At 50.2% G+C, this 132288-nt stretch overlaps 1 protein-coding gene and 1 long non-coding RNA gene across 3 annotated transcripts; one reads left to right on the top strand and one right to left on the bottom strand.

The window, feature by feature from the left end:
* Nucleotides 1-6862: 6862 nt before the first annotated feature.
* Nucleotides 6863-16520, bottom strand: APCDD1L (APC down-regulated 1 like). The gene is made up of 4 exons (XM_028145119.2): nucleotides 16376-16520; nucleotides 14992-15130; nucleotides 11740-12292; nucleotides 6863-7633 (listed from the first exon to the last, which is right to left on the bottom strand). The coding sequence occupies exons 1-4, from the start codon at nucleotides 16518-16520 to the stop codon at nucleotides 6863-6865; spliced, it is 1608 nt and encodes a 535-aa protein (XP_028000920.2).
* Nucleotides 16521-66105: 49585 nt separating this feature from the next.
* On the top strand, nucleotides 66106-121968 carry LOC114231350 (uncharacterized). Of its 2 annotated transcripts, none has more exons than XR_003617296.2 (5): nucleotides 66106-66156; nucleotides 66890-66919; nucleotides 67678-67784; nucleotides 68074-68215; nucleotides 121892-121968. It is a non-coding gene; the product is annotated as an uncharacterized LOC114231350 (long non-coding RNA). The 2 variants fall into 2 exon arrangements; XR_008557744.1 differs by lacking the exon at nucleotides 121892-121968 and adding an exon at nucleotides 95188-95494.
* Nucleotides 121969-132288: the final 10320 nt, after the last annotated feature.

The raw sequence follows: 132288 nt of genomic DNA, 5'->3' as shown, positions 1-132288 counted from the left end.
TACAGTATCCATTGCAACATTCACGTGTAAGTGGGTGTACCCATGTTCAAGGGTCAGCCATAGTTCTAACAGCTCATGATGGAAACCAGCATCTGGTCTTCATCTCGTGAGAAGCGGACATTTAGCACTTTCTTTTAGTATTAACCTCTATATTTCTGAACAACATGGCTGTTCAAAAATATAGAAGTGTTGACTTTTCACTTTTAGATATTTATCCATTGTTGTCCTCCTAAGGAAGACAAGGGTCTAGCTCTAAGAACCTTTTTCTCCACCCCATTGAAAGCACACTGTCCTTTCCTCTGCCTCTCAGAGTGTGTTTTTTGGCCATGTCAGTATCCTTTTGCATGATCAAGATTCCCTAAAGTATTGTTCACAGCTATGTATGTCCTATGATACATTCCCCTTTTATACATATCCATTTCCCCCCTAGGGTTGCTAAATATCAGTCTTTTTTTTGCGTTGTTTCTTATGGATCTATCATAAATTCAGCCCTAGACCCTGACAGAGTGGAAATCTCTTGAGTACATTCACACTTCAGCTAATCTGTGATTTTCATGTTTTTCCTTAGAAAGGTCATTCTGGAGCTCTGCATTCTCTTGTAGACTCATTGCTCTCTGGACCTTTCATTCACTCTCATTTTGCGAACTCCCTTCTTTGTTCTCTTCTGGGTCAATCCCCTGTTTTCTGGGTCTCTGGCTTCATTTTGTTTTACTACCTCATTCTGGTGGAACACATCCTTTAGCAGGTTTCTGAGAAAGGGGTATGTGGGGGGCAATTTTTCTGAGAACTTGACATATCTGGTCCTCCCACCAGGTGGATAGTTGTACTGGGTATAAAAATATAAAAATCAAGGTTAGAAGTCAGTCTGAGGATTTTGAAAGCATCATTCACTGACTGTCAGCTCCCAGAGTTGCCCTTAAGAAATCTAATGACATTTTAATTCCTGATTCTTTTAAAAAGAAATTTCTAGAGGAAATTCTTCAGCTTTAATTTTCAACTTTCTTTTGATTTTCTATTTATAATTTATAATTTGCAAGGATTCTTTCCTTTCTAGTTACTATTATTTGTTTACTAGAGGCTTGGTGCCCGAATTCGTGCACCAGTGTGGTCCCTCAGCCTGGCCTGTGGGATTGGGCCGAAACCGGCTCTCTGACATCCCCCAAGGGGTCCCAGATTGTGAGAGGGTTCATGCCATGCCAAGGGAACCCGCTGTGGCATGATTGGGGCTGGGAGGGGTGCAGGAGGTTAGCCAGCCGGGGAGGGACCACAGGAGGGCTCCAGGGCGTGTCTGGCCCATCTTGCTCAGTCCTGATCAGCCAGACCCCATCAGCAAGCTAACCTATTGGTCAGAGCGTTTGCCCCCTGGTGGTCAGTGCATGTCATAGTGAGCAGTTGAGCGGCCTTAGCATATCATTAGCATATTACGCTTTGATTGGTTGAACGGACGACCAGACACTTAGCATACTAGGCTTTTATTATATAGGACGGCAACCTGGTCTTGGTAGTTATATAATATTTTCTTTTCACTGAAGAAATTGTAGTTCCTGCCCAGCTGGCATGGCTCAGTGGTTGAGTGTTGACTTATGAACCAGAAGGTCATGGTTCGATTCCCAGTCAGGATACATGCCAAGGTTGTGGGCTCGATCCCCAGTGTGGGGTGTGCAGGAGGCAGCCAATCAATGATTCTCTCTCATCATTGATGTTTCTCTCTCTCTCTCCCTCTCCCTTCCTCTTTGAAGTCAATAAAGAATTGTAGTTCTTGTGTTATTCTATAAGTTCTTCTTTGTTGTTCTCTAAGAGGGACTGAAAAATTGTTGTGGTCTTTAAAAGGTTACCATTCTTTTCACTGAGAATAGTATAGTTATTGTTGCTCTATTGCTTGCATTATCTTCTACCTACTACGCACTTTGGACTAGGTTGGTGTCTTTATCATTTTGGAGGCTTTCCTCCAATGCCTGTGACCTTGAATGTCCTTATGTAGAGTGAAGCACTAGCAAGCTGATGGGCACCTGCACAGGAGGAGATGGGCTAGGAATGGTGGGTTTCTATAACACACCTCCTAAGGACTTTCAGTATCTGTAGTTGGTCTACCTGGGGCTCGTTTCTCTACAGAGGAATCTTGGCCACCATCTCTCAAGGACAAGGCGGCCATGCACCCTCACTTTTATGTGTAGGTTTTTCTTCACTACCTCTACTTTCAGCTTGAGCCTTGCCCTGGAACAGTTTCCTAGTCCAGAGATCCCCTGGTTAAATTTCTGGTTTCTTACAGGGGTTAGAGACAGGGTTTGGGGGTAGAATTACTATTGTATACTTTGAACGAGTCCTCCTCTTTTCTGCCTCCCTACTCTTCTGTTGTTCAGGGGCCTGGGCTGCCAATCCCTCGGCCATTGGGGAATGAGTGGACCTGCCTCAAGCTCTGCCTCTCAACCAGCACTTTTTTTCTGCTTTCTGTGATCTGCTGTCAATGATACGTTGCCCATCAGCTTTCCAGATTCCAGAATTTTGTTGACATCTCTTGTTGACTATGTTCTCTTCTTCTTTTGTGTTTATCCATATGATTTGTGCCTTTTTAGTATGTTCCTGCAATTTAATGAGACTTCAGAAGGAAGGAGAGGTAAAGTACTAGTATATGTTCCATTGGCCACTTTAGCCAGAAGTGTGGAATCTTCCTCCCCAGGCACTCCGTTCAATACCTGGCACATGTTGGTGTTCCGTTAATATACGTGGGTCTTATTCAACTGGCACGGTGGATTTCAACAGAAGTAATGACCACTTTTGTTTTTGCTCCTGTGGAATTAAAAATTACCAAATATAGGAATAAGAATAGTAGGTTATTACTCCCTGGGAGATAAATACTATGTCACTGGGAAAAGTCCCATACGCACTGGGAGGTTCTCTGTGTAAAGCCTTCCTCTTAGGACACATCGTGGATTCCTCTTGAATCTGTTACTAGTGATGGGCCTGTCAGGTGCTGGGGCTGGATGGCTCCCGGAATCACCAGGTTGAGGCCCAGGGTCTCCCAGTCTCCCCCACATCACAGGTTCGAGAAACCCGAGATGGACCCTTGGGGGTCCCGCATCAGGCTCTGTGGTCGGTCTAGGACGGCAGTTGGCCCAATGCCCTTCAAAAAAGAGCCTGGCTAGCAGAACATAGGCACCCTCCAGCTCCTAGCTCTGAGTTCTGTTCTGCCCATCTTACTAAAAAAATAAAAGTAAGGAAGATAGAAACATCAACATTCCAAGCCAGTATTTACAGTATGTGGTTGTCACCTTGATGCCCGAGTTCTGAGCCTCCAACCAGTACCTGGCATTTATTCATTCAGCCAGTGTTTGCTGAGCTCCTATTATGTGCCAGCCACACACTGGGGGTACAGTGGGGAACAAGACAGACATGGCCACTGTCCAGAACTCGTTCTAGAGGAGAGAGGCCGATGAGGAAAAAGGAACGGAACAAAGAGGGACTTTCACTGACAAGTACTGTGGGGTGAAGATCAAAGGGATGGGAAGGGGCTGAGTGGGGGTGGCTGGCAGAGCTTCCAGGAAGAGGCAGAGCCCATGCAAAGGCCTGGGAGGGCCCAGGAAGTATTAGGAGTATCAGGAAGCCCCCTGGCTGGGGTGGAGGGTGGAGTGGGAGGGGGTCAGAGGAGGGTCTGTCTGAAAGCTAGGTTATTCCTTGAGTGTGAAGGCAGGTAATTTACTCCTGTCCTCACTTCCACCTAATGGGTCATGTGTGTGACAGGAACCCGGCTCTCAGTCACTAAGCTCACCAGCAGATTGGAGGTGGCCCTGCTACCCAGGGTCAGCCCTGGAGGTGGGTAGGCCTCTCCCCGCAGGGCTGCACTAGTGGCCCTGAGGTGGCCCTGACTCGGTCCCTGTGGGAAGCTGCTGCCCCTCCCCTGCAGCTCCATCCTGTCTGAGTCACCCACCCCAGGAGACCAGGGCGCGGTGGCAGGGTCCCCGTCACGCCACCGCCAGCCGCTCTCGGCACCGCTGGGAGATTAAACACATTCGCTTAGAAAAAGCAAAGAAATAACTTCTTTTGATAACCAGCATCTGTTAGTTAATGGGCCTCTGAGAGCTGTATACAATTTAAACTTTTTATTAAAAAGAAAAAAAAAAGCTCATTTACTCTCCTGGGAGCTTACGCTGTGAAATTATCAGCTGCTCGGCTTTTTCCTTTTAAACGTGACTGAACATACAATGGAGAACATTAATTTTGTTTTGTTTTGTTCTGAACGAGAACTGTGGGTTTTACTTTCCTCTCTTTTGATTAAAGTCATCTCGGCTTGTATGTGGGGGAGCCAGACTCACGGTGGGGAGCCAAGAGAGGCCCCTGAGCCCCCAAGCCCACCCTCCTTATTTCAGCCCTGAGCCTGGAGCGGCCTCCAGCTGTGTTGTTTTCTACCGGCACCCCTGGCTTCGGAACCAAGAAGCCCCAGAGGGGAGGGGCCTGGGTCCAGGTGGCTGGGCCAGGAACCTTCTCTTCCTCAGCACGGCCTCCCAGTTGGGTGGCTCACGCCACGTCCCGCAAAGCAGCCCTGAATCACTTCCCCCAAATACAGTCCAGGAATCCCACCCCTGTCAAGGGACTTGAACCCCCAATGCCAGGCCAGAGGAGGCCCAGCTGCTGGTGGCCTCGGCCAGCCCCTTTCTCCCGAGCCTGACATGAGCAAGAAGCAGTCACACCTCACCCACACTGTCGGGCCGCCTGCCAGGGATGCTGTACCTATGGCGGCAGTGACCTCCTCACAGGTTTCAGTGCAGATGAACTGGCGTACTGAGCTTCCACTGAGTGCCAGGCACTGCCGGACCTGCTCGGAAAGGTCGCGGTGCCGGACTCAGTCCTTCCCTTTTACATTTGTGGCAGCGGACCCAGAGCCAGTAAGCATGACACAAAGCACCAGGGTGATGGATGGGTAGAAGACAAGGGAGGGGAGGAGGCTGCTCTTTGGGGATGCTGGTGGTGGGTGTCACCTGAGGAAGTGACATGTGGTCTCAGGCTTGAATGAAAAGAAAGAGCCAAGCTTATGAGGATCTGGGGGAAGAGGTGTTAGGCAGAGGCAATAGCACGTGCAGAGGCCCTGTGGCGGGGAACAGCTTGCTGTGATCAAGAGGAAGAAGGAACGCAGGTGCAACCTGAGTGGGGGAGGCAGGTGGGGCTGCGCAGACATCGGTGAGCAAGAAGTTGGGGTTTCTTCCGAGTGTCCTGGAAGCTCTAGAGTTTTAACCAGGGCTGGCCATAGTGCGGCCTCGAGGTGCAGAACAGCCAGCCAGCGATGGCCACCACTGGTCTCATCCTCTTTCTGGAAGACACTTAATTTCTCTAGGATCATAATCCCCTTGGTTGATTTTAATAACTGGTGAGAACATTTTTCAGACTGTTTAATTTTATTAAAAGATTCAAATTTGATGATAAATGGTGGCATGGTTGCCTCAAGCCTTAGACACAAGACTCACTCAGCCGAGGACACATTAGTGCCACCCACCCTCCTCCCCACGAGGGCCCCCCCTGCCTCTCGATGCAGTCTGAGACCACAAATAATTACTTCTTGTGCTTTAGTAAACATGCCAGGCACACTCGTCACTCTCTGAGACCCACAGACAATATGAACTTGGTGGTGTGTGGGGTTTTTTTGAAGAAGAATGGGTAGATAAGTTAGAGCAATTTCAGCAGGCTGATTGAACCCCACACAATCTAACGGAAGGACAGGGCTTCCTTCTGAAAGCGTCATTAGCCTCACAGACAATTGTTGTTCGAGATCCGTGACAAGAGCCAGAGATAGGAATCGGGTGGAGGAAGGAGGGGGTGCTTCGTCAGCACCGAGTCCCGGAAACCCTTGCGCCCACCAGGATGCCAGTTAATGTCACAGTGTACAGACGCGGCCCTGGGCCACAGGCAGGCCTGGAGGGGCAAGCCTGTCCCCACCTGGGCGGCAGCCTCCGAGCAGAGCGCATGGGCACAGCAGCGTCTCCTCCATGTCTCCACGCAGCCGCTACCTGCCCTCTCCCTGGGGCGGTCCCGGAGACACATTCGGGATTGTTTTCTCCCTCCTTGTCCGTGAGGCACAGGGAATCTTGAAAACAGAGAACACCTGTGCAGGGCTAATTACAGAGCGCGTGGTAATGCCGATATCATTAGTATTAATTACTTTCCCAAGGCTGGGCACACCGCTTTCCTCCGAAGACCTGTTCCCGGCAGCCAGCCCAGCATGGTGGGGGCAAGGGCCGCCGCATTCCTGGGCTCAGCTGGAACACGCTCGTGCGCCGGAGGCTGCGTTTACCCCCACGCGTGGGCCGCTGGCGGCCTGCCTGGCAGAGCACGGGCAGGTGCGCACAGACGCCCCCAGTCGGGATTCGGGGAAGCTGAGTTTCCCCAGAGAGCAGCCTTCTGCCAGAGAGCTGAAACCGAGAGCCTGAGCGGCATCTGTAATTCATGGTCTGAGTGTGTATTGCTAACTGCGAATTAATGACCTTTAAGGAAACTCCCTCGCACGGGCAGACTTGGGTCGACCCTCACCCCATTGCACAGAATCCCAAGGGTACAGGAAATAGGGGGCCTCTTGGTCCAGTCCCTGGTGCAGGTCCTCGAACTGCCCACGGAGGGTGGGAGCCAGTGTTCAAAACTCCAAGCAATGGACATCGCCGCGAGGCCCAGGCTCGTGGTCACAGTCGCTAACCCCCCGCAGTATGCGCTCTACAGGGGCTGCTGCATGCAGGGGCTGAGCCACCAAGACGCAGGCTGAGCTGACAGTGGCAGGGCTACCACCTGTCTGTGACGGAGAACAGGGAAGGAGGCCTTCCTCACAGATAGGTGTGGGGTCTGCGCTGGGCTGGAGGCCCCGGGCTCAGCTGGTGTCCCGATCTCATAGCCGCTGGAGGAAGGCCAGCCCAAGAATTAGGAGCAGAAAGGGGAGAGGGGCCACTGGAAGACAGCACCCCCCACTGTTGAGGGGCTTCTGCAGCAGAGGCCCATGCTGGGGGGGCTGGGAGAAGTCCCGGGCCGCCCCGTTACAGAGCACCAGGGGCGCTTGGTAAGATGTGGGGCGCTTCTCGGGGGTGTCCGGACTGGAACCGTCAGTGGGCCTTTGTCCGATGAAGAGCAGGCTTTGCCCGAGGGGGTCTTGCTCCGCCTTGAAAAGCTCATATTCCACATGCGGGAGCCTGATGCCCAGAGGCAGGCACCCATTGGTGGCTGTGACATCCCGTTCCGATCCCAGGGACCAGGCCCCTGGACCCCCGCAGCTGCTCGGCTCTGAGGCATTGAGCATGGCCGTGGTGACCTGGTCCATGGGGGTCACACGAGCTTCTGTGACCTGGAACACCAGCTCGGTACCACCGAGGACCTTGGCGGATGGCGTGCCCCTGGTGTAGCGGCCGGCCGCGTAGACAGTGAAGGTGGGCTGCCGGCAGGCGGGGTCTGAGAAGTGATGGTAGTGCCCTTCCCAGGAGCGGTTGTGCCCGTGGAAGGTGAAGAGCCTGGTGAGGAAGAGCACGGCGGGGCGCACCTCGCACCCGGGGCTGACCCACTGGCCGCCCAGGGGCAGGGGCAGGGCCACCGGGGCAGGCAGCACGGGAGGATGGTGCTCGTCGGAGCGGGCAATGAGGCTGCAGGCCGGGCAGGGGTGAGCATGGTGCTGAAAGAGACACACAAAAGGCAGTGATTGTCCCAGCTGGAGAAGTCAGGGTGCACTCGGGGATGGGGTGCCATGGGGCCTGCCCAGTGGTCACCCATCACTCTCCACTTCCAGCCTCCAACTCAGTAGCTACTGAGCTCTTCTTGGACGCTCTGGGCCTTTGCACCTGCTGTCCCTTCTACCTGGGACCCCCCAGAACATAGCTTGATCGGCTCCTCGTCCTCTAGGACTCAGATCAAAGAGGGGCCTTGGGGAGACCTTTCCTGACCACCATGCCTAGGCATCCTCAGGGCCTTTCTAGTGCTCAGAGACCTGTCATTCCCCCTCTCCCTTCTTTCCACCCTCCCCTTCATTAGATCGTAAGCTCTAGAAAGCCGGGACTGTCTCTGTGGCTGCTCTGTCCCAGGGCCTGGCACAGTTCCTGGTCACAGCAGGAACAAATTTGCTGAGTGATGAAGGGATGGATGGATGGATGAATGGGTGAGAAATGGAATGGAGGTGCCCTCTGTCCTGGGATTTGACAGAAGTTGTTCTTTCCCACCCCTGCCTGCTTGGTCCTAAAATTCGGCCGTGAAGGTTTATTGTAGTTTCCTTGCCAAGGAGACTCTCTACCCTTTCATGCTTCTAGGTGCCCCTGAGGGCCAGGAAATGTGCTAAGCATGTCTCATGCAACGGTTACATGTTAGAGTAGCAGAAGCTGAAACCCAGTGGACCAGGCGGCCCGCCAAGGGTGTGGCAGAGATGCATTGAACCCTGTCGGTCAGACCCCATCCTCTTTCTATGCAGAAAGCCTCAAGCTCCTCCCAGGAGTCTGGGTCTCCATGACCCGGTGGAGAAGAGAGACTGTCTCCAGAAATTTCACCTTGGAAGGTGAGCAGGCACCAAGGATGGGAATACGCCTGCCTGCCGAGCCCATTGCTTGGAGCCCGTGCTGAGGAGATGGCTGGGACATGGCAAAGACGCACAACACAGAGACGTCACTGGGGTGTCATTTACAGTAGGGACAGCCGGCCACCCCCGCGGCGTCAGGTGCAGCCACAGCTCTCCGTAACCTGGGCTATGCGTTTCCTCTCTCGTTGGCCTTATTTACAGTTTCCCCGCCTTACGGAGCCTCTGGAGCCGGGTCTACAGGGAACACGCCAACAACAACCAGATGTTAAACCGAATTGCGAGGGAGTAGTCAGTCTTGTTGTTTTTTTAAAGGTAGCTGCTGCCCAGAGTTTAGTCCCGAGCATCGTTCTGAAAGGTGAATCTGCTCGGCACAGCCACTTGGCAGGGCTGGCGTGGGACTAGCGCACACCTGCGTTTGCAGGGTGGGCGAGGGCAAGGGCTTCTTGGGGACCCAGCTGGGAAGTCAGCTTCTTGTCTTCTTCTTCTTCTTCTTCTTCTTCTTCTTGCAAAAACAAGAGATTTTCACAGATTGCTCCTGGGTGACTTTTGTGCCAAACAAGTGGTGTCTGGGAGTGCTGGTTTGGAAAGAAAATATTGGATGATGGGAAATATTTTTCTTCTTTTTTGGATGACCATATTATAAGCTTATTATTTATTTCTACAGTAAATCTAAACTAGCCTTGATTTCCATAATGTAGAAAAGTAATTGGTTTTAATTTGGGGGATTTTGACTCAGAGTATTTGAAGGTGCTTTGAAATATTAGTAAATGATGGCAAAACGGTTTGTGCTGGGTAGCTAGCTAGCGGAGGGAGGGCATGGCAGTGCGGGTGGTGAGAGCCCGCTCTAACTGTGGCCTTTCCCCCGAATCCTGGCTGTTGTCGTGCTGGTGTGTGTCCCCAGAACATAAGGCATCACAGCAACGTGATCCCAGGGCCGCCCTTCTCCCCAGAACGGAGCTGCCTTTTGCAGACAGGACACTGGGGATGCTGGCTGCTAATTTGGGGCAAGCGTTTTTCTGCGGAGCAGAAGCCGGTGGAGAACCTGGCGCCCTTATAAGGGGAGGGGAGAAAAGGCACGTTCTTCTCTGATGCTCTTGAAGGGGCTGAAGGAAGGGACCCGCCTGTCAGTCTCCCTGGCGTCATTTGGCCGAGGCCCGGTTGCCTGTGTTCATAAACAAGCCTCCAGCCAGCAGAATGCGCGGATGCAGGAGCCAGGCTCGTCCTGGTTCAAGCCTGTTACATAAAGTTATTTCTCAAACAGCACATAGGGCTTCTAATTAACCCCAGAGGGGACACCAGGCTTGGATGCTCTTGGTTGAGTGCTGGCTGATTGATTAGGATTCTATATCCAGGCAATGAGTTTGGGGATCAAATTGGTTTGAAATTAACTTCTAAAAATGTTCACGTTTACCATCTGGTTGGGTCTTGGGCAAGGCTTGGGCCCGAGAGAGCACAAGGTCACGACGGATCCGTTACTTAGGGACACACAGTACATGCAGCATCTTCTTTGGAATCATCTTCCTTTTTTCCGGGGAGGGGCCATTTAGTCTAATGTCCGTGCATCTGGCACTCCTCATCTCGGCACACGTCCTGGTGCTCTGCCTCTGTCATATTGCAGGCGGCACCGGCCACACGGGCTGGTCAGGCAGCAGAGGGCCGGAGGCCGTCCGGAGCCCAGCCTGGGAAGACACGAAAGTGTCCTTCTTGGCACCAGGGGTCCGTCCTCTGTGTGCAGGGTTTCCCTAATGAGGTGGTGGGCTCCGGTCATGACCCCGCCAGTGCCTTCTCCGAGGAAGGAGTAATGCCAGACCGTCCAGAACAGTGGTCGGCAAACTCATTCGTCAACAGAGCCAAATATCAACAGGACAACGATTGAAATTTCTTTTGAGAGCCAATTTTTTAAAACTTAAACTTCTTTTAACGCCATTTCTTCAAAATAGACTCGCCCAGGCCGTGGTATTTTGTGGAAGAGCCACACTCAACGGGCCAAAGAGCTGCATGTGGCTCACGAGCCGCAGTTTGCCGACCATGGGTCTAGAACATCAGCTGCCAAAAAGGGAATACTTTTGAGGTTAGGAAAGAACTCAGGCTGATTTTCTGATTATGAGAATGTCTGGTGCTTTCTTCTTTGCTCCCCAAATCCTGCCTGGGGAGAAGAGGGGTGTGCTCATCCCCAGGCCCCCACCTTGGGGTGCTCCCAGGGGTGAGAAGTTGCCCCACCTGTTTTCATTCCTTGAGTGTCTAGTACACAGTAGACACTTAATACTTGCTGAATGAGCCCTAACCGGTTTGGCTCAGTGGATAGAGCATTGGCCTGTGGACTGAAAGGTCCCAGGTTCGATTCCAGACAAGGGCATGTACCTTGGTTGCGGGCACATCCCCAGTAGGAAGTGTGCAGGAAGCAGCTGATCGATGTTTCTCTCTCATCGATGTTTCTAACTCTCTATCCCTCTCCCTTCCTCTCTGTAAAAAAATCAAAAAAATATATATTAAAAAAAAATACTTGCTGAATGATGTGACAGTTGCCTACGGGCTCAAAGAGCACTTGACAGGGACACCTGACCTCATCCGTCCCTCCTTCCATCTACTTTTGAAGGATGTTCCTTGGGTGCCAAGTTCAGACATTCTCAACCTGGAGCCCTAACCTTGACTTCCTTTTTACTAACCTCTAACTCAGTGGTTTTCAACCAGTGTGCCGAGGCACCCTGGTGTGTTGACAAAATTTAAAACATGCAATACCTGACTATTTAGTCGGGGGTACTGACCTCTTTTCCCTTAGATTGTCAACAGCCAACACAACAATAGCTGTTGGTGTCAATGAGTCAAAATTATACCAATTTTTTTCTCAGATCAACAAAAAATATCTTTTTTGGTGTGCTGCAGAATTTTAGCAATTAATTTATGTGCTATGAGATGAGAAGATTGAAAATCGCTGCTTTAATTGATAAAAGTTAACGTTTCTTCTCACTGTGAATGTAGACAGCAAACTGCTGCAGCTTCCAGAACCTCTGACTTTGTTGCCTGCCTCATTTTAACATTAGTAAGGATCCTGGAAACTATTTACACTCATCACTACTTTGAAATGAAGGGAGAGTAAAGACTTCATGTGGCCCACAGACCGGGGCAGGGAAGCATGAAGGCCCTGGGCAGGAGCAGATCAGGTAGGGCCTGCTGGGCTGTGGCTCCGAGCTTGCCCTCCCAGGGTCGACACTCACCAGGGCGCTCTGCAGCGGGCGCTGGTAGCCGGTGGGCCGGTAGTGCCACCTCTCTGCCCAGTTGGTGTGGATGTCCCCCAGGTACAGCTCCTCCACCAGCTGCGGCCTGGCCCGGGGCTGCGGCTGCAGGCGGCGCTGCACTCGGACCAGGCTGAGCTCGTGCATGGTGAAGCCCAGGGCGGCCGTGCAGTCCCGCTCGGCCCGGGCGCTCAGCAGCTCGTACAGTGCCCCTGACACCCAGGCCTGGGCAGGGGGCAGCTGCTGTGCACAGTCATGGCTGGCCTGGGTCCGGTTGAGGCGCCTGGTGATGTCCAGCAGGGCGTGGCGGCTGTGGAAGACGATTCCCACCTTGTGCAAGCGGTAGTCGGCCTCAGTGGCGCCACGGGTGACCCAGGAGGCCCGGCGTAGGCGGACCTTGCCCTTGATGACCAGGGAGTGGGCAGGCTCCTGGCAGAGGGGGTCCTTGTAGTAGAACTGGTAGGCTCGGAAGAGGCGGCTGGGGAAGAAGGTGTAGGAACGGGTGAGGAACTCGGGCCCAGGTCGCACCTCGCAGCTGTCGGGTGGGAGAGACGGGGTGGGCAGAGCAGTGAGAACCTGCACCTGAGCCCCTTTCTGGGTGGGTCCCACCCCAAAGCCCCCATTGCAGACTTAGCTCAGGGCTGTTGGGCCTCTACAGCCTCAGTTTCTCTGAGTGATCTTAGTGAGTCCCACTCGGGGGGCCGGGCCCTCCACTCAATGCCTGTAAGCCCTCTCTCCCCTTCCATTCAATCCTATCACCTCCTTCAGGTGACACCCTCCCTCGGGGACCCCGTGGGTCCCGGGGCCCCAGGGAAGTGCACAGGCCTTGCCGCTGGGAGACCTGGTTTCACCCACTCTGGGCCTCACCGGGAATGTGAGCCAGGATGACGGCCCAGCTCCTGTGTCTGTGATGGGGAGGCATCAGACCACAGTCACGGTCTCCGGACAAGTCCAGCACAACAGCCAGACCTGAGGGGTGCTCACCCTCAGGACCTCTGTGCTGAGAGTTCCGGAGGCAGTGCCCTGCCTGTTCTCTCTGCGCTGGATTCCTGGCACCTGGCCCAGAGCCCGGGACCCAGGATCTTCCTTGGGTCCGGGCTGCGGGACCGTGATGAGCATGGATGGAGGCGCTCAGATCCTGTCTCTCCTCGGCAAGACTGGCCTCCCCACCAAGTTTTACCCATGCCTGTGCCAGGCTGTGGACCTAGCCGAGGTCAGCAGACATTAAAGGTTCAGATCATGCATATCATTGCTTTTCTGGGTGGTCTCTATGGCAACTACTCAAGGTTATGGTTGTAGAGCTAAAGCGGCCAGAAGCCTATGCAAGTGGGGACATGGCTGTGTGCCAATAAAACCCTATAAACACTGGTGTGGGCTGGCCGTAGCCCCCAGGCCCTCAGCCCTATTCTGCTGGTGGTGAGGGTGAGGGTGAGCACGGGGTGGGCTTGGGTGCTAAGAAATGCTAAGTGACTCCAGGACTCATGTCACACCTGGGCTGGGACTCTCCCACCAAGGGCTCAGGGGGGTGCGTGGTGGATGAGTCAGGGAGATGAGCAGGCAGGTGCCCCCTCCCGGTGTTCCTCGGACCAGGGGCCGCCGCCCGCCCGGGGCTCAGCCTGCCCGACCGCGCTAAGCAGAGGTGCTGCTGGAGCCAGTGTGTCTTTAACGCGGCCGCCCTTCCTCCCAGAGAGAGCAGGCCGGAGCCTCCGCGGGCAGCGGACCTAGTGAGAACTTAACTATGCCGTTTGGTTTCCATTGACTTTCTTTTCACAGTTCCCTCCCACTTATGGCAGTGGCTCTGCTCCCCATATCCAGGACGATACTGCGCTTCCCTTAAAAATAGAGGACACGGAGCGGCTGCTCACTGTGGGCCGCGTCCCTCAGCGCAGCTGTAAGGATAAAGGAATCTGTGTAAGTGACCAAGGCAGGGCGGTGAAAGGGAAAGTATAAGGAAAGTGCCAGGAGAGTTAAACACGAAGAAGGACGCTCACACGCCGAGGGGCCTCAGCCCTCTCCTCGCCCGTGCCTCAGACAAGGCCAGCGAGGGGACGGTTTGCCTAAGGGCTAGCAGCAGGTCACACTGGACATCTCGGTCTCTGCACTAAGACTGTCTGGGACGTACAGAGGGGAGCTTTCTAGGAAGAAGGTTCTAGAAGTTTCTAGAAGCACTGTTCCAGAATGCAATTGGCCCCGGGGCAGGAGCAGCCAGCAGGCAGTCCCTACCCTTCCTGAGCCCCAGTTCTGTCTCAGAGTGACCCCGGCCAGTGGTGCCTGGGTCCCCCCGGACTGTGGAGTTGGCTGAGAGCCTGGGAATGCATCCAAAGGGGCTTTGCTGAGCTCCAGGTCCTCCCTCCACCCAGAGCGATAGCAGATGTTTGGCATCTCGCTTCTCGCTGACCTCAGAAGGTGCATGGAGGACACGGAGAGCCCATCCAGTCCCTGCTCCTAGAATGGGACTGGCTGGAAGGGGCTGGCGGGAGAGGAAGTGATGTGCTAGGAGTGGAGGAGGCCACTGTCTCCCTTCTCTTCATCCCCGCATCAAGAGGGAGGACCTCACAAATGAGGGCAGAGCACAAAGCCCATTGCCCCAGAGAGCAACAGTGCCTGAAGTGGCAGGCCAGCCTGCAAGGTTAGAGAGAGAATTAGACAGGCAAGCAAGACATCTGAGCCCTCTCTAACCCACCACTTCCTGCCTCAGGACCTTTGCACCAGCTGTTCCCTCTGCCTGTCTCTTCCCCTGGCTCTCTGGATGGCTGACTCCTCTTCTTTCAGCTTTCAATGGAATGGCACCACCTACAAGAAGCCTTCCCTGACCACTCTCACAAAAACCCTCCCAGGTCACTCACTATTACATCCTTGTTTTATTTCCTTCATTGCAGAGCTTAGCACCACCTCGAGATTGTGTTACTTATTTCTGTGTTCACATGCTTAGAGCGTGTCCCCCTCTGTACTAGTTCATACTAGGCACTCAATAAGTATTTGTGTAGTAAGTGTTTGATGTGTTCAATAGGTGGATTTCGTCCAGTTGCTGCTTGTGGCTGGGGCATGATGCCCAACATGGCGCCTGCCTTCCAGGCTCCCTCTGTGGTGGTGGTGGTGGTGGTGGTGGTGGTGGGATGGTGGATAAAGCTTTATGCCACAGGTAGCAGGCCTCTTAGACAATAGGACAGTGAGGCTCAGAGAGGAGAGTCTCCCAGCTCAAGGGCCTGAGGTCAAGGTGACATAGGATCTTACCCAGTGGAGATCCAGGGTCCCTCGAGGCGTGGAGGCAGCAGTGCAGTGACGGGAGCTCTGCTGGTCAGGGGCTGCTGGCAGTGAGGTTCCCAGCGCAGGTGGCCACCCCCTGCTTTCCTAGCCGCCTCTGCGGTATGGGCTGCAAAGCAGACAGACCCAGGGTTAGGGTTCCAGCTCTGCCCAGGTGCTCCACCTGCCCCGGCTGCCCTCCCACCCCAACCTCCACCTCTGTCCCTCCCGGGCATCCAGCTCCCCCTTAGGCTACCCCAGGCCCCGAGACAATGATGGGGTGCCTAGAATCAGCCTCTGGACTCATCTCCTGGTTGTGACCACCATGGAACCCAAGCCTCCTGCAGGGAGACTGTCCAGATCCCCAGTCACTGTGCTGAGCCCGACTCCCGCAGCCCAGACCCTGCTCAGACTCGCCTGCCGTGGCTGGGCACGGCCGGGGACCTGAGGGCCTGCACTCCCGGACGATGGCACTGTCCGCCGCGGCATGGGACTGCCACCCCTCCACCAAGGAGCCCAGGTCCCGCTTGACCTCTGCCGTGTGGAGCAGAACTGTGCCTGCCCCTCGAGGCCCCTCACGCACGGACCTGCCTCGACCAGGCCTTGTGCTGTCTGTCTCCACCTCTGTGGGCCCCAGGCCAGCACCCAGCACGTGTGTGGTGGGTGCTGGGGCCGACGCCCATGCCCACAGAGGTGGGGTGGAACCGGAGGCCTCTGGGGGGAGGATGGGTGTGAACAGTGGGGCGGGGGCCTCAGGCCCTTCTGAGTGACCCCCAGATGTGCTCATCCTGTGGAGACCAGCCAGGCCTGGCCGTGGGACTGCTCATTCTCTTCCAGGAGCTGCTTGGAGGCGAGAGCCCGGGGCCTTCAGCTGCTGAAGAGCAGCGATCCCGCCAGAAACCGTCATCTCTCCTCCAAGCCTGGCCTTGACACAGCCCAGATGGCGGGATGCTGTGGGAAGCCTGGCAGCGAGCGGTGTCCAAGTATTACAGCAGCGGCGATGCTCGGGCGATTGCCCCGGACCGCTGGCGCTGCTCCTGCAAAGGGCTCTCCAAGGTCCTCTTCCCGCCGAGCCTGTGGCCACAGTGGGTCAGGGGCTCCGGGCCTGGCGGAGATGCCGGCCAGCGGGGGGCAGGCCCTGGCGGGAGGCCGGGGCCAAGTGAAGCCACAAATGAAGGGTGTGTTCTGTCCCCTGCCCCGTCTCCCGTTCACAGCTTCTCATCAGGGTCAGGAATGGCAGCAGGCCCAGGGGTGGGGGCTGTGGAAACCTGGGACCACACTACCCCTTCGCAGGGCACCCGGTGTCCCCACATGGACCTGAGGGCCGTGGTTGCCGGCGGCCTCTCAGGAAAATGAGGCAGAGTGGAACCCTCACTTCCCTGGAGGTTGGGAGTCTCATCCGGAGACTCTCGGGGTCCCCAGTGGTTGGTTGAGAAAGCTGGAGCAGCAAGAACGGTGGTGACGATGACAGTAACCGTGGCGCCTATTAACTGAGTGTCGTCGCATCTGATTTTATACATTATCTGCCCTTTCCAACAACCGAGGACACGGGCGTCAGCCTTAGCTTCCTTCTCAGCAACATGGCTTAGCTTGCCTGGGGCGCATGGGCTGCCCAGCTGTGACAGAGCCAGGGTTCCAGCCAGGTGATCAGACTCCGGCCCGGCATCTTCACTGCTGCTCATCTTCCATGGCAGGCAAGGGGGAGTGGCTGTTTTCAAGACTTGGTGGGATGCAGGGTGCTCCACAGGCAGTTGCTGAATGAATGAATGAGTGAACGAATGAATGAGTGAATGAAGGAAGGAAGGAATGAGTGCGTGAATGATTGAATGATGGAATGAGTGAATGAATGAATGAATGAGCAAATGATGAGTGAAGGAATGAATGAGAATGCGGTGCAGCCCTAGGTCCCTGCTACCTTCCTGGTTTATCCTACAACTGATTTATTGGTTTTAATCGGCCAAGTAGAAGTGAAAACCTACAGCCAGCGGCCAGGACGGTGGGGTCCCCACATGGACCCGGGGGCACAGGGCTCCCGAGAGCTCTCAGGGCCCCTGTGCTGAGCGATTACATACCAAGGGGAGTCTTGAATGGGAGGAGCCTGTGGTGGTTCTGCATTAACTGGACACAGAGAAATTGGCGGGGATGGAGCCAAGACATTGTGGTGGGTGCGCATTACAGACGGCCAGACTCTGGAATAACCGTGTGGGGAGTCCTGAGCCGGATGCACGCGCCTCAGCGCCAACAGCTCGCACCTTCCGTCTGGGGAACTGGGCCGTGTTCAGTTCTGGGTGGAGTGAGCACACTGTGCCAGCGGGGATCCTCCCGGCTTGATTTGGGGAACGGATGTGAGCGAAGGGCAGCACAGGGCCCGAAGGTCCGAGAGTTTGCCGCTGAGCTCGCGTCTCAGCATAATGGCCGGTGGCTCTGAGGGGGGCTCTGAGGGTGGCTCTGAGGGTGACTCTGAGGGTGACTCTGAGGGTGGCGCTGAGGGGGGCTCTGAGGGTGACTCTGAGGGTGGCTGTGAGGATGGCTGTGAGGATGGCTCTGAGGATGGCTCTGAGGGTGGCTGTGAGGATGGCTCTGAGGATGGCTCTGAGGGTGGCTCTGAGGATGGCTCTGAGGGTGGCTGTGAGGATGGCTCTGAGGATGGCTCTGAGGGTGACTCTGAGGGTGGCTGTGAGGATGGCTCTGAGGATGGCTCTGAGGATGGCTCTGAGGGTGGCTGTGAGGATGGCTCTGAGGATGGCTCTGAGGGTGGCTCTGAGGATGGCTCTGAGGGTGGCTGTGAGGATGGCTCTGAGGATGGCTCTGAGGGTGGCTCTGAGGATGGCTCTGAGGGTGGCTCTGAGGGTGACTCTGAGGGTGGCTCTGAGGATGGCTCTGAGGGTGGCTGTGAGGTTGGCTGTGAGGATGGCTCTGAGGGTGGCTCTGAGGGTGACTCTGAGGGTGACTCTGAGGATGGCTCTGAGGATGGCTCTGAGGGTGGCTCTGAGGATGGCTCTGAGGGTGGCTGTGAGGGTGGCTCTGAGGATGGCTCTGAGGGTGACTCTGAGGGTGACTCTGAGGGTGACTCTGAGGGTGGCTCTGAGGATGACTCTGAGGGTGGCTGTGAGGTTGGCTCTGAGGATGGCTCTGAGGGTGACTCTGAGGGTGACTCTGAGGGTGGCTCTGAGGATGACTCTGAGGGTGGCTGTGAGGTTGGCTCTGAGGATGGCTCTGAGGATGACTCTGAGGATGGCTCTGAGGGTGGCTCTGAGGGTGGCTGTGAGGGTGGCTCTGAGGATGGCTCTGAGGGTGGCTGTGAGGTTGGCTGTGAGGGTGGCTCTGAGGGTGACTCTGAGGGTGGCTGTGAGGGTGGCTCTGAGGGTGGCTGTGAGGTTGGCTGTGAGGATGGCTCTGAGGGTGACTCTGAGGGTGGCTCTGAGGATGGCTCTGAGGGTGGCTCTGAGGATGACTCTGAGGGTGGCTCTGAGGGTGGCTGTGAGGTTGGCTGTGAGGATGGCTCTGAGGGTGACTCTGAGGGTGGCTCTGAGGGTGACTCTGAGGGTGGCTCTGAGGATGACTCTGAGGGTGGCTCTGAGGGTGGCTGTGAGGTTGGCTGTGAGGATGGCTCTGAGGGTGACTCTGAGGGTGGCTCTGAGGATGGCTCTGAGGGTGGCTCTGAGGATGACTCTGAGGGTGGCTCTGAGGGTGGCTGTGAGGTTGGCTGTGAGGATGGCTCTGAGGGTGACTCTGAGGGTGGCTCTGAGGATGGCTCTGAGGGTGGCTCTGAGGATGGCTCTGAGGGTGGCTCTGAGGGTGGCTGTGAGGTTGGCTGTGAGGGTGGCTCTGAGGGTGGCTCTGAGGGTGGCTGTGAGGGTGGCTCTGAGGGTGGCTGTGAGGTTGGCTGTGAGGATGGCTCTGAGGGTGACTGTGAGGGGGGCTCTGAGGGTGGCTCTGAGGGTGGCTGTGAGGGTGGCTCTGAGGGTGGCTGTGAGGTTGGCTCTGAGGATGGCTCTGAGGGTGACTCTGAGGGTGGCTCTGAGGGTGGCTCTGAGGGTGGCTCTGAGGGTGGCTCTGAGGATGGCTCTGAGGGTGGCTCTGAGGATGACTCTGAGGGTGGCTCTGAGGGTGGCTCTGAGGGTGGCTCTGAGGGTGGCTGTGAGGATGGCTCTGAGGGTGGCTGTGAGGATGGCTCTGAGGGTGGCTGTGAGGATGGCTCTGAGGGTGGCTCTGAGGATGACTCTGAGGGTGGCTCTGAGGGTGGCTCTGAGGGTGGCTCTGAGGGTGGCTCTGAGGATGGCTCTGAGGGTGGCTCTGAGGATGACTCTGAGGGTGGCTCTGAGGATGGCTCTGAGGGTGGCTCTGAGGATGGCTCTGAGGGTGGCTCTGAGGATGACTCTGAGGGTGGCTCTGAGGGTGGCTCTGAGGATGGCTCTGAGGGTGGCTCTGAGGATGGCTCTGAGGGTGGCTCTGAGGGTGGCTCTGAGGGTGGCTGTGAGGGTGGCTCTGAGGATGGCTCTGAGGGTGGCTCTGAGGGTGGCTCTGAGGATGGCTCTGAGGGTGGCTCTGAGGGTGGCTCTGAGGGTGGCTCTGAGGATGGCTGTGAGGGTGGCTCTGAGGATGACTCTGAGGGTGGCTGTGAGGGTGGCTCTGAGGGTGACTCTGAGGGTGGCTCTGAGGGTGGCTGTGAGGGTGGCTCTGAGGGTGGCTGTGAGGATGGCTCTGAGGATGGCTCTGAGGATGGCTCTGAGGGTGGCTCTGAGGGTGGCTGTGAGGATGGCTCTGAGGATGGCTCTGAGGGGGGCTCTGAGGGTGGCTGTGAGGATGGCTCTGAGGGTGGCTCTGAGGGGGGCTCTGAGGGTGGCTGTGAGGGTGACTCTGAGGATGGCTCTGAGGATGGCTCTGAGGGTGGCTCTGAGGGTGGCTGTGAGGGTGGCTGTGAGGATGGCTCTGAGGGGGGCTCTGAGGGTGGCTGTGAGGGTGGCTCTGAGGGTGGCTCTGAGGGTGGCTCTGAGGATGGCTCTGAGGGTGGCTCTGAGGGTGGCTCTGAGGGTGGCTCTGTTCCCACAGGCTCCGCTTCTCCAGGAAATGTTTTCTGTTCCAAAGGAAGCTCCGTCCCCCGGCCCCTCTCGGAAGGCACGGCCCTGGCTCCTCAGGGAGCGTGCTGCCGAAGTGGTTTACTTCGCCTTGTTTTTCTGTGAGAAATTAGGATTCAATTAAGTTGGGAGATGATGTGATCCGATGAAGTCTCCCTGCATTCAGAACATGCACACACAAAATAGAAAACACAGCCGGAGGGGCAGGGGGTGGGGAGGCAGGAGAGGCACAGGGGGGTCGACGCTGATGGAAGGAGACTTGACTTGGGGTGGTGAACACACTATGGTGTGCAGAGGATTATCATAGAACTGTACCCCTGAAACCCCTACAGTTTTATTAACCAATGTCACCCCAATAAATTCAATTACACACACACACACACACACACACACACACACACACACACACACACACAGAGCTTTGTGGAAACACCCGAGCGAACGTGACATCTCCCCTCAACCGTGAACTGTCCACGTCAAGGTTGCAGACATTAAATTAGCTGACTCGAAATGGATACATGAAATTCTCTCAGCTGCAGCTTTTGAGGGAGTCTTTGATTTTCTTGTCTTCGCTCTCTCTTCTTCCTTTCTCTCCCCTAGAAAAGTCTTAACTAAAGAAGCGGCGGCTGCAAGCAGATGGTGCTGGGGGCAGGCTGCACAACTTTTCGCAGGGACCTGATAGACTGAATTAAACGCATGGGCCAAATTGATTTTTATCAACCATGGATTTTTAATTAACAGTGGTGTCCACTTACTGCCATCCATTATTTACTGTTTACCCACTAATTAAAAATTACGCTGCTTTTGCACTCATAAGAGCAGGGACATTTGAAATTAGATAGCATCGTTCAAATCACCTGCAGAATTAAATCCAGAGCGCCCAATTGCTCAGACCAGGCTGCTGGGGTTTAAATGCCATCCACTCTAGCATGGTGTGTTATTGTGAGTCCGGAGCCAGGAACAGGCTTCCCCACATGGAACCTGCCTGGGGCCGTGAAGGGGATGGACTTGCTAAACCTCTGCTGAGGCCCTTGGCCTAGATTGTCTCAGATCAGCTGCCATGTCTGCATCATGGTGGGGAGTCTCCCAGCTTCCCGGGGAGGTGGCCTGTCAATGCAGGGATGCCTGTTGCCAAGTGCCTGCCGTTGCTAGGGACCAACAGCTGTAATTTGCACAACCACCACTGATGGAGATTCTGTCAGTGCCCCCATTTTGCAGATGAGGAGACTGAGGTTCAATGGGTTGGAGGGCCTTGGCTGGTGTCCCTCTATTCCAATTCAAAAATAAATCTTGGCCTAGCCGGTGTGGCTCAGTGGTTGAGCATCGACTAATGCACCAAGAGGTCACCAGTTCGATTCCCTGTCAGGGCACATGCCCGGGTTGCGGCCCGATCCCCGGTGAGGGCCATGCATGAGGCAGCTGGTTGTTTCTATCTCTCTCTCTCCCTCACCCTTCCTCTCCTCTAAAATCAATAAAAGGTAAACCATATTTAAAAACAACTCTTGGTAAAATACGCCTAACATAAAATTCACCCTTTTAGCCATTTTAGCATGTACAAGGAAAACTCAGTGACATTTAGGGCTGTTCACTTTCACCCCGTCTCATCCCATCTCAGAACGTCTTCATCACCCCAGAAAGAAACCCCAAACTCACTAGGAGTCACTCTGCATCCCTCTCCTCTCAGACCCCGGCAACCACAGACCTGCTCCTCTGTGGCCTTGCCCCTCTGCACTTGTCTAGGAGCGGGATAGGAAACGCGCCCTTTTCTTATCTGATCTTCATAACACCTCTGTCAGGCGGGTGCGGTCCTTCTCATTTCACAGAGGAGAGTGGAGGCCTGGAGAGGTTTCTCACTCAGCCCCACCATCCGTGTTTTTTTCCCCAAGAAAATGAAAAATGTAGGTCTGGCTTCACCGGAGGAGGGTGGGGAGGCGGCCTGGGGTGTGAAGCGGAGCAGACGGAGAAATAGCAGATCTTCACACACCTTTTTTTCGGCGGGAGGGGGGTGGGCAAAAAGCAAAAGCAGAGCACTGTCTTCCTCTCTTCGTTGGCGGGTCTGAGGTTGCGGGAGGTGTGCCGGTGAGTTAGTGCAGGGGAGTGCCTTCATCCCCGTGCCGCACTGCTTTTAGAGGTGTGAAAGGCAGCCGCGGCCCGTGGCCAGCTGTGCTCGCGCCACGCTCCGAGGACAGGGCTGAGCTTTGGGAGGGGGTTGGTCTGACCTTGATTGTGAATGTTAAGTCACACTTGCAGGGAATATTATTTAGTAAGTAAAGGTGAGTGGTGAATGGCCTGAGGGGGCCTAGAATGCAGAGGGGCAGGCGGGAGGAACTGGCACCAAGCCACGTCACCTCGCGGCTGCCCGGCCTGGGTCCGCGGTAACAGCACCCAGACTGGGTGACTGAGCACACAGGTCCGAGACCAGACGTTTGAAACCAAGGTGTGGCCGGCCAGGCTCCCTCCCCAGGCTGACTGGGAGGCTCCTTCCCGCCTCTGTGGCTTCTGGTGGCCCCAGGTGTCCCTTGGCTAGTGGCCACGTCACTCCAGTCTCTGCCTCCGTGGCCACATGGCCGTCTTTCCTCTCTGTCTCCAGATCCCTTCTCTTTTCCCTGTGGAGACCCCAGCCCCCACATCGGCATGGCCTCATCCGAGTGTGATGACCTCTGCAAAACCCTACTTCCCAGTCAGGCCACACTCAGAGGTGCCAGGTGTAGGATTTGAATGTGTCTTTTGGGGACACACTTCAACGCAGGGCCATCCAAAGCCCAGCCCTACCCCCCAACCCCCAGCCACCCCTGTGCATTCATTCCCTCACCCACACGGGCAGTCTGCAAGGCGTCATCTCCGGGGCGCACAGTGGCAGCTTGTCCCGATGCTGGAGATGTTAATTTGGAGCACTTTCGCAAGGAGATGTCTGTTAGTTCTCGCCACTGTTTAATCACCACTTTTCTCTTTATAAGTAAGAATTATCTTATGGGGATATATTTAGCAATAAGGTAGGTATCTTGTTTTTTTATTATACTCCCCACCCCTAATTTTAGTATCTATTGATGTCCATTGATGATTCTTGTTTCCAAAAATTATTCCTATGGTGTTTTCCAAATGTCCATTCTCTAGTCCTGTCATTCTTTCTGAATTTATTAGTTGGAACTGTGCCATAAGGGAGCACGGTCCCATGTCCCCACTCATCTCTTTAGTCAATTATTTGTACTAGTCTGAGTTCACAGATTATTATTTCACTTTACAGGTTACAGTCTGTTGCCATCATTATTATTTTGTGGATCAAATTGTCCCCAATTTGGACATTGGGAATTTCTGCAGCTCAGTTCCTGTTCTTTGCACATGCGCGTATCCTTTTCTGTAGCACTTCCTCAATTTCTGGTGCCAGAGGGCCTTCCAGGCTCAGTCTGGACTTTCTCTGCCCCAGCCCTGGAACCAGCCATATCCTCCAGAGTCCTGGTTCTTTTACTGGAGAAAGGTGTTTAGAAACCAAGATCTGGGTGCTAGTGTGCTCACCGCTATTGAGGCATCTCTCTGGGCTCTTCTGCTTCCTCCCTCCCACCCTCCCTTTCTTCCTCCCTCCCTTCCTTCTTCTTTCCTTCCTTTCTCTTACTGCTCCCCCTACTAGTTTGCCTATTCCACGAGAACAGGTGCCATCTCTCTTGCTCACTGCTGATGCCCCAGCACCTGGCACACTCCTGATGTATGCTCAGTAAATATTTGTTGTGTTAAAATGTGGACAACACTTAGAACAGCACTTTCACATAGCGCGATATGCTAGTTATAATTCTAGTTATCATTCCTACTTGTAATTGAATGAGTGAATGAATGAATGAACGAATGACTTGTGCTTTACCAAACCAAAGCACATGACTCCCTTGTTGACACTCCCGCACTCCTTGGGAGTTCCCCTCCTAAACATCGGCTGGCGATGTCCATTGGGAAAGGAATGGCTTGAAATGGAAGGGGAGAGAGAAGGCTCGCAGCTGTGAGATCACTAAGAATCTGGCTGAGGTGGAAGGTGGGCAAAATGGCAGCTCCTAGCCGGCTGGGGCTCAGGCAGATCCAGGCAGGTCGAGAGGAAGGAGAAGTTGATGGAGGGAGATGGAGGTGTGAGCCTCAGATCCTGCTGAGAGCTTCGAGTATATCAGGATCCTAATTAAGATCTACTTTGAAAAAAAAAGAGAGTTCTCTTGGTTAAAAAAAAAAAAATCTGAAACCCTCTGGTTTATTTTAAAATCCTCAGCTTGAGGTAATTCACCGAGAACATTTGGACATGGAACCTTGTGCACATTTTAAGTAAAAAGTAACCTGAAAAGTAACCTGTGGACCAGAAGCGGCTGCCTCACACACGGCGACGTGGGACGTGGTGGCCCGCGCGGCGCCCGCCAGCCAGCCTCAGAGGCCAGCGCGGAGGTGGCAGCTGTCACCACGCTGCTCCAGCGAAAGATGAGCTTTCCGGGGAAGTCGTGGCACCACAGGCACGCAGACTGTCCCTTCCAGCTCCCCCGAGAGGAATGTTCCAGCAGATGGGCACGCCGTGCCAGTGCCAGCAAATCACAGACCCACCAAGACCAACTCTGAATCCTAAGGAGCCTGAGCTTCCCCTCTGGTGTGACCGCGGCTCTGCACTCTGCCCACGTGGCCCTCGGGCCACACCGGCATCTCCTCGTCCCTGTCATCGGAGGGTCTTTGTGTTCAAGGTCGAGGGTGGGGAATGGGCTTTGCATTGTGTGCTCTAGAGAAAGTACATTCCACGGCGGCGTGCTGGGACTCTCCAACGTGCTCTCTTTCCGGTGAGCTCGGGAGTCGAAAGTTGCCCCAAGGAATCCGGGGCCTGGCTGCCTGGAAAAGCAGGGTGAGAGGCAGGGGCATCAGGCAGCGACGTGGGCCTGTGGGAAGGCTAGCGAAGAGACATGGTTTCTTTGTCACTGCTGCTCCCTTGCTCCATGACCTGTCCCAGGCCGGGCTGGACCCAGGGGTCGGTGGTAAAGGTGGGCCCTGCTTAGTGCCACCTGGAGAAGGCGATTCTTTTATGTTTGCATTTTCCAAATTGTAAACCTTTTTTTCAAGGGGAGCAGCTGGCCATGTAGACATCTCCGCACAGCCCGTGCTGAGCATTTTCTGCTGAGGGAGGAGGAAGCATTCAGCTCACAGAATGGGAAAGGAATGGGGGGCTTGGGAAGAGGGTCTGGCCCACCAGGCCGGCTCATCAGCCAGGGTTTTTTTGCTTGTTTGTTAAGGAATGTTCCAGCACAAATCTGTTCACTCAAAACTCTCCCCGGGCCCCACGATAGTGCTAATTACGCCTCATTCTGGCTGGGCCTTCCACCCAGATGAAAACTGGGAAATTCCAGCCAAAGACCAGCTGTTTTCGAACAGCCGGGCACCAGGGTGATTGATGGGAGGTTTTCCCTTCCACCCAGATGTTCTGGTGTCTCGGAGACAAGGCCTTGTTAGCTCAACTTTAGCGCCTGTGTTCCCAGATCTGCACGTTGGCCCTTATATTTTCATATTTTTTTACCAAATTTGGTCAATGCTCTCCACTGATATGTTCCATCCGGTGCTCTGAGGAGTGGAGCGCGGGGGAGTCGGGCCTGGATGGATGGAGCATGAGCTTTCCAGTGATTTTGGACATACCTGGGTCTCTCTAGGGGAGCAGTTACCAGTCAGTATTTGCTAAACAGAACATGTGTCTAGAATTCTCCCATTGGATTGAATCCTATTCACTCTCTTGGCAGAAGACTGAAGCTTTCATTGTTATATAGAACAGGAGTTTGGCAAGATAATCACAAGTTTTGACACATTCAATAAGAAAGAAGGCGCTGTGTGACTGGTGATGGCTCCTGGAAGAGGGATCTCGAGGCACATCGAGGAGCTTAACTCTCTATGGGGCCGTGGGAGCTAGTTCTCCACCAGATCTTCCTCGGAAGGGCCAAGAACCTTTTGTCCCAAAGAGCTATTTAGGTTTCGAGGAGAGGAGGATGGAGACTGGTGGTTGCCCTTGAGTGCCTTTGGGTCTGAGAAGTGCCCAGAGGTGTCGGGGCTCACGGGAACAGCGTTGGGGCAGGACACCACTTATGGGGCTGTTCTTGGGAGGCTCCACAAGGGGGACCTCTTGAGCTTTGGTTGGGGTGGTTAGGCACTGGGGCGAAACCCAGCACCACCTCCTCCTGCCTCAGCCTACAGCCCAGGGCCTCCGGCTCTCTCCATCCACCCTGACTTTGGCCAATTGGGAACCCATGGAAGGCGGGTCTGGGGCCCATGCTCTCCTCCACGTGGAATGGCTGTTTCCACCCCCACAGAGAATGTCTTTGGAGACTCAAGGGCGAGGGTAATGAGGTCGCCCAGCCTTGCCTCCTTTCAAGGAAGTTTGCAACACAGAACAAACACTCCGACTGGAACCACAAGAAGGGGCATCTGGGGAGCTCCATAAACAAAAACAAACGCCTCGGCTCCTCGGGCCTCTCCCCAAAGACGCTAGAGGGGCCTCGGGTCAGCCTCTACAGGAAACATGGAGATTTTAAATGCAAGGAAATTATTGTAATTTAACAAATCAATTTTTCCTACACTGTGTTGAGATTAAGTTTGTGGTCTCTCTCATACATTCAAAATAAGGAATTTCCCCGGAGTGCAATTTTGTGGGAAAACCGACATCATGTTTCGAAAAAACCCATTTTGTTAGGAGTCTCCAGATTTTATTTTAAGAGAAATGGTAATATTTAATTATGGCATTATTTTACCGTCTAGAAAATTAATGTGCTTTCAGAGTTTCCGGAGAAAGGCTGGCCGTAAGTCCGGAACCCTGTTTTTAAATTACCATACAAATAGAATCCCAAAGACGCAAATATTGGCTTAAGTGTTGCAGACAAGGTGCAGGAAAACGCGCCGGCTTCCTAAATGTTAAATAAACAGCCTTGTAATTCTTGCCTCTCCAGCGACCCTGGACCCGCGCTCCCGTCCAGGGAGAGCGAACACAGCTCGGGCAGCGCAGTGCAGGCTGGGTGACCCCTGAGGATTAGGCACCAGCTTCCTTTCACCATCCCAATAATAGGCCAGGAGTTCTGTGAGGCTCCGGGGTCTGCAAGCCCACGCTGACTTGCAACAAGCCTCGGGTAGGTGTTGGGACTGCCCCACCTTACAGACCAGGAAGCAGGGTCTGAGCGTGCCCAGCTCCTGCCCCTCGAGTGGGCAGGTGGAGAGGCCCAAACTCCAGGGCAAGTCCGTGACCTGGAAACTCCAGGCTCCTGCACACACAGCCTGGCCGGTGCCGGGACGTGGGCTGAGCACCTACTGTGACCTGCCCATGGGGTGGCAGACATGCTGCCACAGGGGCTCCGATCTGAATCTGAGGGGCACGGTGGAGCCCGGGTGTGCTGCCGCCGCTGGTCCATTTGCTGAGGGACAGGCAAGGAGGGGCCTCGCTGCCTCTTGAGTCTCACAGGCGATGAGCTGCTTGACAGGCGGAAGAGAGCCGAGATGGGTCCTCACCCGCGGAGGCTGCGAAGCTGGCAGGGAGGTGTGAAGAGCAGCCAGCCGGGAGGCATAATGAGTCCTGTGCTGAGGGCACCGAGGGTTGTCGTGGGGAGGGTTGGAGTGGCAGGGAGCCGCAGGAGGCCTGCGAGCCACTTCGGGGTCTGGAGTGTTCTTCAAACAGAGGAAGCCGTGCGGGGTGGGGTGGGGGCGACAGCCAGTGGCCCTCTGAGAGGCTGTGCTTTCCAAAGGGCACCGTGCCTGCCTGGGGGTGCAGCCGTGGCCCCAGGGGCACATGCTGGCCGCTCGGCAGGTTGGGTACACGTTTGTTCCGACTCAGTTCGATAACGGACACATTAAGCCTGGATCTTGTTAGCACAAGGCTGATGCATCCAGGGACAGGTTATTTTTAAAATAAGTGAAAATGAGTTCGTTGGTTTGGAGAGAAACAGTGACCCAAGGACAGTGGTGCTCAGATGTGACAGGTGGTTGGGGAACGGAGCTTTAAGGCCCTGCTGGCTTGTGTTCAGGATGATCCAGTGAAGGGGGGAGCTCAAGGCCGCCTGTGGGAGATGACCTCCGACCTCCACCCACAGGCGAGGCTGGGACAGGAGATGCGGAGTGAAGGCAGGGAGGAGAGGGTGAAGGCAGACGGGCGCTGGGGGCATGGCGGTGCCCCTCCAGAGACGGAGAACTGGGAGTGCAGTGTTAGGGGTGAGCTATTGGAGGACCTAACAGGACATCCAGGAGGAGCCAGTGGGAGGGTCTGGCCTGGAGCCACACATCTGTCCACAGGCCTCCCCGAGGCGAGGACAGAGGGTGGAAGTCAGCCAGACAGGATCCTAAGGAAAACGCCTCCAGGGAAAGGCAGGCCGAGGCTGGGAGGCCCCTCAGAGGGGAGCAGGGTGCTGGGAGCAGGGCTGCAGATAAGACCCGAGTGCCACTTACATTTGATTTCCAGATACACAACATTGTTTTAGTATCAGTGTGTCCACATATTGCGTGGATCAGTGTAGGCGTTTGGAGAAGGGAGACAAAACCAGAGGGATAGAGAGATTGTGTTTTATGGCTTAATTATTATTTTTATGTAAGTTCTTTCATGCTATACACAGGGCAGGAAAAAAGAGAATCTGAAAATACAGAAAAGCATGAAGGTGACATAAAAGCTCGCCCACAGTTGACTCCCCCAAGGGAATTGCCATTACCCTGCTGGTACACGTGACCCTTCAGATTCTGGAGACTGGGATGCCCAGAGGGACTCTGGTCCCCTTTGAACATCCATCGACAACACACCTGGCCCATGGCAGACACAGCTTACATTTTTGTTGAATGAATGAATAAATCATCTAGACTTTTTTCCTTTTCGCACACACATACATGCGTGTATCCAGTTATTTTTTTACACATATGGGATCATCCTATGCGTGTCATTCGAAGCCCGTGTTTTGAACTTAATCATAGGTGTTAGAAATCTCTGAGGAAGGTTGGCTTTTGGGGACCACAGGAACTAAAGTGTATTCACAGCCTTTGAGGGAGGGGCCGGAGGACACAAGGCAGTGGCTTGAGCAAGGGATAAAACAGCCAGGGAGGCAGATGCCCTCGTCAAGAAAAGTCCAATGAAAACAGGCTGAAACCTTCACACAAAAGCAATCCATGCCTTGCAGTGGAATTCTCCAAATGTATTAAAAAGGTGTCAAATGAAAAGTGAAAGTAGCTTTCTACCCCAGAGCCCTGGGTGCTCCCTCGAAAGTGAATTATTTTAACAGTTCCTTGTGCATCCTCCCAGAAAATAGTTTCATGCCGATCTCTGCATATAAATGTATATGTTTTTTATTTGGCTATTAAAATTTTTTATGAATGCAATCTTTCTATACACATCGTCCTGCATTTTGCTTTTTATGCTTAAATTATCAGTGTGATCTCTCCATCTTAGACTTAGCTCTTCGTGGAAAAGACAAAATAGTATTCCGTGATCTAGGTGAATCTTAATTAGTTAGCCAGTCCTCTGTAGATGGTCCTTTAGATTGTGGTCAATTAAAACAATTTTTTTTTTTTTTGCTGTTGTTACATGCAACAATATGTTGGGCATCCTTTAAATGTATTTTAAATTTTTGGTGAAAATTTTGTGTGTCCTTTGGAGATATTCCTAAGAAAGAAATTGTGTTTGCATTTAATAGATTGACAAGCTGAAGCAAAAGGCCCTCCAAAAACGCTGCTTCAGGTGACCGGCAACCAGCAGCATACGAGCATCAGTGTCCTCACATCTTTGGCCGCACGGGCCTTTATCAAACATGAACAGTAGGAGAGAAATGACAAATTAATGCAAGTTTGTAGCTAATCACACATTTTTTGTGTCTATAAATAAGTAACTGAATAAGCTGATTCTCTACTAACTTGGATTCATACTCTCCTGGGCAGTGTCACTGCCACCACTCTGGGTGAAACCACCATCATTGCTCACCTGCAAGACTGACAGTGGCCCTCCCTGTTTCTCAGCACCCACTCTGCCTCTGTGATCCATTCTCCACAGAGCAACTACCATGATCTTTGAAAAATGTAAATCAGCATCCTGCTTGTACAAAGTGTCTCCTGAATATCTTGAGGGACACCCTCACTGCACACAAAGAGATCTGATGTAAAATACAATTGTGCAGAAAGTAGAGAAGCTCTGAGTTCCCTGGCCCCAGATGGAGCTGAAGTAGGTACCGGTGGAGACGCTCCTGGGGGCAAATGCCAATGTCAGCGTTGCGTGTGGTAGGAGGCTGGCGGGGAGCCAGGGGGTAGGGTGGTCCCAGGATGCCGGTGCCCCTTGACTCCTGTGAGAAGCAGATATGAATGCTTTCTTGAGAAAAGCACATTAATTTTAGGCTTTAAGATTTTCCATGGATTAAGAACAATCAGCATGAGTTCTCAATTAAAGATCACCAAATACACAAGTAATCAATCCACTATGGAGTGAGAGTAGAAAGAAAAAAATTATATCCCAAGAGCATCAGCTATTGGAATTATTTTAAAGAAAAGTGTGTTTGCCCTGGCTGGTTTGGCTCAGTGGATAGAGCATCCGCCTGCAGACTGGGGGGTCCTGGGTTCGATTCCGGCCGGGGGCACGTGCCTGGGTTGTGGGCTCGATCCCCAGTGGGGGGCGTGCAGGAGGCAGCCAATCGGTGATTCTCTCCCATCATTGATGTTTCTATCTCTCTCTCCCTCTCCCTTCCTCTCTGAAATCAATAAAGAAATATATTTTAAAAAAGAAAAAAAAAGTGTGTTTGAAATGGTTAATGAAATAAAATATGAAATTTAAAAAATATGAACAATAACCATAAGCCTATAAAAATGACCAAAAAGATTTGAAGAAGAAGCAAATAGAACTTTAAGAAATAAAAATATAATCTACGTATATATAAAAGGCTAAATGACCAACCATCTGACCATCTGACCATCCAACCGACCAACCAGCTTGTACATATGACGCGCACTGGCAATTTAAAAATAAACGTTGACTCGTGCATGCGCGATACATATAAAGCTCTCGCTGGTGCCAATCGCACGCGTGTTTCAATCTGTCATTGTCAGTCATAAACTTGATTGTTTTCATTGGCATTCTGAAGTTGAAAGAAAGCAGTGGTGGTGACAGAATATGTCTGGAGACCAACTATTGGCACAATACACCATTTGAGTGATGATTCCATCAATTCAATGGCTGATGCTAAAAAGGAAAATTTTCCCATCAAATTTCTTAATAGTATTTCTCCTTCGGGAATGCCATGTCATAAATTAAAATTGAAAGTAGGTGTAATCACCATGCTACTGTGAAATCTTAATAGTAAATGGGGTCTTTGTAATGGTACTAAATTTATTTATCAAAAGATTGCAAATAGAAGCTGAAGTATTAACAGGATCTGCAGAAGGAGAGGTTGTTCTGATTCCAAAAATTGATTTGTCCCCATCTGACACTGACCTCCCATTTAAATTAATTTGAAGATAGTTTCCTGTGATGCCAGCATTTGTGATGAATATTAATGCAAAGTGTCTCCTGGATATTTTGAGGGATACCCTCACTGCATACAAATAGTACAAACTCTAGACAGAATAGGAATATTCCTACCTGAACCTGTTTTCACACATGGTCAGTTATATGTTGCTTTCTCTCGAGCTCGAAGAGTGTGTGACGTTAAAGTTGTAAATACTTCATCACAAAGGAAATTAGTCAAGCACTCTGAAAATGTTTTTACTTTTAATGTGGTATACAGGGAGATATTAGAATAAGTTTAATTAATTTATCAGTCATTGTTTTTATAAATGTTGTTCTTATATCATGTTTTTGTTGTTTTTATATCATGTCTTATTGTTATATCATGTTGTTATTGTTTATTTATTAATCAATTTATATATTATTTTTATATGCATTTACTAATTTTTTTCATCTCTGACACTTCTATTATAGAGAAAGGGCAAATAGCAATATTAAAATATTTCTTCTAATTAATTTCCTTTCATTGTGCACAAATCCATGCACTGGGCCACTAGTTGTTGGTATAAAAACTTACTAGTAGTGGTTGGATCATAGGGCAGATTAGATACAGTTGTAAAGGGAATAATTGAACTGGAAAATAAATGTAAAGAAATTACCCAGAATTCAGAAAAGAGAGGAGGTCAAAAACTAAGGAAAAGAGGTTGAAGACATAAGAGCTATAATGAGAAAGCCTAACTATTATCTCTTAGAAGGCAAGAAAAGACAGGGTAGAGGATAAGCAATAGGTGAAGAAAAAGGGTCTGATAATTCTCCAGAAGCAGTAAAATACTCCACACAACTGGTAGCAGGAAGGACAGAGAGTACCGAGTGGGGTTAATAAAAATAAATTGACACTTGAACCTGAGGAGCACCAAGGTAAAAAGAAGAGAAAGAGCCATCAACCTAGATTTGTATATGCAGCCAAATAACCTTTCAAGCACAAGGGTGAAACAAAGACAGTTTCAGATAAACAATGCTGAGAGTGTTTACCAAGACATCACAGGACTTCATGAAGAAGGAAGTTTTGATTTAAAGAAGCTATAATGAGGGAAGAATTTGAAATGTTGTAAATCTAAAAATATAGGATAAATGGATAATCTCTAATTTTGTGGGGGTTCAAAAAAGGACATAACTAAAATACTGGAAACAGTAGCATGTAATTTGGGAAAGAAATGATTAGTGTAAATTAGTGTGGCTTAGTGTAAATTCCTTCCATTATCAGGAAAAGAGTTATGATATTACCAGTAAGATTTCATCATTTGAGAGGTAAACACTAAACTAATAAAAGTATTGTATAACTTGTAAACTAGACATAAAAAGTAATAAGAATAAACACAACCCAATTATGCAATAAATATCTTAAAAATCAAGAAAGGAGGAGAAAGCATTAATAGCACAATTTGTAGAAAACTAAAAAGATGATTTAAAAAATCTGGTTTGCTAGCCATTAATGAACATGATCAAATTGGATTTTTTAAACTCCTGATATATGTTGTTTACATACTTAATGCATAAGGACACAGAAAGGTTGAAAGTCAAGGGATTGAAAAGCTTGTACTTGCCAAATACTAAATAAAAGGAAATAGATATTAGATAAAATAGGATCTACTATTGGAACCATTAGTAGGATAGAGATCACTCCATAAAAGGTCCAGTCTGCTGGGAAGATATACTCATCAAATAGCATCAAAATATGCAAAGCAAAAATATCTATAAAGAGATATTGGCATATCCACCATCATTAAGAGAGATTTTAGCACAACTCTTTCAATTATTTACAGGTCAAGCAGACAAAAGGTCAGTAATATGCAGAAGACTTAAAAACACAAAAAGCAAATAGAATTCACTTTATATCTGGGGTTATACACACAGGTACATATGTATGTGTGTTGTGTGACTGTATCTACACAGATATATGTAAAATACTGTACCCAACAATTAGAGGTGCACACGCAACATTTACGAAAAATGAGTTTACAGTAGGTCATAGGATAAATCTCAAAAAGTTCAGGCCCTGAACAGTTGGTTAGAGCTTCATCTTATACTCCAAGGTTGTGGGTTCAAACTCTGGTCAGGGCACATACAAGAATCAACCAATGAATGCGTAAATAAGTGGAACAATAATTGATGTGTACGTGTGTATCTCTCTTTCTCTCTCCCTTCCTCTCTCCTAAAATCAATAAACAAAACAAATTCAAAGAATTGGTATTACACAGGCCACATTTCTGACCATAATGCAACTAAATTAAAAGTTAGAAATAAAAACATTTTTAAAATTCTATGTGTTTGGGAGTTTAAAAACCTTCTAAAACACTCAGGCATCCTATCTAATAATAGACAAATATGCAAATTGACCATACCTCCGACACACTCACGAGCCAAGCCCACAAGCCACGCCCACCATCCAATCAGAGCAAGCATGCAAATTAACCCAAACCAAGATGGCTACAGCCACAGAGAGCAAGGTTTCCTAGGTAACAGAGGAAGCCAAGCTTTCCGCCTGCCCTTGCCAGGCCTAAGCCTCCACTCAAGCTACAAAGTTTCAATTATAGAAGGTAAACAAATTCAAACAAATGGCGGCAGAATGGAGCTTGAGAGAGCAGGCCAGGGTTGCCGCCGGCAACAGGGGAAGCAAAGCTTTCTGCACACCCTGGCTGGGCCCACCCGCTTAAGGCAACAAAGTTTCAATTATAACCCCAACACAAATGGCTGCAGGCCTCGGAGGGAGCCCCAGGCTTGGTTCTGCTCCAGGCTACAAAGTTTCAATTGTAGAAGGAAAATAAATTCCAGATACCAGGGCCTCTGCTTGAGTTGCCAGGGGGCGTGGCCATCCTGCAAACCACCACAGGCCCCTCGCTCAGGCCACTCCACACCCCAAGGGAAACCCCACCTGATCCGGGACGCCCTTCAGGGCAAACCAGCTGGCCCCAACCCCTGTATCAAGCCTCTATCCTATCTAATAAAAGAGTAATCTGCAGATTGATCATCACTGCAACACACAATATCGATGCCCCCATGTGGTCAAAGATCCTGCCCCATGTGGACACAAGATGGCCACCACAAGATGGCCAGCAGGAGAGGGCAGTTGGGAGGCACCCGGCCTGCAAGGGAGGGCAGTTGGAGGTGATCAACCCTGCAGGAGAGGGCAGTTAGGGGTGACCAGGCCGGCAGAGGAGGGAAGTTGGGGGCAAACAGGCTGGAAGCAGAGTGGTTAGGGGGTGATCAGGCTGGCAGGCAGAAGCGGTTAGGGGCAATCAGGAAGGCAGGCAGGCAAGCAATTGGGAGCCAGCAGTCCTGGATTGTGAGAGGGATGTCCGACTGCCCATTTAGGCCCGATCCCGGGGATCGGGCCTAAACGGGCAGTCGGACATCCCTTGAGGGGTCCTATATTGGCAAGGGTACAGGCTGAGCTGAGGGACAACCCCCCTCCGTGCACGAATTTCGTGCACCGGGCCTCTAGTCAATGAAGAAATAAAAATAAAAGTTAAAAATATACAGAGCTTAGAGCTAAGCAGAAAGTGAAGTGAAAACAGTATATACCAAAATCCATGGGGTGTGGAAAAGGCAGGACTTTGAGGGAAGTTTATACGCTTATAAGTTTATATTTAAAAGAAGAAAGTCTGAAAACTAAAGATACTTATTCCAACTTAAAAAGTTAGAACAAGAAAAACAGAGTAAACTCAAATAAAGCAAACAGAAAGAGATAATAAGAGGGGCGGGGGGGGGCAGACATTAATAAAATGGAAAACAAAGCTATAAAATAATCAACCAGGCCCAGGTGGATTCCTGAAATCCTTAACAAATCACATAAACCTCTGGTAAGACTGGTCATCAAAAGGAAGGAAGGAAGGAAGGAAGGAAGGAAGGAAGGAAGGAAGGAAGGAAGGAAGGAAGGGAGGAAGGAAGGAAGGGAGGAAAGGACAGTGTGTAGAAGAGAGAAAATAATGTTGGGAATGAAAGGGGACATAACTACAGATTAAAAAAGATTATGATGCGCACACACATACATATATTAAATATATATATATATTTTTAAATCCCCCCCTTAATAAACAAAAAACGAAACAAATAAAAATCCAAGCCAGGTGATTTTACAGGTGAGTTCTACTAAATTCTAAAGAAACAGGTCATTCCAATTTTACACAGACTTATAAAGAGCAGAATGGAAAGAGTCCTACCAAATCCTCTGTGTCTTTTACCAAGGCCAGGTCCAGGTTTTGTGGAGCCTGAAGTTTATTCAATTTGGAAGACCCTCTTAAGAAAAAGAGTGAAAATCCATACAAAAGTTCAAAATCAGCATAAAAATAAATATTGATTTATAATGAGAAAAAAATGCACAAAAATGTACAAATCCTATAAAGTTGACAAAGATCACAAACATAACCAAACCCAGAAAAGCAGCGTAGTTTCTCAGGCAGCTGCTTGAACCCTTCCCACGTTTTCGGGTTGTGCAGTGCCTGCTGCCTTCCTGGGATACAGGCTGTGGTTTCATTTTCTCCGGCAAGAGTAGAGAGTCCACTGAAAATATGTTTGGTTACTGACAATGAGATAAGTTTGTTCAGCTGCCCAACTTATTGTTATGTTGTCATACATTTTGGGGGTTGTTGTCCAATTTTGGAGCACCTCCACCAAGTTCCTCCCCTAAGGGAGCTGAGATGTGAAATAGCTCGCTCTGGCCGGTCCATGCCCTGTCTGTCCTCCACCCCCGTGGTCTTGGTGGCTGGTGCCAGAGGACCCATCCCAGTGCCCTTTCACGTCACGGCTCGGGGGAGGCACTCAGTGAGAGGTCAGAATGTTCCAGAAACAAGCCCCAGCCACACCTGCTCAGGTGGTTGTAAACTTCACTGCTCATACAAGTGACTGGAAAACACACAAGTGTACCCCACTAAGTCAGATCACTCCCACTCCACCTCTCCTTGAGCTGGGACCCTAATGCCTGTGTCCCTCTAATGCTTTACAGCAGGAAGAAAGTGATGGAAGGAAGTCAGTGTGGAAGGGTTAGGGAAAGAGGGAGGAGGCTGTCCCCTACTAATGTTAAAATACCTCAAGTTTCCTTTTTCTTTTCTCACTTTTTATTTTTTAAAATCTTTATTCTTGAAAGTATCAACCAGGCCCAGGTGGATCTCTGAAATCCTTAACAAATATGTCCCTCTTTTCCCCCCATAGACCCCCTTCAGCCCACTGAGCCCTCCCCTGTTCCTCCCTCCCCGCCCACCACCCCAGGCCCTCACTGCCCATTGTGTCCATTGGCCATGCATATATGCATACAAAGTCCTTGGTTGATTACCTCCCACACACTCTCCCCTGCCTTTCCTCTGGGATTTCCCACTCTGTTTCAAGCTTCCATGTCTCTGGATCTACTCTGCTCATCAGTTTATTTTGTTACTTAGATTCCACATATGAGTGAGATCATGTGATAGTTGTCTTTCTCTGACTGACTTATTTCACTTAGCATGATACTCTCCAGGTCCCTCCATGCTGTCTCAAAGGGTAAGAGATCCTTCTTTTTTACTGCTGCACAGTATTCCATGGTATAGATGTACCACAGCTTTTTTATCCACTCATCTACTGATGGGCACTTGGGCTGTTTCCAGGTCTTAGCTATTGTAAATTATGCTGCTATGAACATAGGGGTGCATACCTTCTTTCTGATTGGTGCTTTGGGTTTCTTAGGATATCCTATAGAATAAAAGACTAATAAGCAAATCGACCAAATGGCGGAACGACCAGTCGCTATGACGTGCAATGACCACCAGGGGACAGACGCTCAATGCAGGAGCTGCCCCCTGGTGGTCAGTGCGCTCCCACAGGGGGAGCACTGCTCAGTCAGAAGCCGGGCTCATGGCTGGTGAGCACAGCAGCAGTGGCGGGAGCCTCTTGCGCTTCCACAGCAGTTGGACATCCCCCCCGAGGGGTCCCGGACTGTGAGAGGGCACAGGCTGGGCTGAGGGGCCCCCCCCCCATGCAGGATTTTCGTGTACCGGACCTCTAGTATTCCTATAAGTGTGATCACTGGGTCAAATGGCAGTTTTATATTTAATTTTTTGAGGAAACTCCATACTGTTTTCCATAATGGCTGCACCAGTCTGAATTCCCACCAGCAGTGTACTAGGGTTCCCTTTTCGTCACATCCTCACCAGCATTTGTTGATTTGTTGGTGGTAGCCATTCTGACCGGTGTGAGGTGATGATACCTCATTGTCCTTTTAATTTGCATCTCTCAGATGAATAGTGACTTTGGGCATTTTTCTTATGTTCTCTTGGCCATCCTATGTCCTCTTTTGAGAAGTGTCTATTTAGGTGCTTTGCCCATTTTTTAATTGGCTTGTTTGTCTTCCTTTTGTTAAGTTGTATGAGTTCCTCATATATTCTGGATAGTAACCCTTTATCAGATGTATCATTGCCAAATATGTTCTCCCATACAGTGGCTCCCTTTTCGTTTTGATGTTTTCTTTTGCTGTGCAGAAGCTTTTTTATTTTGATGTAGTCCCGTTTGTTTATTTTCTCATTAGTTTCCTTTGCCCTAGGAGATGTATCCGTAAACATATTGTTACAAGAGATGTCTGAGATTTTGCTACCTATAGTTTCTTCTAGAATTGTTTCACAATTTACATTAAATCTTTTATCTGTTTTTACTTTATTTTTGTGTATGGTGTATGTTAGTGGTCTAGTTTCTTTCTTTTTTTTTGCATGTATCTGTCCAATTTTCCCAACACCATTTATTGAAGAAACTGTCTTGACTACATTGTTTGTCAAATATTAATTGAGCGTAATGGCTTGGGTCAATTTCTGGGGTCTCTGTTCTGTTCCACTGATCTATATGCCTGTTCTTGTGCCAGTGCCAAGCTGTTTTGATTATGGTGGCTTTGTAGTATAACTTGAAACCTGGTATTGCGATTTCTCCTCCGACTTTGTTCTTCTTTATCAAGATTGCTGTGGCTATTTGGGGTCTTTTTTGGTTCCATATACATTTTTGGAGTATCTTTTCTAGATCTGTGAAATATGCTGTTGGTATTTTAATTGGGATTGCATTGAATCTGTATATTGCCTTGGGTAGTATGGACATTTTAATGATGTTGATTCTACCAATCCATGAACATGGAATATTCTTCCACTTGTTTCTATCTTCTTCTATCTCTTTTTTCAATGTTCTGTAGTTTTCTGAGTACAGGTCTTTTGCCTCCTTGGTTAAGTTTATTCCTAAGTATCTTAATTTTTTTTTTGCAATGATAAATGGGATTTTCTTGTTTAGTTTCTATTTCTGAGAATTCATTATTGGTGTATAAAAAAGCCATCGAGTTTTGGGTGTTGATTTTGAATCCTGCTACATTGCCAAAATCACTTATTAAATCTAGTAGTTATTGGTGGAGTCTTTAGGGTTTTCTATGTACAATATCATGTCATGTGCAAATAATGAGACTTTTACTTCCTCCTTTCCAATTTGGATGCCTTTTATTTCTTATCTGATCACTGTGGCTAGGATTTCTAGTACTATGTTGAATGAGAGTGGTAAAAGTGGACATCCCTGTCTTATTCCTGTTCCTATGGGAAATGGTTTTAGTTTTTGCCCATTGAGTATGAAATTTGCTGTAAGTTTATCATATATAGCCTTCATCATGTTGGGATATGCTCCCTCTATTCCTACTTTGCTGGGAGTTTTTATCAAAAATGTGTGTTAGATTTTATAAAATGCTATTTCTGCATCTATTGATATGATCATGTGATTTTTGTCTCTTAATTTGTTTATGTGATGTATCACGTATGTTTTTAAAATATGTTAAAATATATATATATTTTTTATTTCAGAGAGGAAGGGAGAGATGGGGAAAGAGAAATAGAAACATCAACGATGAGAGAGGATCATTGAATAGCTGCCTCCTGCACGCCCCTACAGGGTCAAGCCCAGAACCTGGGCATGAACCCTTTACCAGAATCAAACCTGGGACCCTTCAGTCTGCACGCTGACTCTCTATCCACTGAGCCAAAGAGGCTAGGCTGCATTTATTGATTTGTAAATATTGTACCAGCCTTGCATCCCTGGAATAAATCCCACTTGATCATGATGTATGATCTCTTTAAAATATTGCTGGAACCGATTTGCTAATATTTTATTGAGGATTTTAGCATCTATGTTCATCAGAGATATTGGCCTGTAATTTTCTTTCTTTGTAGTGCCTTTATCTGATTTTGGAATTAGGGTAATGGTGGCCTCATAAAAAGAGCTTGGAAGTGTTCCTTCCTCTTGGATGTTTTGGAATAGTGTGAGGAGTATAGGTGTTAGTTCTTTGAATGTTTGGTAAAACTCCTTTGTGCAGCTGTCCCGACCCAGGCTTTTGTTTGCTGGGAATTTTTTTATTACTGCTTCTATTTCATCAGTTGTTGTTGGCCTACACAGGTTTTCTGATTCCTCCTGATTCAATTTTGGGAGATTGTATTCTTGTGTGAATTTGTCCATTTCATCCTCATTGTCCAGCTTGTTGGCATATAGTTATTCATAGTATTTTCTTATAATCCTTTGTATTTCTGTGGTATCAGTGGTTACTTCTCTGCTTTCATTTCTGATTTTACTTATTTGCGTCCTCTCTCTTTGTTTCTTGATGAATCTGGCTAACAGTTCATCAATTTTGTTTATCCTTTCAAAGAACCAGCTCTTGGTTTCATTGATTTTTTTTTTGGTATTTTTTTTTTTTTTTTTTTAGTCTCTGTGTCATTTATCTCTGCGCTAAACTATTATTTCCTTCCTTCTGCTTACTTTGGGATTTAATTTTTGTTCTCTTTTTTGTTCTTTAAGTTGTAGCTTTAAATACTGTATTGTTGATGTTTCTTGTATTTTTGAGGTAGGCCTGTGGTGCTATGAACTTCCCTCTCAGGACTGCGTTTGCTGTGTCTCAGAAATTTGGGGTTGTTGTGTGTTCATCTCATTTGTTTTCAGGAAGTTTTTTTATTTCTTTCTTGATCTCATTGGTAACCCATTCATTGTTTAATAACATGTTATTTCATCTCCATGAGTTTGAATGTTTTGGGGTGTTTTTACTGTAGTTGATTTCTAATTTTATTCCACTGTGATCTGAGAAGATGCTTGATATGATTTCAGTCTTCTTGAACTTGTAGAGACCTGTTTTGTGTCCTAACATGTGGTCTAACTTTGTGAATGATCCATGTGCACTTGAGAAGAATGTATATTCTGCAGCTTTGGGATGAAATGTTCTATAAATATCAATTAAATCCATTGATCCAGTGTGTCCTTTAGAGTCACTGTTTCCTTGTTAAGTTTTTGTCTGAAAGATCTATCCAGTGAAGTCAGTGGGCTGTTAAAGTTCCCTACTATGACTGTATTGTTGCCTATCTCTCTCTTAAAGTCCTCGAGAAGTTTCTTATTTTTTATAATATATTTAGGTTCTTCTTGCTTGGGATTCTCTGTGCCTCCTGAACTTGGTGACTATTATAATCCCTTATTGGGTACATATATGTTTACCAGGGCTATAACCTCTTGTTTGATCAATCCCTTTAGTATTATGTGGTGACCTTTGTTGTCTCTTATGATGGCCTTCATTTTGAAGTCTGTTTTGTCAGATATGAGTATTGCTACTCCAGCTTTCTTTTTTTTCCCCCATTTGCATAGAGATTTTTTTCTATCCCTTCACTCTCATCCTGTGTGTGTCTTTTGTTCTGTGGTGGGTCTCTTGTAGACAGTATATAGTTGGGTCATGCTTTTGTATTCATTCAGTTACCCTATGCCTTTTGGTTGGAGCATGTAATCCATTTACATTTAAGGTTGTTATGAATAGGTTCTTAATTATTGCCATTTTAATTATGATGTGTCTGGGCATGGGCCTGTTTTGGTTCTTCTTGCTTGGGATTCTCTGTGCCTCCTGAACTTGGTGACTTTTTCCTTTACCAGGTTAGGGAAATTTTCTGCCATCATTTCTTCAAAAATGTTCTCTCTACCTTCCTCCCTTTCTGCCTCTTCTGGCACACCTGCTATTAGAATATTGTTACATTTCACATCGTCCCACATCTTCTTTAAACTGTCCTCCTGTTTTTTAATTGTTTTTTTCTTTTTGGTTCTCTGAGTGAGTGATTTTTTTCAACCCCTGTCTTCTAATTCATTGATTTGATCCTCAGCTTCCCCTAATCTGCTGTGTATTCCTTTCAATGTGTTCTTTATTTGTGCTGTGTCATTCTTTTTTCTGTTTTCATAGTTACTATATCTTTTCTTATGCTGTTGAGCATCTTTACCATCATTATTCTGAACTCTGTATCAGATAAATTTCTTACCTCCATTTCATTTATCTCTTCTTCTGGAGAATTCTCTTGTTCTTTCATTTGGTTGTTGTTTCTTTGTCTCCTCATTTTGGCTGTCTGTTTGGGTTTGTGACTCTGTATTAGGTAGATCTGCTACGTCTCTCAATCTGTAGTGGAGGACAGTGTCAAATACTGTTTCTGACTAATTAGATCAGGCAAAGATTCAGATTCCAGATGCCACCTCTGCCTACAGGCTGATAGGATTTTGTCTTAAATTGCCCCCAGGCAATCTCCCATAGTTATGGCAAGAGGTTTTTTTTCCCAATAGGGTAGGGCAATTGCTTCTGCCAGGAGGCTAATTTTTATTTTCATTCTCTTAATGGGCCTGAGCAACTCTGCACCATGGGGTGGAGCAAGGTATTTTCCAATAGGGTGGATCAACTGTCTTCCTTCCAGGCAAGGTCGCCTTTATAGCAAATGTCTGCATGAGAAAGATGACCTCCACAGCGAGAGGGAATGACTTAGCACAGGAAACCTGGGTGTCTGTCTTCTGAGCTCTAACCCCAAAGCCCCTGATCCTGGCTTCTGGTCACACAGCTCCAGTTCACTCTGCCCTCCCTCTGTTGGAGCACAAGGTTGACAGGCAATTTTGTGTATTGTCCCTTTAAGAGAGTGCCTGAATTTCCAGTTGTCTCTCCCAGGCAGGCAGTAACTGCTGCTTTTCACAGCCAGATGTTATGTGGGTACCCTTCTCAGTTCTGGTGCTCTCTACTGGGGGGTCCCAGTGTAGGGATTAGACCCCAGAGTTCTCAGTGGCAATCTCCACAGCTGAGATAGCTCTCTGGAACTTCAGTTGCTGTCTGTGTGAGCCTGGCCAGCCCTTTTGCACCTCTGCCCCTCCTACCAGTGTCGATTTGGTCTCAACTTTGGTTCTCGGTTATCAGGGTTCTCTCCAGCAAGTTTTCTTTTGATTATTCAGGAAGTTGTTCTGTATTTTAGTTGTAATTCCAATTTGGTCCTGGGAGCATGTCCATGCAGCATCCACTTACTCTGCCACCATTTTTAATCCCCTACCTCACGTTTTCAATGACTAGGAGGTCGATGTCTCTGTGAGCACCTGGCTCTGGGTCCTGCCCCCTCCAGGTTTGACAGGACCATCAGGAGAGATAGACCAAAGCCTCTGGAGGACAGTGTGCAGAAGGAAAGTTACAATATAGTCACATTTATGGTCATGGTCGCCTAAGTCCTAAATAAAATATTAGCAAATGGAAAGCAGTAGTATTTAACAAGATCATGCAGTGGGTCCATGTTGGGTCTGTCCCACTAAGGCAGGAGAGCTTCAGATCAGAAAAATCTATACTAGTAAATGTTGTTGGCCACATTCACAGATTAAAAGAGAAAAACCATACCATCTACTCATAACTGCAGGAAAAGCATTGGCTAAAATCCCACACCCATTAACCATTTAAAATAAATCTTATCCAAAGAGAAACCATTTGAAAATATCCTTATCCTAATTTGAAATATGTCTTATTATAGGCATCCCCCAAATTCCTACATTAGATGGTAATTCTTCAGGGTGACATACTGAATGTCTTAGGTCAGGAGTAAGAATGGTGCCATCATCAGAATGGACATCAGTTTCTTTCAACATTTACTGAAGGTCCTAGCAGTTCGGTAAGAAAAAGAATAGGTATAAGGATTCAAAAGGAAATAATATTATCGCTATTTGTAGATGATAAAATTATTTATGTACAAAATTCAAAATCTACAAAAAAATTATTAGGAACAATAAGAATGTTTAGCAAGATATCTGTATAAAAGAAATCTCTGTAAAAAAATCAATTATTTTCTGTAACAGCAACAAATTGGGAGGGGAGATACCATTTACAATAGTAGTAAAAAGTATAAAGTATTCAGGAATAAATATAATAAAAATAAGCAAGACATATTTGAAGAAAATTATAAAAATGTATTGAAAGAGCCCTGGCCAGTGTAGCTCAGTGGTAGAGTGTTAGCCCATGCACTGAAGGGTCTGCGTTTTAATTCCCGGTCAAGGACACGTACTTTGGTTGTGGGTTCATTTCTGGCCTCAGTCAGGGCACATGTGGGAGGCAACCAATTGATGTGTCTCTCTTACATCAATGTTTCTCTCTCTCTCTCACCCTCCCTCCCTTCCACTCTTTCTTAAAAAAGAAAAAATCCATGGAAAAAATATCTTCAGGTGAGAATTAACAAAAAATGTATTGAAAGACATTAAAGAAGATATAAATTAATGAAATGGATAGGAAATATCAAGAGGTGTCTGTTCTCCATTGAACTAATCCATGATGGATTCCAGTCAAAATCCCAATACATTATTTTGCTTTTTGTTTTTCTTAGGATCTTGTCAAGATGGTTATACAATTTATATGAAAGAGCAAAAGTATGAGAAATTAAAGAAAAATAAGATATGGGGGCACACTGTATCAGAGATCAAGATTTATTGAGAAGAGGAATAATTGTAGCATCGTATATTTCTTAAAGTGATAAATTGACCAACAGAATAGGATAGGAGCTCAGATATTGACTCACAAAATTTATAAGGTTGGTGTAGGTCTGGGCTGCTGATCACTGGAAAAGAGATGCCTATTCTATCAGCAGGGCCTTCCAGTTGGTCATCCACATGAAGAATTAAAAGAAATTGGACCCTTTCCTCAGCCATACTCCCAAATCAATATCCAGTCGGTAAGACTTCAACATAAATGGCAAAATACTAAAGCTTTTATAAGAATGTAAAAGAATGTCTTAATGATCTCAAGATAACGAAAAAAAATTTTTAAACAAAATGCAAAGAATGTTAACACGACATTAAAATTAGGAACTTCTAAAAATATAAAATTAGGAACTTCTGTCATTCACAAGACGCCGTAAAGAGAATGAAAAGGGAAGTGATGAACCAGGGAAGATATCTGCAGCCCATATAAGGGCTAATGCACAGAATGTGTGAAGAAGTCCTACAAAGCTTACGGAAAAGACCAACAATACGGTGGAAAACCAGGCACAAGTGAGCCTGTATTCCACGGAAGAGTTAACGCTGCGGAGAGCTATTCACATCCATTAATAGTCGGGGCCATGCAGTTAAGACCCAATGAGGTAACATTTCGACACTCACCACTTTAGGAAAAATTGTGAATTCTAACAATGCAAGTGCCAGGGGAGATCTGTGGGAGCCCTGTTGGTGGGAGTGAACAGGACAAGTACTTTGTAAAACAAGCCTTTAAAGTAACTTTATAAAAGTTTACAGGAGCTTGCAGACATTTTCTGGGACTCACAGGTAGAAATACATCAGCACCTGATATGTACACCTGCATGTGAATGTACACACACACACACACACACACACACACACACACACATGCACGCACAATCACACATGCCTGCACACCACATGTGTGATGGAGGCTTCAGAAAGTAATATAGGCTCTCCCTAGGAGACCTCCACTCTGCAGCATTTCTTCTTGTTCACTGTCTGAGCCTTGCAATGTGATTTTCTGACCCATGAATAGAGCCTGACTCAGACTTTATAACTCTGGCCCACATGTTCCCAGCGACAGTTACTAGAATGTAGGTAACAGCCTTGCTTATAATATCTCCAAACTGGAAACAAATGGAATGTTCACAGAGCGAAGCGTAGAAAAGTAGCCGGCAGCTTCTTTCCATGTTGGAATATTATACAGCAGTGAAAAATGGATGACCTGCCGCCACACACAACGACATGCACACATCTTGGGAGCATGACATGGAGCGACAAAGTCAGGGCCGGAGGAGAGAGACAGTGTGCAATACCTCCTATGGCTCAGGAATCAGCGCGGCTGGAAACTCCCCGCAGGGTGCACATCTCTGGCACAAAGCGGGAAAGGTGCACATATTTAGGAAGGGCAGCACACGTGGCAGGTAAAGATGCCAGCAGTGTTTGGGTCTTGCTGTGAGAGACAGGGTCACAGCTGTCCATTTTATGTTCTGTTTCAAAGTATACATATTTTTGTAGTCATCAAATCTAATCTAATAATAGACAAATATGCAAATTGACCGCACCTTCGCTACACCCAAGCCACGCCCTCCAGCCAAGCCACGCCCACCAACCAATCAGGACAAATATGCAAATTACCCAAACAAAGATGGAGGCTAATTTGCATATCAAGACAGCATCGAAAGAAGCCAGGGGCGAAGGGAAAAGCAGGTGGGCTGGTTGAGAAGGCGGGGCGGGTGACAAGGGTGGAGTGAAGGCGGGGCCGGGGGTGAAGGGAAAAGCAGGTGGGCTGGTTGAGAAGGTGGGGCGGGGGACAAGGGCGGAGCGGAGGCGGGGTAGAGTGCAGCAGGAAATCCTATTGCAGGATTTTTCCTGCAACGGGAACGCTAGTATGTAATAAGGATCGACATTTGATCATCCTGTTCAAAACCCTCCCCATTTCAAAGTCTGACACAATCCAGTCTTCACCTGTGATTCCTCTCTCTTATCATTTTATTTAAAAAATATATATTTTTATTGACTTCATAGAGGAAGGGAGAGAGAGATAACATCAATGATGAGAGACAATCATTGATCGGCTGCCTCCTGCACGCCCCCTACTGGAGAGCCAGTCGGCAAACCAGGGGTGCGCCCTGACAGGGAATCAAACTGTGACCTCCTGGTGGACCCTCAACCATTGACCCACACCCGCGAGGCTCTCATCATTTCCCCAGCACCCTGCCTCCCAGGTGCCCTGGCCTACTGTCAGCTTCCTTTGATCACACCCAGGATTGGGCTGAAGGTGTGTTCGCCCCAGATCCGAATGTTGAAGCCCTGCTCCTCTGTGTGATGGCATTGGAGGTGCTTAGGGTTCATGAGGTCAGGAGGGTGGAGCCCCAGGATGGGATTAGTGCCCTGTTTTCTCAGTCTGCACAAGGGGGTCAGAGGCTTTCTGTGGGCAAAAAGCCGAGTCCTGTGTCATTCCTGACATAAAAGGGAACAAGAGTGGACCCTGGCCAACAGCCCCAACTCTCCACACACTTAGCCGCAGTGCCGCCTCCCTGCTCCTGTCCGGGACCCCGCCGAGGCCCACCCAGGGCAGGTGGCCCGGCCCGCGCTGCTCAGCGGGGCTGCCAGCCGCCTCCCTGGCTCTGGGCACAGGGGCCTGCGCGGAGGCGGCCCCGCGGGCTCTCCGAGACTGTTTCTGTGAGCGCAGGGGGCCAGGGGCATTTCCATTTGGTCCCGCATCCCCCAGAGTTAAGGATTCAGGTTGGTTTTCTGACTCTTGAAAGGGAATGTGAGTGTGCGACTACTGCTTCTATTTAGCAAATGTGAGTGTGTGCGATTACTGCTTCTATTTAGCAATAACCGTGGGAGACACGCGGCGAGGAAAAACGTGCGCGGCTCCGGGGCGGCCTGGCCCTGCTTTGGGGGGGCGGGGGGCGGCCACGTGGCTAGGGGCCGCTTCACGGGCAGTTCACAGCTGCGCTGGCGCAGGGCAAGCAGCTCGGGTGGGAAAGCCTGGCCGGCGCCCTTGAGGTCAGGAGCCGGGAAGCCCCGTGAGATGGGCCCTGGGAGCCTGTGGGGCTGCCCAGCCGGGGGCCGCGAGAATGACGCCCTTGGCCGGGCTGTCAGCCCTTGGGGGGGGGGGCGGGGGGCGCGCACGGGAGGCCTCCCAGCGGTGCCCCGCCCTTGGGGCTCTTGGGGGATTGGGCGAGGAACGTGGGAAACGTGCCCGCGGCAGTGAGGTGGCAGGACAGTGATCCCCTGAGGCCCCTTCTCCCCGCGCGGCCACTGGACTGTCCCGGGCCTGGGTGGACAGGAGGGGTGCTGGAGGGTTGCACAGGGTCCCCTACAGGAGCAGCCCTGCAGTGACCCCCTTGCCAGCCCACGTCACAGACGAGGAAACCTGGCCACGGGTGATTCACTCTGTTCGATTCCAGAACAAAGCTCCACAGGCGGGGGTGCCACCAGCGGGATTGGATTCTCCCCCAGTTTGGAGGCCGAACGTCCCAGATCAAGGGTCGGCAGGGCTGGTTGCTCGGAGGCCTCTCTCCTGGGCCTGCGCCTGGCATATACCGTCTCCCGTGTTCACGTGTCTTCCTCTGAGCGTGTCCCCTTTTGGTGAGGACACGGTCCTCATGGACAAGGACCCACCCAATGACCTCATTTTCACCCGATCCCCTCGTAAGGACTCTGTCTTAAGAAGGACACACTTCAGGGCCCTGGGCGACAGGACTCCACCCTCTGAATTCGGGGGAACAATTCCACCCCTAACATTGACTCAGGCTCATACCGCTGGTGGGGAGCAGGGTTCCCTCCAGCCTCGACTAATACATTCTCATTATTATAAAGAATGCGAGGCAGGCGAGCGAGTCCCTCGGTGCCCTCCCACCTCCTCTCCCCTTCCCAGCAGCAACTCATATTATTAGTGTGTGCATCTTTTCAGACGTTTATTTCTACGAAGGAATATACATAAATATGCGCTGTGGCAGAGGGGAGGCTGTTTTTAAAATAAAATTTAAATCCCTGTTACGGTGAAAAACCTGCCTAATGAAAATTATGTTTCAAAATAGACTGAGGCGTTCTTTGTGCTAAATATGGTGTCCTTTGTCTCATTTGCAATGGAAAAGTCCCTTGTTTAAAAAAATACATTATTAAGAGGCCTTATAATACAAACCACATTTTCCAATTCAATAGCGTCCAAGGTCAGCCAAGCAAAGACAATGTAAACTCGCTGCGGAAGTGTCTTGCTCAATAATGAAATTTGTTCGGAGGGCAGCATTATAATCAGAGCCTGGTACAAGCTGCTGAAATGGTAGCTCTGAAATGAGCCCCATTCAGTAATTGGGAGCCTATTAAAGCAGCTTACGTGCAATTTCAAGTATTGCATTTCCTGATTAACAAGGATATAATTTCTTGAAGGGGAAAAAAAAAAAAAAGGGATGCTGTTTATGTCCTTAGTTTCCTTGAATTGGCCCTTGCGTGAAGAAAGGCCACAGGCCACCGGTCTAGGCAGAAGCTGATGAGACACACTTGACCAGGAAGAGGGGCCTGAGGGCTAGCAGAGCTGAAGGAGGAATTTTAGGAGCATCTGTCTTTACTGGCCACCCGAGTTCTGTTTGGACCTGGAGACCAGCTGAATCCACAGCTACTGTCCCTGATGCCCAGGGCCTCCGTGCCAGCCTCCCGGTGGCAGGTCCTAAGCTAATGTGGTTTGTAGAGATGCCTCGTCCTCCTTTGGGCCAACGCCCCTTGTCCTCCTGGGCCGGTGCGCATCCTCTGCAGCCACCAGCCACTGTTGCTGTGGGCCCTGAGACCCCCCTTTCTTGGAGTCTCATCTCTGCCATGTGTCCATCTGGCTTGCCTGTCCCCACCCTGGCATCAGAGCCCTCTAATTCCTCATTTCTCCCACCTGCTCTACTAAACTTTCTGAGCAAATTATCTATATAAACAGGGACTATGTTTCACCCTCTTAATATGAAGTCCAGCCCTGAGTGTGGCTCAGTTGGTTGGATGCCATCCCATGCACCAAAAGGTTACTGGTTCAATTCCTGGTCAGGGCACATGCCTCATTGCGGGCTTGATCCCTGGCATCAAGCAGGGGACAGCTGATCAATGTTTCCCTCTCACATCAATGTTTCTCTTTCTGTCTCTCTACCTCTCCCTCTAAAAATAAATTTTTTAAAATCTTAAAAAAAAAAGAACTCCAGTAGTTCTGGCCTCAGATCCTCTGGAAGCTCTCTGGCAATGAATATGCAAATTCCCAGTGATCTAGGTCTTCCTTGAAGCCCTTACAGGATTCTGGAGCCTCAGGGTCCTGACCTCTCTCCCCTGCCCCTGTCCACAGCAATAATGAATACCCTGGATGCGAATGGACTTAACTGTCCACACGTAACCTGGAACTCTGATTTCTCAGGAAGTCGGGTTGCCCCTACACACCCTCAGCGGCAGAAATGCACACACACAGGCACCGATAGTCCCTGAAAGCTTGGGGTGGGGTTTACTCGGCAAATGCACCTAGTTGCTCAATCACAAGATCACTACTTTCTCTGAGATTTCAATGGGTACTTTAAATTCACCCTCTCCAAAAGGCAGATGAAAATGCAAAAGTATTGTAAGACTGTGGGGAAAAAAGCAAGTCCAACATTGGTCATATTAAAGCCCAGGTATTCTCACTCACCAACAAGTTGGCTTTCATTTCAGTAACTGTGGGTTGCTGTTTAAAAGATTGTAGACCATCAGAGTCTGGTTAAAACTCCTGGGCCAAACAGTAGACTTAAGTTTCAAACTATCTAGAAACCACACCCAACCACCCAAACACATGTTAAAACAACTAATTGTATATTTCAAAGAACAAGTAATTTCGTTTTACTGTCGTCACTGTGATTCCAAGCTAAACACATTCACATCTTGCTCTCTGTTTTTATGCATATTTTGGGGGAAGGAGTGGGGTTGGGTGTGAGCTATTGCTTTTCTTCCCATCCTAATATATAAAAACCCAGGGTCCGTAATGACTGTCCGAAGGCTCAGCTGAACACCGGAAGTCAGTCCTGCAGTCAGTGCTGGGTTGCCGTGGCGACCCAGCATTGACTGCTGCCAGTGTGGGAGCTGCGACCCAGCACTGACTGCTGAGGGGGCTGTGGATCAGGCCCAGAGAGAGGCCCAGGGAGTGAGAGGCAGGGTTTGATCCGCAGCCTCCGTGGCAGCTGTTGATCAGCCATTGCCTCTCTCTCTTCAGGCTTCATTAGCAGCCACGCCTCTGTTTCTCTCTGGACCTCCGCGGGGGCTGCTGATCGGCCCCGCCTCTCTGATCAGGCCCGTTGATAGGCCCAGAGACACTGACTGGCATAGAAACTGACCAATCAGAACCAAACCTGGATGAACTGTGAGGAGCCAATGGCTGCCTAAGAGGCGGAGCTTTTGACACTGACTGGCATAGAAACCGACCAATCAGAACCAAATTGGCTGGCAGGGGAGGGCAGTTGGGGGCAAGATCAGGCTGGTAGGGGAGGGCAGTTAGGGGTGATCAGGCAGGCAGAGGCAGTTAGGGGCAATCAGGCCAGCAGGGGAGGGCAGTTGGGGGCGAGATCAGGCCAGCAGAGGAGGGCAGTTGGGGGCAACCAGGCCATTGAGGGGGGCCATTGGGGGCAAGATCAGGCAGGCAGAGGCAGTTAGGGGTGATCAGGCCGGCAGGGGAGAGCAGTTAGGGGTGAGAGCAGACCAGTAGGGAAAGGCATTTGGGGGCAAGATCAGGCCAGCAGAGGAGGGCCGTTGAGGATGAGATCAGGCTGGCAGGGGAGGACAGTTGGGGGCAACCAGGCTGGCAGGGGAGGGAAGTTAGGGGTGATCAGGCAGGCAGGCAGAGCGGTTAGGGGCAATCAGGCAGGCAGGCAGAGGCAGTTAGGGGCGATCAGGCAGGCAGGCAGGTGAGCCGTTAGGAGCCAGTGGTCCCAGATTGTGAGAGGGATGTCTGACTGCCGGTTTGGGATCGGGCCTAAACTGGCAGTCGGACATCCCCCAAGGGGTCCCCGATTGGAGAGGGTGAAGGCTGGGCTGAGGAAACCTCCCCCTCCATGCACGAATTTTGTGCACCGGGCCACTAGTTTTCGGTATAATTTAACACTGAGGTTTGAGGAGGGCAGCTCAAGTTTTTAATGCACTTTGAGCTCTGAGGTGAGCTAACCTCAGTAAAACATATATACTATTTAGCTAACAGCTCAGAGATCATGGTCTCAAAGTGGACACTGGAGGCATACTGACCAGGTGCTTTGGTTTCAAGCAGCCAAAGCTATGTCTGACACATAAAGCTAAACTGGGCTTCCGTGGAAGGGCATGGGTGCTCACTGATCTAAGAGGTGCTCTGGGGATCCGGCTGGTGGGAAGTACCCTGCAGTTTCTCCGGGACTCCCCTGTGGGCAGGATGCATTTTAACTTCTGGTCATTGACATAAGATTCCAGGTCTTGGGGCAAACATCCTGTTTGCTCAACCTGAGACTCATGCCCCAGGTGGAGGGGAGACACCTTGATTGACCATCCTCCAGGATTTGAGTCAATGAAGAAAATGTTGCTGCTAGCAGAAGGGAGTATGACATTACCTATTGCCGACATCTATCCACCCACAGCTGTGTTCTGGCCTCAGTCACCCTATCAGGACTCCAATTCCTGGTTCTGAAGCCCCATCCACTTGACTGGAGACAAGGCACCTTTGGCATCCCCTCAGGGTTCTGTCTAAATGTCTGGATGCTTGGGGCCCTGCTCTTCCTTAGATCAACACCAGGAGCAAAATTTGTCTAAGACCATCTCTCCTGCCCAGGGCCCCTGATGCCATTCTGGGTGATCCCACTCCTGACACCAGGATCCAACCCCTGCAGTCAGGTCAGAATTCCCAAGCCCCAGTTTCCACTACTTCTCTAACCAGCCTGTTTTGCTGAGGTTCTAGCAAACCTTGGGGATTGCATGTCTTGGAGATTATAATCTTGGTGACAGCAGACACCCAGCCCCTTTCCTTGGAACCCACATCCCCATATGGAACTGATCCGTAGGAATACAGAAAAAACATATAAAAACAAAGAGAGAAATCACCCATAATCCCACTTCCCACTAATTTCTTATGTTTTCTTCTAGTTGTTTTTTTTAAATAAGGATGCCACCCTCCCAATTAAAACGTATTTGAAATAAAATGTATATACACTGTGTTTCTGTTCTAACATTATGCCAAAATTATCTTCCCATTTCATTCAATATTTTTAAATATATAAATTTTTGTGGGTGCATAATTCCCTCAACATTTGTTGACATCTTTGCCTTACATTGGGTATTTAGGTTTTGGTCTCCTGGTCTCCCTTTCCTCCCTGGGTCCTTGGTCATGGCTTGTCCCTGCCCCATCACCTCTCAACTGTAGGCCGATCACCTAAGTTCTTGAATCTCCACTTTCCAGAAACACCTGATGCCTTCCCACCCACCAGAGGCAGCCCTTCAGATACAACACGAGGAGTTGTGGGCTGAATTGTGTCCCCTCAAAAGATACGTTCAAGTCCTACCTCGGAATGTGACCTATTTAGAAATGCAGTTGTAAATAGTTAAGATGAGGTTCCACTGGAGTAGGGTGGGTCCTAATCCAAGAGGACTGGCGTGCTTATAAGAGGAGAAGACACACAGGAGGAGGTAGCCATGGGGCACTGGAGGCAGAGACTGGAGTGACTCATTGAAAGGCAATGCAATACTGACTGTCACCTGTCACTGAAAGGCAGAGTAAAGACACACAGTGCCAAGGCCTTTTAGCAGAAGCCACAAGAGAAAGGACTCTCCCCCATAGTTTCAGAGGGAGCTGGCTCCATGACACCCAGATTTCGTTATTTCCAGGATGGTGAGCCAGTTCACTTCTGTTGTTTTAAGACACCCAGTTTGTGGCACTTCGCACAGCAGTCCTAGGAACAAACACAGATATCCCAAACACGTGGTGCCATCCCACCCACTAGTGGGGGCCCTATGGCTACGTCCCCAGGCAAAGGCAGCCCACGCCCCCTGGCGCCTTTTGTAGCAGAAACCTGGGCTAATGACGTCCTTACTCTGCGCCTCCGCTGACCCTGTCAGCCACCACTTCTGACCCTGCCTCCCGCCACGCTTCTGTGCTCTGTGGCCATCCCCGAGAAGCAGTATATCTTGGTCCCAAGATCAGAACCCACAGAGCAGTGTCCTGTCACCTCCATAATGATGTAGTGACACCTACCAGGCACCCGCTCTGTGCCTGGCCTGTGGGCATTCACCTGCTCCTCACAGCCACCCGTGGGTAGACACGATTTGGCAGAGGAGGAAACTGAGGCCCAGAGGGATTAAGTAATTAGGAAGCCAGCGGAGCAGCTGGAATTAGAATGTGGGAAATTGAATTCCAGAGCCCAGCCCACGCAGCTGTCTTTGCAGATGGACAATTAAGATCCTTCGCTCTTCAGCCCCTCTCAGAATCACATTTAATTGAGGATTTAAGACTGTTCTTGTTAGCATGCCTGTGGTCTCCACACTGTGATCTTCCGCCCTAAGTCACGTTATGTAAACTGTCAGCCGCATGCCTCAGCGCGTGGGTATCTTCTGCTGCCCACACTTCGTTCTAAACCGGCTTCTTTCCAACAGGCAGCGGGGCAGGAGGTCCTTGCCTGAACCTTGAGCTGAACTTTCCAGGAAGGGCAGTCGAGGCATGAAGCTCGGTGGCCCACAAACCTCAGTCCCTGGCTGGCCAGCTGGAAGATCCTAAGCGCACAGTCTCGCCTCCGTCCTCTGTAACACGGTGCCAATTGCATAGGGATGTCACGAGCAGAACCCGCTGAGCACAGTGCCTGGGCGAGGTCTCTGTCTCACGCCCCACGTGCAGCATTTATGGTAAGACCACCTGGCCATCTATTATCCCTCGGGAAAAAATGTACATTTAGCTCATTGCCACTGTGCGGGGTTCACCGGAGTGAATGTGAAAGAGACGAGGAGCAGGGACGCCTCTCAGGAAGCTCAGGGGAACCAAGGGCAAGCTGGGAACATCTGCACCACAGATGGAGGCAGCTACTTTTCCATATGTAAAGAGCACTAGCAAATCAATAAGAAGAGATTCTTTAAGAAGTCCAATATAAAAGTGGGCAAAGGGTATGACCAATAGGAAAACCTATACAAGGGGCTCCTAAAAGTAGAAATAGACATTCCTCTTTGCTCATAATGAAAGGAAGGAAGTCTGAGCATCGCCATTGGCAGGGTTTGTGAAGAATGATACTGACAAGTGGTGAGGACGCAGGGCCACCCGTGGGGGTGTTGACTGTGCACTCCATGTGGAATGGAGGCTCGCGAAAGACTTTAACACACGTGTTGCTGCAGCAGTTCCACTGTTAGGAATTCACACCCATATTTGCAGGTGAAGGGGAGCCTGAGGGCAGGGAATGGTGTTCTAAGCAGAAGGAACAGCGTGTGCGTGCGCGCGCGCACACACACACACACGTGTGTGCATGTGTGTGCGTGCATGTGTGTGTGTGTGCGTGCATATTTGTGTGTGTGTGTGTGCAGGCTGTGATGGAAAGGAGGTGACTGATGGACAGCCTGACACTTCCGTGTGGCTGCGTCACAGTGGCGGCAGCTGGGGGTCACCATCTTCTCTGAGGAGTCTGTGGGGATGAGGGCCTAATGGGGACCCGGGAGCCCTGGGAGAGAAGGCTTGGGAGAGAAGGCAGGGCTGAAGGGAGGGGACAGGCTGGGGACGTGGCTGAGCTGAAGGAGGGTCTGGCTGGGACTGAGCCCCACACACCCTGAGCGACTCTGGAGGTGGACTTGCTTCCATTCTATACCGACAGCAGCATCTTAAGCCTCCCAAACGGCCTCGGAAGGAGCTGACGTCCTCTGTTAGACCAGAGGACGCCTCAGGGGAAGTGGTGGGCTGTACGGGGGCTCCTAGGGCACCTCGCCAGCTGCTGAGTAGGTGAGGCGCTGAGCGGGTGGGACAGGTGGTGGGACAGGTGCATTCGGGGAGAGGGGACTCGGGACTACGATGGCAGTTGAAAGCATGTGTCTTGGCAGGAGGTTTGGGGCTTCTGAGAATCAGATTGTTTCAGGGCTGGAAGCAAATCTAGGTGACTCCCTAGCCAGTGCTACTCCCACAGCACCCGGCTCATTGTTGGATACCTCTGGTGATGGGGAGCTCACTACCTCTAAGCAGTGGACCCTCCATTGCCCTTGACAGGAAGTTCAGTGCCCCCTGTGGCCCTCATGGCCCCATGACTGAGCCCTGCCAACCTCCTGGCCTCTCCACCCCTCGCCCCTCACCCTCTCTCGGCAGCCCCACTGGCCTTCTCTCTGGTCCCGAGCGCATGCCAGTCCCTCTCCCTGTGTCCTTCCTCCGCCTTCCTCCTTGTTCAGGTTTCAGTCCCTCATCACCTTCCACACCACCCGGCCCAGCTAGATGCCCCGGGACCTACTGGGCGGAGCAGCCGCTTGTATGAATTGCTCATTTTAGGTTTAATCGTCCAATTTGACCCTGACGTCCCTGAGGCCAGGGCGGCCTCCCTGTCCCTTATTGGCGGGGCCTTACCCCAGCGAGGGGCACACGCAGCGCGCCACCAACACGCACTCCGTGGGCTGAAAGTCAGGTGGGCACCGCTCTGGTGGACATTCTTCCTTGCACCCACCTCACCCAGCCGAGCCGTGAGCCTGTTGCCACATTGTCCCACAGGGAAGGAAGGAGACAGGAGACCGGGTGCGAGAAGTAGCTGGCCCACTCCACAGGGACAATGATGAGCTCTGTCGCTGTCGTCAGTGTCATGACAACAGTCACGGTGCTCTTGGGGACACACAGAACATCGAGGGGGAAGGTGACCACGCAGGGCCAGCCTCCACTGGCGGCGGCGACTGAGAGCGGCTGCCCCTCTCCAGGCTGTGAGCTCATGCAGGTGGCGCACGCAGGGTCACAGGGTTCGGGGTCAAGTCCAATCCCAGGCACCCCTTCACCCCTTCGGCACCTCTTAAGGCCAGTGATGTCACCATTCCCAACTCGCTGATGGGCACACAGGCTGAGCTTGTCCCGGTGACGGATAACAGGCCAGGCAGCTTGAAGCTAGGGTGGCCCCCAGGTCTGTCCAGTCCCTGGGACGCGCCCTCCAGCTCGGCAGCTCACAAAGCCGTTGGATTCAGCCCCATCCCGCTGGCCTGTGGGCACACAGGTGGCACCCTTCCCCCTCAGCTGGGAGGCTGACATTCTCGGGGACACACCTTCCTCCCCCTCCCACTGGGCACCTCACTTCCTGGGTCTCAGACAGCTCCCCTGTATCAGAGCCTTTTGGAAACCATCAGGTTTAAGGAGCCACCACGCTCACGACCCCCTGCAGGCTGACGGCAGGGCCTCCAGGCTGTGCACTGGCTTGGGGCTGGGGGGGGGGGGGGGGGGCGAGGGGGAGGGAGACACCTATCTTGGAAGCTTTGTCAGGGGCTCATTCTGGCTTCAAAGCTTTCATTAACATCGTTAAGTTCCAGTGCACCCACAGATATTGCTTCTTGGGTCGCTTCTAACTGGCCCACCGCCCAGATGGTTTTGAAATCAAGGAAGCTGCTCTGTTTGCCTGGAGCTGGGTATTCTGAATCTGGAGATTATAGCTCCGGTCAGAACGATAAGCGAAACAGCTGGCCACAGTGACCGCCGGGCGAGGCAGCAGGAGAAAGTTTCTGCTGATAACTTTCTTTATTTTAAGTAATTAATCCGATTGCTGATCTCCATTCACTGTTGATTTTCGGAGGAGTGTACTTAAGTTAATTTTCTTTGCAGTTTTTATTCTCGGATTCAAAGCAGAGCCCCACACTGACAACTAATTTATTATGGGCTAGCCTGTGATTTCGTTCTAGTTAATCTGTCTCTAAATGATAACTTGCCATCGCAAAGTACATGGTTGAAGATAAAAGCAGGGCTGAAATTAGACCAAAAGAAATGAGAAATAAAAAGGAGCAGTGGTTTCTCATTTCCCCCCCCCTCAAGCATAAATTGCCGAGTAAGGAGATTTTTAAAAGCCAGAAATTGCTGTGGCGTGAACCCGAGCTGGGGCCGGAGCGTTGGCACGGGCGCAGCTGGCATCTCAGGGCTTAGCTGCTGGGGGTCCCTAACCGCACTTACCCCCTCACGGCCAGACATTCACCAGAGGACATCCTCAGAGACAGGAAGGAGCGAGAACAAATGGGAAAAATCAACGTCCAAATTGGAAACTCGCTTGGGGTGCTGTTTTTCTTGGGGCCCCACTGTACCTTTGATTTCCTGATTGCTCAGAGCAAGAATAACAAAATCCATCCAACCTGGTGATTTTGACAGATTCATCGGGAAAGCTACCAGTTGAGTCTGATGTAGCCATACCCGTGGTTTTCAACCAAGAGTACCCCCCGGGGGACATGTGGCTGTGTCTGGAGACCCTTGTGGTTGTCATAACTGGGAGGTGTTACATGGGCAGGTAGTAGGTAGAGGCCACGGATGCGGCTAAGCATCCTACAGTGCATGGGGCAGCCCGCGGAGAGAATGGTGAGGTTGGGCAACCTTGGCGTGTGCTCGTGTGTGTGTGTGTGTGTGTGTGTGTGTGTGTGTGTGTGTGTACTCATTGTGGATTCACTTGGTGGGGCTGTTGGTGTGTCCTCCACGTTTCTGGAACCGGGGACATGAAGCAGGCACGCCTCGGCTCAGGTACCTAAACTATGTGCGTACCTGAGGATTAACTGGGTTCTGTTTCCTTTCACCAAAGCAGCGGGATCTTGCCGCCTGGTGACGCAGCCCGAGGGAGCAGTGCTTGTGAGGAAAGTGTTCGGTGGAAAACGCTGCCCAGGCAGCCCTCGTGGGGTCGGCGCCCTCCTAGCATCTGTGTCTGAACGCAGGGCCCACGGGCGCCTCCGCCCATCGGGCGCTCCCTCCCGGCTCCCCTCCTGGGGAATCTGTGTGACTCCCATGGCAAAAGGTCGCCAAGGAGCAGCGCAGCAGGACTCCCTGAGAGCAAGCGCCATGCAAAACTTCCAGGGATTTTATTGGCGTGACGAGAAGGCCCCGCCTGCCAAGGACAATAGCCGTGTGCTGTGACCAAGCCTGCAGGTTTCTGGGTCACCTGTCTGGCTGCTCAGACTGTCCCCTTCCCGTGGGAGGGAGCAGGGAGATGATGGTTCCTTCCTCTCCTGGTTCAGCTGTGTGCCCAACCGTCCCCGCCAACCCCCCCCCCCACGCCCTCGCCAGCCAGAGAACAGGGCGCCAGCCGTACCCCTCTGCGCATTGCTGGGGACTCCTCTGCAGTGGAGGTCCTGGCGACCTCTCACCTCCAGCCCATTAAATGCGCCCTTTGGATGGATGTGTCTGTGACTCTCAAACTGCTCCCCCACCCCTCCCTTGACTTCCTTCAGACCCTTTCATCTCCCCTCCATCTATCGTGCTTAGAAGCTGGAGGTGGGGAAGAAGACCCATCGAGGGGCTCCTGCAGGCAGACCTGGCTTTGCTCCTTGGCTGTAAAGGAGCAGAGAGCGCCCAGTGGGACCTGACAGCCCGTGGCGCCTGGCTGCGCTGGCTGCATGCTCCCCGGTGCCAGGAGCATGCCCTGTGCTTCCCCGCCCGCCTTTGTAGGCCTCACAGTAAGCCTGGAGGGGGAGGGCTTTGTGAGCCCACTGGACAGATGAGAGGACGTTGGGCTAAGAGCTGATGGCCATGCCAAGGCCGCACAGGTGGGCGGAAGCTGATCTGGGCTTCGGAGCCCGGTGGTCTGACTCCAGGGCCAGAATTCTTCACCCTCCACAGTGTGAGGGTGCTTGGGGTGAGCGGGGGCTGGGCGCACTGCATGACTATGGTGGTTGTCGTTTTTGCCAGTGGTGGCACACCACGGTCCGTTGGCATTTGTAGAGTTTTGCCCCTTCCCCACCCCCTAAGAAGCACCAGCGAACGAACGAGCAGTTAGTCCTGTCTCCTCTACGGGGGTCCTGGGGTCCCTTGGCCACCCACTCTCTCCCATCCCCCCACCAGCCTGGGCCCAGGTCACTGCACCCTCCCCTAACTTCTCCCAGCTCTGCTTCAGTCCACAGCCCTGAGCACCCACAGGTCCAGGATTCCGTGGGCAAGCCCAGCGCTGCAGCCCTGCTATCAACACCGGCGGTTTGTACCTTGCCGGGGGTCTCAGTGGACCTGCATCCTCCTCATCTTCTTGGAGGTACCAGTCCCCCTGGACCCCCACCCCAGGGGCTACTCCTAGTGCCTGGAAGGCAAGCCTCCAGGGGCACGGAGGGCAGAAGAGTGCACACTTGGCGCAATGACACCCTCCCTCCCGCAGGGCCCAGGAGGAGCCTGGAGCGCAGCAGGTGCCGGCCAGGTGAGGCCGGGGAAGGGCTAGCGGGGGGCAGCATCAGCCACGGGGCACAGACCCAGGCGGCAGTCCCCAAGGACCCTCGGGAGTCAGATGGCGAGCTCCCTCCCTTCCGACCTCAGGCAGCGAGCCGTTAGGAGAGTGACACCTACCTCCCAAAAGCATCAGGACCCAAGCGTAGGGGAGCATGGCTGCGGGCATCCCGTCGGGGCTGGCAGGACGGCCTCGGCACCTCCACAGCGCGCGGAGGGAGGCGGGGCGCGGGGCTCCTGGGCCGCAGGGACACTGGCGCCCGGCTGGGGTCCTGCGAAGAAGTTGCAAGGGCCCTGCGCCCCCCTTGGCGCTCACCCTCTGGGCTGCGGATAGTTGTAAGTCGAGCTGCGCACTCATAGGTCCAACTTGCCAGAAGAGGTGGAGACAGCCTCCGGCGTCGCGCGCTCCCCAGCGCGGTGCGCCCAGCCCTCTGGCATGGCTCCTCCTGCCATTCAGACCCCCAGCTGACCCCTTCCGCCCCCTGCCCCTCACCTCCCCCAAAGTCTTCGCAGTGGGCAAGACCTCCCTCAATCCCGCGCACTCCTTTCCGCAAAGTGCACCCAGGCAGGCTGGTCCCTGGAAGGACAGGGGGCGGGGGAAGCTCTTCTGAGCCCCGCTGGTCTCTGACCCTTGAAGTTTCTACTCAGATACTCTTGGAAAAGTCACTGACTTGGAGCTCAGCTAGGGGCACAGGGAAAAGGGCCAAACTGGCGCCCAGCAGCCAGCGTGCTCTGTCATTAGCCTGCGGGTTCCAGAGAGCATCCAGGCCAAAGTGAGGCGCCGCCGACCAGGGCGGTTCCCCACCCTCCTGCCCCAACTCCTCCTCCTGCCACCGCCTCCCAGTTCCCATCTGAGTCATTTTAGGGTGACAGCCCAGAGGCAGCTGGATGGAGGAGGACAGACAGCATGGCCCCAAACCAGTCACCTCTGCCCCCCACCCAGGTCCCGGAGCTCCCCGGCAGTTCCCAAGTGGCAGCAAGCTTGAAGGAAGGTCTGAAGGAGGACGCCCTGAGTTATTGGATTTATGAATGAAGATGAGAGGGAATCACTTGGATTGGAAAACATTTAACCGGATTGTTCCTATCTACATGGGCCATCTGGATAACTGAAGGGAAGCTGTGGTGGATGGGGCTGAGGCTGGAGACATGTAGATCTGGATGTCTGTTTTCATTGTGTTGCCATCAACTGAGAGAGGGAGAGGGAGAAAGTAAAAAATCGGGGCGGGGGGAAGAGAGAGACAGAAAGTAAGGAAGAGGAGAAAGAAGAGAGAGAACAGGAAAGGGAGTCAGAGAGAATAAGCGGAGAGAGATGGAGATGCCCCTTGCTGAGGGCTAGGGGATGTGGGGACTGGCCTGTGCCCAGACTGCCCAGGCAAGCTGCCAGCCAGTCCTCTGACAGGTTATAGACCCATCTGCCCGTGCTTGTGGGCTGCTTGCCTCTGAGGGTTGGGAGACAGCACCCAACCTTCCGATCCTTATGAGAAGCTTGGGTGAGGCTCTCAGGGATCCAAGAACCCCGCCCGAGGCCGCTGGGCTGCCCTGAGCACTCCTCTCCAGGGAGCAGAAGAGCAGAGAGTGGGAATAGGGCCACAGCGTGATCTTCCACAGGTGGAAATGTGAGAGAAACGATCAATTTCCTTCCTGAAAATGACATTTCTTTCCTGGTCTCTGAGTTGCTGAGAACAGCATGAGACAGGAGGGGGCCTTGCTGAAGCAGCCCGGGGCCAGCTCCCCCTGGCAGACGTGCCACATGTTAAGCTCTCAGGAAAGGGGCAGCCTTTCGGGGCCGGGGAGGAGTTGCACAGGGCGAATATAATCGCATAATCAGGACTATCCATGGCAATTATGTGTCTTTAAATTTGCAAATAGTGCGGTTACGGATAGTTTTAAAAATTGTGTCCATGACTAAGACGCACTCTCGGGATTCTGAATGAAGGGTGTTGCTGGGCTGGCGGGGGGTGAGTATTCACCGTGTGGCATGGGGAGTGGGTGCTACATTGACAGCCCAGGTGAGGTCACAGTTCGGTACTTCACTCAGTTACTGCTATCCACAGTGAGGAGGTCCTTATAAGGTATGATGAATCGCTGCATTGACTTGTAAATAGGAGGAATTGCTGATAATTATGGAGAAGTAGGAAGGATTGTTAGCCCCATTTTGCAGAACCAGGAAACTGAGCTCAGAGAGGTTGGGCCACTGGCTCAAGGCCACACAGCTGGAAGGTGGCAGAACTCCCCAGGCCCCGCCTGTGCCCAAGATACTCTGCGTCTCTATAGGGTGCCCTGTATCACTGTGTTGTAGTTCCATTCCGAATCTGAAGATTTTATTGAAAAACTAGAAGCCCAATGCACGAAGATTCATGCTAGAATGGGCTTTCCTTTCCCTGGCTGCCGGCACCGCCTTTCTACTCTGGCTCAGCCCCTTTCCGCTCCAGCCCCGCCTTCCCACACTGCCCAGAGGCCCTTAGAGACCAGGGGTGGGGCAGAACACCTGCATCGTTGCCATGGTGACAACGCAAGCGCCCCCCCCCATCACTCAGGGCCTGTGTATGCAAATTAACTGCCATCTTTGTTAGGTTAATTTGCATATCGCTCCTGATTGTTTGGTGGCGTAGCGGAGGTACGGTCAGTTTACATGTTTGTCTATTATTAGGTAAGATCCCATTCTATCTGGCTGATGTGGCTCAGTGGATTGAGCATCGTTCCATGGACCAAGAGGTCCCGGGTTCGATTTCTAGTCAGGGCACATGCCAGGGTTGTGGGCTCGATCCCCAGTAGGGGGTGTGCAGAAGGCAGCCAATTGATGTGTCTCTTTTATTGATGTTTCTATCTCTCTCTTCAATTAAAAAATATTTTTTAAAAAAGGAAAGAAAGGCCCATTCTATAACAGCTTTTCTTCAAAGAGTTTTAGGAAGGACAGGGAAAAGCCCACTTGCAAAGTGCCTCCTAAGTCTTAGCTAAACCCTGCAGTTGAGACTGAGAGTTTTTGAAAGGGGGACCCCCCCCCACACCCATCTTCGCACTCCTGGTGGAGCGACCCTGGGGAGAGTGGGTGAAGCGAGGTGGGGGTTGGAGGCCACCTGGTGTAGCTTGTCTTTCTCCGGGTGAGGGAATGGCAGCACAGGGCAGGTGAGCTACCTGTTCCGAGGCAACACAGATTTTACTCCAAAAAATTTAAAAAGCAAAGGAAATGAACAATCATGTTTGAACAAGACTCTCGTCTAGTCATAAGGAGAGCAAACAAAAGACAGAGAAGGAACCTAAGCTAAACTTATTTATTGGCTTCAAACATATATTTATTTTTAACCAAAAAACCCCGAGACAGTTCTGTCCTGTTGTCCAGCCCTTGCATTTTGCTGGAGAAATACGCTCAGTTCCGGCCCTTCCTGCCTCCAGAACGGTCATGGAGGACATTGGAAATGGTGGTAATTACAAGCTCATCTGGAGGAGAAGCAGATCGGTTCTTGAGCCCTGACCTGCTGGCCATGACTCACGTCCATGGGCACTGTGGCATCTTGGCCTCCAGAGCTGGGCTTTTCTGGGTTGTTAATCGCAGGCACCCTCCCCCATGGTCAGAGCTGCAGGCTAGGGGGGCACACAGAGCTGGCTTCTCTGGGGCCAGGCCCAGCCTGTGTGGGGGAGGTGGCCGGGAGCCAGATATGGATGAGAGGGGAGGCCAGACTTTCACCCTCTGCGCTTACCCCCCTCAAAGTCGGGGGTGGGTTTGTAGGCAATCGCTGCAGAACAGAGCCTCCTCCTCCCTCCCCACCAAACGCCCTCCTTGTTCCTGTCCCTGTTAAGTGCACATGGGAAGATAGCTTGCCCCAGGAAATGTTGCTATAAAATGGTTGGTTTCCTCTGCTAGTTATCAGGGGTGTCTGATCAAAGAAATGGTGCCCAGGCCTGGTTATCTAATAACCAAATAAATATCCAGGCTGGTTCCCGGGTGGGAGGGGTGGGCAGGGCTGCTCTGGATGAAGTTAGGGACAGACCAGAGTGGGCTTGACCTCTCTTGGTGACAATTGCTGCCTGCAGAGCGCCATGCTGGCCAGGGCAAAGTCAACCAGATCCTCTCTACCACCCCCATGTTACAGATGGAGAAACTGAGGCAGGGAAACCGTGTTCCTGCCTTCCAGAGAGCTTGTGGTCATGGGTAACTGACACTCATTTGTCCCCTGTGTTAAGTCCCACAGTGTCAGTCTTGCTCTAAGTTACACCACTGTACCCTGTGCCTAGCACATGCCTTGTGTGTAATGGGACTCACTACATAGTTGCTGAACGAATGAATGAACGAGCAAACAAGCTACACAGAATGAGCACTGGTTTCACGTCGGAAGACTTGCTCTCAAATCCAAGGCTACCAGTTAGCGACTCACCAGGGCCAGGGCGAGGGTGAGGCACCCAGGGCTCAGCTGGAAGGGGCTGTCACTCGCAGGCTCACCCAGGTCCAGCGTGGGTGCATGAACATGAGTGCCCCTTCGGTTTGTTTCTAGGTAAAATGGGGTGATGCCTCTGCATCTGCCATGTAGGATTAAGAAGACAGTGTCTGCAGAAGTGGGCATTGGGCGCAGGAATCAATGTTCTCAGGCCCTGAGACACACAGCTGGTGTGAGATGGAGCCTGGGTGAGAACCTGGTCTGGGGCTTAAGTCTGGCTTCTCGGCCTGACTCTAAACTGCCTGGGTCCTGAATGGCTTCTTGTGCACCTGCCTCTGGGGGAGGCAGGTTGTGAAAATATCATGGGCTGCCCAGAAACTGCCCCCCCCCCCACTAGTCCTCACACCTGTCTCAGTCTTCTTGCTCCATCAGACTGTGTGTTTGGGGGTGGGCAGGGCATTCAAGGGCTTACCCTATCATTTGGCATATAGGTGGTCAGTTTTGGGTGGATGAGTGGGTAGGTGGATGGATGGTAGGAGGATGGTTAGATGCATGGATGGATGTTGGGTAGATGAATGGGTTGGGCAGATGGATGGATGGATGGATGGGTGGGTGGATAGGTAGATGAATGGATGGATGGGTGATAGGAGAATGTACAGATGGATGGATGGATGGATGGATGGATGGATGGATGGATGAGTGGGTAGGTGGATGGATAGCAGGAGGATGGACAGATGGATGGATAGATGTATGAATGGGTGGATGTATGTATGTATGGATGGATGAATGGGTAGATGGATATATAGATGTATGTGTGGATAGATGGATGAGTGGACAGGTAGGTGGATAGGTGTAATGATTAACATTTCAGTTGTCACAGTTGTTGTTCTGGGTGGTGCCCAAGCTGAATGGCTTGTTGATTTTATTCTCACATTTATTAGTTTATTAGTAAGATTTCATTAATGTATTAACTCACCCTATATTACCAGTCCCCAGCTGTGGAAATGCATCATTGTTCCTATACTCAAGGGCACCACACAGGTGGGCCAGGTGTTCCCATGTGGATAGCCACAGAGCCAGCATGGGGGCTGGGTGCCTACGCTCGATGCCGAGTGACGAACAAACACCTGTTATGTGGCCACCAGGCTTGATTGCCTGGGAGGTTTGGGGTCGGATTTCTTTTCAAATCTCGGGTTCCCCTGCCCAGCCTCTCTGACGGATGCCAGGGCTGGCACTCTTGGGGTGTGTGACTTTGGGCCACCTCGCAGCCTTATTGCTCATCTAAGAAACTGAGGCTTCCCAGGTGGTTTGGGTAGGATCTTAGGAGGTAAAACTCTTAGTGTGGGGCCTGTGGTGGGATGTCCTTGTAAGATGGTAGCCATTCCCATCCCTGATGAGTCCCCTGAACACAGAGATGTGTGGCTCCTGGGTGCCCCAGACCCCGAGCACCCAAATATGTGTGGCATACCAATGAGACCCCCATCAACTGCCACCTGGGCTTATGTGCTGGTTTCTCTGTCCACAGGTGAGGTTTGGTGCATCCTCCAAGGAACAGGTGAGCTACACTCAAGGAGACAGACAGAAAGCTGGGCTCAGCCCTCAGGTGTTGGAGCTGGGAGGCCTCAGGATCTGTCACTTTCAAATGCTCCCTTGGGGGCCGGCACACGACAGACACTATGATTTTCAGTGTGTGTAGCCGAGGCCACACATCAGACGTATGTGAGTGGATGCCTTTAGGAGGGAAAGAAGGAATGCGGGCCTGGGGGCTCAGGGGAAGGGATAAAAGATAAAATACAACAAAGGCAGGTCCTATCCAGACTGAGGTTATTAGCACACACGACCTCAGTAATAGCATTACAGCTTCCTGCATCTGAGGTCCAAAGAGTAAGATGAGCAAAAGGGAAGGAGCATCCAACTGAGGCACAGCAAGAGGAGAGATTGCTAAGGTGGTGGTTGGGTGTCACGGGTGTGGGAATTGCTGACTCCTCCTTGTCCTTCCCTCATACCTCGGTGCCTGGACCCAAGGCTGTGGCACAGGTCCCACCTTCTCCCATCTCAGCAGCAGGCCACCTTTCCAAAGCCATCAGCCTCCCTACCCATCCCCCACCTGGGTGGCAAGAAAAGGTAAACCTATTGTGATGATTCCTCCATTTTGAGAGACTTGTTAGAGGATAAAAATGAAATAAGAAAAGTTGGGGGACGTGTGTGGCTTCAGACTATTGCTTTTTTTAAACAATGAAGGTTATTGTTACCCCCACTATGAAAACCAGTATATTTTCAAAAGCACAAAGTTTGATTTCTCTCCCATGATACAGTTCACCATGCTCCTGATACGCTGTCTGGAAAGCACAAAGGAGGAAGAGTAAAAATGAAAGTCACGCGGAGTCCTACCTGCGGGACAAGCCTGCTGACGGGGTGGAGGGCGCTTTCTCCACTTATTTGTATTGTTTCCAATCCATGGTCAAATGTAATAATGTCGGTGTCTGAAAAAACGACTAATTCCCCAGTGTCGTCTTTTGGGTGAACTTCCCAGCCTTTAAGGAACTGTCGGGTGCAAGGAGGGGGGAAGGAGGCAGAAGGACAGAAAGCGAAGTCATATTCTTTTTTTGGCCCAAATATCCTGCACATTGAATTTGCCTCCTGTTTCATTTGGTTTGAGCCTTTTGCCAGCTGTTAGGCAGCTGTTTGTAAACTTCCCTCTGCTTCCGATTTCAGTCTGGAAGCAGCAAATCGATTTTAAATGAAAATACCTTAAAGGTATTGTTGTTTGGAGGTTTAAAAATCCATACAAAGGTTCCTGCCCCTCCCCCCTATGAACTGCCACATGGGGTTCTGTGCTGGTTCCTTCCGTCCACAGGTGAGGTTTGGTGCATCGTCCAAGGAGCAGGTGAGCTACATTCAAGGCGAACAGACGGAAGTCTGGGGCGGGAGAGCTCATGGGTGCTCAGGGCACAACCCACGCAGAGGACCTTGCTCATTTTTCTTTCCTTCTTCTTTCCCCCCATTTACAGTTAACATTCAGGGTTCAGTCTCCACCCTCTCTCTTGAAATGGAATTTTTATCTCTCGATTCACGCTCCCAGATAAAATCCCTGTTTATCCAGTCGCATGAATAATTGATAAGCTCCTTCAGACTTGCCAGGAGCAACTTAGCAGTCTCGCCTTGTGCCTGGAACCCTGGCAATTTCCGGAGCGCCCACCAGAGACCTTTACACGGTTTCTGCTTGGAGTCCACCAACTTTCTGTCTCAGGGCGGGGGGGTTATCTCTTGATCCAGATTCGGGAGTCACAGATTAGGGGCCCCGGGTCCCAGGGTTGGGGAGGAGGGGCGGGGGAGGGGCACGTGTGCGTCCACTTAGATTTTCTGAAATGGTGTCTGTGGCAGGTGTGGATTCTGCTGGGAGCCTCCCGCCTGGGGTTTCAGAGTTCATGGCATTAATTAACTCTAATCTGTTCCCTGATAGTTTAAACCAGACCCAAGATGGGAAGCCTTTTTCTTTCCTACATATTTAATGGACTTAATGAGATAACAATGAGAACCTGTGTTTGGGCTCTTTAATTCATTTGGCTCCCTGGTCGTGTTTATATGATAAAAGCGGTAGGGTGTTATTTATGTGCTTAGCTGGGGTTTATCCTTTTTAAACAGGTCTGGACAGCTAGCTGTTATACTTGGCTCATGCCAGCAAAAAAAAAAAAAAAAAAAAAGGAATTTATGGACTGCCCTGCAGAATGTCCCAGTTCTTCCAGGCCAAGGTGAGCATGACGTGGGGGGTGCTGAGGGCGAAGTGCCCCTAAGAGAAAGGGGTAACGAGCTATGGCCTGCACTCGGGGTTGGTGAGGCTGTGCCTGTGCTTTGTGGCTGGAGGGTCCCCATCCTGAAAGCTGTGGCGAGGAGCGCCTCTGCTGTGGGGAGTGGGCCTTTGCTTTCAGCCCCTCACATTTATCTGCCACAGACGTCCATTCAGGCTTCTCTTCCATGTGCGGGAGGGGAGAGAACATGAATTGGAAGCTGATTGTTTTTTTCTGCCTGGTTCCCCCAAAGCTCCAGGAAACGAGAAACATGCCATCACGTTCAGCAAACGAGTGAGAGAAACTGCAACCAGATGGGCCACCAAAGGCGGAGCATCTGGGGGAGGACAGCCAACCAGCGGACAGAAAGGGGCCTCGCTCGGTGACACCGGCGGGTGAGTGCCCTGCTCTTCCTGTGACATTCTCAAGCCGCGCTTGTCATGTTGGTGCCTGCTGGCTACAGGGAGAGGGGAACAGAAAGGGTTTCTGGGGTGACATGGCCCAGACCTCAGCCTGGTCGAGGAGGGAAAGCTGGGGATGTTTGTGTCTCATGACTGGCCCCTGCAGACCCGGAGCACCCGCTGGTCCCAAGGTGGTGTGCGGTGGCCCTCCCCTGCACCCCACCTAAGCCGACCGACGCCTGCCATGCCCAGGGCTGTGCGGTTCATTGGAAGGACAGTGTGGTGGGACCGACGTGCTATTCTCGACAAAAATGCCATGGGGGGGGGGGGCGGGGAGGACAAGGTGGACAATGCCCCCTGGACCTCTCCTTGGAGTGGACCAGGCAGGGGCTGCAGGTGCCGCGGCCTCTGTGGCGGGCCGTGCGCCATCGCGCCGCAGGCTGGCTTCAGGAGCATGCTGGTCAGACCGCACTCCTGGTCTCCAGGATGTTGTGAGGAAATGGGAAGATGCGTGCAAAGCCACAAGCCGGGAGCTTGGCGCAAAGTGAGCATTGGGTAATGTTGGCTTTCGGTGAGTGACCATGACGACGACGAGGAGGAGGAGGAGGCAGGATATTAGGAATCAGGAGTCCTGGCTCCAGCCCAGCCAAACCACTGACCACCGGTGTGGCCTCGGCAAGTCCCTGTCTCCCTCTGGACGCAGACTGTGCGTTTATAAACCATCCATGTGCATTGGAGGGAGGTGAGACGAGCCAAGTGCGGCTGGTGATCATGAGAAATTGATACCCTACCAACCTCCGGTCTCCTGGGGTGCAGGGTTCCTCCCTCCCTTTCTTCTAATTCCAGCATACCTGGTACCGAGAACCGGCAGAAACCGGAGCTCAGACCCCGTGCGCCTTGCGGTGCGTGCGGCCTCCGCTTTGATCATTCATTCAGCGGCCACTGGTTGGGAGGGGTGGGGAGGAGCCCCAGGTGGGAATGGAGTGAAGATTTGGGTTTTTCTCTGAGCATCACAGCACTTCGAAAGTCTGTTCTGGTCCTTCGAGTCTCTGAAGGTTTCTGGCTCCAAAGTCCGCAGAGAAAGTGCAGATGTCCTGTCAAGGAGTGAAGGTTAGCGCTCTGCCAGGCGGTGCTGTTCTCAGCTGTGTGGGCAGCAGATACAAGGAGGCGGCCCAGGGAAGGGCTGCGGCGTCCATGCTGCAGTGGGGGACAGGGAGGCCGTGAGAGGGCCTTCTGTTCTCCATTTAGTTCTCATTGCCGCTTGGTTCGAACTTCACTCACCCTACCGTGTAGGTTTGTTTCCGGACGGTCTGTGTCGCTCCACGGGCCTGGCCGCCTGCCCTTTCTCCAGCGCCACACGGTTGGGACCGCATGGACTTCAGTCCGTCTGGGAGTCCTGGAGACTAGGATTGGATCCTTTTCAAAATGTGTTCTTTTATTTTAACTTTATTCTTTTTTTCCCCAAAATTGTTTTGGTTTCTTTGTCTTTCGCCTTTTTATATACGTTTTAGAATCAACTTGCTAGTTTCCACTCAAAATCCTGCTCACATTTTTATTGGAATTGTGTTGGCTGCACAGATCAGGTTTAGAGAAATTGACATCTTAATCTTGTCCCGTCTGTCAACATGGCACATCGCTCCATTTATCTAGGCCTTTGATTCCTTCTTCACTGCTCTTTGAATTCCAGCATAGAGAGTTTGCCTGTATTTTGTGAGGTTTATACCTAAATAGTCAAAGGTTTGGAGCTATTGTAAATGGTACCTTAAAATATTTTAATTTCGAATTGTTCATTGCTAGTACATAAAAATACAGTTAATTTTTATATATGTGCTTTTTATCCTGTGACCTCATTAAACTCACTTTTTAGTTCTAGTAGCTTTTTTACAGATTCTTTGGAATTTTTTGTAGACAATCATGTAATCTACGAATAGAGGCAGCTTTGTTTCTTCCTTTCCAATGTGGATGCTTACTCCCTCCTTGACTTATTGCACTAGCACAACATTGCCTAGATGTGACCAGCCCATATCCTGGCCTTGCTCTTGATCTTCAGGGTAAAGCATCCAGTCTGTCACCATTATGAATGAGGGCAGTTGTAGGTTTTTTATAGATTCCCTTTATGAGATTAGGTGTCCATTTAGTCCTTGTTTACTGATAGTGTTTTTTAAATCATGGATGTATGTTCATAAAATGAGTTTCCTGCGTCTCTTTGTGATGATCATAACATCTGAATAACAGATGAATAACATCTATTTTTTGAATGTTGAACCATCCTTTCATTACAGGATAAATTGCACTTGGTTGTGATGAATTATTCTTTCTATACATTGTTGGATTTTATTTTTCTTGTATTGTTAAGGATTTTATATTCATGAAGGTTATTGGTCTATAGTTTTCTTTTTAAAAATATATTGTTGTTATTTTATTATTAATTATTATGATTATTATTTAATTCTCACCTGAGGATATGTTTTTATTGATTTGAGAGAGAGAGGAAGAGAGAAAGAGAGAGAAACATTAATCTGTTACTTCCCATACTTATCCCTACTATGATTGAACCTGCAACCTAGGTATGTATCCTGACTGGTAATTGAACCCACAACCTTTTGGTATACTGAATGACACTCCAATCACCTGAGCCACCAGCCAGGGCTAGTTTTCTTTGGTTGTAATGTCTTTGTCTGATTTTGGCGTCATGGCGTCATTTCTATTGTCTTCCGGCTTGCCTAGCGTCTGATGAGAAGTCTCATATAACTCTTATTTTTGTTCCTCTGTATGTAATGCATTTCCTCCCTTTGCCTACCTTTGATTTTCTCCTTGCCTTTATTTTATAGCAGTTTGGATATAATATGTTTGGTTTTTGTTTAATCTATCCTATTTGGTGTTCTCTGAGCTTCTTGGATCTGTGGTTTGATGTTTGTCATTAGTTTTGAAAAATGCTTTTCATATAATATTAATTATTTTAATTATTTATTTTAAAACATTAACATTGAAAGACAGAAACAGCAGATTAAAAAATGGAAGCAGAGTAAGTGGATGCTGCTTGAAAATGCTTCCAGGAACAAACTGGAATTACAACTAAAATACAGAAAACTTCCTGAATAATTGGCAGAAGACTTGCAGGAGAGAACCCTGATACCTGAGGACTAAAAATGGAGACCACATAGGGACTAGTAGGAGTGGCAGAGGTGCAAAAGGGCTGGCCGGGTGCCCACAGACAGCAACTGAAGCTCTGAGAGATATCTCAGCTGTGGGGGGTTGCCACTGAGAACTCTTGGATCTAATCCCCAAGCTGGGCCCTCAGCAGAGAGTACCAGCACTGAGAAGTGTATCCATATAACATCTGGCTGTGAAAAGCAATGGGGTTGCTGTCTGCCAGGGAGTGACAGGTACCCTCTTAAAGGGCCAACACACAAAATTCCCAGTGGAGCCACTGACCTTGTGCTCTGGCAGAGGGAGGGTGAAATGGACTGGAGCTGTGTGAGCAGAAACCAGGATTGGGGACTCAGGGGCTAGAACTCAGAAGGTAGACATCACCAGTTTCTTGGGCTGAGTATTCCCTAACGCAGCAAAGGACCTCTTTCTGAAACAGACATTTGCTTTGCCTGGGGCGGGGGGCCAGGGGCGGGTGGGTGGGGGGGAAGCAGTTGACCCACCCTATTGGAAAACACTTTGCCCTGAGGCTATGTAAGAAAGTAAAAATAACAATTAGACTCCAGGCAGAAAAACTGCCCCTCCCTGTTGAAAAAACTCTTTACACACCTGAGGATGATTGCCTGGGGCAATTAAAGTGGGAATCTTATCAGTCTGTAGGCAGAGGCGGTCTCTGGTGGCTTTCAGTCATTGCCTGATCTAATTAGTCAGAAACAGCTTTTGACACTGTCCTACAGTAGAGATTGAGAGACATAGAAGATCCACCTAATACATAGTCACATACCTAAACAGACAACCAAATTGAGAAGACAAAGAAACAACCCCCAAATGGAAGAACAGGAGAATTCTCCAGAACAAGAGATAAATGAAGCAGAAATAAGAATTTATCTGAAACAGAGTTCAGAGTAATGATGGTAAAGATGCTCAACAGCATGAAAAAAGATAGAGTAACCATAAAAATGAACAGAAATAAAGAATGAGATAACACAAGTAAAGAACACATAGGAAGGAACACACAGCAGATTAGGAGAGCTGAGGATTGAATTAGTGAATTAGAAGACAGGGTTGAAAAAAATCACTCAATCAGAGAAACAAAAAGAAAAACCAATTAAAAAACAAAAGGACAGCTTAAGGGAGCTGTGAGACAATGTGAAATGTAACAATATTTGAATAGTGAGTGTGCCAGAAGAGGCAGAAAGAGAGAGAGAGAGAGAGAGAGAGAGAGAGAGAGAGAGAGAGAGAACATTTTTGAAGAAATGATGGCCAAAATCTTCTTTAACCTGGTAAAGGAAAAAGTCACACAAGACCAGGAGGTACAGAGAACCCCAAGCAGAAGAACCCAAACAGGCCCATGCCCAAACACATCATAATTAAAATACCAAAAATTAGAGACAAAGAGAGAATCTTAAAGGCAGCAAGAGAAAAGCAAACTGTTACCTATAAAGGACCTCCCATAAGGCTGTGACACCTGATTTCTCATCAGACACTCTACAGGCCAGAGGGAATGGCATGAAGTACTCAAGGTAATGGAAAGCGAGGATCTGAAACCAAGGTTACTATATCCATCAAAGCTATCATTCAAAATAGATGGTCAAATAAAGAACTTCCCGGACCAAAAAAAAAAAAAAAAAAAAAAAAAGGCTAAAGGAATATATCATCACCAAGCCAGCCAGCATTACAAGAAATGCTAAAGGGACTGCTGTAATGAGAAGAAGAAACAGGGAGAGAAAACTAGGCATACAGAATAAAAATCGCAATAAATAAGTACCTATCAATACTAACCCTAAATGTAAATGGATTAAATGCTCCAAAAAAGGCAAAGAGTAGCTGAATGGATACAAAAACGTAACCCAACTATATGTTGTCTACTAGAGACCCAGCTCAGAACAAAGACACACACAGGATGAGAGTGAAGGGCTGGAAAATTTTTTCCATGCAAATGGAAAAGAAAAAATAGCTGGAGTAACAATACTGATATCTGACAAAGTAGACTTTAAAATGAAGGTCATCACAAGAGACAATAAAGGTCACTACATAATACTAAAGGGCCTGATCAAAGAAGAGAATATAACCCTGGTAAACATATATGACCCAATATAGGAGCACATATTGTTGTCTATCTCTCTGTTAGAGGACTTTAACAGAGAGCTAGACAACAATACAATTATAGTAGGGGACTTTAACAACCTGCTGACTTACCTGCATAGATCTTCCAGACAAAAACGTAACATGGAAAGAGTGACTCTAAAGGGCAGTCTGGATCAGAATGATTTAATTGATATTTATAGAACATTTCACCCCAAAATTGCAGAATATACATTCTTCTCAAGTGCACATGGGTCATTCACAAAGATAGACCACATGTTAGGACACAAAACAAGTCTCTACAAGTTCAAGAAGATCGAAATCATATCAAACATCTTCTCAGATCACAGTGGAATGAAATTAGAAATCAACTACAGTAAAAACACCCCCAAACACATGGACGCTAAATAGAATGTTATTAAACAATGAACAGGTTACCAACGAGATCAAGAAAGAAATAAAAAATTTCCTAAAAACAAAGGAAAATGAACACACAACAACCCAAAATCTCTAGGACACAGCAAAAGCAGTCCTGAGAGGGAAGTTCATAGCACTACAGGCCTACCACAAAAAACAAGAAAAATCAACAATACACTATTGAACCCTACAAGTTAAAGAACAAGAAAAAGAACAAGAAAAGCCCAAAGTAAGTAGAAGGAAGGAAATAAAAAAGATTAGAGCAGAAATAAATAATACAGAGACTAAAAACAACAACAACAAAAACACACACACACAACAATACCAAAAAAAAATCAATGAAATTAACAGCTGTTTCTTTGTTGTTGTTTTTTTAAAATAAATCTTTATTGTTCAGATTATTACAATTGTTCCTATTTTTTCCCCCCATAGCTCCCCTCCGCCCGGTTCCCACCCCACCCTTTGCCCTTACCCCACTCCCCGACTGTCCTCATCCATAGGTGTATGATTTTTGTCCAGTCTCTTCCCGCACCCCCACACCCCTTTCCCCCTGAGAATTGTCAGTCCACTCCCTTTCTATGCCCTGGATTCTATTATATTCACCAGTTTATTCTGTTCATCAGATGTTTTATTCACTTGATTTTTAGATTCACTTGTTGATAGATATGTATTTGTTGTTCATAATTTTTATCTTTACCTTTTTCTTCTTCTTCCTCTTCTTAAAGAATACCTTTCAGCATTTCATATAATACTGTTTGGCAGTGATGAACTCCTTTAGCTTTTTCTTATCTGTGAAGCTCTTTATCTGACCTTCAATTCTGAATGATAGCTTTGCTGGGTAGAGTAATCTTGGTTGTAGGTTCTTGCTATTCATCACTTTAAATATTTCTTTCCACTCCCGTCTGGCCTGCATAGTTTCTGTTGAGAAATCAGCTAACAATCGTGTGGGTGCTCCCTTGTAGGTAACTAACTGTTTTTCTCTTGCTGCTTTTAATATTCTCTCTTTGTCTTTTGCTCTTGGCATTTTAATTATGATGTGTCTTGGTGTGGTCCTCTTTGGATTCCTTTTGTTCAGGGTTCTCTGTGCTTCCTGGACTTGTAAGTCTATTTCTTTCTCCAGGTGGGGGAAGTTTTCTGTCATTATTTCTTCAAATAGGTTTTTAATATCTTGCTCTGTCTCTTCTTCTGGCACCCCCATAATTCTGATGTTGGTATGCTTGAAGTTGTCCCAGAGGCTCCTTACATTATCTTCATATTTTTGGATTCTTTTTTCTTTTCCGGTTGGGTGTTTTTTGCTTCTTTGTATTTCAAATCTTTGACTTGATTCTTGCGATCCTCTATTCTGCTGTTGGATCTCTGTATATTATTCTTTATTTCAGTCAGTGTATGCTTAATTTCTAGTTGGTCCTTTTTCATATCCTCGAGGGTCTCACTAAATTTATCGGCGGTTTCTAGAAAATTCTTGAAAAATCTTATAACCGTGGTTTTGAACTCTATATCCAGTCGTTTGCTTTCCTCCATTTCTTTCATTTGTGACCTGTTTCTTTGTCTCCGCATTTTGGCTGCTTCCCTGCATTGATAGAGTGGCTTTGTGTGCTAGGGGTCCTATGGGGCCCAGTGGCTCAGCCTCCCCAGTTACCTGAGGTGGACACTCTTGATGTGCCCCTTTGTGGGCTGTGTGTGCAGTGTTGTTGTAGTTAAGCCTTGATTGTTGTTGGTATCACTGGGAGGAATTGACCTCCAGGCCAATTGGCTGTGAGGATCACCTGTGTCTATGTTTGGAGAACTTCTATGCTGGAGACACCCTTATGGGGCAAGTCTTGCTTCAGTTGGGCTTTGGTGCTCACTGAGTCTGCCCCCTGAGTGTGTCCCTTATGGATCTGAGGAGTTGTAATCTGGATGGTCCCACTCTGACCATTGGATACACTGGCTCTTTGGATCTCTAAAGAGGTGCTAATTTAGCCTCTGCCCAAGGCCACCAAGCAGGAGCTATGGAGAGATCTGCAGATTCCTCTTCTTTGTTTGGGGTTTGAAGGTGCCCAGATGAGGCCCAGCTGTGAAGCAATGCAAGCTGCTGTGGGGCCTTGGGCCTTCTTATGGATGTTCTGGGTCTCTCTGACCCAGCTGCAGTTTGTTAGGTAATTTTAGATTGCAAAGGGCCAATCCATTCATATGCAAAAGCCTCTTCGCACAGCTAGGGTGGGGCTGAGTCTCAGGGAATCCACAGGGCAAAGCAAACATCAATGGCTGATCCTCAGCCCTGCCCTAAAAGGCTCCTGGGTCTCAGTGTCCCACGGTAATCGCTGCAAGCACCTCTGAGAGAAAGCTGCCCTTGAGTTCCGCCCGATGCCAGACAGTCCAGTTTCTCCCCGTATTAGTCTGGGTCCCCAGAGTCTCGCCCGGAACTGGAGTTCAGAGCAGTCAGGAGCTTTTGTCTCCCTCCTGATTTAAAAAGACAACCGTGTCCTCAGTTGCCAGCCCTTTCCTCTCGTGCCTCTGTACCTCCGCATTTTACTTCTGCAGCTCCTCTGAGTCTTGTTGTGCTTTTCTCTTTCCTTCTAGTTGTAGAATTTCCACTCAGCCAGCCTTTCTGTGGTTCTGGATGATGTTCGTTTTGTCTTTTAGTTGTAGTTTTGAAGTGGTTGTGCGAGGCAGCAATTTCAGGTGTTTACCTATGTTTTCTCCTTGATTTTTTTTTTCCTATTGTTCCTACTCTTCTGTTGAAATTACGCATGTGTTCATTCATGGTGTCCTCATCTCCACTAGTGTCTTTAGCATATTAATCATAGTTATTTTAAATTCTTGGCTGGTGCTAGAAGAAGTCATAAAATACAATAAATTCTTGTCTGGTATTTCCAATATCTGTGTCATAGCTCAATCTGATTCTGTTGATTCTTTTTTCTATTTACACTATGTTGTTTTTTTCCCCCCACTTCATTGTTTGTTTTTGTTTTTAAATATATTTTTATTGATTTCAGCGAGAGGAAGGAAGAAGGAGAGATAGGCAGAAACATCGATGATGAAAGAGAATCATTGATTGGCTTCCTCCTGCATGCCCCCCAACTGGGGTTCAAGCGCACACACAACCAGGGCATGTGTCCTGGTCGAACTGGGACTTCCTAGTTCATAGGTCGATGCTGAACCACTGGGCAACACTGGCTGGGCTCCCACTTCTTTTATTGCTTCACAATTTTTTTATTGAAAGCCAGACATCTTGTCTATGTAGGACAATAAAGACCGAGGGAAATAGTTTTTATGTCTGGAAATTGAACATGCTTTTATTTCGTCTAAGCCTTCAGTGTGGGGAGTTGAGTTGAGTCAATCTACTTAGGAGTTCAGCTAGGTTTAGGTTTTGTTGTTGCTATAGCTACCCTTAGTGCACCTAGCTTCAAAGTCCTCTTGTGTTTGTTTGTGTTTAGGTTGGGAGCTGGTTTGCTACGGGGTTTTCCTAATGTCGGCTCCATCTTCAGCTTTAAGCCTTCCCTTGTTATTTGCCAAAGAGAGGGGTTCTCTCCACACTCTTGCCCTTCTTCCAGCAGTAGTTGCTGCTACTGGTTACTTCATGCTGGTTTGGCTTGTGGTATGGGGTGGGGAGCATTGTTTGTTGTTCTCAATAGACCTCAACCTCAGCCAGGAACTCTGTGCTCCTGTCCAACCTTCAGGTACAGGTTTGGGCTCAGAATGTCGTCCGGCCCATCCCACCCCACCCCAGGAACAGAGGTGGGCTTCTGCTGTTGTTTCCTTCAGTCAGCTGCATCTGTTTTCACAACAGTGCCCTCAGAGTACCTGGTTTATTGCCCTTCCCCTGGGAGTTTTAGGGGAAAGAGGGGAGACGTTCCCAGATGGGGCTTTGTGTTGTTCCCATGGTGGCTGCTGGTGCCTCCTCCAGGCCTACATTGACTGGGAGGGAGCGTTCTCAGGATTCTCACCCCACCCTTTCCTGTCATTTTGTGAGCACCAGATCTTCCAGGGAAACAGACCTATGGATATATGAATTCTTGTATCTGTGGCTCCCAGAAGTCATATTTTATCTCACTAGCCCACACTCAACCTTTAGCAATTTAATTATTTTAGCTTATTTTTTTTTCTATTGGTGTTCAGTGGCACTTACCCCAGGAAAGCAAGTCTCTGGGTCTGTCTTTCCCTAGGTTTTAGCAACCTCAGCTCTCTACTCGATTAAAGAGAAGTAGCACAATATCAAATTCTCTGGCTTGTTTTTCTGTTGTAGTAGTAAGGACGGGAGTAATTCTCTGGCTTGTTTTTCTGTTGTAGTAGTAAGGACGGGAGTAATTCTCTGGCTTGTTTTTCTGTTGTAGTAGTAAGGATGGGAGTAATTCTCTGGCTTGTTTTTCTGTTGTAGTAGTAAGGATGGGAGTGATGCTCTTTCCAGCCTTCTACATCTGAAGCTGTCTGACTTGTTTTAAAAATAAAAATTTGTGTCTGACTGGTGTGGCTCAGTGCTGAACATGGACCCATGAACCAAGAGGTCACTGGTTCAATTCCTATTTAGAGCACATGCCTGGGTTGTAGGCTTGATCCCCATTAGGGGGCGTGCAGGAGCAGCTGATTGATGTTTCTCACCAATGTTTCTGTCTCTATCCCATTCCCTTCCTCTCTCTCTAAAAATCAATAAACATATTTTTAAAAAGGTATCAGTAAAAATGTTTTCCTTAAATAATAAGTTAATAATATGAAGGTGGTAGGTGAAATGGCAAAATGGGGAGGTGATAGGTGAAGGTGTGATCTGGGGAAACACTGGGTTAAGGACAAGAGCTTTGGTCTATGTGACCCTGGCAAAGGGACTCTATCTCAGTGAGTCTCAGTTTCTATTTTCTCTTTGGTACCATGGAGATCAAATGTGATCTATTCCAGAGGATTGGAAGAGCTAATACATAAAAAGAGCTTGGCATGGGGCTCAGCTCATGTTAAGTGCTCAATAAATGCTGGCTGTTAATTTTCATAGATCCGAAGACTATCTTTGCAGTACAGAGTCAGTTCTAGATGCACACAGATGAGAAATGAGTGGGATTTTTAATGTGTGATTCCCAAGTCTCCTTGACCTGGCTCGGTGTGTGTGTGTGTGCGCGCATGCGTGCGCACCTGCTTGTGGTATGTGAGTATGAAGCTCTGATGCAATTCTGTGAAGTAGGTTCACCCCCCACCATGGACGCATATCCTAGGGCAAAAGAAAATGTGTAGATCAGGAAATATTTAAAGAGAGAAGAGAGAGTGGAAGGACCCAGCCCAATGCTGGGCATAGAGAAAGCTCTCAGTAAACACTAGCAAAAAAATAAAAAGAGAATCTGCAGACAGAGAGAGGGCGGGCTGGCGAGAGACTCCCCTCCCTTCCCACTTAGTCTCACTTTTGTCAGCCATCTGTCTGCCTGTTGACCTTGGGGAAGACCCTTGACTTCTCTGAGCCTCAATTTCTCATCAGCGAGATGGTAGAGATCTTTGCTGCCCTCACTTACCTCCTGTAATTGTTATGAAGTTGAAACAAGACAATGTCTGTGACCGTCTGAAAACTCTACAAACATAGAAGGCATTAGTGTTAAAAATGACCCCTCAAATCCATTCTGAAAGGTTGAAGGATATGTGAAAAGTAGACCTTGGGGCCTCCTCAATTATGGCTTCAGAAATAGTTAAGGTAAAGTCAGGCAGCCAGTGATCAATTCTTCTGGAAGTTTTTTTCCCAAGGAGGCACTCGGGTTTCTGTGGCTGCCTGACATGTTTCTTAACAAGTTATCTCCAACTGGAGAAACATCAGTAGTTGTCGAGGCCACAGTTTGTCTGGCTGATTTATACAAATCGGTGAAATAATATCTCCAGCCCGTTCTTTGATCTTGGTTCGAAGCAAGTCAACTCCAACACTCGTGGGAGCCTGAAGGAGATCCTTCTTATAAATGTGTCCACAAATCTCTCCCGATGCTCAGGGTGAGGCCTCCGCATGTCGCTTCAAAGGCCTCATCCATCACGACAGGCGGAATAAAAACTCGAGTTATGCTTTATTAATCTCATTGATTGCCACCCTTGACCCAACTCAACCCAGATCTAATTGCAGCAGGAATTCTAACTCAGCTTCTGCTCCTGTGGAACTCCACCCACTCCACCACACCCCTTGCTACCCCAGTCCAGTGGCCACACTTCTCCTTAGTCAAGAAGGAGGATGGGTGGGAAGGAAGGTTCATGAGACCGAGCGCTTGGTGGGTAAGGTGCTGGCTCTGCAGGCCCTTTGCCTGGGTTTGAATCCCAGCTCCAGCTTAGCTGTGTGACCTTGGGCAAGCTACAGAAACCTGTCCCTGCCTCAGTTTCCCCACTTATGAATGTAATTGGTAGATCGGTCAGGGTCATACTGAAGAAACAGAACCAGTAGGCGATCTATGAAGAGATGCATGTTTAGGCATTGGTTTATGGGGTTGGGGGCTCTGGCAGGGAAGTTGAAATCTGAGGGCAGGCCACCAGGCTGGAGACCTCAGACAGGAGCTGAGGCCGCTGTCACAGGTCGAATTTCTTCTTTGGAGAAACTTCAGTCTGCTCTTCCACTGATTGGATGGGGCCCCCTACATTATTGAGGCTCATCTTTATTTAAAGTCACCAGTGGATGCTAACCCATCTACGAAATGCCTTCACAGCAGCGCCTGGGTTCGTGTTTGGTAACTCAGGACCGTGGCCCAACCAGTGGACTCTGGATGCTGGTCACCAGCGATGGTGTAGCATTGACGTGACGTGTAGAGGAGGTATCATGTGACTAGTGGTTAGGATGGGACCTGGCAGAGAGGACGTACTTCACCAATGTTAGCAAGTGTTACTGCTGAGAAGGCTAAATGAGAGCATACGCACAACAAGCTGGCACATGGTAAGTGCTCACTAAACATTAGCTGCAACGCTGTCTTTAAAATGCCACTCACTGCACTTGTATTGAGCTTCTGCCGCATGGCAGGCGTTGTTAGGTTGGGATGTGCTGACGGGGCCTCTGGTAACCAGTAGTCATGCACACTCACAGGACACGCGTACCCGTGACTGATGATAGATGGTGACTTTGCAGGGTGGCATGAGAGGACCTATAGTGATGGGGCTCGGGGAGGCTTCCCTGGACATGTGATTTTGGAGCTGAGGTTTGCAGGATGAGAGGAGTACGAGGGCATGGGTGGTGGGGCACAGGGGCAGGGCCATGGGGGCACATCCCTGGAGAAGGAGAAGGATGGGCACAAGCACAGGCCCCCGCCAGGGTCCAGGCACTGCCGCCGCTTCCCAGCCACCACGTGCACTTCGAGTCCCCCTCCCTGTACTTGATTGTTTTGATTTTATATTTGTAGTTCTTTTCTTTCTTAGGCTGCAAATAATTAAGATAATTGCTTATTGGCTCTATTTCCAAATACCAATATTATTACTCCTAAAAACCATTTAAGATTTCTTTGCAGTTCTTTTTAACCCACCAGGGAGGTACATCCCTACCAGTGGGTTTTAAAATCACTTGAAATGGTTTTTCTCTGATTGGTTAAAGCAGGAGTAGAAGAACCTTTTCTTTTCTTTTCTTTTAAAAAAAATATATTTTATTGATTTTTTACAGAGAGGAAGAGAGAGGGATAGAGAGTTAGAAACATCGATGAGAGAGAAACATAGATCAGCTGCCTCTTGCACACCCCCTACTGGGGATGTGCCCGCAACCAAGGTACATGCCCTTGACCGGAATTGAACCTGGGACCCTTGAGTCCGCAGTCCGACGCTCTATCCACTGAGCCAAACCGGTTTCGGCAGAAGAACCTTTTCTTAAAGGCTGGAGAGCCCAGGGACAAAGTGGCCCCTCCTGCAAGAGGCGAGGAGGACGGGTGGTGTGGCCACATAGGCCAGGGTGTTCGGTTTGGCCCTCCGCGGCACCCTCGCCGCAGGTCCCACCCTTAGCCTGTTTCCCACAGCAGCCAAAGTGATATTTCCCTCTAAATCGAAACGGATTGTCATCCAGAAAAGGGCTTCAAAGAGTAATCAGAACGCATGCCTCTGTGGGACCTCAGCTGGTCCCGCAGCCACCTCCCTGCTGGTCTCAACACCCCTCTTCCCCGCCCCCTCCCACCTAGAGAACCATTGTCTTGACACCCAGCTATTGTTTCATTTTGCCCACTTTAGAATTTTCTTTAAATGGAGTAACTTAGTTGGTACTCTTTTGCATCTGGCATCTTTGCATCACCTTTAAGAAATGAGACTCAAGGAAACTGTTGTGTGTGAAAGCGTTTCTTTTATTGCTTTGTGTATAGTATTGCTTATGAATATGCTGTAATTTATTTATCCATTTTGCTTGATGGGTGTTTGCATTGTCCATTTGGGGCTACTACACACAACCCGCACGAACGTTCTTGCACGCGTTCACTTCTGCTGGGCAGAGAGGCTTTCCCGGGGTGCGGGGCGGTTTGGTGTTCACACGGGTCGCTGCCCAGCCTCCAAGGCAGTGGTCCCGCTCGGAGCTCCCAGCAGCCCTGGGTGGGAGGTCACCGTTCTCCACCCTCGGAGTACTTGCTGTGGCCCGGCGGTTTCGTGTTTGTTTTATGTTGCCATTCTCTGGGTGGGTAGAGTATCTCACTGTGTTTTTAATTTGCATTTCCCTGATGGCTAATTAGGTTGAGTCTCTTTTCATGAGCTTTTAATATGTCCCCTGCGCTTCCTGCAAACTGGTAGTTAGCTCTCAGCTCTAGAAGTTTGATGGGATTCGCATTAGATTCTTTGGCGAGGCTCTTTCAGAGGCAGTGCCGCGTGCTTCCCACCGCAGCGTCCCGGGGGCAGCGATGTCCGCCTGTCTGTCTTTCGGTGATGGTAACATTGGCCAGGGGCTTCAGGTCTGGTCGGCCCGATGCACCCATGACAAGTGCCCATCAGCCTCTCACCTCACGGTGTTATCAGCCCATGATGGTCATTACCTGACTCCATGACATCACGAGGGGTTGCAAACTGGTGATGTTCAATTTTTATTATTCTTTCTGCATTTATTAGCTGGAATTCTTCTGTAAAGAAGAACATTTCCTCATTATTTGACTACCCTGAAATATAATTGGTATAGGAAACGCAGGATAAATGCTTAAGTCTTTCTGTTTATTTACCAGTTTTCAGAATAATGAGGTAAGTTCCTAGCAGCCTCCAAAGGTGACGAATGAGTGTTCTGTTGTAAATTTAGGAATTATTATGAACTCGAATTTTAACATATTTGGTGCGTTCTGATGAGTTACAGCGTGTTCTTCTTGATGTTTAACTGCCTGTCCTTGTCCAGTGGGAGCCTCTCCCAGCTGTTCGCTGCATCCCTCGGACCCGCCCCCATCTCCCGGAGCCTTGCTGGCCGAGGGAGACTTGCTTTCTAGGGTGACAAGATGGTCCAGGCCCATGTTGTTCATGTCCTGTTCCAGACTTGGGAGCAGACATTTCTCCAAGGAGCCCTGGTTCTTTTTGTGGGTATTAGAGACCCCTGTCTGGGCGGCGTGGGTGCTCAGTGCTACCTGACTCATCACTGTTTCTAGATTGTGTCCGTGGACAGAGCTGGGAAGCGGATACAAGAAAGAGAGACCATGTGAATTGTTTTCATATCAAACTCAGATGACAGGGTGTTGTTTTTTTTTAACTTGATTACTTTGATTATGTTTGTATTTTTTCTTATACAAATATACAGTTGCTTATTGGCTGTGTGTATCAAAATAACAGTAACATTACTAACAATATTATTATTCCTAAAAGCAGTTTCAAATTTCTTTGTAGTGTTTTTGTTCTGCGAGGATGTACATCCACAGAGTAGATATTTCTAGCTTTGCAGGCCGTACGGTGCCGTGTCTGCTGGAACGACCAGGTGACCTTGCACCCCCTACTGCTTAACCCGGTGGCCCAGAGGCAGCCACAGAGGCAGGATGTGAACGAGGGGGCTGTGTTCCAGCAAAACTGCATTTACAGCCCGGCCGGCGTGGCTCAGTGCTTGAGCATCAACCTATGACCAGGAGGTCATGGTTTGATTCTCGGTCGGGGCACATGCCTGGGTTTTGGGCTCGATCCCCAGTGTGGGGCATGTGGGAGGCAGCCAATCAATGATTCTCTCTCATCATTGATATTTCAGTCTCTCTCTCTCCCTCTCCTTTCCTCTCTGAGATCAATAAAAATATATATATTTTTTAAAACGGCATTAACAAAAGCAGGAGCGGGCGGGGCTGGTCCACGTGCAGGAGCCAGGGCTCGCTGACCCCTGCTTAAACCACCACCTATGAACAGGTTCATCTGTTCCCTCTTTGTTTGCAGTTATTTTCATGTAAGTGGTTTGCTTTTTCATTTAAACTTTCTTTGTTTTATATTTATGGGAACAATTTTGTAGTTTTAAAACCAAAACTATGAAGCAAGGTGCATCTGGAAAACTCTGGCGTCTCTCGGTACCTTTTGACAGCATCTCTGAGCTTTGCTGGGCGGGAGCCCGCTTTGGCCGCTCAGTCTCCTCGGGGGGTGACTCCCCTCCAGACAGGACCTCGCCCTCTTTCTGTTTCTGACGGTGGTCCTGGCTCTTATTGCGGATTCCCATCCCCCTCTCTGGCACACGTGATAAATTCCCGGCTCCCACTGGCTTAAGCAATCGATCAACAATAAACCGGCTTATTTCACTGGGGAGCACAGGGTTAGAATGGCTTCAAACCATGTTGGATTCAGGTCAACACTAGCCTATAGGTTCTTTGGTATGAATTTGAGGAGGGGCCCCCTCTGAGCAGACATAGCCCTCCGTGTGCCCTCCCCCACCTCCCGCCAGAGCACCAGCTCAGACCTTTGTGCAAAATGGAAAGAGGCGCCCCTGCAGGTGTGCGGCTGGGTGAGCGGTGGGGGCTGGCGTTCAGTCCCGCCCTCCGCGGGAAGACCCGTGCAGTGCAGCCCCCCACTGCGCGGGGCCGGGGTGGTCTCGGGCCTGGGGTTCCTCTGGAGTGGCTCAGTCTCAGAAGGCTCTCCTTTTTGGTGTCGACTGTGATTTTCAGCGGTACCAGCCTTACATCCTGCCGGTTTTCCAACCCCCTCAGAAAGAAGGCATCTCATTCCAAATCATGGGGCAGGAAATCATTTGAAAGTGGATGAGCAGGCTGGGCCGCATGCCCGTCCCTGGAGGCAGGGAGTGTGGGTGGGGTGCAGAGTGACCTCATCTGAACTTCTTGGACTGAGAACCTTCAAAGTAAAATTGAGGGGGCTATTCCTAGAAAAGGGGTGAACTAATTCTAGGCAGGAAAAACGACCAGGTGACCTTGCACCCCCTACGGCGCCCGTTCACTCCCAGGGACCCCTTCTGCCGGCTTTATTCCGCTGTCTGACAGGGAAACTCACTCCCCAGGAGGTTCCTCCCTGCCCGGCAAACCCGTCCGATCAAGCGAGCGTCAGACACAGTCTGCATCTGTCCTGCGCATAGTGGGCCTCCGTGTTACGAACAGCCCCTGCCTTTAATCAAGAAGGAATTACGCAGTGGCAAGGCATTACAGTTTTCTTTTATAACCGGCTCGTTTGAAAAAGAATTAATTTCAGATTGTCTCTTAAGCGAGGGAAGAGGAAGGAGCATTGTGCAGCGTTTCCTGAAAAGTCCTGGAAGCAGGCAAGGGGCCATTTTCCAGAACCACCCCCCCCCCTCCCCACCGGGGAGCACTGCTCTTTGTCCTCCTGCATCTCACGGCCCAGGGAGCCCAGGACGCTTCTCAGCGTCTCCTGTTGCAAGGAAGGGGCTTGGATCAGGGACGAGGCTGGCAGGCGGGCGTGGAGGCAGGGGTTGTCACGAAGGCTGAGCTTTCACGCTGCGAGGAGGCCCCTTCCCGCGCCCACCCTCCCCAGCCTCGGTCCGCTCTCTCCATCCTTATTTTCATTTGAATCAGGGCTTGTGTTGGGTCTCTGCCTGAACATTGATGCGGGGAGTTTTGAAACTGTAATTTATCATGGATGAAGGCTTTATCTCTGGCTTGTGCTCACAACATTGGGGTTCTAATTTCCACCCCAGGACCAGTTCCCTGTGGAGCGGGGCCAGCCTTGCCTAACCTTTCTCTGGGAGTTTCATCTCCTGGAAAATAGACTTAATATCCACTCTGCTCACAGTGACGCAGGAATTAGTCACTGTTTTTCAGAGTGCAAACCTCATACCTTCACCAGCACCAGGCAATTCCACCAATAGCCCCCAAATTACACCGGATAGAATGGTGCTGATGAGCAGTGTTTATGATCAGTGCTTCCATTGTGAGCTGCAAACTAATACTTATGAGGTCGCCCCTGATTCATAAATCCAAGAAGCTGTCATAGTCACGGCAATGAGCGGGGTGCAGCGCGGAGGGCCACTAGGAAACACCCCCACCCGCCGCAGCCTCCTTTCCCGGCCGGCCAGGCAGTCACATGGAAATTCTAAGGTCACCACGGGCTGTGGCTTCATCCCTTTCAATTTCAGGCTGTGATTAATCTCTTCTGATGTTATTCTGTTTGAAAGGATGATCTCAAACTGGCCCCAAACAGAGCCAGCTCTCTGGGAAGGGGAAGCTGTGAGAGAGGAGGGAGCTGCTCACAGTGAAGCAAGGGCGTCAAACACGCTGGGTGGGGGCGGGGGTTCAAGGCTGCAGGGGACACAGAGAGGCCCGGGCCTTAATTTACGGCTTAGAAACGAAGGGCCGGTGATTCACGACCTCATTTGGGGTCTGACTCCATGAAAATATGCCCTGTGGCTGGAGCTGCCAGCAACGTGGGTCCCTGCAGCCTGCGGACCCCACGCAGCCTCCCCTCCGGCTGGAGACCCCGTAGACGGTCTGCAGTGAATTTGTGAGGTTTCTCAGCTTGAGTCTGTCTGCCTTCTGAATTGTAACTAGTCCACTAGAAAGCCCTTCAGCCCTGGCCAGTGTGACTCAGTGGTTGGAGCTTCGGCCTGCACACCAAAGGGCTGTGAGTTCGCTTCCTGGTCAAGGGCACATATCTGGGTTGCAGGTTCGATCCCGGGCCCTGGCCCCGGTCAGAGTGTCTTCAGGAGGCAGCCAATCGAAGTGTCTCTCTCACATCAGTGTTTCTCTCTGTCTCTCTCTCTACCCCCTCCCGCTCTCCCTTTCACTCTCTCAAAAAATAAATAAAAAAAAATAAATCAATGGGAAAAATATCCCCAGGTGAGGATTAACAGAAAGCAGGAAGGCCCTTCCAGAGGCAGGGCCTTTGGTCCGGATGGTTTGATCTCTAGGGCAGGGTTGTGCAGCCGCAGCGCTACTGGCAGCTGGGCCTGGGTCCTTCCGTGTTGTTGGTCGCCCTGGCCATCGTAGGGTGTTAGCAGCAGCCCTGGCCTCAAACCACGAGGTGCTGTTAGCAGCCCCTCCTCCCCCACGGTGACAACCTCAGATGTCTCCAGACATTGTCAGATGCCTCCTGGCCGAGCCGAGCGGGGGTAGGTGGGGGAAGTCACCCATAACAGTTCGTGAAGCTGTGCAGTCCCTGAGCCCTTCCAAGGCTGCCCCTGGGGTCCTCTCCTGTGACGGGGGGGCGGGAGGGGTGGTTAAAAGCTTGGAGACCTCTGGGTGGCACAAGGCCTGTGTGCCCCAGGAGAGGGGAGGCGCTCTGACCCAGGGGCGCCTTTGTTTGCCTCCGCACACGCTCTCCTGGACAGACGTGCTCCCAGTCATGGGACCTGCCTCCCAGGGTCCCTGGGATGGTGGCTGCAGACAGGCGGCTAATCAGCTCCCCCACACTGCCTGGAAGTGGCACGACGTAAGCGAGCATGTAATCACCAGCTCGAACCCGCAGCCGTGGGCCCTCATTTTAGGACATGGGAGAAACGGCCTTCGCAGCTCGAGGAGAATGTCGGAGGACAGAGACTGGGGGGCACCTGCCTCTGGCCTTAGTGAGACGCAGCCTCGGGGTCCTTGTAGGCGGCTGGTGCTATCTCCGCTCTCCAGGTGTGAGGGAGAGGACCCCACAGCCCAGTCACAGGATGCGAACTTGAACTTGTAAGCCCTCCGTAAGAATCCAGGCAGTCTTTCATCTGGAGGCCTCGGTCCCCATCGTCTCAGACAAATTAAAACACACCCACACTTTACTTTCACTATAATTTATTTGCAGTAAAAGATATTTGAAAGGAGTTTAATGATTTTGCTTCTTAAATTATCTGACGGGGGGGTAATTCATCAAAGTCGCAATTACCTGTGATTTTCCTCACAACCAATTGCATCCTTAGGAATTCTTGCCACTGTTTCCTCAAATGTAATGAAGTTTTTATGACTCCTACATCATGCACACCGCATCCAACGAGCAGCGAGGAGGCCTCGGTGCCGCAATTGGCAGGCGCTTAATGAAGCATTTATTAATTTGGATTTTGCTGCTTTCCTGTTGAATTTCGAAGTCCATAATTTCCCTGCACGCTGCATGGTCGTGTCTAGGCCCTTGGAAGGGCCTTGCTTCAGGCTCGGGGAGCAGCCGGCTCCCGAGGGCGAGGCGGTGCCGCGGGCTGGGGGGGCCGTGCTCCCGGCCTTCGCCCCCCCTGTGTTCTCTGGCTCCCGTGTTCGTGGCGGTGAGATAAGTTGAAACATCTGGAGACCCACACGTGCAACCTGAAGGCAGCAACCGCGGGCCTTCACCCCTCGCTTCTTGATTCATTTCTTGGACGTCAGCTTTCCGGTCAGGCCTGTGCTGTAATCACGGGGAGCTGCTGACCCGCCGGCCCACCCCGCGCCCCGCGCCCTGCCACGGCACACGAAGCCTGATCGCGGGGTGCAGGCCAGTCGGAAAAGCCCTGAGAGATTAGGCGTAATTGGGCGGCGTTTCCTGAGAAACTCCAACCCTGAGCCCCACATGGGACTAGCCGGCATTTTATTTTGTTTCACACGAAAAGGGACCTCACAATTATTTTCCCCCTCACAATTATTAACAGTGCGAGGGTCACACTCCCACTGCTCTCAGAGCGGGGCCTGCGACGGGGACCGGTTTCCTCCGTCCCAAGGCGAGGGAGCGTGTCTGCTCGGAGCTGATGGTAATATTTAAAGATATCAGTAGGTTCGGGACAATTAGAAATGGGCATGAGTAGCTTTAGGCTGACGTTATTGATGCCCGGTGATCAATAGTGCTATTTGTACTCGGGTGGCCGGGTGAAAAGGAACCTCAGGAAGCTCTGGCCACAGCGCGGGGAGAGAGAGGAGAGAGAATTAGGGATGAAAAGCCGCTGTAAGTCCAGGCCGGCAGGCTCAGGGCTGACGGAGAGCTTTGGGTGATGGAGTGCGTGGGTTTTCATCAGTGCGTGCCAGGACAGGGGATTACACCTGCCGCCTCGGAGCCCGTGTGCAGGGAAGCTGTTTATAACAGAATGTGGCTGCGGATGAGTCTGCATCTTGGGATCCACCAATTGCTTTAAGGGCGAGCTCCAGAACCACCATTTGTTTTCAATAGCTTTGACCCCGCAACTCAAGCAATCCCCCCAATTGCTCTGTCCAGGGTTGTTTGTGTAAAAGGGATTTGAGAGAGAAAATTTCATAGATTGGGGCACAGAGCAGAGCGGGCCCCACTTTCTGGATGAGCCATTTGGATGCTGGTTATTCCAAAACCATCACAGCTCACGTTTCCGGGGGTCGAGGGGCTAATGACGTGCAAGGGCATCGCCAAGGCTACTCACGTCCTGTTTAGATTGAAATTCACAACAACAGGTTAGACTCCGTTCTCAGGCCTGTCTTGCAGACCTGTGCCCTCCAGCAAGGCTGTCCTTTGCCAAGGTCGCCTCACCTCACGGGTGCAGCCGGTCCACAGCGACAGGAATCGCATCAGATTTCAGACATAGGACCCCCCAAAAGTGAATTATCTATAATAATAAAAGCGTAATATGCTAATTAGACCGGACAGCCGAATGACCTTCCAAACATCCTTCCGGACCACCTTCCAGATGAAGCCGGGGCAGCGAGGGCCGAGCCCCTTGCATGAATTTCGTGCATCAGGCCTCTAGTTTAAGTAATAATTTTCTGTATGGATTGCATGCTGAAATGATACCATTCAGACATATTGGGTTCCATAAAATTATTATTAAATTGTACTTTTTTGTTGTTTTACCTTGTACTTTGCTTTTACTGTTTAAAATATCGGCTGCTAGAAAAATAAAAATAAAAATTACCAGTGGGGCTAGTATTATGTCTCTTTGCTGGTCTAGAGGAAGACATGAGTCACAGAGAGGTTCAGCAATGTGCCCAAGGTCACACAGCATGCTCGTGGCAGGGCCTTTTAGAGGCGACCAGCATGACCCCCAAATGGTAACGTGTACATAGGTCTGCTCTTCTTGATCCCCTTTTTGTCCTTGGTCCTCCATCCCTGCAGACCCTGGTTGAATTCAGAAGTCCTTTCTTCTCTGTTTCCCCAGCTGGGTCTCCGGGGGGTCGATCTTTGTGGTTTTTCTCAGATTATGACATTCTCAGTTTTGTGCCCTGGCACATAGTTGTGTAATGTGAGGAGGGGAGCACCAGTCTCTCTCTTAATGCTTATTTAATGATCTTTAATTAGTAATCTTGTCATATTTCAACCTGCAGTTGGTTCCTGAGGCTGTCTGCTGCAAAGATTTTTGAAAAATCCAAACTTTATTCTTTGCCATCGATCCACGTGGTTAATGGGCCTGAGAGGAATGCTTTCCTCCATCCTTCTACCTCGGAACGAGAGGCTGGGGGACACCGAGCAAAGAGGGCCGGCATCTGATCGCCACCCTCTGAGAGTAAGGGAGGCCAGACTCCGTCCAGGTTCTCGTTTGAGTCCCTGCTGAGTGTCCACCCGCACGCTGGGGTCCTGGGGTCACCCGTGTTCTGGAATCATCTGTGCCCTTGTGGCCATGGGACCCTGAAATTGATGCCTGCCCCTGATGGTAAAGTGGGGGTTGGCCAGCGGTCAGCACAGTTTTCCACGTCCGGTGCTCTCAGGGCCCCTTCATGGAAGCCTGCGCTTTCCTGCTGCCAGGTCTCCGCTTCCCGGGGGCAGGGTCCTCCCCGGGGGCAGGGTCCTCCCCGGCGTGGATGGCGCAGAGAAGGGGTCTGTGCTTCAATGCTACGGTCAGGCTCCTCGGTGGGAAAGACGGGGCAGGATTCAAAAACAAGATCAACATCAGCTACCCCTCCCAGGACGGAGCCGAGCGCTCACCTCTGAACGCGGCCAGCTTTGCCCAGGCAGCCCAAGAGGGCGGCCACGCCCAGCTTGCCTCTGGCCCCTCTCTGGGCATTTAGTCAGTGTAGCTGATGAATTGAAACACACCACAGAGTGGCTGAGGACCCGGCTGGCGGCCTGCCGCCTCACCCCGGCTGTGTGCCTCGAGGCCAGCCCCCGCCCCCTGAGCCTCAGAGCCCTCTTCTGCAAAACGAGACTCCTCATAGCTGCCCTGCTCCCCCCGAGTCGCTGAGAGGTTCCAGCAATGTAGAGCCAGTGATAGGAAAATGTGGGCAAGCAGGAGAGAGTCATTTAAGTGCATGCTGTTACCATAATTGCCTTGCATTGTCTGTGTGTATCTCATCTCCCCCATTGGAGGCGAGATCCTTGTTGATAGCCACCAGGCCTCACCCCTTCCGATGGTCCCACATAGCCAGGATAGTGCTGGACGCATGTGATTTCAGGTCAGTTACAAATCACCCCAAAACCTGGCCAGGTGTGGCCCAAAGGTTTTCTCAATTAAAGCCGAGCAGGGGCGGGAGGCTGCACTGCAGGCCCCTGGCAGTACCTTTGGAATGAATGCATCTGTGAATGAATGAATGAATGCCAGGTGGCATTGGCTTGACGCTCCCAGCCACCTGCTTTGGACGGGAGCTGTGAACTCAGCCACCTCCGCTCAGAAATGATTTCTCTCTCTGTCCTTTTGGTTACGCTTCCTGCGTCCTGCCTTGCCCTCGTTCAGGTTTCTATTAAGTAGTCAAACATAATATAAAATTGCCCGCAAAAAAAGATGGTTCCCGGATTAATTAATCTTCCCTTTACGTAGGGAGAGACATAACAGAGAGCGTAAGATAAGAAAAGAAAATGAAATTAATCTTATACTTTCTATGGCTGCCTGTTAATTTCAAGGTTTCCTGCATCCAGGCGTCTGGGCTCCGGCTCGGTTTCTCCATTGCTCGGTACTTAAATGAAACATCTTATTAATCATTTCCCGGGGAATGCTGTGCAGCCAAGAGGAGGGCAAGAGGCATTCCGGAGCCACAGTGAGTTTGTTTTTATAGTAATGCATACCTTATAATCAGGTATGGCCAATACATCAAAACGATAAGCCAAATTTGTATACCATCTCACACCGCTGTCGATAAATCACAGGAACACTAAGTTGCCGGATCCATTCTGCCCTGACACCAGCCTCTCCTCGGAGGAGAGATCTGAGGATAAACGAGCAGGTAACCAGGGGATAAAACTGTCCGAGAAGTTTCGAAAAAGAAGCTGAGCTCTGCCCATCACGAAGATGTGTTTTTAATTCCGAAATGACCGGGCTGCAACTCAGCAATCCTGAGGACAGGCAGGGCAGCTCGGCCCCGGGGCTGAAATAGATGGTGAATGTCTCTTTGTCTGCCAAGCCTGCATTCTCTCAGTTTCCAAAATGTCCATTAACCCCACGGGACATTCCAGCTGACCCCTCACCCCACCGAGACGATGTAAATATAACGATTAGCCAATCCGTGCCAGCATCAAGGCTGCTCGATGCTCCTCTTCGCTGAGAAATGCATTAGCTCCTGGCAGTACTGTCCAGAAATTAATCCACAGACAACCGAGCGTCATTACCATGATCTGCCCTGGCTGGCGGCTCTCGGTGAGTGAATTTAGGGATGGAAATAAGCTATTTCCACCCACTTTATCATCCAGAGACCTCAGTACAGAATGTGTCTCTGGTGAGTGCTGTTATTATAACCTGTTTCTAGAATTGCTATTACTCTTAATTCTGCAGAAACAGGCTCCTACCCAAAGCCATCAGCTGGGTGCCTTTAAGTCTTAAGATCAGCCTTTAATCTCCACTTTGAAGTTGTTGGCAGAGGCGGAGAGTTTTATTTCAGCCGATGACTGGATGTTTTAATTTTGTTAAGTACTGATCTATTTCCTCCCTAACGCCAGGCCCCAGGCCGGAGGCTGCGCTCCCAGTGGAGTCCAGGTGGGCGACGGCCCTGCACGCAGGCCAGGTGCTGTCGCTGGTTTGGTAGGACGACGTGGGGTTTAGAGACCCACAGGGGCTCCCCCATGGGAGCCGTCAGGGCCAGCACAAGTCACTTTTCAAAATGCGAATGAGTGAGCAGCGAATCTGTGAGTGGCAGAAACCTCCAGGGAGGATGCCCTGGCCCTCCGAAAGGAAACCTCTCTCCAAACCTACCATGAAGCCCCTCTCCCTGGCCCCATCTGTGTGCTCTTCCCACCCCTTCCTCCCACCCAGCTCTTCCAGCATGCCCCCCACACACACACAAATTCCAGACCATGGTGGCCCCCAGACTCTAGCGCCAGCGCTCACCTCCCTTCTGCGCCCCAGGCCCACTCACTGGCCATCCCGCTGGACATGCCTCCCATAGTGGCCTCCCTCCCCTGCCCCCATGACGCCCTCTCTGTATCTGAAACCTTGTTCTGACTGTTTTGGGGGCCTGTCCCCCCTGCTTCCCCATGGGGGAATTACAGCCTGCCTCCTTCGAACCTGGGACTTGTCTGATCCGGTATTTATTACCCAGGCTCGCTCCTGATTCCTCAGGAGGCGGGCGTGCCACTCAAAAGGCAGGGCCTGCTCCTGCTCATTTGAATTTCCCTGCAACACCTTGACACACAGTAGGTCTCTGCAAATATTAATTAAGCGAATGCACTTATTCAAATCCAGGAGATGGGGAGACAGGACAGAAGGAAGACTTGATAAACGGAAGGCTAAGAAATACCTTCCAACTAGCTCTGTGCTGATCTGTTGCCTTGTGAACGAGGAAACCAAATGGTGGTTTAAAAAAATTGTAAAGACACTCAACATACATTGGTCACCGAGGGAACGTACTAATAATCACTGTCATCATCATGGCTGCCATGGAGTGAGCGTCCCCAGTTTCCGCCAAGCTCAATGTCAAAGGCTGGGCACATAGTTGCTTGTTTTGACCTCCTATAACCCTCAGAGGCAGGACCTGCCCTGACCCTTGTTGGAGGTGACAGGGTGGAAGGTCAAAGTCTTAGCTGCCATTGCACAGCAAGAGACACCGGATGGGGGTGGCGTTCCTGTCGGTGGTTTGAGCTCCCGCTTCCCGCTGACACGCCTGCCGTCTGGCGGCTTCTGAAAAGGTTGGGTAGCAAGGGGCTTGTTGAGGGCCCGTTATGAAAAGGGCACGTCCTTTGTTTTTGCCCCGATGCAGAATATTTCCCACCCACCAGTGCCTCCCATTCAATCTCCAGGATGGTCAGTCTTCTCAGTCAGTCAGAGGCAGGTGGGTGTGGGGGCTGACGCAGAAACTTTACATCTAAGAGCAGCTACTGGGCCCGGCGTCGGGGGCACAGCCCCTGACCTGGGTTGGCTGAGCCCCAAATGCTAATGAACATCGCCCAGGATGTCTGTGTGAGCTGGCAGAGCATCAACGTCGGTTCCCTATTGAAGGCCCGCGGCCATGGCAAACAGCAGCCAGAAACACGCCCGGTCTACCTGCCCGTTAAGAAAGAGAAAACAGAAAGACAGCCCTTTGAATCCATTCTTCCCCATAGAAACAGGAACGATGTCCCAATCACTGTGTCTAAAAAAGCAGTAGATACGAAAATTGGATTTGGTTGGAACTGGATTTTAGCTGCAAATGGGTGGTTTTTAATAAAGTGCCTCATAGCAACCAATCTGTGAAAAGCTGCTACTTAAAAGGAAGTTCATATGATCTCGGGAAATGGCTCATCCAGACAGGGCGGTCTGTAACTGTTTATTATCGTCGTCTGCACCGGATCAGATAAGCGGGGGCTTGTGGAGGTGGGGGCTTCCAGAAAGTACTGAGTGGGAGCACTGGGTCCTCCAGCTAAGGGGTTTTTGTTTTGTTTTTTGATGTTGCTGTTTTTTAAAATTGATTTCAGAGAGAGGAAGGGAGAGGGAGAGATAGAAACATCAATGATGAGAGAGAATCATTGATTGGCTTCTTCCTACATACCCGCTACTGGGGACCTAGCCTGCAACTCAGGCATGTGCCCCAGTGGGAATGGAACTGTGACCTTCTAGTTCATAGGTCAACGCTCAACCACTAAGCCATGCTGGCCACACAGAACTCAGTGGTGTTTAACATCCGCACAGATGTGTAAAACCGCCACCAGGGTCCATTTCGGAACACTGCACCCTTCCGCCACCCTCCTCTCCCCGGCCCCTCAGCTCTGAGCAAGCTCTCCTCTGCTGTCCATCTCCACAGACGTGGCCACGCTGGACACTTCACATCCGTGGAATTCTGCAGTGTGGGTCCTTCCCTCGGCGCCACGGTCGAGGTCCGTCTCTGTTGTGGATCCGTGCTTTGCTCCTTCCTGACCTTCAGTCCTGCTGCCACCATAGGACGAGGACTGGGTGGTGTCATGCTCCCTGCCGGCACCTCACAGGAGCGTCGGTGGAGGGTTAGCGACTGCTCCTTTAGGTCTTTCATCCCTAACCCCTGTCCCCAAAAATCGTGGTGATGGTTGAAGCCTAGTGCATTTCATCCATCGAAATAAAATGATTCAATTCTTTTCCTTCCAGACTCGTGTTTTCCCATGAGATTCATCAATTTGCATTTGTCTTGATAATAACACCACCACCATTGGCTCATATTTATAGAGCCTTTCCTGGGACCAGGCCGCATGCTTGGGTTTTACTTATAACACCCCCATCCACCTGAGAGGCTGGGGAATCATGACTCCCTTTAACAGATGAGGAAACCGAGGCTCAGAGAGGGTCAATGAAGTCTCCCAGGTCTTCCGCAGAAACCCAGTTCTTAAATAAATCCTTCAGTGTTCAAGAAATGGGGATTGCCTGGACTTGAATTTCCCAGCACACACACTGTCCCTCATTTTATTGGCAAACTCTTGAGTGGGTCTAAGGGGTCTGGGGAAGCTGGGGGGCTTCCAAACCCCACCCCTACCTGAGGCACTCGGACGCCCCAGGCGTACAGAGGAGTGGACAGACAGGCCAGCAAGATGGCATGACCATGGGAACGTGTGGTGAGGGTCTCAGCAGGCCCTCGAAGGCAGCTCCCAAGGGTCCCCGGGGGATGGCTGAGTGGCGCGTTGAGCAGTGGAGCCGGGCGGTGGGCGTCTGCACACCCCTTGATTAACTGTACTGAGAGGAGGTAGGTACGGACTGTCGTGGGCGCGGGGGCGGAGTGATTAATCCTCCCATAATCCGCTTGTGCGGTTTTGCTGTGGCAGGAGGTTTTGCTGGAGAGATCGATGGAGCCTTAACAGAGTGGTGCAACTGAGCTGCGCCAGAGGCGGGTCACCTCCCGGAGCCACGCGCTGGGGGCGGGGGCAGGCTGGGGTTTTTATTGGTGGGCGAGGGGACATTTTCTCAAAGACCCCATTTCTATGGTACAGGAAGCAGGCAGGATCAGCGGAGAGCAGAGAAGGAAAAGGGGAAAGCAGAGAGAACAGGAACAACGATCTCTTACTTTGATCAATTACTGCCAAGGCAAAGGGCTCTTTTGTTCTGGTTTCACGTTCATCTTTCCCCTTGACCCTCTCCACAGTCCTGGGGGGCAGGCTGTTGTCCCTCATTTTATTGGCAAGAAATTTGGGGGCCCAAAGAGTGGAATGAATTGCCTGAAGTCATGTGGGTCATCAGTGCCAAATCCAGGATTTAAACCAAGCACTTGGAACTCCAAGCACAGTGCTCAGTCAGGAGTGAAGTAGGAACCAGTGGTGTCCCTCGTGGCCAGGTCCCCAGGTTCCTAAAGTAGGGGTGGTGCAGGAATTGTACAAAGGCAGTCTTGCCACACCGCTGGGTGGGGAAGAGGTTGGGCTGTGTATGCCAGGCTCTGAAAGCACAAAGAAATCCATCCAAATCTGCTGGGGCAGCAGGGGAGGCTCTTTGGAAAGAGGGATATTGAGGCTGGGTTTTGATGGATGCATAGGAGTCCTTGAGTTCAGTAAAGGGGGAAACTCATTCTGGGAATGGAGCAGAGTATACAACGACTGGAGCTGTAATTGGGGATTGTGCATCCAGGAACAGCAGGCTTGCAGAGTAGCTGGTGTGTGCAGGTCTGTGCTAGTGGAAGAACAAGAGCGCTAGAAAGAGAGTCCTGGCGCCCAACTGCTCATTCAGCCCTGCTTTGTCAGGTAGCCAGGCACGGGCAGCCGTTCCGGGGGGTGGGAGTTCACTCGGGTTCAGAGAACTGGAAGTTGCTTTGAAGATTTTTGTGCTTAGTGCCGTACCCCCTTTTAGAAACTAAAAATGGATTCTCCGAGGAGCTAGCAAAGCCACAGCAGAACAGGATTTTGCTGGAGAGACTGTAACTGCCTCCCTCTGTCATTATCTAATTAAGGAAGGGGTGGGGGAACCCCCAAGGCTTTGAAGTAGCAAGAGAGAAATCTGAAAGGGTTCCAGCCAGGTCTAATTACAGAGCAGCGTTCTCCAAATATGACGTTACTCAGCGGGCGGTTGGCGGGATGGGGCTTCCATGTCTAAACCTCCAGGACTGAAATATCTGCAGCCACAGCCCCACAGGCCATGCTTTGGCACCCACTTTCTCTATTGGGGGCAATGGCAGTGGATTCTTGACAGTTTCACTCCAAATCCGTGTGCATGCACAGGGCATTTCAGAAGGAACCCCAGCGTGGAGTACAAAGCTCTAGCCTTTCATGTGGGGTCCTGACGCCAGCGAAGTCTCTCTGGAATAAATATTCAGACCCACGATTTCCATGGTTGGTTGGAAGGAAGGAAAGAGAGGTACTGCACCTACAATGTCCTCGGGCCCCATGCGTGACCTTGGCGCAGAGGTGGTACATTGGACAGGCGGGTTTTTGAGAGGTGATGGGTAGCCCCATCTCGAAAATATCACCCTCTCCAGATGCCTGGAAATGCCACTTTGGGGGAGTTACTGCTCCAACAGATCTTTACTGGGCACCTATTATGTGCCAAGCACTGCCCAGGGTAGTACATGGGGGGGGGGTATAACAATGCAGGTCCGCTCATCACAAGAGTGTAGCCTGCAAGGGCAAAGCTACAGACAAATAAATAAAATCACTCCAAATTGGGGCAAACTCTGCGAGAGACAGAAGGAAGCAGGTGAGGGCGGTCAGAGCGACCACACTTTGGGAGGGACAGCTGAGATGATCAAAGCATGCCTGGAGGGAAGGTGATCCGGACAGAAAGAGTGGCCTGAGTCAAGGCCACTGGGGCATTTAAGGAATTGGCATAAGGTCCCTGTGGCTGGAGGGGTGGGAGTGGGGCAGGGAGAACTTCCCTTTTGGGGGAGGGGGGGCGGCAGGAGGACCTCCCTTCCCTCCCCTGCAGGCAGGGTGTGGGGGAGGGAGACAGGTGGATTTCTCCTGCAGTTTCTGAGCCTTGGCTCTCAGCCTCTTGTATGCTGTAGCCACTGAAGAGGTAGGAGAGTCTTTAGTTTGAAATGTAAGATGATTTCTTTAGGAAAAATGGTCAGATTCCTCACGACCTCTTGTTCCAAGGAGAATAGACAGTATTTTATCATTGCGGCATTGTGTCATAGCTGCAGCTAAAACATCTGAGCGCTTGCCAAGGTAACAAAGGGAAGATGAAGTGCGATGACTCAGTTTTGGGTCGTGAAGGCTCAGGAAAGTGAGACTGCACCTCTCCTCGCCCCCCCCCCCCTCAACCCGACCCCAAAAGGCCTGGGTGCAGGAGGAAGGAAGACTGACAGGACCAGCGTCTCCCTGGTCCCCAGCCCTGCTCTCCGTTCAGCATACATGTGGCTGCTTGCGTCCTGCCGGGAGCCTGGGGTCTTCGCCCGCTCATTTGCTTGCTTGGAACATGAACCAGTTCAAACGGCGAGGAGGGGCCTGTGAGTGAGTTCAGCACGAAGGCTAGAAACCAACACTTCCCCACCTGCTGCCACCCACGCTCCCTCTGCAGGAATTCTCAGGGCTCTTACATGCGCATGAGCATCATGACCACACCATAGAGGCACATAGTATATAGTATTTCTCAGATTTATTTAAGTAAGAATATTTGAGGTACAGCTTATGGGCACACTGCTTTAATCTGACATTATTACCCAGTTACCACTGTTGTCGTTAAGAATAACTTCAAAAAAACAGCAACGAGGCCTGGCCGGTGTGGCTCAGTGGTTGAGCATTGACCCATGCTTCAAGAGATCGCAGGTTCGATTCTGCATTCGATCCCCAGTGGGGGTCGTGCTGGAGGCAGCAGATCGATGTTTCTCTTTCATTGATGTTTCTATCTGTCTTTCTCCTTTCATATCTCTCTAAAAATCAATAAAAATATATATTTTTAAAATAGCAGTGAACAACTATTCATTCATCCACTCAACCACTTACTCAACCAACCATCCATCCATCTACCCACCCACCCACCCATCCAACCATTCATCCATCTATTCATCCCCCTACCCATCTACTCATTATCAATCCACCAATCCATCCACTCCCCCATCTACTCATCCATCCATCTAACTATCCACCCACCCATTTAATCATCCACTCACCCATCATCCATCCATCCATCCATCCATCCATCCATCCATCCATCATCGATCCATCCTTCATTTATACATCCAAGCAAGCAGCATCCAGCTAACAAACATTTACTGAAAGGGTCTTTCCATACTCTGGGCACAATACTAGGACTTTGGTAGATCCAAGATGTGTTTAGAGAGCTTCTAGTCTAATACAGGACTACCTCCTATGTACAACTAACCAGACTTCTGGTTAAAAGTGACTTTTGTCTTTGGAGAGAGCAAGTGCTAGAAGCTCAGGAAGTGAGGAAGCTCCCCTCCTCAGGTGAGCCCTTGAGGGCTGTGTGGAAGAGGCAGCGTTTTTCCTTGGAGGAGGGATTGGGCATGGAGAGAGAGAAGCTGGGGGGCAGAGATCCTGGCAGGACGACACGGGGAACAGAGGCCAGAGCTCGGCTGGGTGGGCGGGGGGAGCCAGCCTACATCCTCTCCTTCCTCAGCTCTCTGCTTGGCTGAGTCGTGACTCCGGCATCAATAAAAAGCTCTGCCCAGATGCCTTGCTCCTGCAAGAATGTTTCTAACGAGGCCTGAGTCTTAGGCGGCATGCCTTGCTTTTGGTGGTGGCTTCGGAACTCTGTCGTTCCATTTAGAATCAGAGGCTGAAATGTGTTTGTCATCACAGCACCCACGGACGAGGCCCCCACCCCCACCTTCCGCTGCACTGTAGGTGGAAAGGAGCCACTGTCCAGCTTTATGCACCTTGTTCCTGTGCCCCAGGCGCTGACGTTCCAGAACATTCTGCCAGATCCCCATGCACACCCCAAAGGAGAGAGGTCCTTGGTGCTCCGCACAGAAATGTCGCATTTGCCCAATAGCTCAGGGGCTCAGCGCTGAACAGGTGTCAGGGCGTGTGTAGCAGGCGCGGTCCGAGCCTGGCACCCGGGTACCTGTTTTCTCGAGGTTTCATTCGAAGGGGAAATGCAGCCACCGAGTGACTCCAGATAACCACACGTGGTGATACATACTTGAGGGGTAAACTAGGGGGTGATTTCAGATGGGTCATCGGGGAAGGCTTCCCAAGGGTAACATTTGAACCGAGACAGGAATAACAAGAAGGACCCAGCCAAGGGAAGAGCTGGGGGCAGGGAGCAGCCGGCGCACAGCCCCTGAGGCACATGGGAGCCTAGGCGTTTTGAGAAACAGAAAGGTCAGCGTGGCTAGAGTTTTCGAGGAAGTGGGGGAGTGGAACGGAGAGTTGCCGGTGAGACGGGTAGGGACCACATCACATAGGTCCTGGGGACCGGGGGGTGGAGGGGGGGGAGGTGTTTATTTTAAGGGGAGGGTGGAGGTGAGTAACTGTGTTTCCTTTTGAAGTCCTTGCTCTGGCTGCTGAGTTGAGAGTAGGTGTTGGGGGCAGGAGCGGGAGCCCCGGGACCAGGGAGGGCTGGCATAGTCTGCAGGGACCAGGTGCCTCAGACTACAGTGGGGTGGGGGTGGGGTTGTCACAGAACTGGAAAGGAGAAAAGGGTTGGGGATTTGCTGGGGAGGCAGCAGGATCTATAGAGGGTCAGGGACGAGTGTGGGAGAAATGGGAGAATGAAGGACCACTCCTAACTGGGCTGGAGTAGCTGGGTAGATGTGGCCCCGTTTTCGGGGCTGGGGGAGGGAGGGAGGAACAGCTTGGACAGGAGAGCAGAAGGGCTGTGTGGTAGCCGTGTGGATGAGAGATGTGTTGTAGGCATCAGGGAGGCAGTTGCATATATAAGTCTGGATTTTGTGGGGGAAGTTTGGGGCAAGAGAAAATGGGAACCAGGGGCAAAGAGAGGCAGAACCAGTCAGAGTCAGGAGGTGGTAGGGTGGAGGGGAGAGCGTACAACTTTGTTTGATCTCCTGGATCTAGCCATGCCTGAAGCTTGACCACCTTGAATTCTAGTAATGTGAGCCACGCAGCCCCTTTGTTTCTCCCGCATCAGTTTGAGTCAGGCTCCTGTCCCTGCAGGGCACGTCTCAGCCCCACACAGGAGACTGGTCAGTGTCTCAGGTTGGCTCAGATGCCTTTCCTTGGCCTTGGGCTGGATTTCCATCTCCCCCAGGTGGTGGAAAGCACTGACCTTTTGACACCAGGGAGACCCAGGAACCAGTTCCTCTGTGCCTCTGGCTGCCCCTGTGACCTTGGACAAGGGGGCTGGCTCCTCGGCCCCTCCGCGTCCTCGCTCAGGGTTGTGTGAGGATGCAGGGCAGGGACAGCGTCTGGCGCACGGCAGGAGCTTACTCGCCAGCAGCATTTTGGCCCTCCCTCCCCCACACACTGATTAAAAGCTCGAGTTGGCAGTTATTTATGTCTTTGATTAATTAAACAATTGGGAAACAAATTAATTATTACTTAACGAAGGCAGTTTGGGCGACACAATCTTTGAAAACACGAGGCTGGCAGGGAGAAGCAGAGAAGCGATGCCGGGCAGCGAGGAGCGCAGAAATCACTGAGGTAGAAAATCTTCAAGGTCCTTCTCATCTGGAAAATTCACCTTTTCTAGACGTGCAGAATGTGGCTTCCTACAGATAAATGTTGACTTATGGTTGAAGCAGCGTATTATATGTCACAGTGCCTGCAAATGGCAGCCAGGCAATCTCTGGTGTCACCTGCCTGGAGCTGATCCAAGGAGAGAGGCAGAAAGGGAGGGATTGCATGAGCCACGGCCACATGGCTGGCCACTGCTGTCGTTCGGTTTAATCCCCCTCTGTCGCTGTTCTCCGTGGCCCCCCAACTGGATCTGGATGGCAGGCTGAACTCAGCATCAATAACTATGGCCATAACCCATGTCCTTGGCTCAATCCAGGGGAGCAGGGGGGGGGGGAAGGGGGGCAGAAGGGCGGGGGCATTTGTTGTGCTTGAATTTTAAAAGCCCCAGTTTTTCGCCCCATTAAGTTATCATTTGCTTTAAGGAAAAGTTACCGGCTCCCACGCCTGTTACTCCCTTGCTCTCCTGTCCCATCGCCCCGGGCCCCAGGGTTTGCAGCCGGTCCTTCTGGGGAACCAGTGCTTCCACCAGCCCCGTGGCCTGAGGCCCCTGCCGCCTGAGTGCAGGCTGTGGCTTTGTGAAGGTGCCACAGGGCTCACCTCCAGACTGCTGCTCCCAGGGCAGGAAAAATCTGATTGTCAGGAACCGGCCTGTCATCCGGGACCTTCCCCTGGGCCAGGAAGGTCAACTCCCACCTCGGGTTACATTGGTTTTATTGGATGGCTTTTTCCAAAGTGGTGAACAGCATGAGGGCCGGTGGGCTGGGGGGCATCCAGTTCCATCTGGGAGCGGGGCCTGCCCCTCCCCCTGTGGTACTGAATTCCCCGCATGATCAGAGGGAGCCAAGTCAACCCAGTTTCCTTAGATTGCTGCCCGCCCCCCTACGCCCCCGCCCAGGCCCAGAATGTATCAGTGTGCGCACAGCGATGGCTGCCAGCTGCCCCCAGCAGCCTGACAAGGAAGCCCGCTGGCCCCCTGGAAAAGAGCCATGGCAACAGATCCTTGAACTGCATGTGTATTCAAAAGAGTCAAAACCAAGGAGACAGAGCGTGGGCGTGGGCGAGAAGCTGTGGATCTGGGCTCCCCCTCGCCGCCTCCTAAGGTGGTTTCTCCAGATGAAGCCTGGATGGAGACCCAAGAACACCGGGGCGCGGCGGCCTGAGAGCCGGGCCCAGAACAAGTCTGGCTCCAGGGGCCTTGCTCATCCTCTCGTGTGGCCCACTCAGAACCACGGGGTGCTTGCTAACGCACAGCTTCCCAGGCCCCACGCCAGGGCCACAGGCAGAGTTCCCTAGAGAGCCATTTTGCTGAGGAAAGTTCCCTCCAGTGACGGGCAAACAGCTCAGGGCCTGACAGAGCTGGGCTGTGGCTCAGGGCTAGAGGACATGTCCCTGGCTCCCACATTATAACTTGTAACCCCCACAATCTATCTAACCCCTTCTGACTCAAACTGACGATGCTTCTGGGAAGGCCCACACACGCGCTCCCTCCTCAGACACACACCTATGCTTTGCCATGCAGCGAGGCCAACCTCGGGACGGCCACGGAGCCTGCAGTTGCCCTGGTGTGGGGACTGCTAATCAGGGGTGTTGCTGAAGGGTCAGGTATGAGATGGGATGTGAAGGGCGGATGAGCATTTGTGAAGGTCAAATATCTCCTCCCCCCCCGACCCCCACCCAGCAGTGATAGGACACCCCATCAGGGTTCTCATCAGGGGAGTGAGGTGGTCAGTCTTGTGTGTCTGAAGGCTTCCCTGGCTGCAGTGTGGAAAGGCGAAGCTATAGCCAAGATGGCGATCATTTAGGGGACTGTGTGGTCTAAGCAAAACACGGAGAGAGTCTCAGCTAAGGTAAGGGGATGGAGAGAAAGGCACAGTTGAGGGGTCTATTAGCAGGTGTCTCTTCACCAATCCGAACTGAGCTCCTAGCTTGGGATGGTCAGTCTGGTGGGTGCTGGTGAGAGAAGGCCATGCCCCCGTGGGGACTGCATCCTTGTGGGGTAAGCAAAAAGCAGTCATACAGTGTTGAATGTGTGCTCTTCAAAAAAGTGGTGTTCTGAATGCATACAGCAGGGAAATGGGTAGCCCAACCAGTCTCCTCTAAGGAAATGGCCATTGCTTTGTAGAGATGAAGAAGGAGCAGGAGTTACCTAAGAAGCAAGAGGAGGAAGAGCTTTCTGGGCAGAGGGACCAGCATATGAAAGGTCCAGAGAGGAAAGTGGAGAGAGGGAACGGAGTGGAGGGGAGGGCAGGGGCCAGTTCAGGCAGGACCTTAAGGGAATTTTATGAGGTATGACCTTTATCCTAAGAACAATGGAGAGGGTTTTTAAAATCTTATTTTTGAAAGCATTACATATGTTCCCTTTTTCTCACATTGGCTTCTTCCAGCCCCTCCCCCCCAGGCCCCCTCCTCACCATATTGTCTGTGTCCATGGGTCATGCATATATGCACACAAGTTCTTTGGTTGATCTCTCCCACCCACCCACCTTCTCTCGCCTTCCCTCTGAGATTCCGCATTCTGTTCTATGATTCTATGTCTCTGGATCTATTTTGTTCATAAATTAATTTTGTTCATTAGAGTCCACATATGAGTGATCATGTGATACTTGACTTTCTCTGACTGGCTTATTTCACCTAGCATAATACTCTCTAGGTCCATCCATGCTGTTGCAAATTGTAAGAGTTCTTACATTTTGCGTAGTATTCCATTGTGTAAATGTTCCGCAGCTTCTTTATCCACTCATCTGCTGATGGGCACTTGGGCTGTTTCCAGATCTTAGCTATCTTAAATTGTGCTTCTATAAAATAGGGGTACATATATTCTTTCTGATTGGTGTTTCTGGTTTCTTAGGATATATTCCTAGAAGTGGGATCACTGGATCAAATGGCAGATCCATATTTCATTTTTTGAGGAGACTCCATACTGTTTTTCATAATGGCTGCACCAGTCTGCATTCCCACCAGCAGTGTGCTAGGGTTCCCTTTTCTCCACATCCTCACCAGCACTTGTCGTTTGTTGATTTGTTGGTGGTAGCTATTCTGACAGGTGTGAGGTGATACCTCATTGTCCTTTTGATTTGCATCTCTTGGATGACTAGTGACTTTGAGCATTTTTTCATATGTCTCTTGGCCTTCTCTATGTCCACTTTGGAGAAGTGTCTATTTAGGTCCTATACCCATTTTTTAATTAGATTGTTTGTCTTCCTTTTGTTAAGTTGTATGAGTTCCCTATATCTTTTAAAAATTAACATCTTATTGGATGTATCATTGCCAAATATATCCTCCCATGCAGTGGGCTCTCTTTTCATTTTGCTGATGATTTCTTTTGCTGTGCAGAAGGTTTTTATTTTGATGTAGTTCCCATTTGTTTATTTTCCCCTTAGTTTCCTTTGCCCTAGGACCGTGGTCGGCAAACTGCGGCTCGAGAGCCACGTGCGGCTCTTTGGCCCCTTGAATGTGACTCTTCCACAAAATACCATGGCCTGGGCGAGTCTATTTTGAAGAAGTGGCGTTAGAAGAAGTTTAAGTTTAAAAAATGTGGCTCTCAAAAGAAATTTCAATCGTTGTACTGTTGATATTTGGCTCTGTTGACTAATGAGTTTGCCGACCACTGCCCTAGGAGATGTATCTGTAAACATGTTTCTATGAGAAATGTCTGAGATTTTGCTGCCTATGTTTTTTTTTCTAATATTTTTATGGTTTCACAACTTACATTTAAGTCTTTTATCCGTTTTGAGTTTATTCTTATGTATGGTGTAAGTTGGTGGTCTAGTTTCATTTTTTTTTTTGCATGTATCTGTCCAATTTTCCCAACACCATATATTTAAGAGATTGTCTTGACTCCATTGTATGCTCTTGCCTCCTTTGTCAAATATTAATTGAGCATAATGGCTTGGGTCGATATCTGGGGTCTCTGTTCTGTTCCATTGATCTATATGCCTGTTCTTGTTAATTTTTGTCTGGAGGATCTATCCAGTGAAGTCAGCGGGGTGTTAAAGTCCCCAACTATGACTGTGTTGTTGTCTATCTCTCCCTTAAAGTCCTCTAGTAGTTTTTTAAGAATATTTAAGTGCTCCTATATTGGGTGCATATATGTTTACCAGAGTTATATCCTCTTGTTGTATTGATCCCTTTAGTTTATGTAGTGACCTTTGTTGTCTCTTATGATGGCCTTCATTTTGAATTTTATGTTTTCAGATATGAGTATTGTACCCCAGCTTTTTTTTTTCTTTTCCATTTGCATGGAAATTTTTTTTCCATCCCTTCACTCTCATTCTGTGTGTGTCTTTTGTTCTGAGGTGGGTCTCTGATAGACAGCATATAGTTGGGTCATGTTTTCTTTTTTTTTGGGGGGGGGGATCATGTTTTCTTATCCATTCAGCTACCCTATGTCTTTTGATTGGAGCATTTCATCCATTTACATGGAAGGTTACTATTGATAGGTACTTATTTATTGCCATTCTTATTCTTTATGCCTGTGTTCTTCTCTTTCTATTTCTTCTTACAACAGTGCCTTTAGCATTTCTTGCAGTGCTGGTTTGGTGGTAATAAACTCTTTTAGCCTTTTTTTTTTTTTTTTGTCAGTGAAGCTCTTTATTTCACCTTTGATTTTGAATGATAGCCTTAATGGGTAGTCTTGGGTTCAGTCCCTTTCTTTTCATTAACTTGCCATTCCCTTCTTGCCTGAAGTGTTTCTATTGAGAAGTCTGCTGACAGTCTAATGGGAGATCCCTTATAGGTAACTTTCTGCCTCTCTCATAGCCTTTAAGATTCTTTGTCTTTAATGCTTTCCATTTTAATTATTGTGTGCCTATGTGTGGGTCTTTTGAGCTTCGTATTGTCTGGGACTCTCTGTGTTTCCTGAACTTGAGTGACTTTTTCCTTCACCAGGTTAGGGAAATGTTCTGCCCTTATTTCTCCAAACATGTTCTCTGTTTCGTGCTTGGATTCTTCTCCTTCTGGCACTCCTATGAAACAAATGTTGTTATGGTTCATGTTCTCCCTTAAACTTTTGCACTTAAAGAAATATTATTTTTCCATTTGCTGCTGTCAATGGATTTTTTTTTTCTACCTTGTCTTCTTTTTCTTTCAAAGGCAGTTGGGGAAGGAACACTAACTATAAAGGCCTTGGATCCACATTACCATCTCTTAAGTGGGGAGTCTAGGAAAATTCTCCCAATCCGAGAAGACCATTCACCTTTTCTTTTCTTCATTTTAAGTAATTCTTTATTGTTGAAAGTATTACATATGTTCTCCTTTTACCCCCATTGACTCCCTCCAGCCTTCCTCTGCCCCAGGCCTTCAGCAACCCATTGTCTGTGTCCATGGGCCATGCATATATGCATACAAGGTCTTTGGTTGATTACCTCCCACCCACCCACCCTCCCCCACCTTCTCTCTAAGATTCCGCACTCTGTCCCATGCTTCCATGTCTCTGGATCCACTCCATTCATCAGTTTCTTTTGTTACTTAGATTCCACATATAAGTGAGATCATGTGATACTTGTCTTTCTGTGACTGACTTATTTCATTCAGCATGATACTCTCCAGGTCCCTCCATGCTGTCTCAAAGGTTAAGAGATTCTTCTTTTTTACTGCTGCATAGTATTCCATGGTATAAATGTACCACATTTTTTAATCCACTCATCTACTGATGGGCACTTGGGTTGTTTCCAGGTCTTAGCTATTGTAAATTGTGCTGCTATGAACATAAGGGTGCATACATGCTTTCTAATTGGTGCTTCTGGTTTCTTAGGATATATTGCTAGAATTGGTATCACTGAGCCAAATGGGAGTTCCATTTTTAAGGAAACTCCAGACTTTTTTCCATAATGGCTACATCTGTCTGCATTCCCACCAGCCGTGTACTAGGGTTTCCTTTTCTCCACATCCTTGCCAGCACTTGTCATTTTTTTATTTGTTGACGGTAGCTATTCTTGCAGGTGTGAGCTGATACCTCATTGTTGTTTTAATTTGCATCTCTCGGGTGATGAGTGACTTTGAGCCTTTTTTCAGATGTCTCTTGGCCATCTGTATGTTCTCTTGGGGAGAAATGTCTATTTAGGTCCTTTACTCATTTTTTAATTGATTGTTTGTCTTCCCTATGTTAAGTTGTCTGAGTTCCTTATATATTTTGGAGATTAACCCTTTATCAGATGTATCATTGCCAAATATGTTCTCCCATACAATGGACTCCCTTTTTGTTTTGCTGATGGTTTCTTTTGCTGTGCAGAAGTTTGTATTTTGATGTAGTCTCATTTGTTTATTTTCTCCTTAGTTTCCTTTGCCCTAGGAGATGTATCGGTAAACATACTGCTATGAGAGATGTCTGAGATTTTTTCTGCCTATGGTTTCCTATAGGATTTTTATGGTTTCACAACTTACATTTAACACATTAAGCACCAAGCCTGTTTTGTCTTCTGGACGGAAAGTATAGTGTCAGTCACTGGTGACTGACTGGGCGCTTAATGTGTTAAGTCTTTTATCTATTTTGAGTTTATTCTTGTGTGGGGTGTAAGTTGGTGGTTAGTTTCATTATTTTGCATATGCCTGTCCAATTTTCCCAACACCATTTATTGAAGGGACTGTCTTGACTCCATTTTATGCTCTTGCCTCCTTTGCCAAATATTAATTGAGCATAATGGCTTGGGCCGATATCTGAGGTCTCTGTTCTGTTCCATTGATCCATATGCCTGTTCTTATGCCAGTACCAGACTGTTTTGATTATGGTGGCTTGGTAATATAACTTGAAATCTGGTATTTTGATTCCTTCAACTTTGTTTTTCTGTCTCAATTTTGCTTCAGCTATTGGGGGTCTTTTTTGGTTCCATATATTTTGGGAGTATTTTTTCTAGCTCTGTGAGATAAGCCGTTGGTATTTTTATAGGGATTGCATTGAATCTGTAGATTGCCTTGGGTAGTATGGACATTTTAATGATGTTGATTCTACCAATCCATGAACACAGTATATTCTTCCATCTGTTTATATCTTCTTCTATCTCTTTTTTCAACATCCTGTCATTTTCTGAGTACAGGTCTTTGGCATCCTTTGTTAAGTTTATCCCTAAGTATCTTAATTTTTATGTTGCCATTGCCAATGGGATTGCTTGTTTAGTTTCTCTTTCTGAGAATTCATTATTGGTGTGTAAAAAAGCCGTCGGTTTTGGGGTGTTGATTTTGTACCCTGCTACATTGCCAAATTCATTTATTAAATCTAGTAGTTTATTGGTGGAGTCCTTAGGTTTTCCTATGTACAATATCATGTCATCCGGGAATAATGAGAGTTTTACTTCCTCCTTTTCAATTTGGATGCCTTTTATTTTTGCTTCTTGTATGATTGCTGTGGCTAGGACTTCCAGTATTATGTTCAGTAAAAGTGGTGAAAGCAGACATCCCTATCTTGTTCGTTTTCTTAAGGGAAATGGTTTTAGTTTTTGCCCATTGAGAATGATGTTCCCTCTGGTTTGTCATATATGGCCTTTATCATGTTGAGGTATGCTTCCTCTATTCCTACTTTGCTGAGAGTTTTTATCAAAAGTGGCTATTGGATTTTGTTGAATGCTTTTTTTTTTGCATCTATTTATATGATCATGTGAGTTTTGTCTTTCAATTTGTTTATGTGATGTATCATGTTAATTGATTTGCAAATATTGTACCAGCCTTGCATCCCTGGAATAAATCTCACTTGGTCATAGTGTATGATCTTTTTAATATATTGCTGGATCTGATTTGCTAATATTTTGTTGAAGATTTTAACATCTATGTTCATCAGTTATATTGGCCTGTGATTCTCTTTCTTTGTAGTGTCTTGATCTGGTTTTGATCAAGATAATGCTGGCTTCATAAATAATTTGGAAGTGTTCCTTACTCTTAGATTTTTTGATAGTTTGAGGAGTATAGATATTAGTTCCTCTTTGAATGTTTGTTAAAAGTCCCCTGTGAAGTTGTCTAGACCTTGGTGGGCTTTTGTTTGCTGGGAATGTTTTGATTACTGCTCTATTTCATCAGTTGTTATTGGCCTATTCAGGTTTTCTGATTCCTCCTGATTCATTTGGGAGATTGTATTTTTCTAGGTTTGTCCATTTCATCCACATTGTCCAGCTTATTGGCATATAGTTGTTCATAGTATTTTATCATAATCATTTGTATTTCTGTGGTATTAGTGTCTACCTTGTCTTCTAATCCACTGATTCAGTCCTCAGCTTCTTCTAGTCTACTGTTGAATCCTTCCATTGTGTTCTTTATTTCAGCTATGTCATTCTTCATTTCCAGTTGATTCTTATTTATTCTTTCAACCTCTTTTCATGTTGGTGTAGCTCTCATTAAGCCCCTTAATATCCTCATTAATTTCCTTGATATTCTCATTAAGTTGCTTGCATTTCTCATTGAATTGTTTGAACACCCTTATTACCATTACTCTGAATTCTTTATCTAACAAATTGCTTGCCTCCATTTTATTTAGCTCCTTTTCTAGAGATTCCTCCTCTTCTTTCATTTGGGGTTGTTTCTTTGTTTCCCATTTTTGTTGTCTCTTTATATTTGTTTCTATGTATTAGACCAAACTGCTATGCCTCCTAGATTTTGTGGGGTGGTCTTATTAGTAGGTGTTTTGTGGGGCCCACTAGTGCAGTCTCCCATGTCTCCTGTGCTGAATACTCTAGGAAAGCCCCTTACTGAGTTATTTGTGTTCTCCTATTGTAGTTGGGTGTTGAATTTTATTGTCCAGTTTGTGGATGGAGTCTCCTCTCAGGTTTATTGAACATAATACTGGAAGTCCTATGTGACTATGTGGCTCACCCCTGACTGCATCGTGTGAGCTGTTGTGGAGGTGCTGATCGTACAGAACAAAATACAACAAAACAAAACAGGAAACAGAAGCTCTAAAACAAAAATGTACACAAGACCCCTACAGCACCAGAGAAGGGATAATTAGGAAAGAGAAAAGAGAACAAGAATGATAGTAAAAAAGAAAGAGAATACTAGGAGAAAACAAAATGAAACAAACAAACCAACAAAAGAAGCACAAACAACAACAAAAACACGGAGGAGGGTGGCAGAATATATAGATGCAGAGCTGAAATAAGGATAAAGAGTTAGAGCAGTAGGGAAAGGGAAATGGATAAAACAAAGGAGGGAGAAAAGAAATGAAAAGATAAGAAAAAAAGTTTTGGAAAGGAAAATATAGGAGTAAACAGATAGACCTAAAACAAGAAAAAGAAAAGAGATGAGAAAGCAGTAAAGAGAAAGAGAAGTAGAAGAGAGAAAGAAAAATTGAGTAGTGAAAAAAAGAAAAAGGGAAAAAATTGAATCTGAAAAGGGATTAGGAATATTAGCTATATGAGTGAAACAACAAAGATTAGACTAATAACAAATCAATAGAGAAGATAGATAAAGAAGATAAATTTAAAAAGGGGGAAAAGCAAGGACAGAGAAAAACTAAAAAAAGAAAAGAGAAGAAAAAGGGAGGAAAAATGGAAAAGAAAAAAAGGAGAAAAAAGAAGGGGAGAAAAGGTGAAGTGTCATCTGTTTTAGTCGCGTTGAATGCCCTGTGGGAGCTTGCTTTGGATCCCACTCTTCTGTTCTGTCTGCCAAGTTTGGGCTTCCAGTTAGGCACCTGGGTGTCAACCACTGTCAGGCACTGTCCTTCGGCTTTCAGCAACCTGCTTGAAGCTCCACGTGATCCACCCATCCACTGCTTATGTCCGGCTCCACAGGTCTTGGCTGTAAGGAGGAGGGGGCAATCTGCCCTCTAAAGTAGGTTTGTTAGCAGCCTGGGGCCCAGGGCTGGGTCAGTCAACTTCCCCTGGTCCCCTGGGCTCTGCCTCTGCCCACCTTTGCCTGCTAGGGAGCTGTCAATCTTAATCACTCAACAGTGTGTTTCTGATAGGCCTTTAGGTGGGGGAAGTACTGTTTAGCTTTCAGGGAATATGGTGGTGTGTTTTCCTGCTTCAGAGCTATTCCTCTGCGACTGGCCCTGTATATTACTCTGCCCTTGGCTGGACAGAGGTCCTTGTATGGAGACCAATGGGGTCGGCTGGAAACCTGGAGTTTTTATCAGTTCTTCTGTGCGGAAGGGGGTGGGGTGAGGAGAAATATCAGCCTGGTTCCCAAGATAGTGGGGCAGGTGGCCCCTCCCCCTATCCAGTCACTGAGGGCTCCTTGAGACTGTTCAAACTCCTAAGCTTAGCCTTTGCTTTTGTTTTCTCTGAGAAACTCCACGCAGGCTGTGGCAAGCAGGGCTTGTTAAGGGGGGTGGGCTCTATGACCTAGGGTGGGGTTTTCCCCTTTACCTGTCCTCTGGCTGCCGGGAGCGGCTAACTCCTTAGGAAAACGGGCCGTTCCAGCTTGGGGGCTACGACCAAATGCTCCCGGCTGCTGTTTAACCAAGTTGCCCTGCAATGCTTCCCACCCAGCCTCTCCTTAGGCATCGTGCACGGAATCTCCTGGGAAAACACATCTCCCTCCTGCACCAAAGCCTCAGGTGGATAGTTGCAAATGAAAACTCCTGGGCTCTGGGTTTGGAGAGAGGGAGGGAAAAAATAACACAAAGAAAACCATGGCCTTCTCTCCAAACCGGCTCCCGTCTACGGGTTCTAGCGCTCTCTGCGTCCTGGAGCCCCGCCGCCTTTCACGGGCTGGATGTTACTGGGCCTGCGGGTCTTGGCTCTGGTGCTCGGGGCTGTGGAGCCCAGCCTGGGTTCTGGGCCTCTATCTTCTGCGGGAACAGGCTCTCCCATAGCGGGGAGATTCCCTTTTCCCCCTTGGCCTTGCCGGCCTGCCGCCCCTGGGGTCTAGGTCAAGTCTTCTCATGACCTCGCCCTTCCTGCTGGCCTCCAGGTGTTTTCTGTCCTTCCTTGATATACGTCTCCTCCTCAGCCGGATCTCAGTTGGTAATTCCAGGTGAATGTTCTCCAACTCAATTGTATTCCCAGTCTGGCCCTGGGACGAGGTGGATGACAGGCCTGCCTATTCGGCAGCCATTTTTTTCTCCTCCCAATGGAGAGTTTTAACCAAGAGTTTGAAGCATGATGTGATGTTAATTTGTGGAAGATTTATATCCATTTCTACCCCTGGGAGGTAACAAGGACTGAATGGGGTAATTAGAAAACTGGACAGAATTTGTGAAATAACTGTTGTCCAACAGTGGACATCAAGCAGTCCAGGACTGTGCTCATGGAGGAGACAGACTAGGTGAGCCCTAAAGTCACCCTGGCTTTCTACTCGATGCTACCTCCTGTCTTTGGAGCAGAGAGGGGAATCCCAGGCAAGCACAATAGTCTTGATAAGTTGAGGAGGCACAAATGGGAATTTGGGAAGCCAAAAAGGTTAGAATGTTTTGGGCAGAATTATACAGAGAGGGATCTATGCAGTAAAATAACTCCAGAAATTTGCATGGTCTTGAATCTTAACGTAACATTAAGATGCATGTGTATGGGGTTAAATTTCATGAAGTCACATGAACTAGAAGCTCTGAGCTAAACAGTTCCCAGGGGTAACAGAGATGGGGTGGCACTCAAGATTAGATTAGCCAGTGAAGAGTCCTCCTTGACAACTCAGGGCTTTCACTAGAGAAACCAGAGGGCCAGCCCTAGAGTAAAGTCTGCATTAGACTCACGCTAACAAATACTTAAAACAAGCCTCAGAAGATCACACTGAACCACAAGTTCAATTTGTCTGAAAAAAAGTCTTCATTTCACCATCTGCCTGCCAAAACAAAGCTCAACACTTTGTAAAGAAAGGTAGAAAACTCTAAACACTCAACAGTGTAGTAACCTAACTCCCAGCACCCAATAAAAATTACTAGATATGTTAAGGAGGACAAGGTGATCCATAACCTACAGAAAGTCAGCAGAAACAAGACCAGAAATGATAAGAATGATGGAATCAGCAAGCAGTGACATTAAACCAATGATTAATGTAGATTCAATATTTAAGGAAAACATGAATATAGTAAGGAAAGGAATTTAACATATAAAAAGAAGACTTTCTTGAGATGAAAATATAAGATCAGAAATGTAAAATTTACTCTATCGCATTAACAGCAGATTAGAAAATGTAGGAAAAAAAGAGTACTGAACTTGACGATAGAAACAATTTTGGATAGAAACAATCCAAAATGAAACAAAAAGGAAAAAAGACCAGAAAAAAAAAAAATGGAACAGACTTTCAGTGACCCAAGTGACAATACCAAGTACGTGGAATTGGGGGAACAAGAGAAGTGGGAGGTGGAGGATAATGGACAAAAATTGGAAGAAATAATGACTGAAGATTTTACAAATTTGTTGGATGCTATAAATCCTCAGCTCCAAGAAGCTCAACTAGCTACAAAGTGGGTAAACACACTAAAAAACCCATACCAATGTATGTCAAATTGCTGAAACAGTGATGAAGAGAAAAAAATGTACATATTTAGGGAAATATGACCCGTTATGTACAGAGGAACTAGCAATTCACAAAAATATGTATTTAAGCCAGAATGATGATGGAATGACATCTTTAAAGTTCTGAAAGAGAAGAAATCTGTCAAGTATTGGACAACAGTGTCCAATGGAATTCTATGCCCAGAAAAATTATCAGGAAGATGATGGCAAAATAAAGACGTTATAGACAAAAGAAAAAAGCTGATAGAATCCACCAGTAGCAGATCTGCCCCAAAGAAGCATTAAGGAAAGTTCTTAGAGCTAGCCAGAGACTTAAATCTACATGAAGGAATGAATGGCAAATATGTGAGTAAATATAAAATATATTTATTTTTCATTTAAAAATTATTTTAAAAGATAATTGACTGTTTAAAACATAAACAATAGCAATTTGTAGTAGGTTTTAGAACATGTAAAAATAAAATATATGACCACAGAGCACAATGGATGAGACGGAGTAATGGCAGTCTATCATTTTAAGGTTATTACATTATATGTGAATGGCATATTATTATTTGAAAGAAGACTAGGATAAGTTCAAGATTCAAATTGATAAAAGTGAAATTAAAAGGCCTAGTTTATGATCCAATAGTGAAAATAAAATGGAATCATTAAAATACATTAGCAAGATGTAATAGCTATAAATCCAACCATATCATAATAGCATTCAATGCAAATGGTCAAAATATGTCATTAAGCCCTGGCTGGTTTGGTTCAGTGGTTAGTGTGTTGGCCCACGAAACAAAGGGTTGTGGGTTCAATTCCTGGTCAAGATCACATACCTTAGTTGCGGGTTCCCTCCCCGCCCTGGTTGGGGCGCATGCAGGAGGCAACCAGTCTATGTGTCTCTCTCACATCGATGTTTCTCTCTGTCTCTTTCTGTCTCTCTCCCCTCCTCCTCCCTCCCGTTCACTCTCTCTGAAAAGCAATGGGAAAAAAAAATATCCTTGGGTGAGGATTACTGATTTAAAGACAGAGATAATGAGGTTGGATATAAAAGCAAGACTCAACTACATGCTGTCTTCAAAAAGCCACTTCAACTATGAAGACAGGCCATTTAAAGTAAAGAAGATAGACTGGAAACGGAAGATAGAAGTAAGTAAGCTGAAGTGGCTGTATTAAGTAGAATTCCACACAAGAAACGGTACCAGAGCTAACAAGAGACTGCTGCGGCGATAAAGGAGTCTACTCATGTGACTGGATGTCAATCCTAAATATATACACATCCATCACAGAGATTTCAACATACTTGAAGAAATGCGTTAGCTGGAAGGAGAAATAGACGAATACAAAATTATGGTTGCAAACCTCAACATCCCGAGGTAACAGAAGAAGGAAGAAGATCAGTGTGGCTCTGGAACACCTGAGCCATGTCATCAGCCGCCTCGGCCTAATGACGTTTTCAGATGAACGCGAGAGAACAGCCCGCCCAACAGCAGCCCAGACTTCCTTTTAAGTCCATGGGGCATAGTCCCCGAGAGAGGTCATCCATGAAAAGCGGAAACTGAAATGCTGCCTTCCTCCCGCGCCGGTGAGTGGCAGGACGACGGGAATGCGCACGCAGCCACTTGGGGAAGAGTTTGGCCGTTTCTCACAGAGGGAACCATGCATTCACCGTAGGCCCAGCAATCCCAGCTGGACAGCCAGGTCCGCGACGGGTCATGCTGGGCCTCGAGTGCCAGGGCCAGGCATGGCGTCTGACCCCATGAAAGGCACTGAAAGGCATCATGCCCAGGTGTCCCCTCCACCTGGTCCCCTACTCAAGCCAGTGCTGTTGGGACACGAGCAGCCCTGCCAATGAAGGATATGCTAACTGGTGGCAGCTGGCCTGAGGCCGAGCCCTGCCCCATTGCAGGAGTCACCGGGGTCTCAGGGGTCAGGCACCAGACCGAGGGGCAGAGGCTCAAGCTTTTCTGCTGTTGTTTTTTGCTTTCTGTCTTTGCTGGTCGATGGGGACTTCCGGAAGCCTGGCACTCTTTTCCCCTGCCTCTCTGCTCCCGCCTGAGAGAGCAGGGCCTGCCCAGTGGAGGCAGGTGGCTACGCTTAGTGCTGCCTTTAGACAGGTAACAAAAGCCCGAGCGCATGTGCCCCCTGCTTTCTAGCACATATGCAGCCGCGTGGGACGGCGTGTGCCCGAGGAGTCCACACTCCCCACAACTGCACGCGAGGCACTGAGCAGATGGCAGGACCCTGGAGTCTGAGCACACGTCGGCGTCCGCCCTGGAGGTGTCCTTCTGTGTCCACCGCCTCCCCGGCAGGACTGGCTCCGTGCAGAATGAGAGGGTGGGTCGCTCACTGAAAACATAGTAAGAATTCCAAGGCAGTGACGGCAGAAAGTCACACCGAGTGCAGACTTCCTGAGTGCGCGGCTGTGTGGCTGCCCAGGCAGGCACCCTCTCCCCGAGCCCCCCCACTGCCTCTCGCGGCATGCCCTTCATTGCTGGGGACTGTTCGCATCCTGGTCTCACTGACATGAGGGGGCCCTGGGCATGGTGCCTCTGGGGCCTGCTCATCGGGTCAAGCCCAGCCCGCCGGGCTCCCCTGGCTCGTGGGGGCTGGGATGTATGTTCTCGATTCTCCTCTCCTCTAATTCCCCACCGCCTCCTCTGAGCTCACAGTCTTCAGATATTGTCTTACATTTGCTGGGATCCGTACTGCCCGCCCCGTGTCGGTGGGTTCAGCCGATCCTTTCATGTCCCCAAGAGCTGCCCCACACCCTTCTTCAAAGTGCCGGCCGCACCTGCGGGCGCGCGGTGGCCGTGGGACTGCTCAGCCAGGCAGGTAATTAGCTGGGACGGCCCCTTTCTTCTCCGAAGCTTTGAGCTTTCCTTCCTTCCAGGAGGCCGGCTGTGTCTCAGCACCGGGACCGCAGGGCCAGGAACAAAGGAGCAGCCATCCCCGGAGAAGGGAGCCCCCAGCGCAGCCGAGGTTGTGCATTCATTACGGCCTGGCTCCGTCTCTCCGGGCGGAGGCCGCGGCCTGGGCTGGCTCTGTGCAGAGCGCCAGGCGCTGGGGTGGGAGGCTGGAGGGGCGCGCTCGCAAAGTCCGCTCTGAAGTCCCAGTCTCGGGTTCAAATCCCAGCCCTGCCACTTGCTAGGAATGTCGCGGGCAAGTGTCTGAGCAGCTCAGTCCTCAGTTTCCCCAACGCCTACCTCACAGGACTGTGGAGGGGATGAGGGCGACAGGGCAGCCGTGGGGTGAGCTCCGCCCACTGAGGACTTGATAACTGTGAGCTGCGATGAATAAGCGCAGCCCTGATGCCGCCCCATATGGAGGGTCTGAGCAAGACATTGAGGCTGGCCTGGTACTGGGCGTCCAGACAAGACACCTCCCGCCCCCACTAGCCCTCCCTCTTCTCCTCTATCCTCCCCCCCTCCCCGCCCCCCGGCTCCGTCTGGCTTTGCTCTTCTCGGCCCCTCTGACCAGGGCTCCTTCCTCTCAGGCTCCAGGCTCAGCTGGGCATGCCTGCCCCTCCTGCTTCTGGTTTTGGTCCATCTTCAGGCCCCAGCTCCCTTTTTAGGGAGTCCCCCCACCCAAAGCAGGGCCTCCTCAATAGTCCCCCATCTTCTGTACCTTTAATGTATGCACACACATAGCTAAAGCTTTGCAGTTATGATAGTGCTGTGACTACCTGGTTAATTTCTGTCTCCCCAGCTCTCTGGAAGCTCCGAGGGGACAAGACTGTGTCCCTCTGTTCCCCACGCATCCTTGCTGTTTAGCCCAGGGCCAGGTAGAAAGGCGATGCTAAGAAATCTTTGTTGCATCAACAAATGAGTTTCTGGACGAGACAAGGGGAGAGACAAAGATAGAGAGACAGAGAACTCAAGAAGGCCAGTGTGCCCGGGGTGTAGACAGTGGGGGGGGGGAGGGGTAGGGGCTGGCAGTGGCATCCAGATGTGGTTGGGCTGCAGACCATCTGGCCCTGGGCCGGCGAGGACTCAGTCTTTCTCCCGGGGCGCCGGGCCCTCTGAAGGGCACCGCGTTGCTGCGTGGTGCATCCCATTTGCATTTTAGGAAGATGAGCCGGCAGCTGTGCGGAGTGGATTGATAGCCTGGCTTCTTTGTTAAAATCCCCAGAGTCATTTTCTTCTTTTTTATAGGATTCTGCTTGTTAGGGCCTGAGCCAGGAACTGATTGTTTCTTCCTAACTCGCTTGGTGACCTTGGGTGAGTCCCGGCTGCTCTGGGGGAAGCTGGGACAGACCCGGGCTGCCCGCGCCTCTCCCAGGCTTCCGCTCCTTCTAGCCCCGCAGCCCGCCCTGCACTGAGATGCCCCCGTGGCGTAGTCTGCCCGGCATGGAGCGTGGCACACTCCTCAGGTTTTCATGCCGTGGCTTCTCCAGAGGGGGCACAGACAGGACGCACGCACCCGTCACCACGGTCCTCCCGGGGACCTGCTCCTGCTCAGATGGTGACAAACACATCCGGGTCTACCCTGCTGGGTCCCAGGATGGAGGAAAATCGTGCGGACCCATTCTTGGTTTTTATCTAACCCCCAGTCCCCCCATCCCTCAGGCTCCCCCACTCTTGGTTCATTGTCACGGGCGCCCTAGAGAGGTGGCTCCCGCCAGGAATCAGGGAGCCAGCCTCTACTGCCCAGCTGTCCTTACACCAAAGGGGCTCCACGCAGCACTGGGCCAGCAGCGCTCCCTCGGCACTTGCCAGGTTTGCTCAGGAGGGACCCTCCCTTCCCTTGAAGAAACCCACCTACAGGGCTTAGTTTGTTTGTTTCTCTGAAAACCAGATGAAGGTTTTGGCTAGCCGACCTGGAGCGGGGTGGGCAGGGGAGAGGACATGTAGCTGAGCTTTATCGCCCTGAGGAAAACACACTTGGGTTATGAAGTATGCCCCCTTGAAATCTCACTTGACATTCTGCACAGAAAAAAGGAACGTTTTTAAGAACTTGGCCGAGCCACCTAATACCCTGGCTCCAGAGCGAAGGCCTTTTGAAAGATTAATACGGAGCCGCAGACAGTCAGTCACTGTAATTGCGCTCACCCCGCTCGGGCCTCTGCCCGCGGCTGGGAGCCGCCGGAAGCTGTGCCATGCAGAGGCCCGGGTACCGCAGAGGCGGCCAGCCCCCGGCCCCAGCCCTGCAGACCCCACAGGCGCGGCCGGGGGCGCCTTCCCACCTCCCTCTCCCGGGGGGAGGCAGGGCCGGACCCTGACTCTGGTGTTTCACCTGGGAAAGTTACATGAAAGAGAAGTTTGGGGGGACTGGGACACCCCCCCACCTTCTCAGACACGAAATGCCCCCAGGGATGCTCTTTGCTGTGCTGGCTGCTCCTGAAAATGGCCCGGTCCCTGGAGACCACACCCCCTGCTCCAAGGCCATGCCACAGGCTCCCAGGTAGGACAGGGTGGCCATGGCTCAGCCCTGCTGAGTCCCAGGAGTGCCCCGCCCCCGCCCCCACCCCCGCGGACCCTGTGGGTTTCGTAGTGGCATTTGCACATGCCTCTGATTGTCACTGTGGGGCCACCTGGAGTCACCTGTTGCTTTTTCATTGACCTCTTACCTCCACTCGGCTGGTCATACGACTGGCCCTGAATTGTCACGTGGGCACCCTTGGGGCCTCAGGGGCTGGCTGCTGAGATGGTTGACGCCCCCCTCCCCCACCCCACCATCTGGCGGGGAGCGCACAAGCCCCCAGCTACATGGTATTTAAATAGGCGCCACTCCACGGAGAAGAGCCCAGCTCTCCTCTGGCAGTGGGATGGGATCCGCACCGTAAATGCTAGGGGAACACCGTGTCTTCATCTGGTGGGTCGGGGTGGGCGGGCGGTCTGCCCACGGGGAGACCGGAGTGCCAGCCTCACTGACCACTCCGCGGTTTGATGGACTTCACTGGCGGTTCCCCTCAGTGTCGGGGGCAGCTTCTGACCCGGATCAAGTCTGCACTAACCATGTGACCTTCACGGAGAGGCAGGGCTGTGTCCCCTCGGGGGTCCCTGGAATAATAAATCACCCAAGAGCTGCTCGAGGAGGCAGACCAAGGACAGGGAGCGGACGGGAGCTCCCACTTCCAGGGAGCAGTCATTTCCGTGAAATGTAATTATGATCCAGGAACACAAACATCCACATCTGGAATTCTGCCGTCTGATTCCTGTCTGTCTGCTCAGCTGTGGAATGCTAAACAGGCCCATTTCTTTCCTGCTCACGGGCAGGTAGCAAGGCGCTCGGGGAAGGGCTGGGACAGGGGGAGAGCGGATCTGCTCACTCCGAGGGTACAGGGCCATCCCTGGGGCGCCCGCCCTCACTCATCCAAAGAAATGAGCATCCCAAACGCAACCCAGCAGAGGCCTGGAGAAAACACGCGGAACCAGTGGTTTGCAAACCACCAAGAAGTAGGGCAGCCTCATCGAAGATCTGTACTTGCCCTTTGCCTTTCTGTCCTGGCTCAAAAGATGAATTCTAGGCCAGGAGCTTGAAGATCTTGCTTTTTTTCCTCCTGAAATTAAGGTCCAGGGAAGAAGCCGCTCTGCCCAGCAAGAGGCGGAAAGGGCTGTGAGGTGCCTGGCGTCTCAGTTATTAGTGCTGCTGCCCTCTGGAAATTCTCTTTTCCGTGTATTTGGCGTCTTTTTTCCTGGTGGTTATTACTTTTTAGCTTTTATCACCCACACCTGTACATTCTACCTCAAAGGCCCTGAGACAGGGCTCACAGGGGGTTTGCAAACACTTAGAATAAGAAAGGGCCCAGTGTCAGACCCTGCCCCGGCGGTGCTGTTCCCATCCCAGCATCCGGGGGAGAGCTGCACCCCAGCTGTCCCACGGGGGCTGGCGCATCCAGAACCATAGGGCTACGGACCCTGAACCCGGGGCCACCGGTTTTTAATGAGCAGATGTTTGCCTAGCCAGAATCCATTTCAATGTGCATTTTATAAGCCGCTGGTCAAAACATGCAAGTGCTTTGAGCCCTAAAACAATCACTAAGTCAGAAATCCAGCCGTTTGTAAATCCGCAGAATGTTATGCCTTGGGGATAGCAAATCTCTGTTTTTCTGTAGATAATGTACGTGAGACAGAAGTCATAAGTAGGGAAATAATGAAACCGCTGTGATTCTCTCCTCCCCCGCTACCCCCCCGACGCAGGCAATTACAGACTGTAGCCCTAGAATCAGTTTGTCCCCACACAGGCGCGCCGGTGACAGCTCCGAGAAGCCAGGTGGCAGGGCCAGGGCTGCTTCCCGGGGTCAGGCATTGTGTCCTCGCCGCCTTAATAACATTTTTCTCCCTTGACGTCTTCACTGAAAGCCAGGGAGGAGGCTCGCGTCTGGGCGCTTGCAAGTGCAGGAGCCGTTACATTTTCCGTTTTCCGGCTGGGAATGGAATGTTGATACTGTGTGATTGTTTTATTTATTTTATACGTTTTCCTTGGAATGTCTACATGTGGCCCCGGTCTGGCTTGGCGGCCTCTTGATTTACGGTAGTTATAAACATTCCAAAGTAGACATGCCAGTTAAATGATACAATAACATTATACAGTTACAATTCTGTTATAAATGTGCGGACAGCTCCAAAAACACCATTTTCTGCATCCCCTCGCCCAGCCTCTTCCTTCCTGCTACCTACGCCGTGATGACTTTGGAAGCCGCCGGCCCAGTGGAAAGAGGGCAGAAGATCTGAGAGCTAGTCATGGCGTGGCCGCACCATCCCCCACCCTGCTCCCTGGAAAACATTTCTAAGAAGCCTCAGTACTGGTGTCCAGAAGCAACAGGCTCATTTGAGAACACGTCTGAACTTTCCTTTCGCTGAAAATCACATTTCCTCACATATCCAAGGTAATCTCCGCGGAAACGCGGGTCCAACGTGGCGGCCAGGAGAGCGTGGAGATGCCCTGCCTCTCTCTTCCACGGCTGCCTGTCCCCCTCACCCGACGGGAAGAGTGGCTTGTTCTCCTAACGGATGCTGAAAGAGAGAAGGACACAAGCTCTCCGCAGACACAGCAGTTTGGAGCCTTGGCATTCGACCAGAAAACCCACCTTGGTGTCCCCCCCGGAGAAGGACCAGGGAGAGGTTCCTGTACCTCTTCTCTTCTCACGGAGAACCAAACCACTGCGCAGGCTGGTGGAGCCATCTCGTTTCTGACTCTAGGATGTGTACACCTCTGACAACCAATACGTGAAGTAAAATGTTCAGGGAACTTTTCCCTCCTCTCTCCTAGAGTAGAGGCCGGCAGTATGGCCCACATCACTCCCAGTCTCCACTCTTCTCCATCAGCACTCAGATGATTGCAACAGGTTCCTAACTGGTTTCCCGAAAGCCCATCCATTTATCCATTACTCCCACCATTTATGCCACCATCCCATCTATCAACCACCCCGCTATCTATCCATCTATTCACCACCCATCTATCCATCCCCATCCATCTATCCATCCCACCATCCATTTATCCATCCCACCATCCATCTATCCATCCCACCATCCATCTATCCATCCCACCATCCATCTATCCATCCCACCATCCATCTATCCATCCCACCATCCATCTATCCATCCCACCATCCATCTATCCATCCCACCATCCATCTATCCATCCCACCATCCATCTATCCATCCCACCATCCATCTATCCATCCCACCACCCATCTATCCATCCCACCATCCATCTATCCATTTCACCATCCATCTATCCATCCCACCACCCATCTATCCATCCCACCATTCATCTATCCATCCCACCACCCATCTATCCATCCCACCATCCATCTATCCATCCCACCACCCATCTATCCATCCCACCACCCATCTATCCATCCCACCACCCATCTATCCATCCCACCATCCATTTATCCATTTCACCATCCATCTATCCATCCCACCACCCATCTATCTATCCCACCATCCATTTATCCATCCCACCACCCATCTATCCATCCCACCATCCATTTATCCATCCCACCACCCATCTATCCATCCCACCATCCATCTATCCATCCCACCATCCATCTATCCATCCCACCATCCATCGATGCATCCATCAATGCATATATTCATCCATCCATCCATCCATCCATTCATCCATCTCTCCATCCATCCATCCATCCATCCATCCATCCATCCATCCCACCATCCATGTATGCATCCCACCATCCATCTATGCATGCATGCATCCATCCATTTATCCCACCATCCATCTATCCATCACACCATCCATCCATCCATCCCACCATCCATCCATCCATCACACCATCCATCCCACCATCCATCCACCCACCATCCACCACATGCTTATAGTTGTTACTATGTCCCAAGCACTGTGTAGGTCCTAGTGCAGGTGGGAAACAAAACAGATTCCCTGCTCCCAAAAAAAAGAGTAGACTATCTGGAAAGAGAGTGACATCAGCTGTCACTTAGAGAGGGTTGTGTGGGTTTTTTTTGGAGGGGGGCGGGGGGCTCAGCAAAGAGGCAGAAAGGACATACATACAGTTTGTTGCTCAAACTGGGATGCTTTTGAGAAGGGAGCTATTAAAAATTATTCCAGAGGAACAGACAGAAACAAGGACCCCGGTCAGCTGAGAGGCATGGTCACCTTCCCACCAAGATTCAGAGGAGAAGCTGAGAAGGTTAGGGACAAGGAGGAGGAAGGGACTCCTTTTTTTCCTTGAGGAGAGAGGCTGCACACCAAATAAAAGACAAAACTGTACAGCAGAGAAAGGAAAGCGGGAAGAGAATGGTTATGTGTGGTGGGGCAATAGTGAATTTGTTGAGGCTGAGTGAACGAGCCTCGGAAGGACATGCGGATGGGAGAGGAAATGAGATGTAAGCAATGTTTCTCCAATTTTCAAGGGCCAGCAAGAGCTGCTGGGTGCCGTGGCTTTTCCTTTGGTGTGAAACACGTAGAGAATGTCAACGCGAGGCCAGCCGAGCCGCTCTGTGACAGTCAGCGGCGCCGCCGCCGCGGGTGTTCTCACTCCGGGCGAGAGAAGGGGCCTCATGTCTGATCTATGTGCACCCTTCTGTGTGCAGCACAGCGTACCGTTTCTGTGGATCCTCCACCTTTGCAGCATCTCCATCAGGAATGCCAACCCAAGTTCACCACTTGGTCCAAATTGTCCAAACACAAGGCTTAGGCCAAAAATAAAAACATTCCTTGGACTGTGAGTCAAGCTTCCTTCGGCATTGTTTTCATTGTCATTCTAGCAAAAGGCGCAGGTCAAAGAGCGGGGTTCTCTTTTCATTCCTTTAATACATTTGACTGTTTGGCATGTATGTCTGAGTTGGTCTCCCAGCAGGCCCTGGGCCAGGGTGAGGGGACCCTGGGTTATCTAGGCACCCTCTCTTCGAGTCTTGTCTGTGCTCCCTCACTTGACCATGAGCTTTCTGAGGGTAGGGACTCGGCCTGCTCACCTCCAGCCCCAGCACCTAGCATGGGCTGACACTTAGTATGTGCTCAAAAAATGACTCCTATGGGACTGCCCACTGGGCGCCCTCGATGAGACACCCTGGAGGGACCGTCCTCCGAGCTCGTGCTTCACTTCACATCCTGTTCCCATAGAAATAGGGTTCTTAATGTCAGAGTGTCATCTTCTCCCACACATGGCTGGCCTCAGCTCTACGCCCATCAGTTCTCTAAGGCCAGCCAAGGAGCCTCATGAGAGCAGATGGCTCACGTGACCTGAGATGGGCACTGAGCTCCACACCTCACTGCCAGGCAGTCTGGCAGCTTCTGTTAGAATCAGTGGGCCAGGCAGGGTCTCCAAGCAGAGCCCCCACTCCCCGAGGCCAGGCCTGGCCGTCCTGGGCTGCCACCCCTGAGGTCAGGGTTATCGTGGCGATTGGGATTGCAGACTGGGGGGGTCTCACCCTAAGCCTTCCTCCAGCTAGCTCTGCGATTCCGGGCGAGAGCCTGTCGGCTCTGAGCCTCAGTGGGCTCTTCTGTTACCTGGGGACAGCATAATGTCCTGGGCAGTAGGGAACCACACCGTGCAGGAACGTGGCTGTCCCCGCATACTGACAGCAGGCAGGCAGGCCCCTGCAGGCCCGCTCTGGGTGCCCAAGGCAGGTGCAGGTGAAGGTTGCTCTTCTTTCTGTTTCTGTCCTAAAAGGTGTGGGGACGCTCAGCTAGACCTCGCTGCCTCTGTGACAGCCTCCTCTTGTCACCCAGCAAAGGCCACGGCGTTGACAGCACCTGCCTGTGGCTTTCTGAGGCCTCGTTCAAATACCTGATGGCTGCTGTGCCTCCCTCCCAGGAACCTGGTAATGAGCACTGTCCCTGAATCCCGACACGATTTAAAACTCACGCTGTTTATGCTGCTGTGAAGCAGACGAGACTTGCATTTGAAGTGGCCCACCGGGTCCTGGGGAAGGGAGGTGGTGCAACTTCTGGGGTAATGATGTTTTCTGGGGCCCAGGCCTGATTCTACAGGCGGGACGTGGGTAGTGGGTGTGAGGAGGGGCGACAGGTGGTCAACTTCTTTGTTAGGGACACTTCATCCAGGCAGGAGCCCAGGGTACACGATGGCAATAGTCCAACCCTGCATTCTGCACCGTGGGCATCCAGCATGTAGCAAACCCCCTGGCTCAGAGCCAGGAGGGAGGAGGTGTCTGAGAGGGGGGTTTGGTAAAGCCATTCTCTAAAAAATGGGCAGGGTGGGCAGGGTTTAGGAAAAGCAGCGAGGCTGGTGTGGGCCTGCAGGACTGGAGATAGTGGGGACCTTTAGAGAGGGGACCTGGAGCCTGTGCCGGAGACAGCAGGAGAGTGAGCCCCACCAGGTCTCCTCCAGCTGCCCCACCGGCCAGACGACCCAGAAGCCAGGGCTCGGGGCCTGTGGACTGGTCCCTGTGGCGCCGCTTCCTGGCCCCCAGAGGAAGGTGGAGAAGGGCCAACAAATTGTGCTCAGCCCGTGGAATTTCAGCACCTGGCTGAAGGGTTGCAAACTCAGAGGCCTAACGGGGCCAAGCAGGTAACAAGTAAGGGGAGCCGCATGGGTGTGACACCTAAGGGAGAGCTGGAGAGTGTGGCAAATAAGCTTGTTCATCCAGGACGGAAAGGGGCCCAGGTGGCTGGGTCTTCTAGCTTTTCTGGCAGACACTGGAAATTGGTGTGGGTTTTGTGTGTGTGTGTGTGTGTGTGTGTGTGTGTATGTGTGTGTGTGTTTAATGAGTTATCTCTTAATTTTTAATCTTAGCAGCAAGGTCACATTTTTTAAAAGAAGACATTTTGCAGGCAAGACGAATGGAATCTGTCTGTTGGCTGGCTGCTACTCCCCAGTCACTGGTTAGGGATCTCTCGTCAGTGGGGCCATGAGATAAATGAGTGTGAAGCACCAAGCTGGGCGCACTCTCGTGGCAAAAAGCAGGGGCAGGGGCGATGGGCAGGGGCTGCCTGGGCAGGAGCAGAGCTAGACCTGCCACTGGGAGCTGTGAACCTGGCACGCTCCGAGTGTTGTCCCTGACCACCCCACACCCCACACCCCATTCTCCATCTGTGCACCCTGTCTGTTTATAGAGTATTTATCCCAACCTGTGAGCAAGTGTTTCTTTACTCCTTTAGTTGGCTTTCCCTCCCTTCCCCAGACATATGTCTATTTCCTACCTTATTCCCAGAGCCAGGCAAACAGAAGATGACGGATAGGCATTTGTTAAGTACCTGCTGTTCCACCTCCTTAGGGGAGGTATTGTTATTGCTAGCAGGAGTAGTAGCTGTCATTGTCATAGTCATCAGCCGTATTTTATAGCTGAGGAGACACCGGATGGTTAAGAGACGTGGTTAAGATTGCAGAGCCAGGAAGTATTGGAGTGGGGACTCCACCCCAGAGCTGATGGATTCTCAGGACCCTGCTCTTAGTGTGGACACTGGCTCATTCCTCAGCACCCCTTAGATTAGAGCATAGACCCTGCCTCTTCCGGGAAGCCCTCCCTGACTTACCCACCAGCTGGATTAGGCACTGCCTCTGGGCTCCCCAGCCCCTCAGATCCTCTACCAGGATTTCTCTGTCAGCATTTCCCTCTCTTGTGCCTGGGTTGTAAAGTTCACCTTAAAGGCAGAGAGCTTGTTTTGTCTGATTCCACTCCCAATCCCTACAGCACAGTGCCTGGCGTGTACCCATAACGGCAATTCTAATAACACTAAGAAATGGAGAGGCGTCTCGCTACTGAGCGACCACCGTGTGCCAGGCACCGGATTTCCTTTCATCTTCACCACGTCCTCCTCTTATAGACCCGGAGCCGGGGACTCCGAGAGCAGCTGGCCAGAGACTGCACTGCTTGCCAGAGGCGGAAGTAGGATTCAAAGCCAGCCCTGCCTGCCCCTGTCCTGGCCTCTAACCACTGCACTGACAGATCCCACTGCAGGTGCTTCATAAACACCAGACAAAAGGGCGGGCAGCCTTGTTCTGGGGAGGGTGGGAGAGTAAACTCTCCGGGCTTTGGGGGCCATGTGGTTTCCGTCACAGCTCAGCTGTGCTGTCAATACGCGAAAGCAGCCCTGAGAGCACACCCACCAATGGGCATGGTTGTGTTCCAATAAAACTTTATTTACAAACACAAGTGGTGGGCCAGAGTTGGGCTGTGGACCTTAGTTTCTGGAGCCTTGCTATATGTTGTTGCGTCAAAGATGCCGATGTTACAAAGCATCCTGGTTTCAGAGAAATTGTCATGTGGACAAACTATGCATCTCAGAGCCAAAGAGATCTGGTATTTGTTGAATGAATGAATAAATGAGTGAATGATCGAGTTGGGGTTGTGTCCCTGAGTGTTTGGCAGGAAAGACGAGGACCCAATAGTGAGTCCCATGAATGTCCCGCGAAGTCCTCCAAGCGTCCTTTGCTCCTTCTTAGGGGACCACCACCACTGCACTGCACCTAAATGGGCCACGGAGGCCCACTTTCCTGAGGGGAAACTGAGGCCCCAGGAAATCAGGGACTGGTTCAGGCCAACCCGCCACCATGGTTCTGGTGGAAGCCCGGTTCCCAATTCGAGGCCCATCTTGGTGAATGGGATGCAGTTCCTCGTCAGCCGAGGACGCCAGCCCGAAACTCGTGGCAGGTGCACAAAGAATAAGCCTGCACCTCCAGTCCATCCAGATGGATCCAACCAGAGCTCACTGTGCACCTTTCACATCGGCTCCGAGGGGAGGGGCCTCTAAAACACAGCTCCGGCCCTCAGCGAGCTTCCGCACAGTGAGGCTCATAAACCAGCCAGATGGAAAACTGGCGATGAGCCGAGAGGCTCGGGCCAGCCTGTCCCCGTGGGGCCTGCCGAGGCCGTAATGTGGACGTTGGAATAATCATAGCTTCGTGGCCCTGCACGCCGGACCTTCCTTCATGCCGTCCGTACAGAGCCTTATCCACGGGAACAGTGCACGACGTTCTCCGCTGCGCACTCGCTGTGAGCGAGGCTGCTCCCTCCATTCCTGGGCCGATAAATGAGATTCACATTAGGAGAGGAAGAGAGCCAGGCGGTGAGCGGACACCTGACGGTCGCTGCGGACTGCCGTGTCTTGATTTAGACAGCTCAGTGGCCCGGCGGAGGGCAGGAGGGCGGGGGTGGGCACATGAAAAGCTCGTCACGTCTGTCCGTAAGCAGACCGTCACCTTGAGCAAACCCGCTGGCCAGCAGCACTGATCCACCATCACACTCATTTCCGGACCCAGGTCCTTTCAGCGACTGGTCTTCGATCCGCCGAGCCTGGGCCACCTTTGACGCAGACCGCCCTTCCTTGGCTCGAACGTTTTCCAACTTGGGGCATAAGATTTCTCAGGTGCCTCTGGCGGGGAGCTGGCGGCCAGGAAAGGAGGGGGCCTGGTGGGCATCGGGAGGCTTGCCTGGAGCACAGTGGAGTGAGGAGGGGCTGCACTCCCCAGACTTGCCCGGGTGGACGAACCCCGCTGGGGGGTCTGGGGGCTTTAACAAGCATCCCAGGTAACTGTGTGTCCACAGCTTTGGGTCTCCCCGGGGCTCTAATAGAATCTTCCAGAATCTTCTCAATCTCTGAACCTGGTGCTCCAGAGAGCAGAAGGATGGCGGCTGCCGTTGCGGTCACCGTCCTCTGCGGGGAATGGCCTGCTGGGGGCTGGGGCCCTGCTGACCTGGGAGTTTGGGGGCTGGGGCGAGGCACCTGCCCTGAGTGCACGGAGGGAGGGAGAACTCCCAGAGGAGAGGAGATGGAAAGGGTCCCGAAGGACCCCTGCGAAGGCCAGGAAACCCGGTGGGGGAGGCGCGGGGAGCCGAGGAGGAGAGCGGAACAACCCGTGCAGGGGTGAGGCCAGCATCGCTCCTGTCGCAGGACATCCCCCAAAGGATTCAAAGTGGGATTCCCCTTCCTCCACTCCCCTCCCCAAAGGAAGTCCCGCTTGCCACGTGTGAACTCTTCACAGTCCAAGAACCTTAGCGTCGCTTTCTTCCATTAACGGGACCGGATTGAACGCGATCCTCTGTAACTTCTGTTCCGCGCGGCCATGCCTGGAGGTCTCCCCCATCCGTGGGAAGAGGCTTCCCACACTTTTTATCTTTTTTTCAAAGCGCTCTGATTTTTATATCATTTTATAAATGTGGTCAAATACACATAACATAAAGTGTGCCGCTGCAACTGTTTACAGTAAATAATTCAATGGCATTAAGCAATCCGCAGTACAGTGCAGCTGTCAGCACAGCCTCGTCCCAGAATTCTCCTCACCACGAAGGGAGACCCCGTACCTGGTAAGCAGGCGTGCCCCGCTCCCCCCCACCGCCCGCCCCCTCCAGCCCCTGGCAGCCACTCATGCCTTTCTCTGTGTGGATTTGCCTGTTCTGGGCATTTCGTATCAGTGGAGTCATACACGATGTAGCCTTTTGTGTCTGGCTTCTTTCACTAAGCGTGTTTGTGAGGTTCACCCACATTTTGCATGAATCACTAGTTCCTTCCTTTCTAGGGCTGCGTCATGTTCCACTGCATGGATGGACCCCGTTTGTGTATTCATTCCTCGGAGGATGGACACTGGGGTTGTTTCTACCTTTTGTGACTAGTGCTGCTGCAAACACTCACGGGCAGGTTTTTATGTGGACACTGGTGTTCATTCTTGTGGGGATAATCCTAGGAGTGGTCATATGGTAACGCTATGTTTAACTTACAGAGAGCTTGCTATTCTTCTTACCTGCTACATAGTATTCCGGATCGTAGCTCCTTTTCCAGGAGCCCATCAGCTTCAGGAAAGGCTGGATCCAGGTGCTTGGGTGACGTCATCAGGACTTGGATCCCCTCTCTGCCTCTCACCTGCTTTCTTATATGTTGGCTAACTCTCGGGCAGACTACGCCCAAGTAGTGGCAGCTCAGCGATCCCAGTGGAAGAGAGGATCTTTTTCAAAATAGTTCCAGTGAAAGCCCCAATCTTGGCTCTGATTGGACCATTTTGGGTCACATGCCCACCCCGAGTCAGAGGTCAAGAGGTGAGTCTGACCTCAACTGTGTGCACTGGGAGCGGGTGAGGTGGTCAAATTGGGGGTTTTAAAGAAGGGGACTTCTTTCTAAATGATGTGGGCTCCTTGGGTGAGGCCAGGGACTGGCACAATGTCCTCTGCACAGGGTGCCCCAGGGGCCAGTAGATGGTGCCAGCAGGGAGGAGGGGAGGCGGGGCCTGAGGTCCCAGACGGGGGAGTCAGGTTGCTGAAGACAATGGAGGCGCAGAGAAGGGTTGAGGAGCAGAGCAGAAAGGCAGCCAGGCCACTCCCGAGCCAGATGTCCTGCCGCCACGGTGCCAGCCAGGGACCTGCTCACGGCCCGGAGGCAGCACTGCACCGATTTCCCTTTTTGCCTCAGCTGCCAGGACTCAGGGGCTCAAACAAGAAAACAGCGCCACCTCCCCTAAGCCAGGTGTGTGGGAGACTGCCTGCCCCCTCCTCCCGTGTGTTATTCTTGATTCTTCTCTTTCTAGTTAGCAGCCTCTCCATTTTATGTGTCATTTATTGTAAACCACCTCCAATCCCTTTTGGAAGCAGGCAGGGTATAAATTATAAATCGATTTAATTTTAAAAACTCAATAGGGCAGTTTCTCTGTAGGGCTCCTAGCAATTGCTTCTGCTGACACTTTCTTCATTACCCCATGGAGGGGGTTGGTGAGAGCAGCTGGGAAGGGGCTTAACTGTTGGGGTGCTGTGATGACGGCGGGGTGGTGGTTGGCCTGGTTGTGGGGTAGCGCCAGGAAATGGGGCAAGCCATCCCTCCAGAGAGGCCACACTGTGGAAAGCAGCCGCAGGGGTTAGTGTGCCCGGGCTGTGTGACTTTGGGTGGATATCCAACCTCTCTGAGCCTCCACTTTCTCATCTGTAAAGTGGGTCTAAAAACAGAACCTGTTTCAGAGGGTTGATGGGATGATGACATATCTGAAGTGCTCAGAATGGTGAAGGCACCTTGCAGACACTTAGCCCAATCTTTGCTGTTGTTCTGCACGTTTGCTTTTGTGGAACACACACACACACACACACACACACACACACACACACACACACACACACACACACTGATGTAGATCATCTTACAGATTTCCTTCTCCTGTCCCTGGCCTTACTCAAGAAACCCACATTATTTAACAGAGGCGAAGTCATACGAGCCATCTGTCCATTGGCCCTTTTTCCTCCCTCCCTCCCTCTCCCCTCCTTTCTTCCATCATCTCAGGTGTTTGTTGAGCATGTACTTTGTTCTCAGCACTGAGGAGCACAGCAAGCAAAGACAGACGTGGTCCCTGCTCTCCTGGAAGCCACATTCCAGGCAATACTTAAGAAAACAAACAAAAAGAATTTCAGAAAATGGAAGGAATATGCAGAAAATAGGAGAGTTCGGAGACTGGATGGTGAAGGGGGGGGGAGGGCTTGCTGGTCTGGATGTTTGAGATGGGGCTTCAGTACCAGGAGAGGCCAGCAAGGGGCGCTCTGGACAGCGGGAATGGAAAGCGCAAAGGCCCTGAGGTAGGAATGAGCCAGGCACAGAGGGAAAGCTGCTGGGCTGGAGGGGGTTGAGCCAGGGGTGGAG

The sequence above is a fragment of the Eptesicus fuscus genome, chromosome 12 (assembly GCF_027574615.1).
Source record: "Eptesicus fuscus isolate TK198812 chromosome 12, DD_ASM_mEF_20220401, whole genome shotgun sequence".
Taxonomy (NCBI): Eukaryota; Metazoa; Chordata; class Mammalia; order Chiroptera; family Vespertilionidae; genus Eptesicus; species Eptesicus fuscus.
The sequence above is the reverse complement of the archived record's forward strand: the minus strand, read 5'-3'. Positions and strand labels throughout refer to the sequence as shown.

Excerpts from the sequence above, each read along its gene's own strand:
- APCDD1L (XM_028145119.2), bottom strand. The coding sequence starts at position 16,520 with ATGTATAAAATCAGATGCGACGACACTCAGTTAATAGGCGCCACGGTT. Across the intron at positions 15,131-16,375 it reads GACTCCCAACCTCCAGGGAA|CCCATACCGCAGAGGCGGCT; the intron begins GTGAGGGTTCCA and ends TCTGCTTTGCAG. Across the intron at positions 12,293-14,991 it reads GGACCCTGGATCTCCACTGG|CTGCGAGGTGCGACCTGGGC; the intron begins GTAAGATCCTAT and ends CCCACCCGACAG.